Source organism: Trachemys scripta, chromosome 1 (genome assembly GCF_013100865.1).
Source record: "Trachemys scripta elegans isolate TJP31775 chromosome 1, CAS_Tse_1.0, whole genome shotgun sequence".
NCBI classification, from domain to species: domain Eukaryota; kingdom Metazoa; phylum Chordata; order Testudines; family Emydidae; genus Trachemys; species Trachemys scripta.
In genome coordinates, this window is record NC_048298.1 from 228,914,041 (window position 1) to 229,055,800 (window position 141,760).

Sequence of the window (141,760 nt, forward strand, 5' to 3'; positions counted from 1 at the left end):
CCCTGTATAAGCTTTATACAGGGTAAAACGGATTTAGTTGGGTTTAGACCCCCATTGGGAGTTGGGCGTCTGAGTGTTAAGACAAGAACACTACTGTTAGCTGCTTTCGGGTAAACCTGCAGCTTTGGGGCAAGCAATTCAGACCCTGGGTCTGTGTTGGAGCAGACGGGCATGTCTGGCTCAGCAAGACAGAGTGCTGGGGTCCCGAGCTGGCAGGGAAAGCAGGGGTAGAAGTAGACTTGGCACATCGGGTGGCAGCTCCCCGGGGGTTTCTGTGATCCAAGCCATCACAGCTTCTATCTCCAACTTAGTCTCAGAGGTTCCTAGAATGTAGGTGGGGTTTTTTCACCTTTGAGTTGTTGGTTGTTTTGAAGATGCAGTTAACAGAATTTGAAAATCAGCCTTTAAAAAAAAAAATTATTGGAGGTGTTTTTCTAGTTTAACTCTGAGGATTACAATAAGGAAAATGCTATGAGGAAATCAACACTAATCTTAGGGGGAGGGATAGGTCAGTGGTTTGAGCATTGGCCTGCTAAACCCAGGGTTGTGAGTTCAATCCTTGAGGGGGCCACTTGGGGATCTGGGGCAAAATCAGTACTTGGCCCTGCTAGTGAAGGCAGGGGGCTGGACTCGATGACCTTTCAAGGTCCCTTCCAGTTCTAGGAGATGGAATATCTCCATTAATTATTTATTATTTTATTGTAAAATGTGAACCCTGACACTTTGGTTCATTGGGTCAGGATTGCTTATGCCATAATCTGAACTCCTCTTTCTCCATCTATCAAAGTCTGATGACTTAAAATCATCAGTAAAACTGACAAACTACGTAACAATATTAATACAGAGTTTTTTCAAAACAGAATTTGCAAATACTTCTCCCAAACTTAATTATTACCATTTAACTGGTGAAAGATAAAAACCCCCACACAATGTACAGACTAAGGCATATAAAGAGTACTTCTGTTGCAAAGAAATAGTGCAAATTATGGTCTGTTGTGCCAGCTGGGCACAGTGCTCCGAAGGGGCAGTGCAGAGGCACACCCACCCCATTAAATGTTTTGGGGAGGAACCTGAGGCAGAGTTGCCCAGCACATAGTGGAGCAGATCTGTTGCTACACTCATTTATTGACCTGCTTGTGTGCATGATCTTGTTTCCCTAAGCTGATGCTAGGGCAATAGCCTCGCATATCCTCTGTGCCCCCTATTTAAGGTGCTGTTCACTCCTGTGGGTGTAAGGAAGGAGCTGACCCTTCACCTTCCTGAGTGCAGTCACTGCACCTGTTCCTAACCCTTGCAGAGGGTGAGATGGAGGCCTCCAACATGGGTACATGTAAAAACAAGGTTGAGTCTGACACTAATGCAGACAGAAAACTCTGCAATAACATGATTCCAGACTGTCAGTGTAAGATGGTGTGCAGTGGGTATGAAACCTACTTCACAGAATTCTCTAACAAATTTCAGACTTTCTTCTATGGATTCCATAAAGGAGAGATGTTCCACTTTAAAAAAAAAAAAAAAAAGCTTCACTCTTGCACAGTTAATACTTTTCTTCTGGACTTCCCAGAGCACTAGCAGTCTTCCACCTGGGTGAGAAAATACCACCCACCCTGGCCTCTGTATGAAGATTCTTCTGAATTTTCCTGCATTCTGGAACTTTCTCCCAAAAGCATCCACAGCTAAATCAGCAGGATTGCATCCACCAGCAGAATTTTTAAGTTGCAAAAATGTTTGGATCAGGGATCAAATTTCAGGTGCCGTTTGGAGAATTTTTTCTCCATTCATCCCCAAATGATGCTTTTGAGTCGATTTAGCACATGACTCAGCCTCCTCAACTACACATGAGGCCAATGACTTAATGCTTCAACCAGCATAAACATCTTATCTCCACAAGATCCCTGAATCCAACTTACAGCTCTACCAGGAAGTGTATATATTAGACTGTTTACCCATATTTGACCTCTTTGTCTTTATAATGTAAAACGTACAAAAATCATCTTGACTGGTGCTGCTTCTATGAAATCCTAGAAAGAATTCAGTGACTGTTCAGCTGGGTTGCTGTACCACGTATTAGCCTAAAAGTTGTGGGTACTCAGCACTACTCAGGATGTTTCCAAAATAATTGATACAGTCCAGTCTCTCTATTCAAAGGGGTATATATTGTATCTGAGGGAAGAAACTGGTGTGATCTGGAAAGGACAAGGAAATAACATAAAGGTAAAGAGAGTGTTTAAAGAATAAAAACAATGACCTTGGGGCTTAACAGAAAGCAGGGAAGCTTTGAAAAAGGATTTTCAGAGGTGACATATGGTCAGAAATTGTGAGGAAGTGCTGCAGTGTTGATCTTGATTAAAGTCTTGCAGACTGTTGCCATATCAACACAATGTAGAAGGTGATGGAGTGGCAGCTTGAGCCATGAGCGGGAAGGAAAGGCATTGGCTTTTTATTATTCAAAGTGGATGTAGCGCTTGTAAAAAGTGCCACAATAACAAACCCAGAGACTACGGTTCTTTCTTTATCTCTGGAACAGGTACAGGCTGCCCTGAGCAGGGGCAGTACACTTGTAATTCAACCTGTCCCACACCATCGGGGGGGAAACCCCTTCTAGGGCTGAGATGGTACTTAGGTCTCTACGTTCATTCAGTTAACAAATGTCTAAATAGTCCTGGCAGGATTCAGTGTTGCTAAATGTTGATTTCAGCTGACACACACTGAAATCAATTGGGGGCGGGGGGGAGAAGCAGTTGGTAACACTCAGTACAAGTGTAGCCCACCCCCTTGCACCTGCAGGGATCAGGTGTCACCGGCCCTGTGGCAGCGCAGAGAGTCCCCTGCAGCTCCACTGTCATGGCTCCACTCCCTCACCCCCATGGCAGCAGGGTTACAGAGGGTTCCCTGTACTGCCACAGGGCAGGTGACAACCCATCCCTGCAGGAAGGAGATGTGGGGAAGGCTTCAGTCCTGGCGGAGAAGCAGAAACCCCCCAGCCAGGACTGAGAGGAGGAGAAGGACAAGCTGTGGCTACAGCGAGGCTATCCAACTGCCAAATGGCTCTGTCCCCAGACAAGAACCATTTGTTGGTGCCACTAGGCATAGCTACCAGGTAACTCGGAAGGGTGGAAGGCCATAAGTGTCGATGGAAACCCCCCTGCTCTGGGTCTAAGTGAGCCAAAGTAACTCCATCTTGTGAACTTTAACCAGCCTAAATGCTAACAGCCTAGAAGCAGAACATGTAACAGTCAGCGTTTTTAGCAGACAGCTGCAGTTTCACTCAAACTAGCAAAAGCAATAGTGATAAGGAAGAAGGGGAGGGGAAGTCTACCACGTCTAGGCCAGCAAGGCCAAAGATAAACATGCGGACGAGAACTTTTCTAACACGCCACAATGTAGTGCCTACTGTAACTGCTGTCGGGAAGGGAGGGGTGGAGGGGAAACAAAACAAAACAAAAGGCTTGCACATGCACCTTGGAATATAAAATGGGAAACTTGCTTGTATTTGTTGCGCTTCTGATTTGAGACATGCTGGTCTCATGAGTGCCTTTTTGAGATCTCAAATAAACTTGGTTTGCTTCTCCACCCTGGTGTGTTTATCAGTGCGGCGCACACCGGGCAACGAACCCCCTCGGGCCCTCTGGGCTGGCAACACATTCAACAGCAAGGTGGCCTCCCTTGCGGCCTGGGGCACATCCTTCTCCTTCCAGTCCTGCCTGGGAGTCTCTGCTCTGCTGACCAGGACCACTCGCCCCCTTGCGACCCAGTGTCCAGGGCCTCTCAGCTTTGCAGGAAGCCTCCTGCAGCCCCACTGCCAGCACTACCCTAACCCCACCCTTTCCCCTCACTTAATTTCCAGCAACTGGGAAAAAAATAAATAAATAAAACTAGTTAAAAATCAAACAAATTTTAAAAATAAAAATCACTATGAATCATCAAAATTAGGCGTCGCAGAGCCAGATTTTTTTCCCCCAATGTATAAACCTGTGGTGATGGTGGGTTTTGGAATGTAGAATAGTAACCATGCTGCGATCACATGGCTGTTTCACAGAGATTGCCCAACAGCCAATGGCAATGATTTCCAGCCCATATATTTCCCCCCACCACCACAAGTGTCTGTGTGTAAGAGTGAGCCCACAGCTCCCAGAATACTCCAGTTTAGGGCTGAATTTTTTTTTAAACTAAGTATTTTGTAAGCATGAACAGGATAAATGGTTGTTAATCTTCATTCCCAACTGTCTTGCCAAGAAGCAGTATATGGGTCACTCCTAGGAAGGGGCCAGCCCTGCAGTGCTCTTCCATTTCCACTCTCTCCCAGTCCAGTTCTGATGTCCACAATTCAAGGAGGATGTTGAAAAATTGGGGAGTTTATAGAGAAGAGCCATGAAAATGATTAAACTATTGGAAAACATGCTTTATAACGGTTGGTCAAACTTAATGACCCTCCAAGCCGTATATGACTGTAGTAAGTGAAGGCCCTGATAAAGGCCCAGTATGAGGCCTGAACTAGAGTAATGGTCAAGACTTCGCTAACATAAAGCAAAGTTAAGCTGTGAGCCAGAGGCAGGCCCTGCTCACAGAAGCTGGCAAGGAAAGGGCTGATGTTGCATAAATATATATTCACCTAGCAAAGTTAAAGTATAAACATGGTACCAAGACATACTATACGGGAACATTCCACAGATAACATGGAACAGGCCGACCCATCCCAATGACAGGGGCAAAAGGGTAAAATGATGGATAGAGTTGTTTGTATCGAACCAACATGTACAAGGTGAGAGGCGGCACCTTACTATGTAGAAGGGTTATACCTTACTGCATAGAGGGATTGCACCTCAATATGTCAGGAGTGATGTGTAACTTGTTTGTTTAAGAATATTGTGTGTATAAGAATGTATCCCTGGGGTGGTGTCTTTGTCTTTCCTTTAGGGGGCACTTGGATAATGTTTTCTGGATTTTCTCCACAACCATGAGGGCTAGAAATGTTTTTTTTTTAAACAGAAGTTGACATTTTCACCAAATCACTTGCCTCCAGGAGCTGGGGCTTTAAGAAAAACACCAAATATCACAAGTATCACAATAAAATGATGGGAGTTGACAATACTGCCGTTCTTGCCCTAATGAACCTACAATCTAAGGCCCTGATCCTGAAAACACTTGAGCAGGTGTATAACTTTTGGATTCTTTTAAGGGAGGAAGCCAAACAGAGTCACGCCCCATCCTGTAGTGTAGGATCTGGGGCTGGCAGTAATGCATCCCTGCCCGATGTGGGGTCAGAAATCTCTTCATTGCCCGAACAGGCCAAGGAAGCACTACTGATTTCTTGGCCATGGAGACAAGTCCTCTCCCAGGCTCTTGTCCTAGGTGCTGGTCTTCAGCAGGGGGAAGCAGTCACCATTTGCTGGCTCTAGGCAGGTGGATAGTTTGGTTTCTGCCATATCTGGGCCAGGTGCCTTTTGTTTGGCCATAGTTTCTAACTGTTAGATTAGCCCACTGCTACCTTCTGGTTTTTGTTTGTTTGTTTGCATCTTCCTCTGAAGCATCTGGCACTGACCACTGCTCTTGGACTAGATGGACCTTGGTTTTGATTCCATCTGGCAATTCCTATGTTCCCTTTGCTTTATAGGTTCCTGGTGAGCTGAGGAGTTGGAGGAGTTATTCCTTTAGCAAAGCAAGGTCCCAATGGAAAGAGCACATGGTCTCTCAGCCATTAGGTCAGTGACATTGTAGCTAGGCATCACTTCCAGACGGTGCAAAAATATCGCAGCCGATCCATCCACCAGGTCTCCCCCCTTTTCTCTCTCGGAAGGAGGTAAGTTAGCCCTGACCTGCTCACTGAGTCTAACCTTTGAGAGGCTAGAAATGCCTCCTGTTGGTGGACATGAAAGATGAAGATGAAATATAAAGGGCTACTTCCAGATGTCCCCATTCAAACAAACTTCTCCCACCCCTGCCCCCACGATGTTTTAACCTGATCCTTTTCTTTTCCAGCACAGGCTTGAGTTCACTGCACTTAATCCCTAACACAAGCCCTGCCAACATCTCTCCTAGCTTATCTTTCTGCCTTTCTACTCTGCGACGCTCCTTTGGTTTCCTCGGCCAGCGACATTGCCTGTGGAGAAAACATGATGATCATCTTGTGCCCGGCGGGGTTCTGTGGCATGACCCTCAAGGCCGGGGCCACTGTAGCTGCTGTCTACGTGATCCTAGTGACTGACATCTACCTGATCTTTGAGGTTGGCCACTTGGAATGAGCAATGACAGACATGGCACAAATCAAGCCCTTCAGCTTAACCGAAGTGGGGAAGATGCTACCGTATTGCTACTATACAGCCATCACGCTGGCTGTCATGACCTACTTGGTGTGTGTCTTCCTCTTCTACTCAGTCCAGAAGCGGCTCTACATGGGCATGTTCGCCTATGTCGCATGGATCATCTTCTATGACCTGGCTAACTGCCTCATCATGGCCCTGGCTTACCGGGTCTCCAAAGAAGCCTGATTTTCCCTCAGCCCCCTGGAGTGGTTTGGGCTGGCCATCAGGATCCCCATGGATTGTTTCTGGCTCTCCTTCGTTGTCACATGTGCCCTGATAGTTATTGAAAGCAAGGGACAAGGAAGGCTGTCGCTCTAGGAACGTGTCAGAACGCTCTAGGATGAGGCGGAGCTCTAGGAACGTGTCAGAACCACCCAGGTTTAGGTTGGGCTCCACTGCTAGGAAAGGCGTGTGAGGGGAGGTATTGGAGCAGTATGTTGGGCCCCATTTTCATGTGTTTCCTGCTGATGGAGATGAGAGACCATTACCTGTGTAATCTCCTTCCTCTGTTGTGTAATTCAGTGTTTCTCTTGCTGTTGCTGCATTTTCCAGGCTCTGAGTTCAAGTCCTGAATAAATACCCCAAAAGCCCATGATTTATATTTGTGTTTTAGGTTTTTCCCCTGGCTTTTATTTTGCATCAGGAAGCCACAGGGCATGGGAGTCAGCAGAACTGGGTCTATCCAGTTCTGCTACCGAGTCACTAAATGACCTTGAGCAAGTGTTGTCAGATGCTACCGGTGTGGTGCTCTGCTTTCTCTTATGTTGATATCACTCGGCTGCGTGCATGTGTTCCCTCTGTGTGCTGCCCCAGCTCTACTCAGATAGCTGACCCAGCACACCCGAAGAGAACCCCCAATAACCACAGAGTTTAGTAAGATTCAAAGTCACGTCAACAAGGTTTATTGTGACCATGGACACAGTTGCAGTTCCCTGTAGATTACTTAGTCTACCGGGCATATTATGAGAAAGTGCCTCTTGGCAATGGACCCGGCTCAGTCAGTGGTGGGACTTTCCACTGCCCCCTCGGCCAGACAGTCCCTTATGGTGGGCCTGAGAATGTTAGGCCCGGGACCATAGGTACATGGGGTTTAGTAGCCCATCTGGTATTTCATCAAGGGCGTCGTAGGGCCATACAAACTATGCCCAGGATATAAATGGAAATTCTAGAATGTATGACTTATTTATTGGTATTATATAAGTATGAGTATATGTATGTGTATGATATAGTGCTTAAAACTTGTGTGCTTTAACAGACTTATTATTCAATGTGATTCAGCTACTGTGCCTTAACTCCTTACTCTATGAAGTGATTGTTTGGATGTGCTGGTGAGCTTTTCACACTGATCAAACAGGAAATGAAAATTCAAAAGTTCCCAGGGCTTTAACAGGCAAGTGGCTGTTTCCTGTGTACCTGGCTGACGTGCAGTAGAGTTGAAAGTGCTCTCCAGAGTGTTCACAGTGGAGCACTGTGGGACACCTACAGTAGCATAGCTGGGGGGAGCAGGGGCAGCAGCTGCTCCCCCTGAGCACATTCACCAAAAGTGACGTCTTTCTGCACAGCCAGCACTGGGCTCCGGGGTTTTGCGTGCGGCCGCCGGCTGGCTCTCAGCTCCGCACCGCCCTCCCGCATCCCCAGCCCGGCTCGCTCGCTCGCTCCAGGGCTGCAGGCGGCATTGGCTGGTTGCCTGGCTCCCTGGCGAGGAGGAGGAGGCGGCGCCCGCCTGCCCGGCTCTCTAGGCCAACCCCCGCTTGGCGCATGCCTCCCAGGCAGGGGTGGGCTCTGCCGGGAGGGGAACGGGTGGCAGCGCAGCCGCAAAGCACAGCAGGGAGGGGGGCTGACTACCGCAATGCTGCAGGCCTCCCTCTTTCTAGGGTGAGGAGCCTTTTTTAAAAACAAAACAAAACAAAAAAAACTTTTCCCATTAAAAAAAAAAAAAAGCAGATTCCTGCCTTTCCATGGAGGCTGCCAAGCCAGCCACTGCTAAATATACCACAAGCGCCCTCCCTGCTGAGACAAACCTTTTGTAAGGGCTGCAGGGCCGGGCTGGGATCAAGGGCGTCTCATCCAGGGGGTGAGTGGCGGGGGGCTATGGTGGCAGGGTCAGAACTTCAAGCTCGGTGCACAAGGGTGCTGAGCTCTTCTGAAATGCAGGCTCTGTGGGTGGATCCAGGGCGCCTGGACTCCCTCCTGCTTCTGCCCCAGACTCACCACAGGGCAAGTGGGTCACCAGCCACTCATTCACGTGTGGAAGGTGGTGAGCCTTCTCCGGAAGGTGACAGGGAAGCCAACGGGGCAATTACTCAGTGTGGGGAACCTGCCCCAGCCCACTGGGCCATCAGCCCAGCTGCCAAGCCCCGCTCTGGGTCTGCTCTGGGACTTCGGCGGCACTTCAGCAGGGGGTCAGGTGGAATTTTTTTTTCCTTCACAGCAGGTGGAACCTTTTTTTATGTGTTTGCTCCCCCTGCTGCTAAATCCTGGCTTCGCCACTGCTTCTGGAGGCCAATTCATTTGAATTACACAACGCAGTGTCTACACTATCCCCATGTTGACCCATGGATGGCGAATCCAGCGCTACACCTCTCGCAGAGGTGGAGTACAGAAGTCGACTTTACAGGCCACTTAGGCCAGCAGAAGGGACTTGGTAGTGTGTAGACACAGACATTATTAGATTGACTTAACATGGCTTATGTTGACCTAGGTTTGTAGTGCTGACCAGGCCTTAGGCCTTGGCTACACTTACCCGCTAGTTCGACAGCTGGAAATCGAACTTCTGGGTTCGACTTATCGCGTCTAGTCTGGACGCGATAAGTCGAACCCGGAAGTGCTCGCCGTCGACTGCGGTACTCCAGCTCGCCGAGAGGAGTACCGCGGAGTCGACGGGGGAGCCTGCCTGCCGCGTGTGGACCAAGGTAAGTTCGAACTAATTCGAACTAAGGTACTTCGAACTTCAGCTACGTTATTCACGTAGCTGAAGTTGCGTACCTTAGTTCGAATTAGGGGTGTAGTGTAGACCTGGCCTAAGAATCTCATGTTTTCCTTGGTTGAAAAATGCACAAACCTCCTGCACTTCACAGGAGTTGTGTGTCCCCTCCCCCATACCCCAAAAAGTTTGACTTCACTGAACTTGAATTTAAAAAAAAAAAGAATAACTTTTGGTTTAAAAAAACAAACATTTAATCCAGCTCTAGTATAGAGTCTGTGACTAGTCCTCTGAGGGACCACTGTGGTATTTCTACTGAGTTTTATTTAAGGAATATACTTTAGGAACAGTCCAAAGGGATAACTGAGTTAATCCTATTACTGCTATACTGTAAGATTACTGTGTATTTTCTATAGCATGTTCTGACTAAAGGCCAAGTTTCACTAAGGGCAAGTCTACACCACAAAATTAAGTTGACCAAAGCTCCAGTGATGTATAGTAATTGAATCAGTTTTACACATCCACACATGGATCAGCTCATGTCACTTAGTTGTATGAGTTTTCATTCCTGACATACACTATTTCTTTTGACTACTTGTATTATGATTTTCAGTGTATTTGGGAATAAACACTGACATTTTACCATTAACTGCACTAACACCAAAAAAAAGAAAGTAATTTCATGCGTTTGCTAATTACTTTTCAAAAGGTTAAAGGTCTTCTATTCTCTTCCTTCTTGAAGAGGAACACACTCTCAGAATTCTTTCGTTAACATAGAATCCTCTTCATAGCCTTTATTTACCTGAAATGGAATTGCTATTCAAACTACAGTAGAACCTCAGAGTTAGGAACATCTTGGGAATGGAGGGTGTTCATAACTCTGAAATGTTTGTAACTCTGAACAAAACATTATGGTTGTTCAAAAGTTTACAACTGAACTTTACTGTGCAGAAGAAAAATGCTGCTTTTAGCCATATTAATTTAAATGATTCAACCTCAAACAGTTTCCTTACCTTGTAAAATGTTTTTTTTAAACTTTCCTTTATTTTATTTTTTAGTAGTTTACGTTTTACACAGTACTGTACTGTTTGTTTGTTTTTTTTGTGTGTGAGGGTTTGGGGTTTTTTGGGTCTCTGCTGCTGCCAGATTGCTTACTTCCAGTTCCAAATGGGGTGTGTGGTTAACTGATCAATTTGTAACTCTTGTGTTTGTAACTCTGAGGTTCTACTGTATTTCCATACTTCTCCATATACTGTTTTCACCATGCATATACTACTTTTCTCTGTCCTGAATTTATGATGTACTATATTGTTAGCCATGAATGCTCTCATGTTAGCCATGAATGCACTCCATGAGTGCAGTTATTCTTGTATTAACTTTGCTTAGTACTTTGCCAAAAGGTCTTTACGCAATCAGTTTTTCCTAGATGACCTATTTTAAAGGACTGGATGAAATGCTAGTTACCTTGATCAGTCTAGTTATACGCTCTACTTGTCTGTCTTTTTTGGGTAGGAAATAGAAATGATCTTTGAGTCAAACACTCATCTTCAAGTAGTTGTCCATTGTCTTGAAGCTCTATTCCCTTGTTCATTATCTGTTACAATTACTTATGCAGATAACCAGATCATTCCCCCTTGATCCATGCACAAAGTGAACCCTCTGTATATGAGAAGTCCCTCTTCCATAAAGAAGGCAGCTGAGCTGCTTCTGAGCATGGTTTCCCCCCTCCCATTCTCAATGTGGTACAGTACCTGTATTGAGGGAGGAAGTGGAGACAGGGTAGGATGGAAGAAGAATGGACAGGCTCAGGAAGGGAGGAATGTGCATCACTCCCCTTTGGGCACTTTGAAATTATTCAGAAAAGATAATACAACTGAGGGCCACCTATTCATCCCTCATGTGAATTTTTCCATGAGAAGCACTGGTCTGGGCCAAGGACAATTGTGAAGAAGTTCATGACTTCTTTGTAGAAGTAAGCAATATAGGTATTGAACAATGACCAGCCCGTAAAACAGTTGGCTAGGTCTCAAGTAGATACAGAAATATTGCACTGTCCAGTGGCATGCTAATGAGAGTAATGTTAAGTGACGTGTGAGCTCACTTGTGGGTGTTGCAAAATCCAGTTCAATGTATATGTGGAGCTTCTAAGGGACAGAAATTAGAAGACTGAGGCTGAAGTGCTGTACGTATTTTGATGATATTTGGATCTATGTGACCATTTCATATGATCTGGATGGTGGGGTTTCCTGTTTTCCTAAAGTTTGCCTGAGACTGGAGCTTGGATTAGAATCTCAGTGTAGATAAGACTGAAGTGATCCTGGTAGATGGAGGAGATGGTGGGGGGGGGAAACTTGAGGAAATAGCGGAAGTGATATCTGCTCCTTCTGTTGAGAGACTGCCATCTTTTGCTACTTGGATTTGCACTTTAGGGGTCTTGCCAAAAGAATATTTGCTATTTGGTTCTCCAGAAGTAGCAAAAAAATGGCTAAGACTGCTCTCTTTCATCTGCATCTGCCAAAGACACTGCATATCTTCCCACTGGCTGTGGCAGCATTTGTACCCTGGGCATAATAGAATTCTCTACCTAGTAGATAGCATAATTCATTAATTAAAGAGTTGAGTGAGTATGTCACATGCCTAGAAAATGACCCAAGCTGGCCACCCATCAGCCTGGCTCTCTTTAAGCAGAAAAGAAGAGAGGGTGAAGCCACGACTTTGAAAACCAGAAGTCAAATATGAAGAAAGATTGTAATGCACCAATTTGAAGAGAATGCTCATTGGTGATGGTGAAAGGAAGAAAAAAAAATTTTTTTAATGAGTCTACAGGAAAATATTGAAATTTAGTCCCTGCATCTCAAATAAATAAAAAGATCCCAGTTCAAACAGGAAACTGAAACAGAGCTATTTTCTATACATCTTAATAATAACACATTAGACTTTGGGGGTTTATCCTGGATCTGTTGAAGTTCATAGCAAACTCTTATTCACATCAGTGGGATCATAAAGTGACTTTATTTTCAAAATAAAAGCCAGGACAGTTGTGTGACTTTTTTTTTTTTAGGTTTTTGAACTAGTCATAGGACAAAAATAGGCTGCTTTTTTTAAAGTGTTTGTGCTTTCACTACTAGTACTTCTGATTCAATAGTGACACATGCATATTCCTCATAGTGAAGGTGCTTCCCCCCAGTAACTTAGTGTTCTGAATGGGTATATTACAATGACATGTTATTGGTGTCACTGCTTCACTCTGAGCAAAAGGGGCTCTTTACATTGCCATTATTGTAAAGGGGCCTTGTATAAATGAGAATCATGCCCATATCCAATTAATGGGAGCAGGACTGAGCCTTTATATCATGCATCTATGAAAACTGCAAATACATAATCAGTAATGTGTAGAGGGATTGACCCACAAAAATCCTTTAAAGTCAAAGGGTGTCACTCAGACCAGACACAACAGTTGGAAAAATGCAAAGGAACAAGCTTTCTTACGTCATCGTTGCCTACTCAGACTTCTCTGCTGAAGCTGGCAAGATACAATGCAGATTCAAAACTAAAAATGAAATGAGACAAGTTGGATATCTTTAGTTCAAGAGCTTTCTGCTGTTTACCTGGCACCCTGCCTACTCTTTGAGCTTGGCTGTGCCCTTTAGATCTGCCCTGAAAAGCCTGACATGAAAGGTCAACCTCTTATCTCTCTGTACTGGTAGGAAACTCAAATCCCAGGATCCAAGAGAACTGCTGAAACAAAATAAAATGGAGGGAGAGAAAAACTGAGCGTCAATGAGTGGACAAATAAGGTCAGCCCTGGGTTGGACTAGTCTATATTAGTGAGAGGGAGAGCAGAAAAGGAAAAGCTAAAAGGAAATGCTAGGGATTTACACTCAGCAACAGTGCTGTTTTCAGAAGCATAAAAGAGCTGGACAGTCCCTTAAGGAAATTAGAAGAACCCTCTTTATGCAGAAAATAATTAGCATGGAACCCATTAGAACAGACAACAGGCTGCAACCACTGTGGAAAATCCCAAACTGGTAAAGTCAGAGGAACTCTGCTGATTTACTTTATCTGAGGATGTGGCCCTCAGAGCATGCTGGTATGCTCTGATAAGTGCTTATTGCTCTAGTCATAACATTCTCAGTTCTACCTTGTGCTTCTCCATCTGTTTGTTGTATCCATCTATGTCTCTCATCATATGTGCACTATTAGTTCTTTGGGGCAGGGACTGTCTTTTCATTTATGTGTGCACACCACCTACCACAATGGCAGCATGATCCCAGATTGGGGTGGGGAAGAGGGTTGAGGCACTACATACTAATAATCAGAGGAGATTCCAGCAAAAGTCACTCTGTCTAACCTTAATTGATACACAGTTAGTTTAGGCAATAACAGTGCTTTCGGTGCCAGGCCAAAACTTTGTATAGATAAGCACCCTTTTTACAAGGTCCAGTCAGCTTTTAGAGAGAATTATACCGCACAGTTCACTTCTAGAGCCAGGATTTCTCTGGCCATAACCTGCAACTATGTCTCAAACCTTCCCTTGCCATTTGCCACTGTTTGCAGGACTGTGCATGTAAAGTTTGTATGAAAGTTGCTAAGGTCTGAGCCCGGAAAAATACAAAGAACTTTCTTGTGCTGTGTTTAGTGGTACTATATTTAAAAACAGAATAAACTATCCATAATATTGTTGCCATAAACATGTTACTTATATATATCCTAGTTGCCACTATACTTCACATCATGACCATTTGGAACATCTTGATGCTAGCAGGAATAGAATTCAGAGCCTGCTTTTCAAAAAGCAAAGACCCTCTACTTGATCAGGTGGAGAATTGTCTTTAACTCTTGCAGTATAGGATCTATGGCACAGAGCTGTTCTTGTACACAGTACAGGACAGTGGCACTTGCACACGCAGTAGCCAGTTCATTACAATTTTACCCAGACTTTGTTTTCCACTTAAACAAAATTACCAACATTTGAAAATCAAAAGGATGCAAGATCAAACATCAGCAAGGCCTCTACCATCCTCCACTTCTGTACATGTAAAATTGCATAATCATATATTTGTTCACACACTTGACAAATTCTAATACCTGACATACCCAGAATTTCTCCTGGGGGTCTCTGGACACCATACACCGGCTACATCACCTTGAGAGAAGGTGCAGAATGATTCCTTCACTGTGCCATCCGAAAAGGTGGAGATTGGGTCATGACCCTGGACCCAGCACCAGGCCCCAAAAACCTCATCCCCCCCACTTCTCAGGGCACCACATGGAGTAGGCTCCTGAAGACAGATGGGTTAGGCTCCTCCTGTCCAGAAGTCTCTCCCCCCTCCCCTCTGAGATAACAACCTTCTCCTGCTGCTAACTCATGTAGTTGGTCCTGATTTAAACACATTTTTGTACCCATATAAACAATTTCAGTTAAGTGAGGTAATTTTTTAAAAATGTATTTATACCATTTAGTATTAAGCACAACCTTTGATGTGGATGCAATTATACTAGTAGAAAGGTGCCTTTATACTGGTATCACTTATTCTCCTTCCCATACAGGAATAAGCTACACTGGTATAAATAAGCACATTCATACCTCTGAACTGAGCCCAAACTAGGGAAGTTGTGCCACTGTAATTATACCAGCACAGTCAAAGCAGCACAACTTTTGTGTGCAGAGAATGCATTTAGTCCTGTACTTAGTCGCACATAGTGGAATTGTTTTTAACCTTCTCTCCTTTAAAAAAAAAAAAAAAAAGAGAAAGAAAAGAAAAGAAAAAACACCTAGGAAATTACATACAAACCCCCCCTAAGATCTCTGACCAGGGACCAGCTTTTTGTTATGTGTTTGTGCAGCACCTAGCAAAATGGGCTCTTAGTCCAGTATGAATAAAAATGAATAAAATTATTTTGTTTGCAATATGAAGCACTTCAGTCAGGAAATACAAGACTTATGGTTCCCATAAAACCTTAATTTTACCCCTTGAATAACTGCATTATGATACAGGTTTTAAATCCACAGAATCCCTGTATCTTTCAGTGCGTTGATTGGATGCACAAGGGGGTCAAATTAAAGTTGCACAGGCAACCGTAAATCTGGTATTTCCTAATTTATGAGCCCTTAACATAGGGTGCTTGATAGGGCTTTCAGTGGCCCCTTGGTTAAACTTCTGCAACCAAACTGAAGAGATGGTTGCGATGAATTCTCTGCTAATGATGGACTGTATCCACTCTTGTTAGCTAAATCAGGTTAGCTAAATCAGGCCAGACATTCAGGCCAGACATTGTTTCTATCTCTGAAACTCAAATATTTCAGAAGAGCAATTTTAATTTTGCCTTTGGAATAAGCCAGATTGCACCACGTGTCAGGTATTTTCAATACATTTTTTCAAGTGGAGGATACCTTTGTTCGAAGTCTTTAACTTCCCTCCCACATTTCAAATTACACAATTTGGACATGTTGTACTATCAATATACTATGTATAGTTTTCAGAAACAAGGTGTAAACATTGCCCGCAATAAGTGCAGATTAATGTGTTTCTTTACCACATTGATGGATCCTTCCTTGGTTATAAGACAGTGTCTTGTTTATTTTATTAGTTTTTAATAGGCAAACAAATGAACAGTTTCCCCCATTCCTTCACCCCTACACACACAGTCCTGAAATAAGGGTTTAATCACCAGCTAAGGTGAAAGGATGTTGTGAGCGCACCTTGTTGAAATACAAGCAGTACATCAGTGCTGTCCTCTGATATAATGCTCTTATACTCACACGATGACTTTCATCCAGCTGCATCCTAAAATACTTCTGTTAATTGATTTTTAAGAACTACAGGCCATATCATCCTCCTTCCCATTTACAGAAGTGAAAGCAGAATCAGGCTGGTTTACATGGAAGGAAGGCAGTAGTGTTGAAATATCAATTCCCCACTCTCCTTCCACCAAATCAGTACATGACTCTCCATGCACACACCACTGGGTTGGAGTTCTGGCTTTGGGATGAGGGGGAGTGGCCAGCTGGCAGGCTGATTAAGTCAGTTGTAAGAGCACTGTGCAACATCATTCCCCCAGACATTCCAAAGAACTTAAAGTGGAAATTCCAGCTGGAACTTAATACTGACTTTTACTGTATTATGTCCTCCTATTTTGGAGGAAAGGAGTAAATACAGGAAGCCAGTGATAGTATGGTTGTTTTAAAAAACTGGCTATCACATGAGCGGGTGCCCTAGACAGCAGTTAACAGGGACTGATCCTTTTTCTGCATAGATGCCCTAAGATCCATGGGATTTTTCCCACAAAACCTGAGACAAATGCATATTTATGTAGACCTGTAAACCCCTTTCCCTTGTGGGGTTGATGTCTTGAGAACTCTATGCAGTTCACCCCCACATAGTTTCTCAAGTAATTTCTCCCACTCCTTCATCCCCCCCACCCACTGCAAGATTTCCCATAGAAAGGAACAATTTAATCATATTGTTCATGACTGAATTACAGGCAACTAAGCTACATGAAGTGGGGCCTACCATGAGAAACCAAGGCCTTTGGCACTCTTACAAATGTTTGCTAATTCTCTTCCTGAGAATTCTAGTCACCTCATTTGACCTACTCTTGCAATGTACTGTATGTGCTTTTGGCCTTGAGCCATATACCTAGGAACCATTTCTCATGCCACAGAAGATAGTTAACTAGATATTTTCATACCCTGAATAACATTATTCGCCGGAGTAGCCCCACTGACTTCAGTGGACCTCCTGGTGTGAGTGAGTGCTCTCCAAAGTAATACTTTTTAAAATAGCGTAGAGCAATTGCAACTCTGGGTTGCTGGGGATGGACACCAAAAATAAAAGGAAGGAGCTGGTCTTTCCTGTGTTTTCAATTACCCCCCTATGGGCCCCAGACAACATGAGGGAGGAATATGCCTGATTCAAATGCAGAGGGGAAAAGAGCAAGACTTGGTGGAAGGACGCAAGGGAGTGGGTTGACTAGATTGGGACAAGGAACCTGGGAGGGGATGTGGGGGACACGTGACTCGGACTGGAAGCTCGGGGGGTAGAGAGAGAAATGGGAGTTGGGAGGAAGGGGGAGACAAGGGACTGGGAACCACTGAGATGGGGGGGGAAGAATGTGGGGAGGGGAAGAGAAACAGATCAGATGAGGAGCAGGGGCTGAAATTAGGATTTGCTGGGCAAGAAGAGTGGGGACAAAGAACTGGGGGTGGAGGGAACTGGAATGGTTGGGAAAGGAAAGTCTGACTGGAAGTGGGGAAGATAAGGCAGAAGGGATCAACAATTGCAAGGAATGAGAAGAGAAGTTTGTGCACACTAGAGAACACTATCTCCTCTGAAATCTCTGTTCCATCCTTCTGCCAGAATCTACTTTCACTTCACAGGAGTTGCCCTTTTCAAGCCTTTTGGTCTATTTTATTTGTAATCAAAATACTAAACCAGTCTCTAATCACAATAGGGATTGTTATATTTTGAAAAAGCAGGGTGTTCGGGTGCTTAGTAGTACTTGGCTTTGTGCCTTGTGTCTAATAACATACCCAGGCAAGCTTCCCTGCTTCATTAAAAGATTTAAAGATTAATGTTAAAGGGCATTCTGCACAGACATCATAGAACCTTAAACTAAATTATAAGGCTGGAAAAAAGCCACTTAGGTCATCCAGTCTGAACCCCTTTAAAGTCCAGGAAAATGTACATTAGAAAGGTGTGAAGGAAATACTTCTCCTACGTAGTCATTGCCAGCTAAGACTTCTTCACTGATGCTCTCAGGACAAATTTGAATTTTTACATACAAGCTATATCATTGCCAGGAATAATTGATCTAAGATCGTGTTTTCAAAAATGCTCAGTATTGCCCAAATTATTTTCCCACTGACACCAAATAGGAGTTTTGTTAGAACACCATTTTTGGAAATCCCACCCCAATCTCTTTTTGACTATCTGCAGTGCTCCCAACTCAGCCATTGCTCTTAGTAGTCTGTTCCATGGCCCAAATGCTCTGATTATGTGAAAACCTTTTCCTAGTTCTTCAACTAAATTATCTTTCCTTAACTTCATACTATTATATCTACTCCATTACTCTTCTGAGAATCTGAATAATACCCTTCTTTGGTCACTTCTATCACATTTGAGTAAGTATAGAACAATCAACCATTATAATGTGTCACGAAAGGATGAGCAATCAAAGTTTCTCAAAGGAACAAGAGCCTCTGCTTGACAAATAAAGGGGAAAAATCAAGTGGAGTGTCATAGATAATATCCACTAAACAGACTCTTTTTATCCAAATCAAGTATAGACGGGGTGAAGAGCCCATCTTCCATCCCGTGGTGGATTTGACTCAAAGGTATATAATTGACTGTCAGTGTACTTTACTGAATCCTTTACTTTACTGGTCATCTCTGCAAACATTGAAGTATAAGAGGACATCCTCGCCAGGATGTGCACCAGCTACAAATGTCATGTGCTTTGTCTCCAGGAGACATACAGAGGGCCAAATAACAATTGGTCATGGATTCCTTGGATGAGATTAGCCATAGCATTATCTTCATGAAACCAGAGCTCACTATCAACACAACATCTATGACAGAGCAAAATGACATTGAAGTCTGGACCGTGGATATGGACAACATCTCCATAACATCCATTTATAAGCCCCCAGGGGAGAGGTTTGCCTTTATGAGCCCAGGAAACCTAGACCACGTCAAAGCACGCATGATCATTGGTGACTTTAATAGCCACTGTGTCACATGGCATTATAGTGAAAATTATGGGAATGGTGACTTGGTTGAGATGAGGGCTGAGGCATATCACCTAAACCTGATCTATGGCTCAAAATTACCCAGGTCCTTTAACAGCTCCAGATTGGAGGGAAAGCTATAATCCAGACCTCATCTTTGTTGACAGCAACATAGAAATTATGTGCAAAAGAGGTGTTGGAACCCATCCCACACACAAAACACAAACCAATTGCAATCAGTGCCACAGCAGCCATAACTCCAGATCTAGTATCAATGCATAGATGCTTCAATTTCAAGAAAGCAGATTGAAGTGACTTCTCTGAAGATCTTGACAAAAAATTGTCTCATAGATGTAAGCAGAGTCAGGATGAGCTCTACCCTGACATCTGGTGGTGAATTATGGCGAGTGTGAAAAAAAACTCCAGGGGCTGATCTTGTTTGCATAGGCACACCCACTTGCCTGGCATGAAACAACAGCAACTCAAAGTGGTTACTTTGGCTGGTGTGGGATCCCCAGTTTCTTTGTTATTGGGGCAGGAAGAATAAAGTTTTGTTACCCTGATTCTGTGAATCAAGGGCAGTGAACCTGTTGTATGACAGAAGTACTGAGTGAGTCCTTCGCCATTACCTAAGTAGCACTTGCTTGACAAGGGGCATGGGTTACAAAACCCAGTAAATGGAGAGAGGATGGGGACAGGTATTTGTACCTGATGGTATGGGCCCCCCCTCTCTGAGGGGTTGAAACACCAATTGCACTACCTCCTCTCTCCACTGTTGAATATCAGAGCTAACTTTGATTCCATTAGAAGTCTAGTTACAGACTGCTGAACTGAATTCACTTTGGGCCAATGGTGCACTAGCACTGGGGCTCCCCTACTATGAGCTGAAATTGCTAAGAGCTGAAATCACAAAAGAGCTGAGATCACTGAGGCTGTGTTAACTAGTGGGGGAGCCTGAAGCTATAATGCTAAGCGGCTGGTGGAGCAGCTAGCAGAGTGGCGCCTTGTGGGACGGTTGGAGGGGAGCTGAGTGACTCACAGGTCGGGGAGCGGAGCGGAGCGGCTGGAGGAGCAGCGAGCGGAGCCTTGTGGGAGTGGCCCAAGGGACGGCTGAAGTGGAGCAGAGCTGAGCGGCTCACAGGTCAGTGAGCAGAGTGGAGCAGCTGCCAGAGTTGTTCGTGGGACGGCGGGAGCAGCTCACGGGACAGCTGGTGGAGTGGAGCGGCTCGTGGTGAAGGCTGTGGCGGATCCCCGTCGGCCTTGGATCACGTAAGGTGCCCCTTAACGCCCTGTGTGGGCCCCCCGCCCCCCGAACTCTGGGGCTGCACTGACCAGGGACAGAGACTTTGGTGATCCTTGGGTTGCTGGTTTCAAGAACCCAAGGGAAAGGACACAGCCCAACTTGCTGGGGTGGGTTTTTTTGCTCATGGTTTGTGTTATGAATCCTGTTTGTGGTGTTTTTTCCAATTTAATGCTAATGTCGTTTACCTCATGTTATTAAAACATTTTTTGTTACACTCAAACTCCGTGCATGCGAAAGGAAAAGTATTGCCTCTTAGAGGCACCCAGGGGGTGGTATGTAATTGTCCCAGGTCACTGGGTGGGGGCTCGAGCCAGTTTTGCATTGCGTTATTGAAGCGGAACCCCTAGATACAGAACCCGGCCCTTATTGCTGCCAACTTAGATGGGCAGAAGGGTTACATATAATCCAATCCCAGCAAATTACAACCTCTTTGTAAATGCACTCCACAATACCTCCAAGAGGTATATACCTCAAAGATACAGAACTGAACACATACTAGGGTTCACTCCCATGCTAGCAGCCGAATACAAACAAATGTCCCAAAGAGATCCTTTCTCAGAAGACACTTATTGCGGCAGGGACAGCCCAAACAAACTTCAAGAAGAAAAAGACAACAAAAATGGAAAGAATTGATCAAAGTAATAGACATGACCCACACTAATAGGAAAGCATGGTTGACCTTTCACAAGCTGAATAATGATCCAAAGAAAGTAGAGCAACGCCACGATATCATAGCTAAATCAGGTGGCACACTGATTTCTGCTCAACAGGAAAGCTCTGAACAAGCAGTCTAAAATACTAATTAGATGACAAACTCATCTGGAAGAAAATAATTTCAGTGCGTCATATACAATAGATGAACTTAATGTCAGAATAAGTCGCTTAAAGAACAGCAAAGCAGCTGGACTCGATACTCATGGAGCAGATTAAGCACTTTGGTCCTGCAACCAAATTATGGGTATTATGCCTTTTAAACAATTGCTCATCAACCCTTAGATTATCTAAATTATGGCAATGACCCCCTGTAATAGCTCTATTGAAGGCAGGGAAGGATGCCTCTGACCCAAAGAACTTCAGGTCAATATCACTCCTAATACCACCTTTATAAACTTATGAATGTCTTATTCTCAATCGGCCTCTAGTACCAGAACGAGCCAGATTTAGACCAGGAAAGTCTTGTATGGCCAAATACTAAATATCAACCAGCATATAGAAGACGGATGCAAGAGAGGGATGTGTGATGGGTTGGATATGCCACTTGATGGGGTGCCACTTGATGTATTGGGGTCCCACTGAGCCTGCTCGTTCCATCAGCCAGGGCTCCCTCACCCTGTCCTTACACACACACACACACACACACACACACACACACACACAGTCTGCGATCAGCTCTATGTGGAAAGACTCAGCCTCAGGGAATTTCCCAGCACTCTGGTGCATACACCCTCTGAAGTGTAAACCCAAAATTTTATATGGTGTTGCACTGTATAGCGATCTACACAGTGTAAGTTCATGAAATTTGCTCCCTCCCTCAATGTGGAGGAAGATATGCACAGCTCCCCCCCTCCCCCACCCAGTTATGAATTGCACAAACTGGTTATAGAATAAACAGAAAATGAGTTTATTAACTACAAAAGGTAGATTTTAAGTGATTATAAGGGATAGCAAACAGAATAAAGATCACTGAATAAAACAAAACATGTAAACTAAGCTTATTACATTAAAGAAATTAGCTACAAATAGTAATTTCTCACCCTAAATGTTGTTCTATGCAGGTTGCAGAGTTTCTTTAAGGTAACTTGCACTGCTTGCAGCTTAAATCTCCAGGTAAACCCTTCACAGGCTGACCTTTCTCGCCTGGGCTCAGCCCCTGCCTCCCTCTCCCCCATCTTCATTCCTTTGTTTCTTCAGGTGTTTTCAGCAGTCTTCCCTCTTGGGTAGGGAGGCAGTGGAGAAGGGCCAAGATTAACTCACTCCCCAGCCTTAAATAGGATTTACATATGGTGGGAATCCTTTGTTTCCTAGTTTGACCCGCCACTCCCTTCCAGTGGAAAAATACCGGAAGTCCAAAATGATGTCCAGTACCAGGTGACATTATCACCTGACCCTGCAGTGTTAAAGCAGCATCCCAGGAAACTTCTCAGGAAGGTGGGAAATTAGCATCTTCAAAATCCTATTGTCCTTCCTAATGGCCCATCCAAGCTGTTTGCATACTGTTTGGTGGGCATTTCCCAGGTAAAAACACAGTTGTAATTATTACATAGTCAATATTTCTAACTTCAGATACAGAAATGACACATGCATACAAATTGGATAATCACATTAAGTAAATCATAACCTTTCCAATGATACCTTGCATGATCCATCTTGCATAATACATATCTTAGTTATGCCATATTCATATCATAAGCTCATCTCTATGAAGAATACGGGGTGTAGGGTCAGAGGATAACAGCAGCATATGATACGATACAGTCAGCCATCAACACTTGTTTGGCAAAGTCTATGATATGATGCATAACTACCACCTAGTGCAGCTCATCCAATCACTTCTGGAGACCAGATGTTTTTACAAAAAACTGTGCAAGAAACAGAGCTGCTGGAGACAGCAATGAAATAGCGTCCCACAGGGCAGTGTGCTAGCACAAACCCTCTTCAACATATACACCAATGACCAGCCCATACAGAGCAATATGAGGAGTTTCATATACGCCAATGATCTAAGCATCACAGGAGGACAGATTGTGAGCAACCTCTCAATTTATTACAAGAAGAATCAGCTTCGCACCAACCCAACCAAAATATAGGTGAAAAGCAGTCACCTGTGCCATCGAGATGCCAAGCGGAAACTAAACATCACCTGGGATGGAATCCCACAGGCTAATCACCCAAATGCTGTCTACCTGGGGCTGCCATTGTGCTGAATACTTTCCTTCAAAGCACATGTAGAGAAGGCGAAAGGAAAAGTTTGTGCCTGCAACAACATCTTCCAAAAGTTGGTCACCTCCAAGTGGGGATTCTGGGCTTTTCTTTGAGATGTAGCCTTTGCCATAGCTATTCATGGGTAACTGCAGAGTGTTTAACTTGCAGGCAAAGACCACAGCGACTGCAGAATACAGATACCCACTTACTTGGGATCTCTCTCACAGGGACCACAGTATAATGATGCTCCATAGACTTCACTAGTTTCTAATTCATTTCCCAGGTGCAAATCAAAAAGGTATTTTTGATCTGCCAAGCCCTGTAAGATTTGGACCCTATGTATCTTCAAGGACATCGCTTTCTTCATGTTTTAACCTTGCAGCTCATCATCTGAGGCATTCTAGCTAATGGCTTTCTAGTTTATATGTACGAGGTCTCAGTGGAGGGCCTTCAACTCAGACTCACTCCCTTGGTCTGATAAAGCCCAAATTTGTTCAATGCTAGGATATGTTACATGGCTTATCTACTTAACCTAATTTTCCCATGGAAAAAGTCTAGCTTTCTGGGTGTTGTTTCTTTTGTGGGACAGTTTTGTTCATGATTTTATTAGTTAATATTGGTTTGACTGCTTTTCAATGTTGATCGTTGTATTGTTTATTGTAAATGCATCTGGTAGCTGTTTGGTGCATCATATAAAAGGATAAACAAACAAGTAAATATTGACGGTAACCCCATTGACCTAATGCCCACATGGAAGTCCAAATTTCAACTGAAAATGAGATTGCTCCCATTCAGTAGGGAGAAAAAAAATGTAACTTTATTAGACATTATGATGAAACACTGCCTAGATACAAACTCTCCTTCATTACATTTTACCAATGCAAGAAACCAAAAAAAAAAAATCCTTATTTAGCATGAGTTCATTTACTAGTAGATGTGTAATCAAAACCTTTTATTCCTCAAATACAACCTGAACAAATTTGAATAATATTGGGACTGGTTAAAGAAATATCATATTGTTGCCCCTTCTTCTGACAAGAGTGTCACCATCTGGAAAGCAGTAGCAGGTTTTCAGGGCCTTGGAGGTTGGTTTCCCCGTGGATGACAACAAATCAGCAATGTGGAGTCTGGATATACTCTATGTTTTAACTTGTTTTATGTACACAGATACACCAGTCCTGAAATGAGATGGTCAAATAGCATGCAGGGCAATCCATTCTTCCAGGAATTTCAGCCCAACCCCAGTGCTTGGTCCCCAGTGAGCACCTTTTCTTTAAGAATTGATTTAATCAGAGACTAAGGCAGAGGGTAATTTCTCCTGCTGCTTGAACAGCTCCCTCTTTCTTGATGCTGCATAACTCAGTGACATGCCATGTCTTCCCAAGAGTCAAAATTTGCTCATGCAGTAAATGAAAGAAACTGGAAAACTAAGAGTACATCTACATTTCAAATGGGATGTGACTCCCAGCTTGAGGAGACACACTAACTCTAGTTCTTGTCAGGACAGGCTAGCCACCCTGAGTACTGTGACAAAGCTCTGTCCTTGTCTCCGTGGGTCCCGCATTTCCTGACAGATTTCACTAGCCTCAGAGGCTCACTATGACCCTCCACATAGCTCTTCTTTCTAGAGGCAAGGGTCACAGCCTACTGAGCCATTTTCATCATAAGCCAGCAAGGTTGGTGAGGAGAAGCTACCCTCCCTTGCACAGTCTCTGTTGTCTCCCAGTCTCAGTGGTTAATTGGTGGGGGGGGGCAAAAAGGGGAGCCCAAGCCCACCCTCTACTCTGAGCTCCAGCCCAGGGACCCTAATAGTATCAGCTATGGTAGCTGACCTTTTAGAAACAGGAGAGATACAATTCCCTGGGCTACTTCCCCACAGCAGCCCCCACTTCATTCTACTTCACCCTTACCTCAGGGCCTCCTTCCTTGTGCCTGATATGGTGTGTACTGCTCAGTCTCTCCAACAGCACAGCTTCCTCCCATAGCTCCTGACATGCACACCCACCTGACTAACTGGGAGGTTTTTAACTAGTTTCAGCCAGCCCCTGATTGGTTTCAGGTGTCCCAATCAACCTAGCTGTCTCCACTGCTTTCTGGAAGGATCTTAATTGGCCCTAGGTGACTTGATTAACCTGGAGCAACTGCCATTTGGTTACCATGGTAACAGGGATTTGTTTAGCCTGGGGCTGACATACCTGTTTCTCACTACTTTCCTATAGCCATCTGGCCTTGCCCCGTCACAGTACATACCCCTCCAACACCCCAGACAGGTATTCAGGATGGCAAGCTCATCTTGCCGCTTATTCCACCATGGCTGCATTCTATTTTTAGCATGCTAGCTCAATTAGAACTAGCGTAAGTATGTTTCCTTGAGCTGGGAATCACAGCTCGAAGCGTAGACATGCCCTATGCAAAACAGAAATACCTGGTGATGCCTGGCATAACAATATGTAGCTCACCTGAGGCGCTTACCTAGGTTAGAGCCTAGATTAGACTACAAATACTTCCTTATTAACCCTAACCCAAAATTTGAAACAACCCTATGTGAATGATGAGTGGATTATTCTACTGGCCCACTAGGCCATAGTACAATAATAACCTGTTGGGTCACCTAGACCACAACATGTTTTTAAGTAAATATTAGCAGCCATTGTTTATTAAATGCTCATTACTAGGGTAAAAATGGCCTTTGTCGTGTACACAGACTCACCGACAGCAATTCCAGGCCCCAGGGCCAGGGCCGTCCCTAGGGAGATACGGGGCCCGGGGTGGAGGTGACAAATCCATCACTTCCGAGACCAACCGCACTGGCCAATCGCACCCCAAGCGCGGGGCCTGGAGCAGGCATGCACACCTAGGAGCCCTGCAGCCCACACCTGGGCGATTTAAAAGGGCCCAGGGCTTGGCAGCGGTGGCCAAGGGCCCCCAGGCCCTTTTAAATTGCCCGGGCCCCTGGGCAATTGCCCCCTTTATCTTCCCCCCCATCCTCCGTTGGCAGGCCTGTGTGTACATGCACTCTTCTAGAGCACTTAGGCTAATATTTTCACACCTATCCTTTTAAATGTTATGGTTCAGCCTGTTTGTTTTTCATGTTTCAAAGTGAATGCAAAATTTAAAAGTAAAAGACAAGGTTAAGATAAAAACATTCTTTGTAACTTATTCAGTGAAGGAAATAAAAATTTAAAAATGAGACAATACATAGGTCAAATCCAGCTCTACATACCCAATAGCACTACTTGCCTAAGAAGGAAAATTTGGCTCAGGATGTTGCTGCATATAACAGACTTTTCACTTAAATGAACTCATTTCAAAATATACTAAAGTTCTTATGATCTACATAAATAGTCTATAATTAAATTGGCATGTTATATAGCACTTGTCATGGTAACTACACTTTTTCATTGAACAGCACAATAATGGTAATAAAGAACATACATGAATTGTCACTGGGCATCACTTACTGACATGGTCTGTTCGCTTTTCCCTTGGTGTAAATAACACATGACTTCTGTGAAAAGGAAACAAAAGTTGTTTGCTTTGTGGGTTTTTTTAAATGACCAATGTTAATGATCTTTTGCTTCTTTTATGAAAATTCTAGATGAAGAATTGTTCCATTATCCCTTCCTATCCACATAAACATGAGTATTGCCAAAGTGGGACTGAGGTCCGCTCAACAACTGGGGTAAATCAGCATACCACAGATATGGCCCTGAGTGTTTAAAAACAATATTAAAATTAGTTTAAAATTACCTTCATTGCACTGAGACATTCAGTTCACGATTTCACAAATTGACCATAAGTTCTGCCAATGAGTGTTCTTTCTGAAGAATAATTTAGACATGGTAGATACAGAACTCTGGATAAATATTTCCTATCTAGTAAGTAATTAACCCATATGGCTCACTTATAAATACTTTATCTATAAAAGTATTGTTGCCAACATTAAAAAGTAAATAGTATTACATATCATCCTAGCACCTTGATTCCAGTTTTCACAAGTGATTACAAGCACTTGTTATGTCAAGCAAATTTTAACTGAGAACTCCTGTATAATTGTAATTATTGTTTTGGGAAATTGGGAGCCTTGGCAAAGAGGTCAAACCAAAGCATTTTAATTCCATGGTAAAGATTTGTTTGTGTATACATCTCCTTTGGGTCCAATAAGGAAAAAGCTAACTTTTTGTTTTTTGGGGGGGGGGGGGGGTTGTTTTTTCCAATTTCATGTCGAAGCATATAACATTATTAATGGTTTCAGAGTAACAGCCGTGTTAGTCTGTATCCGCAAAAAGAAGAACAGGAGTACTTGTGGCACCTGTTACTCTGAAACCTAACATTATCAATGTAAACTGAATTAATCAGAATAATAATTGAGAATCAGGGAACATTTCATTTAACAAAATAATAACATATTGAATATAGAAACACTAATTTAGATACTTGTGTTAATGAATGAGCTGTACAAAAGTAAATATTGACCTGAAACAATGTATTATCTCATTCCTCATCTATGACAAAAGAGAATCTTTAGCATCATCCACTTGTTTTGTTTTTAATTTCAAGTGAGACAAGGTAGTTTATACTATGGAGTAGAAAATATCAGTGTAAAATAGACCTGCATGCTGTCAAATGGATTGATTCATGAAAATACATTTTTCTTGACCTTGACCCCAACAAGAAGCTCAATCAATGTTTACTTTTCACCTCCCTTCTTGTCATTACAAGCAGCAGCTTTTGGGTTCAGAATCATTCATATGTAGATTTACCAGTGCTTTGGCTGACCTTTTTCATTTTTGCAAGCATTTAATTGTCCTCATGCAAAAAACAAAAATGCTAACTAAAAATTAAATCCACCATTAAGCTTCCATACAAAAACCAAAAGTAAATGGCTGATCTCTGGCAATATAATATAGCTCAGTAAGATGTTCCTCCAATGCTGGTAACGTATACATTGATTTTCAACATCTGTTTTAAAATAGTGAAGCTTCCAAATGAGGTGTTTGTTAAATCCCTGGCCACTTGTGCAGAAGCACTAGTCTATTACCTGCTGCCTCTCTTAACAGAAGTAAGGTCAATTTAACCTTTCAGGGTTATGATATAATCCCAAGGGCACAGCATCACATCTGGTCTGAGTCGTATCAATGCAAACATGGCAACAAAGTGCTTCATATTTCTGTCTGTAATTGCTAAGCTTTAGGGGGACTGAACATTTTCTGGTCAAAATTGACTATAAGTCACAATTAAGTTTTACCACATTTATTTGGGCCTGATTCTTATTTACACAAAGACCACTTTACAATGCTCATTTTACATCTACTTAAAGGCCCCTTTACACTTCTAGAGTGTTAATGAGTTTCAGTCCCATTTATTTCTAAGTACTGCAATGTAGGTTAGTAAAGACATTAGTCTGTAGGTTTACTGGTACTCTGGTCTTTAGCTACCAACAATATATAAACAAAGCTAAATCAGTATAGATTTCACATTGATTTATAAAAGCAGGCAAGAAAGCTTGGCCTCTCTGAGGAAACAGAGATTGATTCTATGCATCTTTTTTAATTACAGCAACTGCGCATGACTTCATTTCAGAACTGGACACCAAGCTGAACCGAGGTACATTTCCTAACTTTAGGAAAATGTGTGCCATAACACACTAGGCAATGGAAAGAGAGTGAAAAGGGGGGTTGGAAGTGTCCGCAGCACTGACATTCTATGCTAATACATATCCTCACTGCACACTGCGTGAGAGAGAAGGCTGAATAATAGTGAAGCATTTACAATTCATCTGCAAAGATGTCCAAAGAAAAATTTCTGGGTAGTCAGCCATGAGACTTGTCTACAGGGGAAGGATTTTGAAGATGCCATCACTAAAGGGGAAGTATAGGAACATCTGTGCTCTGCTCTCTCAGGCAGTCTCGCTGAGATGAGGTTACTCTTGACATGTCCAGGCCTGCTGCCAGAGAGAGGTGGGTGTGAGCTACTTTCTCTGCCCTACCTCCCAAATGTGGTGGTATTATTTGTATTACAGTAAACCCTAGAAGCCATAACCAAGATCAGGGCCCCAGTGTGCTGGCACTGTACAGAAGCATAGTAAGGAAAAGTCTCTTCTCAAGAACTCACTTCAACAAGACAGACAAAGGAAATACTGTTGTCTCCATTTTACAAATGAGGAACTGAAGCACCGAGAGGTGAACGACCTACTCAGGATCGAACAAAATCAGAAGTAAACTTGAATTGAACCCAAATCTCCTGAATTCCAATGCAGTGCCTTACCAAAAGACCACTTGTGTCCCTTGGGTGAGGGTGAGGGGTAGGGGAATACTTGTTTCTTAGAGTCAAGATACCTGCAAGAAATGCATACAGGAGACATTCCCTTCAATGAGACTTCAGTTCTTCAAGATGGAACAAAGACACAATTAACTCAGCTACTAGGGTAAGGGCCGTAACACTTTCTCCTGGCATCACTGCTGCTGTTTCATAAGTTTTCCCCTTTGCAGCAAGAAGTTAGGCTAATTGGAGGCTTATGTGATGGAAGCAAACATGCAGCTCAGTCATAGAGTCAGTATGTTTTCTAGCAGATGCACGTATCTGCCTTGTGTGTTCCTAGGCTGTATGTTCCCATGGTTTGTACAACAAAAACTGTAGCAAGCTGATGGAGCTGAATCTTTCTATTTGGTATACTATCATACCATCTTAAAGATATTGGTTCCCCATATAAGAGCTTCATATGAGCAGCACAATCAAAGCAAAGTCAGAGCAAAGCTACAGAAGCTACAATGGAAAAACAAAATTAATTACAGCAGAAAATTGATAGGACATTAACTGTTTCAAGTGGCATTAACCTGCTATTGGAAAAATCTGAACCTTATAATATACCTTATAAACCTTGAAAGCAAAATATGATTGCTTCATTGCATGTTTAATCATATATGGACCTTCTGCAAACAATGGGAACATGAGCTTCATCTCAGACTCTAACCAGCTTTGAAAAGTTAGCTGGACAACTTTTGTTGTCTTATGTTATAGCTTATGTTATAGCTTCTTGCTTGACCCAAACTTGCTCTCTTTGAGATGGAAGACCAAGGATCCAGTCCCCCTACTGTAAAGACTGTTTTATCATATACCCAAAGTGGAGCAGCTTCAGCAGAATACATTGAGAAAGCCCCACAACAGAATATCCTGTAACATAGTGGTTAGCGCATGCTTGTGAGAGGTGGGAGACCCCTGTTCAAATCCTTGCTATCCATCAAGCAGAGGGGGAAATTGAACCTGGAGCTTCCACATAACTGTGCTAATCAGTGAGCTAAAAGTTATAAAATGGGCACTACACTTCCTCCAGCTGATTTGTGTGGAATGAAACAGACTCCTCACAAGAAATGTTTTAGGTGTCTAAAGTACCTCACTCCAGGAGAGAGTTTCCGGGTTATAGATCACTAGCAGAGTTAGGTACCTGCCTATAGCCTGGATTTAGGCACCTAATTCCATGAGAGGGGCAGGCCTAGAATACACTCCTTTTGTCAACATCTCCCACTGGCTTGTTTAGGTGGGTCCATGCCTAGTGTGTTGGCTTTTGGAGATCACATTCTTAGGCACCTGGCTCACCGTGCATTGTATAAAAGCCTAGGCACTTAACTCAGGTTTTGTGGATTGCAGTGTTGTTCCCAATGATTTTCTGAGCGCCTAAAAGTTAGGAGTTGTGACACTCAGCATTACAATGCCTAATTCCCTTTGTGGATCTGGGCCTAAGACCCCGGTATTGCTTTCACTAAAGTCAATGATAAAACATATAGCTCTATAACTATGAACAAATACATTCAAATGGCAAGGAGCCAAAGAATGGAATCCTCATCCCTAAACTTAATACATTCAGATTATGTCTGGTATAAGGTGATCACCATTGTTAGATGGAAATAAGGGGAAACCACACAAAAAATAAGAGACGGTGCGTTATTTTAAGGGACATTTTAGGGAAACAGCATTTCCGATAGCATATCATGTATTTTTCTCTCAAGTATACATTTCCACTGCCCTCAAGTATGCAATGCACTGATCAGAAGCTTCAATTTAATGTTTAAAATGGTTCTTATAAGTTTTAATACATAAGAACGGCCATACTGGCTCAGACTAATGGTCCATCTTAGCCCAGTATCCTGTCTTCCAACAGTGGCCAGTGCCAGATGCTTCAGAGGAAAGAACAGAACAGGGCAATTATCAAATGATCCATCTCCAGACATGCCAAACCCGTGGAAAAAAATGCAGAAATTGGACTTGTTTTTGGCTTAATTGTCTTGTGAGTTGCTTGTTTGCTAGTTTTTAGCTTGTTGCTTGTAGGCTTGTAGCTTGTTGCTTTTTTTTTTTTTTTTTTTTTTGGGTGGGTCCCGGGAAGGCGGGGAAAGGGGCAAGCAGGGGCAAAGGGGTGGGGGGGGAGAGAGTCAGGGGTGCACAGCGGGCCCACCACAGTCCAGACTGCATGCCGGGGGATCTAGTCACATAGTGTTGAGGTTCTTAGGGATTGGCTTGTTTTGAAATGGGATTAGCTTGATTTTTGGCTTATTGTGAAAGTCGGGGTGCTTATGTACTGCGTGAAAGTTTGCAACTGCGTCCATCTCCTGTTGTCCAGTCCCAGCTTTTGGCAATCAGAGGCTTAGGTTATGTCTACACAGCAAAAAAAACCTTGGGTTTGGCTGGAGGACCCCCTCAGGGTCCTAGAGCCCAGGCTCCAGTGTGAGCCGGGAAGTCTACACAGCCTGCTGTGGGTTTTTCTTTGCTGTGTTGACATACCATGAGGGACATCCAGACCATCTTGGTTAATAATCATTTATGGACCTATCCTCCATGAACTTATCTAATTATTTTTTTAACCCAGTTATACTTTTGGCCTTAACATCCCCTGGCAATGAGTTCCATAGGTTGACTGTGCTTTGTGTGAAGTACTTCCTTATGTTTATTTTGAACTTGCTGCCTTAACTTCATTGGATGACCCTTGGTTCTTATTATATGAAGGGGTAAATCACACTTCCGTATTCACTTTCTCCACACTATTCGTGACTTTATAGACCTCTATCAGATCCCCCCCTTAGTCATCTGTTTTCTAAATTGAATGGTCCCAGTCTTTTTAATCTATTATGATGTGGAAGCTGTTCCAAACCCCTAATCATTTTTGTTGCCCTTTTTTTGTACTTTTTCCATTTCCAATATATCTTTTTGCATGAGCTTTTCCACTCATTTTCCACAGCTGCAGACAATAGTTGGCATTTCTGCTGTAGCTGGTCCCTTACAGTTGCCCACTTGGGGTGGGAGGGTAGCAGGATTTGACTTCACAAAGCAAGCCAGGGTCCTGCAGACAAGTCTCCTTCACTCTGGGACTCATCGTTAAAGCACTCCCTGCCTGAGCACTAACTGAGGCAGGAGGTCAGGTGGAAATAGCTTGTGATCACCCAGTTGAAGGCCGAATCCTAAGGCAGCCGCACTGGTGGGCAGGTAATTAAGGCTCATGGTTGGGCAACCTTAATCCTGGCCTTTCCTAACGTTGGAGGGCTCGACCTTGCAACCCCATTATTGCGCCTTCACGCAGCGTGTGTGTAACCACCCCAGAAGTGCTGACACAAGCCCGTGGATTGTACACCCCTCTCTCGACTGGGGGGGGGGTCTGGCTCGAGACTGAGCCCTTGGGCTTAGCAGACCTCCCCCCCACCCCCCAGTCTCGCTTTCCCCTTCCTCTGTGCCCAACTCCCCTCCTCCCCGCGAAAGGGTGACTGTCCGGCTCCAACATGGCCGCCAGCGCGCGCGGCCGCCTAACCGCTACGTGCCGACAGCGTCCGCCGCGAGACCCTCGGCTGCCTCCGCGCCCCGCCCAATGGGAAAGGTGGGAACTCTATGGTTCCGGGCGGAAAGTAGCGCGCCCTGATCTCGAGCGCGGTGCATGCCGGGATACCCTGCTATGCCCGCGAGTCCTCCGAGGCTGCGCCGCGGCGATATTCGTGTTTCTCCCAAGATGGTGGCGCTGGGTTCGGGGTGAGAGAGGCGCAAAGCGGGCCCTGCCCACCTCCCCGACCGACCGCCGCCGCCGACCGCCCCCAGCCCGGACTGCCGGCCTCGCCCTCAGCCACCGCCCTCCGGACCCCGCCGAGGCCGCAGCCCCGTCCCCTCGCCGCAGACCGGCCCGGCACAGGCAGCGGCGCCGGCTCCCCGCCCCGAGAGCAGCGCGGGCCCCGCATGAGCCCGAGCGGCGGCAGCAGCAGCGATAGCGTCAGGGCCGCGCCGGGGAGCAGGCCGCAGCGCACAGGTCCGTACGCGGGGGTTGGGGGAGGCTCAGCCCGGCCCGGAGACAGGCACCGCCGGGCCCAGGCGCGGCCCGCCCGCGTGTCCCTACTGGGACGGTTTCGGTTTCGCCGCTGGGGTTTGCGGGGAGGCCTCCGCTCTCGGGGCGGGGATGGAGCGCGGGGCGGCTGCCCAGGTGCCAGGAGATGGGGGTCAGGGGTGACCCCCGAGACAGGGGGTAAGTGCGGGTGGTGCCTCCGTTCTTTGGGGGGGAGGTGCCCACGGGGCAGGGTACGTGGTGTGAGCGGCCTTCTGTGTCTCGTGCACACGGTGTAGGAGTCTCCTTGAGAGTAGGGGGTGGAGAGGAAGCATGACCAGTGCTTTGGGCATTAGTTGGGGAGATGTCAAGTCCCTGCTCTGTCACCAACTTCCTGTGTGACCTTGGACACGTCACTTAGCCTCTCTAGGTAGGTCTACATGGCATTTTGGAACCCACCGGAGCAAGCTTCAGGGCCTGGGGCAATGGACTTGAGCTAGCAGGGTCGCTCTGGTGCTTTAAAAATTGTTGTGTAGACAGCGCTTTGAAGTTGTGGTGTGGGCCGGACCTGGGGTTCTGAAACCCTGGCCTCCACCCTGAGCCACAACTTCAAACCACTGTCTACACAGTTACTTTCAGAGCACTAGCAAGAACGCACTAACCTGAGTCTGTGGACCCAGGCCAGAAGGTTTGCTCCTGTGGGTTTCAAAACACTGTATAGACTGTGCCTCAGTTCTTTAAAGTGCGAATAATAGTACTTCCTTATCTCACATAGTGTTGTGAGTTACAAATATTAAAGATTAGGAGCTGCTCACATGCTACTGTGATGGGTCCATATAAATGTGGTAGGCTATTCAAGGGGGTAAGCTGACTTGCTTGTGTAATATGTCATCCTGGTTGAAGAGTTGGACTTCCTGAGCTGTAAACAAGCTGTTCTTTAGTTCACTTTATTTAGTTAATGTTGATTGCAGGATTTTTTTGCTTTTTGTGCCAGTGTTTAGCATCAAAAAACAAAGCAAATACATTGGCTGGATTCTGCTCCTTGCACTCTTTCTGATCCTGTTTCAAGTTATAACATAACTGAATTAAGTTAACTATAAGTTATAACTGAGGGTGAAATGTTCTGAAGTTGTACCAGTGGCTGAGGTAAATGCTGGTGCTGTGGAAATGTTTTTATTAAATTGATTAGTTATAAGATTTGTAAGTGTTTATAGTTTACATGTGCTATCTTGTTAGGGTTGTTACAGTCAAGGAAAGCTTTTCTTCACTTTCTGTGTAATACCCACACTGCTCCTGGATTCTAAGCATCTTTGGATGGGAAATGTGTTCTAGGCACTATTCTTGTGACCTGATACTTGCAAGAAGGCCCCGCTTGTATGGACTTCAGTGGGACTCTGTACAGATGCAAGGGTCTGCAAGGATCAGTTTGCCAGATCCGAGTCTTATTTGGTGCAGGATGTCAAACCTACTGTATCTATGGCAAAAAGTCAGTTTTAGGGCAGAGACCTTGGATTTTTATTTAATTTTAATGAGAAGTGGCTAGCACATTTTGTGTGCTACCAAAACAACTAATTTTAATTCATCATGTGCACTCAATAAGCAAAAAAGCTGGGAAACAGACTTAAAGATACAGATTCTATCACTTTATAATACTATGAACGTTAGTGTTTATTAGTGTGTGTGTGAACTGTAACCATATTCATCTTGTAAATTAAACCTCTAAAATGTGTATTATAAAATTAATTTGAATAACTTTCTCACATAACATCCATATATTGACTTATATACATATTCAGATTTTCTTTATTCGTAGTTCTGGTCACTTTTAGCTGCACATCTCCATCAGAATAACTGTAATTTTGTGTCGACTGTTACAACATAAACTAGTTTTAGAAAAACTGGTTATCATAGTATTAGGTAATATATGGCATTATTTATCACACTGGAATTTAAAAGAAGATCCTTGTTGTGTCTACTCTAGTGTTTTCCATCACTACAATATGAGTTCCTCTGAAGAATTTAAAAATAAATAAATAACAGCCATACTGGGTCACACCAATGATCCATCTAGCCCAGTAGCCTGTCTACTGTCAGTGGTCAATGCCAGGTGCTTCAGAGGGAATGAACAGAATAGGTAATCAAGTGGTCCATTCTGTGTCACCTGATCCCAGCTTCTGGCAAACAGAAGCTTTGAACACTTCAGAGCATGGTTTTGCATCTCTGCCCATCCTGGGCAATAGCCATTGAAGGACCAATCCTCCATGAACTTATCTAGTTCTTTTTTGAACCCTCTTTTAGTCTTAGCGTTCTCAACATCCTCTGGCAAAGAGTTCCACAGGTTGACTGTGTGTTGTATGAAGAAATACTTCCTTTTGTTTGTTTTAAACCTGTGCCTATTAATTTCATTCGGTGACCCCTAGTACTTGTGTTATGAGGAGTAAATAACACTTCCTTATTTACTTTCTCCACACCTGTCGTGTTTTTATAGACCTCTGTCATATCCCCCCCTTAGTCATCTCTTTTCCAGGCTGAAAAGTCCCGGTCTTGTTAATCTCTCCTCATGTGGAAGCTGTTCCATATCCCTAATAATTTTTGTTGCTCTTTTCTGTACCTTTTCCAATTCCAATATATCTTTTTTGATATGGGGTGACCAGATCTGCACGCAGTATTCAAGATGTGGGCGTACCATGAATTTATATAGCAATATGATATTTCTGTCTTATCTATCCCTTTCCCAATAATTCCCAGCAGTGTTCACTTTTTCGGACTTTTACTAATATTAAAGTAAAAACATGAATCTTCATTCCTAGGTTTTAAGAGAAATAGTTTGATTTGCTTATAATTTATTTTTGGTTTTGATTTTAGTGCGAGTGGGTGTGTGCGCCTCTGTCTTTGAGAAAAGAAGTTATAGAAGGAAAGTTAGGTTGAAGACATTAGTTTTGTATTTAGCTCTGAAAATGGTGAGTTCATGGTCATTATTACCTTTTGTGGAAGTGAGTTCCATAAGATAAACCCAGCTCCTGTGGAAATTCCAGCTTCGTACTGTATACCTCTCTTCCCTTTAAAAATTCACACAAGTTTGTTTAGAGCTCATTCTGCTTATTGCTGCAGTTGTAAGAGGCAAATGTCAGTGATATTCCTTGTGATTGGCAGTTTTTGTGGATTTTAGTTAACTAATGAAAGAAAAGCATCGGTAGGTAGTATTAAATTGGCCATTTAAAAATAATATTTAAGGTTTGTCAAATACAAATTGACACAAATTGTCACATTACCCAACTTGTCCCATTATAAAGTATATTTTCAGAAGGCTTATGTTTTATATCATGTTGGGCTGAAACTTATTACAGAACTTGTTGGCCAAGATAGATATTTCTTAAGTTAATTAAAACTACACTTTTAGCATGCAAAGTTTAAAAAAGCATGATCATAATGCTATTGCAAGACCTTAATAGATTTATCTACACTAGGTTATCTTCTCAATTTTCCCACCATAACTACTCCCTGGTAGTGGTACTAGCATAGACAAGCTGTTGGAGTTTTAACCACCATGTCAACTAAACCAATACACTCCGGTTGCATTTTCAGTTCATAGAGCCCTGAAAAGTTGTGCATCTTGCATATGGCTCAATTTTTCCAGCTTCATTTTTTTTTTATAATAAAGCAGAGCTATTGATCACTTCTCTGCATCAGCAAAGTTTTATGTTCTGTCCCACGGTAATACGTTTCATGATGTATCATAACAGGCTTTTTGGGATGTGTAAAGAATTTAATAGCTTAATTTAGGCTTATTAATAACCTGAATCCCCAATTTATACAATATTCTGGATAGTTGAGACACTTGATATGCAATTCTGTACAGTTTAATGTCATTGCATTTATTTTAATCATTTAAGTGTTGATGTAGAATGCAGGTGGGATAGTTTAATCCTATATGCTTGTTTAGCAGCTTCAATAATCCTTTGGACATGACACCGTCAATGCTTTTTTATCAACCTCAGTTCTGTATTAAACTTCTATACTGTTGAAATGTGATGTTTTGAATGCATAAATATCAAGAAGTCTAGTTGATGAGCAACCACATCTCTTCTGCATTGCAAATATATTTTCTCCTCCGTTTACCTATTTGTAAAATAGGTGTAATATTTATCTAATTTATTAGGGTATTCTGAGATACGATTAATTTATGTACATTATTTTGACATTCTGCTATTAAAGACCATGTAAATTATATAAATTTAAACTATGTAAAAGCATAACCAAACTATAGCTGCACTTTTCTTCTCTCCCTTCCATCCCTCAAAAACATTATCAGTGAAAACTGAGGACACTCAGTACTCATGGGATTGGGTCTGTAATAAATAAGTGAGGCTCATAAGGAGTTAACATGTAAATTCTCATGAAGGAATAAGTCTTTCCTACTAGCTGGTGTTGATAGGAGTAGGTCTATTTGTAGTTCCCTCCTAGTAGATATTCATGTAAGTAGATAGGCAACATATTTCTGCATAGGGCTCATGGAGAACAAGTACCATATATACTTGTTCATTAGCCCGTTCATTTATAAGCCGACCCCGCAAGATGGATAGGTAAAAATAGCAAAAACTGTATGAACCTTTCCTAAGCTGACCCTATATTTCAGGGGTTGGCAAACTTTGGCTCCTGGCCCATTAGGGTAAGCCACTAGCAGGCCTGGATGTTCTGTTTACCTGGAGCGTTCACAGGCACGGAGCCCCTCAGCTCCCAATGGCGGTTTGCCATTCCCAGCCAAAGGGAGCTGCGGGAAGTGGTGCCACTTCCCGCAGCTCCCAGTGGCTGGGAATGATGAACCGTGACCACAGGGAGCTGAGGGGCTCCATACCTGCAGTCTCTCCAGGTAAACAAAACAACAATGTGTTAGATATTCAATTCAGTGATTCCATAGAGTTCTGAAAACTGACCATTGATTCCTACCCTTTGTTTCCTATCTTTAAGTAGTGATCAGGGTAGAAAGAACTTGGTCATTGAGAGGTCAGGGAGAGAGCAGTACTTAGACATGCTCATGTGTAGGGCCCTACCAAATTTACGGTCCTTTTTGGTCAATTTCATGGTCACAGGATTTAAAAAATTGTAAATTTCATGATTTCAGCTATTTTTAAATCTGAAATTTCAAAGTGTTGTAATTGTAGAGTTCTGACACAAGAAGGAGTTGGGGGGGGGGTACGCACAAGGTTATTGTAGGTGGGGTTGTGGTACTGCTACCCTTACTTCTGCGGTGCTGCTGGTAATGGTGCTGCTTTCAGAGTAGGACAGCTGGAGAGTGGTGGCTGCTGGCTGGGAGCCCAGTTCTGAAGGCAGCCGCAGCACAGAAGTAAGGATGTCAATACTGTACCACGCCACCCTGACTTCTACCCTGCTGCCTGCAGAGCTGGACCATTGGCCAGCAGCCGCCACTCTCCTGCCACCTAGCTCTGAAGGCAGCAGCACAGAAGTAAGGGTGGCATGGTATGATATTCGCACCCTTACTTCTGTGATGCTGCTGGTGGGACACTATCTTCCGAGCTGGGTATCGGTCCAACGGCCGCTCAGCTCCGAAGGCAGCACAGAAGTAAGGATGGCAATACCGTGACTCCCTTAAAATAACCTTGAGACCCCCATGCAACACCCATTCAGGTCAGGACCCCCAATTTGAGAAACTCTGGTCTCCCCCCATGAAATCGGTATAGGGTAAAAGCACACAAAAGACCAGATTTCACAGGGGGGCAGGGGGAGACCAGATTTCATGATCCGTGACATGTTTTTCATGGTTGTGAATTTGGTAGGGCCCTGCTCATGTGTGAATTAATAGATCTGTAGATGCAAGTGTGTTAACTCATATTGGTAGGTGGGGACAGGAGACTTTCATGTGAAGAGGAGGAGAACTATGTGGGGGATGGGTTGTGAAGCAGGGAATAAAGGATAAACAGGCTTATTGATTAAACTATAATATAAATGAAATAGTAGAGTAAGACAATAGATTCATGAGAACGAAGAAAATTTTTTCCAGGGATAGACTTAAAGGAAGTAGTGATCTGCTTCTCTTTGAGGCTCCCCTAAGACTTTCTCCCAAACTATCTATAAAAAGCATTTCATATCAACTGGAAGAAAGGGCCAGTTGATTCAATATAAATATCTTCTTTTTAACCATCATTTTTTTTAATAAGTTGAGCCTGCTTTCCCTTATCAGTTTTACAAATCCCTGGTTGGAGGGAAGTAGGGATGGTGTCACCTGCTTCAGTTTTTTCTACTACCCCCTTCCACCTTTCCTACCCTTTTTGCAGAATAGTGGAGAATTCAGAGGAAGAACTGCAAATGCTCAGCTGTATGGGACTAATTGTTGAGGTCTTTGAATTCTCACTTCAGTGGCTGAGGCAAGAGGAGTGAGCCAACCACTTCTTTGAAGCATCCTGCTCATTTTTTTTTTTACGTGTGTGTGTGTGTGTTTGTGTGTGTGTGTTTTAAGAGAGACTTCTGATACTCGGCTGAACAGAAAACATGGATTTTCCTTGGTGGGTGAAAGAGGCTTTATAGTTTTGATTTGTGCATTCGCTATCGTATAACTACATGGATTATAAGGTCTGGTCTGCACTTAAAATTTAGGTTGCTATAGCCACTGCGTTCAGGGATGTAAAAAATCCACATCCCGAGTGCCATAGCTATGCCAACCTAACCCCCAGTGTAGATGCAGCTAGGTTGATAGCTTTTGTCAGCTTAGCTACTGTCACTCAAGGAGATGGTGTTCCTATCATAATGGAACCATTGTGATAGGCTGCATCTACACTACAAAGTTATGCCAGCATAGCCACAGTGCTGTAGCTGTGTCGCAACAGACACTGTAGCATAGACATGGCCTTAGACTTTTCAGCCAAACACATTGCAGCTTTCATCCAAGTCATTTTAAAAGTATTGCTACACGTTTACATACATTGTTAGCCCACTATTCTTACATCTTTTTTTCAAAATCCCGCAAACCCACGCAGTCCTCCTTGCTGTCCACCATCTCTGACAGAAGCATGGAGCCTGCACAGCTCTGCACTATTGTCATGAGTGTTACAAGCACAGGGCGCACAATCCTATAGCATTTGCAGAGTCACAAGAAGAACCAAATGAATGGGGAACAGCCTTCCTTGGAGGATGGATGGCTGTGGGACATAGCGAGAACCAATTCAAGGTTGTGGTGGCGTTCATGGAGCAGCTCTAGACAGTGCCACACTGCTTCTGGGCCTGAGAAACAAACACTGGTGGGATGGCATCATAATGTGAGTTTGGGATAATGAGCAGTGGCTGCAGAACTTTTGGACATACAAGGCCACATTTCTTGATCTGCGCTGAGCTCATCCCAGCCCACTAGCAGAGAGACACCAAAATGAGAGCTGCACTAACAGTGGAGAAATGAGTGGTGATCGCACTGTGGAAACTTGCAACGCCAGTTTGCTACTGGTGAGTTGGGAAATGGACTGCAGGGGCAGTTTTGATGCAAGTGTTCAGGGCCATTAATCGCCTCCAGCTATGCAAGACTGTGACTCTGGGCAGTGCGCAGGATCTAGTCGATGGATTTGCAGTGACAGCACACACATCCCTATTTTGCCACCAGGCCACCTTTCCACTGAGTACATCAACAAAAAGGGCTATTTTTCTATGGTTATACAATCATTGGTGGATCACTGGGGATGCTTCACCGACATCAAGTTGGGCTTGTTAGAGAAGATACATGACACTCACATCTTTAAGAATAATAGGACTGTTCAGAAACTACAAGCAGGGACTTTCTTACCACTGGGTAGGAATGTTGAAATGCCAGTAGTGATCCTGGAGGACTGAGCCTTCCCCTGGGTCATGAAGTCAAACACCTGCCACCTCGACAGCACCAAGGAACCATTCAGCTACTAGCTCAGCAGATGCAGAATGACAGTTGAATGTGCTTTTGGTCGTCTGAAGGGTCACTGGCGTTGTTTACTCACAAGATTGGACCTCCAGTGAGAAAAGTATCACAATGATTAGAGCTGCCTTCTGTGTCCTGCATAATATATTTGAAGCAAAGGGGGAAAAGATTTTTCCACCAAGGTGGAGGTGGAGTCTGCTGAATTTTAACACTCAGGTACAAGGGCTACTAGAGGAGCTCAATATGCTGCTATATAGCTCAGGGAGGTTTTGAAATATAGTGAGCAAGAGTAGTGTGTGGTATGCTCGACCTCGCCCTGCTCTTTTTGTGGCCTGGTAAGAATCATGTGGTTACTGTTGTACATGTAGGAATATAATATTCAGTGCACCTATTTTGTTTTGCGTGATCCTATGAGTTGTGTGTCACCGTTACTATGAACTGCCTTTCTGCCAGAGCAATTCAGTTAATTCAAGAGAGACCAGGTGGATTTTACCCATTTTTGAAAACTACAATAGAAGTAAGTAGACAATCTCACTCCCCGCTGGGTGGTCCAGCGAGTCATACCAGTTGCAGGCAAATGAACCTTTTTTTTTTTTTTCTTGTTTAGAGTCTGTCACTACACCACCACACAGAGAAACTCTTTACACCCTCCTATATATCCTAAGTTGTGCATGTGCCTTGTAATAGTTACATGCAGGGTGGATTTGATTAAATCGAGTCTTCCTGACTAGTGGTTTTAAATCATGATTTAAATCAGTTTGATTTAATCATGGATTTCTACATAAAAGAGCATTCTTGTTGGTTGTTATAACCTTAATACATATTCTTCATCACTTGGCGATAGATGTAGGTTTCATTTTTAGAAGGTACACACTATACATCTGTAAAGTGATTTATTTTGAAAACTTTTCAGATTAGTTTTACAGCTATATCAGAAAATGAATGATTGGTTATTTTATTTACCAATTGAAGCAGATATTTATGAAGTCATTTGGAAGTGAACTATTTCCAATTCAACAGGTTAATCATTAATATTTGGTGGATTTTCTTGCCATACTGTATTAGGAGGAGAACATCACCAGACAGACATTTAAATTGTTTTATTTAACTAAAACAATATTATGTATTCTGGATTTTTTTTCTTCAACAGCAAACATATGTTTTAACAAAACCAACATATGAATTTTTGAATTTAGTTAAACATTCAAGTTTTTTAAAATCAGGTTTGTTTTTGTTAAAATTGTTTTTAATTAAAATAGTTAAATGCATTTTTTTTAAAAAAACAAAAGTTAAATTGACTATCAGCCAGGTCAACATGAGAAACTTAAAATATTGGCTTCTGCAGCCAGCTCAGTCGTCTTCACCTTCATTTTCCTGGTGGTTCATAATCTGGAAAAGAAAAACAAGGTTTCCTGCTTTTTCAGGTCCCAAACAATTTCTCAAATTGGAATGAATTAGTCCAAAGGAAGAAAATATTCTTTCTATACTGGCAGAAGAAGCTACTGCTATTAAGTGAGATTATCACTTCAACCATCTCTGAATCCAAGTGCTTAAGTGACTTCCACCAGTTCACTGGTGTGACTTTATTTAAAACATCATCGGCAAACATATATTTCTTGAATGGTTCACTCTTAGCTCTGAAGTTCATTATGGTTGGCATTTTGGAAGCATGATTGCTGGATGTCCATGTCATAGCCAGGAAACATTTTCCAAAGTTCACTGCAGCCAATTCAGCTTACTGAGCCAAATGTATATTACATTTGCTTGCAATCACTGTCTGATTGCCAGGATCTGTAAGAGCAAAGCCAGTGTAGGCTTTTCCATCAATGTGGTATAACGAACCATCTATAAACCACACCTGAATAGATTTTTGTTTAGGAAAAGATTTCTCATCCCATTTGGAGCCCCAGAAAGATATTTCTTTCGAGTGCTCAGTTGAAGAAGTGGGCACTCATGGGGTTCCCACCTACCAATAATCCTCAAACAGTTTTAGATGGTTTAGACGGGGTCTTTTACCTGCAAATCTCAATCCATTAAAGCTGAAGTCCAGCGAGCCAGCTGAGGATTTGATACCTGCCCATCTTTAATTTGTCCAGAGAAGATATTTTAGAAGGGTGTGAAGAGTCCTAAGGACTATGTGTTTAACCCGTAATAGATTCTGAATGGCCCAATACACTACTAGAACTTGATTTTTTTTATTTTTTTTTGCTTGCAGAAAATTGGAGCATAAGCTTGTCATGTCATCTGACGAAGTGGGTATTCATCCACGAAAGCTTATGCTCCAATACGTCTGTTAGTCTATAAGGTGCCACAGGACTCTTTGTCACTTTCTGTAGGTTAGGATGTGCTAGTGCAGCTATCTGGGCAATTTTTGATTTTAAGCCCTGGACTACTTGATTGTGTTCAGACATCCATTCCCAAATTTCTCCCTTCTTGAGAAGTCTATACAGTGGTTTAGCAATTTCAGCAAATGCTGGAATAAATTCCCTATTGAATCCTGCTAATCTCAGAAAGGATCTCAACTCATGTTCAGAGTACTTGGACTTACTCCTGAAGGGGCTGTCTGCTATCAGGGCCAATTTCAGTTCCCAGGAAGGATACTTTATTCCTGGCTATCTGAACCTTCTTCCCATTTAATTTTAACCCTGTCTCACTCAGTAGTTTAAACAACCAAGTTAGGACTTCTCTGTGTGCTTCCTCAGTTTCTGAGGCAACTAATACATCGTCATCATGTACCAATACCTGATCAGTTTCCAAAAGAGGTGCCAAAAACTTGGTTATGTCTGCATGAAATAATGTGAGAGAGTTATTAAATCCCTGAGGAAGTAGGGTCTGTGTAAACCAGGGGCAGGCAACCTATGGCACGCGTGGCAAAGGCAGGCACGCAAGCTGATTTTCAGTGGCACTCACATTGCCCAGTTCCTGGCCACCAGTCTGGGCGGCTCTGCATTTTAATTTAATTTTAAATGAGGCTTCTTAAATGTTTTAAAAACCTTATTTACTTTACATACAACAATAGTTTAGTTATATATTATAGACTTATAGAAAGAGACCTTCTAAAAACATTAAAATGTATTACTGTCACGCGAAACCTTAAATTAGAGTGAATAAATGAGGACTCGGCACACCGCTTCTGAAAGGTTGCCGACCCCTGGTGTAAATTGTGACCTTTGTGCATGAAAGCAAACTTATATTTCTGTGCTTTCTGGGGCCACAAGGACAGACCAGAAGCTATTAGTTAAATCAAAAATAGAAATCCACTTCTTTCCATCAGTTACTCGTTCTAATAGGTCCTGATAGGATGCTACCACTGGGGCAACTGCAGGAGTACGTTGATTCAATGTTTCTTATAATCAGTGATAGCACAGATGTCTGGAGAATGTCACTCCCAAGAATCACTGTATCATCTTCCAAATTTTGTTTGTCAAATTTTGTGTCGGTCTGCGCCCCAGATATTATTATTATTGGAATTTTATCTGTGAAAGGTATAAAGGGGGTTGACCAGTTTATCTGTCCAATTCATGTCTCCTGGATTTTAAGGACCCATGTGCACTCTGTTCTACAGGTAAGATACGTTTTCATGCCTTGGTATCCACTAACATTTTGTATTACCTATCATGATTTTAACATTGGGTCGCCCACAGGAATCCCAGGATAAGGGAACCTCCATGGGTTGGTGGGGCATGTTGCCCTGTTGTGGACAGGGAGCACTAGACTCCAGTCCTGGGTCACCACCCAAGGTTCTAACTGTGTTTGCAGGTACAGATTTAGAAAAAGTCTTTCCAGGTGCTTAGAAAGTGTCATTATTAATTTCCAGTATGGAATTCTTTACTTGATATCTTCATTTTGTTTTTTAAATGGTCTCTTAATTCAGAATAAGGCGGCCTCTTTTGATCTTTTCCTTTATCCCTTTTTATCTCTGAGGCCCTTTTCCTCTCCTTCCTTTCTCCCTTGAATGGTCACAACAGATCTTGTTTTTCCTTTTATCTTTAAACCCTGCCTAGCGGAGCTATCCTGCCATGGTCCATATGCAATGAGGATTTTGCCATGGGTATTGTTTGCATTGACCAGCAAGGCAATCCTATTCCTAAAACCAGGATAGAATCCTACTATTAATGTTTGTAGACCAGATTATCACAGTTGGCATCTGGGAAGATTAACTCATAGCCTCCCCAAAAGTGAGCTTCAAAAGCCTGAGGGGGTCTCATATTCCCTTTGTTTTGTATTCTACAAATACTTTTCCCCTAAGAGTGTGGCACTAGATTATTTTTAGCTTCTCTTAATTGTGGTTTCTCATCTAGACACTTACCTATAATCTCAGTGGAAATAGCTGATTTGAGATTGGGTGTCAGTGAAACCGCAACCACTAAACAAAAATCTTGATTTGTCCATTCATTTACTTTAGCTTCTCTTTCCCAGTTTGGAAGCCAGCTCTTGTTAAAGGTTCCATGGACTGAACAATGGCTTGAATTGTTCAGGAAAAAGTGAAGTAGTCTCATTTACCACTTCTTCACGGTCACCATTTTGATTACCCCCCTCAGTGGGTCTCCACCTGACATGATTGCTTCTAGTGACAGGGACCATTGGATTAGGGCAATGGTTCTTAACCTATTTACCATTGTGGGCCGTATCCAGTACTACCTGTATGGCCCCAAGGATGTCACATGGCCCACAGCTGTGTGCTGATGGGCTAAGTTGAGAACCACTGAATTAGGCTGACAGTCTCTCTGATCTGGATCATCATGCCATAAATCACACTTATAATCATAATATGAGGGATATAAATCTCCCTCGTTGTCGTTCCTCTGAGGAGGAGGGTGTGGACTCTGTTACATCGGAACCTATAGTGGAAGCCATCTTACCCGTGTCACTTGCAATTGGATTTGTAATTTAGCAATGGTTTGATTGCAGTGACCATGGGAGGTTGCCCGTTTCCGTCGCTGGTTCTCCTGCATTAAAGCTTGGAGGACAGATCAACTGTCTTTAATTCTTTCTCTAATTCCCCTACTTTTTGCCCAAGCTGTTGGCATTTCTTGGACAGTGTCACATTTTCATTAGTGACTGTTTCCATTGTTACTGAGGAGCTCAAAATGGAGCCTTGAGCAGCCTGCAGATTGCTCTAATGCTGGTGGGCATGCTGGTGTCCCGCCAATTGGACTTGTAAGTCCTTCAGGGCTTTCTGGACCTGACTCAGTCTTTCATGGGATTTGATGCTCGCCTTCCAGCATCCTTGAATGAGGGTGTTTTTCCTAATGACCCTTTTAGGCTCAGTTGCCATCAATTTTCCGCATTGCTTTTGGAACAAATCCCAAAGAGGATCATTGAGAGTCCGCCATGAAGGCATCCTGGGACCAGTAACATCTCCTCCAACAGGGGGCCTAACTTGAAAATATCTTCCTACCCCATCCTCTCTTCTGAGGAGACTTTTTAGCCCACTACAGTCTGTCTTTGAGAGACTGAGATATCTTCCCCCATCTGGATTGCAAGGTTGCAGTCCCTGACCCCAAGTACTGTAATTTTGAAATCTGACAAGATCCACTGGTCCTCACACAGGACATCAATTATTATGAACTGCCCTTCCTCTCAGCCCCGACCTCAGAGTAGTTCTGTCAAAATTGAGAGAGATCAAGTGGATTTTTAACCATTTATAAACAACTACAGTAGAATCTAAATATGTGATCCTAGGCTACAATACAGCAAGTAAGTAAACAATCTTGCTCCCTGCTGGGTGGTCCAGTGAGAAGTACCAGTTTGGGCAGATGAATCTTTCTCTCTATTTAGAGTCTGTCACCCTTCCACTGCATGCCACAAAGAGAAGCTCTAAACATATATGCTAAGTTATGCGTGCTCCTTGTGATTATGTGCACATACACCGCATGTTCAGACATATCCAACTATGGCTCCCCCTATTGCCAGAAAATGTGAAACACATGCTAAAAGGTAAACATTAAAACAAGAAGGGTAAAGGTGCTTCACTTCAGAGATACTGGAGCGTGTAAAGTAGAGCCTTGCCTGGGACTATTTTTTTAGTTCCGCCCCGCAATTTCCACTCCCACCTGCTGTAGCATTGTTTCTTGTATTTTTATCCTGCTCCCATCCATAAAAACCTTAGATACCACAAATCCCTCAGGAGACAGATCCCTGCATGCTGTTAAAAAAAATCAGTTATATAAAAAAACTGAATTCAGACACAATTTTTACCACTAAAAGAATAAACCAAATAGTGCTTAAAGTATTTTTTACATGGTTTAACTCCTGTTATGATAGACATAAAATCTTTCTATCCCTCACTTAGATTTAAATATTAAAACCTTTATTAAGAAAAACTTGGTTTATATTACTGACATTCTATTTATGACAGACTGATGAACGATTTACTGTTTTTCTGCAAATTACCACAGTGTGTTTTTGTTTCTGTTTTGGCATCCCAATTCTGCCTATAACAAAGACTGTCACAGCACATGAAAAGGTGGGAGTTGCCTTACCAAGTGGGGGGGTCAGTGCTAACGAGCCAATTCAATTATGATGGAAGTGGGCTATTCTCAACAGTTGACAAGAAGGGGTGAATACTAAGGGAGGAAAAATCACTTTTGTAGTGCTAATGAGGCCAATGTAATCAAGGTGGCTCATTTCAAATAGTTGACAAGAAGATGTGAGTATCAGTAGGGGGAAATTAGTTTTTGTAGTGACTCATCAACTCCCAGTCTTTGTTCAGACCTAATTTGATGGTGTCCAGTTTGCAAACACCATCATAGGACCTAACCACATTAGCCACGCCCTCAGAGGCTCATTCACCTGCACATCTACCAATGTGATATGTTCCAGCAATGGCCCTCTACCATGTACATTGGCCAAACCGGACAGTCTCTACGCAAAAGAATAAATGGACACAAATCAGACATCAAGAATTATAACATTTAAAAACCAGTAGGAGAACACTTCAGTCTCCCTGGACACTCAATAACTGACTTAAAAGTGGCAATTCTTCAACAACAAAAATTCAAAAACAAACTCCAATGAGAAACTGCAGAACCGGAATTAATTTGCAAACTGAACACCATCAAATTAAGCCTGAATAAAGACTGGGAGTTGTTTTTGCTGATACAGACTAACACGGCCACCAGGTCAGCTCCCAGACTACTGCACTGGGCAGCACAGCATGGGGGAAGAGATGACCAGCCCTCTGTGGAGAAAGAAGTGGTTCAGGACTATTTAGAAAAGCTGGGTGAGCACAAGCCCATGGGGCCAGATGTGCTGCATCCAAGGGTGCTAAAAGAGTTGGCGGATGTGATTGCAGAGCCATTGGCCATTATCTTTGAAAACTCATAGCGATTGGGGGAGGTCCTGGATGACTGGAAAAAGGCTAATGTAGTGCCCATCTTTAAAAAAGGGAAGAAGGAGGAGCTGTGGAACTACAGGCCAGTCAGCCTCACCTCAGTCCCTGGAAAAATCATGGAGCAGGTCCTCAAGGAATCAATTCTGAAGCACTTAAAGGAGAGGAAAGTGATCAGGAACAGTCTGCATGGATTCACCAAGGGCAAGTCATGCCCGACTAACCTAATTGAATTCTATGACGAGATAACTGGCTCTGTGAATGAGGGGAAAGGAGTTGACATGTTATTCCTTGACTTTAGCAAAATTTTTGATATGGTCTCCCACAGTATTCTTGCTGGCAAGTTAAAGAAGTATGGGCTGGATGAATGGACTATAAGGTGGATAGAAAGTTGGGCTCAATGGGTAGTGATCAATGGCTCCATGTCTAGTTGGCAGCCGGTATCAAGGGGAGTGCCCCAAGGGTCGGTCCTGGGGCCGGTTTTGTTCAGTAGCTTCATTAATGATCTGGAGGATGGCGTGGATTGCACCCTCAGCAAGTTTGCAGATGACACTAAACTGGGAGGAGTGGTAGATACGTTGGAGGGTAAGGATAGGATACAGAGGGACCTAGACAAATTAGCGGATTGGGCCAAAAGAAATCTGATGAGGTTCAACAATAACAAGTGCGGAGTCCTGCTCTTAGGATGGAAGAATCCCATGCACTGCTACTAGGGACCAAGTGGCTAGGCAGCAGTTCTGCAGAAAAGGACCTGGGGGTTACAGTGGACGAGAAGCTGGATATGAGTTGACAGTGTGCCCTTTTTCCCAAGAAGGCTAACAGCATTTTGGGCTGTATAAGTAGGGGCATTGCCAGCAGATCGAGGGATGTGATCATTCCCTTCTATTCGACATTGGTGAGGCCTCATCTGGAGTACTGTGTCCAGTTTTGGGCCCCACACTACAAGGATGTGGAAAAATTGGAAAGAGTCCATTGGAGAGCAACAAAAATGATTAGGGGGCTGGAGCACATGACTTATGAGGACAGGCTGAGGGAACTGGGATTGCTTTTTCTGCAGAAGAGAAGAATATGTGTGTGTGTGGGGGATTTGATAGCTGCTTTCAACAACCTGAAAGGAGGTTCCAAAGAGGATGGATCTAAACTGTTCTCAGTGGGAGCAGATGACAGAACAAAGAGCAATGGTGTCAAGTTGCAGTGGAGGAGGTTTAGGTTGGATATTAGGAGGATGGTGAAGCACTGGAATGGGTTACCTAGGGAGGTGGTGGAATCTCCTTCCTTAGAGGTTTTTAAGGTCGGGCTTGACAAAGCCCTGTCTGGGATGATTTAGTTGGGGTTTGGTCCTGCCTTGAGCAGGGGGTTGGACTAGATGACCTCCTGAAGGCCCCTTCCAACCCTGATATTCTATGATTCTATTATGGCAGTGGGACCTGCAGGATCCCAGTCCTGCTGCAGGGTTCTAGTTTAAGGATGCAGCCTATATGGGAGCTCTCCAGTCCCCTAACATTAGGCAGTAACAGCTACACCTCTATCCCGATATAATGCGACCCGATATAACACAAATTCGGATATAACGCGGTAAAGCAGCGCTTCGTGGGAGGGGGGGACTGCTTTACCGCGCTATATCCGGCAGCGGGGCTCCCTGCAGCGGCCGGAGCCCGGGGCTCTTTAAATCACCGCTGGAGCCCTGCCGCCGCTACCACAGGGCTCTGGCAGCGGGGCTCGGGCAGCGCTTTAAAGAGCTCGGAGCTCTGGCCGCTGAGGGGAGCCCCGGGCCCTTTAAATCACCGTCAGATCCCTGCCGCCACTACCCCGATATAACGCGGTTTCACCTATAATGTGGTAAGATTTTTTGGCTCCCGAGGACTGTGTTATATAGGGGTAGAGGTGTAATTGGTTGCTTTCGGAACTGCTGAGCATTTGATTGCATATATTGTGAAATAATAAGGATGAATTATGTTCCAAGTAGTAGAATTTTGTTCTGTAACAAAATCAGTGCAAAAAAACCCAACCTGTGTAATTTTAAAACAAATACATTAAAATCTTAATAAAACTTAATAAATTAAGAGAACAGAACTTACGAAGGGGAAAGAATGTTCATGTCCATTCCAGCTACACATACACCAACTGCGGCTTTCAGAGGTCAGTGCATGTGAAGCGGTGATTGTCTTTCATGTCTCACAGGGTAGAGTGTTAGCAGTAGTGCAGCAACCCCGATACCATGTGGAATGTTGAGCGGGTGCGGGGTGTAGGAACTTCCCAGTATTGAGTTCTCAATGGGCTGCAGAGCGGGGCGAGCCCAGGATTGTTGAACCTGCAGGTCCACCAGTCTGCAGCATCAGTTTGCTGCCTAAGAAGCTCCATTATGTCCTGATGTATCTCCCTTTCCTTTTCCTGCTTGGACTCCTGGATCTTTCTCCTCTCCACTATTTCCTTCTCCAAGTTGTCCACAGAGTTCATCCTCCAGGCCTTGTGCTCATGGTCCAGTGCAGCATTGGCTTGCAGGATTACATGGAACAAGTCATCTTGAGCCCTTTTTTCTCATCCTTATCTGGCGCAGGCATTCTGCGGGTGTGGAGGGGGAGACCCTGAAGGCTGCAATGGTAGCAGCTGAAGATAAAACACTCAGAAGTACCATTGTCCGTGCATTCACTACAGAAAGTGAAATTTAAGATGCTGAACTCACTCCTCTTGCTCCCTAAAGTTTTAAGCACTACAATCTCACTTCTCTTTGGGAATGCTTATGCACAGCACCAGCCATGGTGAGTATGGCCTGCCAGGGGTTGGGGAAGTGAGGAGGGAATTGCTTGGTTGCATGATTCTAGTAGTGTAGGTCAGTGGCACTGAATACTGGCACTGTTTTCTGTAGGCAGTGGTTGTTTTAGCTGATATCTTTCTTAATGTCGCAAAGGCAGAGAGAACACAGCTGCTGCTAGCATCCCGAAGCCACCTGGGCCTATATGCTGCTAGCCTGGGTACTGAAATGGTGCCTGCTGAAGTTATCGCTGAGTGGTGTGGGAAAGTGTCCTAATATGGAGGAAGAAATAAGGCAACCCTCCCTAGAAACCTTCGGCAGAGGATTTCAGAGGATCTCAAGGAAATTTTCATCGAGATCTTTCAGGAGGATTCCAGGGACATCCCTTTGTACATAAACGGCTCTACATGGCGCCCCTACCTAACTCTAGAGGGGAATGAAAAGCAGATACAACTCTACTTCTCTTGGTTGTGCCACTACCTCTTCTAGGCTGAGTAAATTAATGAAAAGTCAAAAGATGAGTCCTGCTACTTTGGGGGGAAGGGAGGGAGGCATTCCTGGAATAGAAAATTTATCTACGTACTTACGCAAGTTTCCTTCCCATCCATTGGGCTCACCTGTGCTCAACTGGCTGGACTGCAGTGCAGTCAAAAACAGATCCTGGTTCACTGCCCAGCTGGATCCCCCAGTTGCCTGTCCCCCATACTCTTTCTCCTCACTTTTCACAGCAGGGGCCTGTGACTCTGGCTCATCAGAGGTATCCACAGTCCTGGAGGGGACAGGGTGTGTCAGCAGAGTATGGCATGCAGCTCTTTGTAAAAGTGGCATGTCTGAGGCTTGACACCAGATCTCTTGTTGGCCTCCCCAGCCTTCTGGTATGCCTGCCACAGCTCCTTGACTTTCCTTCAACACTGCTGCTGGCACCTGTTGCATCCCTTCTACTGTATCCCTTGAGCAATCTGTTCATAGATGTTGACATTTATATGGCTGATCCAGAGCTGTGCCCACACAGCCACTTCTCCCCACAGGCCCAGAAGATCCAATATCTTCCGTATACTCCAGGCAGGAGTGCATCTGGAGCATGTAGCCAGCATGATCAACTGGCCAATTGCACTCAACTATGTATAGCTACTAGATGTGCTCACCAAGCCAGGCAATCAGTGTAGACACGTGCACAACTAGGTCAACGTAAGCTGCCTTGCATCAACCTAACTTTGTAGTGTAGACTAGGCCTGAGTACACTTCCCAGACCTGAAGAAGAGTTCTGTGTAAGCTCAAAAGCTTGTCTCTCTCCAACAAAAGTTGCTCCAATAAAAGATACTATTTCACCCACCTTGTCTCTATGATTATTTCATAGCAGTTCCAGTGTCCAAAGTCTTGGTGCTAAAGGAAAGGGTTAGGAATGCCTGTAAATGCCATACGTTATTTTAAACTGAAGTCTATAACTGAACATTTGTTAGTCTGTTGCAATCAGGTATCATTTTACCAAAAAGCTACTACGTTTGTGATGTTGGAAAGTAGAACCCAATGTAAGATTGTAAACATGAAATATTCCACTTGTATACGGTAGTTCTGATGTCCTTATCCTTTTGTTAGGAAAAGATTTACATGATTTGCCATTGTTGGACTACAATGCTGCTTGTTCCAGATATCTCTCTTTGGAAGTTGACCACCATTAGGACCAAAAGGATGCTTATTTTAATGTTTGTATTTTAAACTGTATAGTGTTTTTATGCACAACTCTTATGTGAACATCCATAATACTGAGCAGTATGTCTGTAGTTTCCTTTAAAGTAACTGGAAGTTTTTTCTTTAACCTCTTGGTGCTGGTTGCAGTTGCACTTGATGGTGACACTAATGTATTAGGCAGGGAATATAGACTGATGGGTGAGTGAATGTACTCTGTTAGTCAAGCAGGAGGTCATAATTGGGCTCTCTAGTAGTTACCCTCTTCTAATTATGATCATAAATGTTCAGTGACTGAGTGAATTTATGGTACTTCTCTTGGCACATGCTACATTGTTCGCAACATTCTGCATGTCCTCAGACAGAGAGGTATTGTCTTGCTTAGTTTCATCGTGTATTAACTTGATATGCATAGTATGGCTTTGCAGATTGCTGTTTATCTTTTCAGGTTGCCAGCCACTTTGTTTGATACCTGATATTCCTGTGTTGGTCACAGTATTCTTGAAATTCTTTAATGACTTTATTTAGTAGCTTGTAATCCTCTTTGTGCTACTGTTGAAATATGCTGTAGTTCTTCAGTGTCTCTGGACCTGCCACTTTTAGTGTGTGGAGAATTTTGCTTGTTTCAGATTCTTTGCAATATGCTTTCATATGATCAATTTTTTAAATTTATATTCCAACACGAAATAATAATGTGGGCACACTGTTGCTTATAAGAGACTAATCTTAATTTCCTAATCCCAGTCACATGTCATGGGTGTCAGAGTAGTTGTCAGTAAAGTAGTAGCTTTGTTTCATGTGCCACACGGGCTACATGGTTGAATAAAGTTTTAAGACAAATTTTCATGTAGTTTGCATAGCTTAAAGAGGTCACAGTTCCACTTGTGAGTACCTAATCTTTTACTGGAATAGGTGTGATGGCACCAAAGAATAGAGTATATATATATATATTACCAGAGAGAAATCATCTTTATTAAGTGAATCTGTGTGCTAACAATATTAAGAACTATGAAATAATTGCAGATACTCATTGTTGCTTGTATGGAAAAAAGTCTGGTCTTGAAAAATTTGCCATGCAGTGTGAGATTTAGGATATGTCTACACTAGTACTTTTGACAGAATAATTTATGTTGCGCAGGGGTGTGAAAAAACACCCCTCTGAGCAACGTAAGTTACACTGACAGAAGCGCTGATGTGGACAACGCTATGTCAGCAGGAGACGCTCTCCTGCCAACATAGCTACCACCATTTCTTGAAGGTGGTTTAATTATGTTGCTGGGAGAGGTCTCCTGTCTGGGTAGAGTGGCTTAACATGAGCAATCTTACAGCAGCTGTGCCACTGTACGCTCGCTATCATAGACATAGCCTGAAATAAACACAATCTACTTAATGAGGGTAATTAGTGACAATTTACCTAGGGGTGTGATGGATTTTCCATCCCTTGACATCTTTAAATCAGGATTGGATGTTTTTCTGAATGATGTGCTCTAGCTCAACCTGAAGTTATGGACTTGAGGCAGGAATTGCATGGTGACATTCTATGTCCTGTATTGAAGGTTGGACTAGTTGATCATAATGGTTCCTTTTAGCCTTAAAATCTATGAAAAAAAATATGATTTCATTTTCAAAGTACCCAAAGATGGTATTTTGTACTAAATTAATGATCTTACCATTTTTATCTGTTGAACCACAGTAACACAGCTTTAAAAGACTCAGCATTAACTCTGAGTACATTTTTGTCACCAATCCCCCAAAAGTAAATGTCTAAATTGGTAGTTTAATTGCCACAAAAATAAAGTTGTGTGCTAAGGCAGATTTTGTTGTCAGATTTATGCTTGATTCCATTGTTTGTTACAACTCCATAAAAAGGGATTCATTATAGCAATGCCTTCAAACCTGAAAGAATACATGTTCAGCAAAAATACAAAAAATGTAATTTTTCTTTTCTGCTGCTTTATGATGTGTAATGGCAGCCTTAAACTTTTTTTGCAGTTATACATCTCAATCTCTCCAAAGGCTTTGCCAAAATCCTACATCAAAGAGAGGGAAATGGATATTTATATTAGATTATGTGGGTCTCTTGGGAAAGTGTTTTTACATCCTCAAGGAGAGTAGAAAAAGGCATTTTTTTGTTTTGATTTTTCACAGTTTCCCTTAACACTGCATATGTGTTTGTAAATATTGCCTCTGTTTGTGAATTATACTGTAAGTGTTCGTTTTTGTGCACATAACATGTTTTGTGTTTGAGGATGTTCATCCAGTAAATGGCACTAGTTTTTCAAGGCTGCTTTGTTTTGTTCCAAGTGGGTATTGACCTTGTTCATCAGTGCAAAAACTGAAATGTGATGTTTTGTATTATAGGTCCAAAAACAGTGGAAATCCATTTTATAATTTGCAAGAACAAACTTCTGAAGCTGTGGAAAAATATGGTATGTCTGCTGTATTTTCATGTGTTGTATATGCGACTTGTCACCAAATGTCTCTTGAGTTGTAGTTGTTACCTTAACAAAACTTGTCTATAAAAATGAGAAGTTGTAACAAAAACGCCATTTAGCGGAAGTACTGAGACATATTCTTTTATTTTCAAACATTTAAGTTGTAATATCTCTTCCCTTATGATACACAGTTCTGACAGTTGGCAGTCACTTGACATTCAGGGATTCAGTAAACGAAACACAAAATGATGTAGCCTTGATGAACCCCCTTTAAAGTTGTTTAACAAACCTAACATATTGCTGTTACTATATACCTATACTTATGTGGAATGAATCAGAATTGAGACAACTTTTAATTTTTATCTAACTGCTGAACACATTTGCAAAATTTCTAGACGTTTGAAACTTCAGTTGCTAATTTAAAAGTACAAAATAAGATGTACAACAGCATTCAGTGCAAAAACCGCTCTTAACATAGCATTAAGATTACAAATTGAAACATCAGAAAATGTGGAAATTAAGGTTCTAATAGTAATATTAATGTGGTTGTATTGCACACTGTCTGTTTTGTTCATACTTTTAACAGTGTAACCTAGAATTGAAAATATTACATATGTGCAGTGTAGCAAAATTAATGTTTTAATTTTTAAACTTTTAAAATATCTTGCAACCTTTAAACTTAATGGGGAAAAAATATGGGTAAGAGAAGAAAAAATAGTGTTCAAAACAGTTTCATAACTAGCTAGGTTTTCAATTGCACTTCTACATAGATACAAAAAAAATAGCTGTAGAATTCTAAAATTTCCAAGTGCAGTAACCAGTAATTGACTGAAAACCTTTTTGAACTGCACATGCCCGAAGTGATTTTTTAACCAGTTAAATTTTTTTTCTAGTTTACTGAGTGACTGTCCATTAATAAAGACTAACATTATGAATGGGAATGCTGGAGTTTGAAACTATAGCCACTTTTGAATAGTGTACAGAATGTTTTTTGAAACAGTTTAAATGTGGGAAGAGGTGGTGTTCCTAATTAAAGAACTGCTGAATGTATCTGGGGGGAGGTGCGTGGTTTTTTTTTTTAAATGCACCCCCAATCCCCCAAAGTTTCTGTTGTGATAAAGTATTGAGAGGATTGGCCCAGAAGGAAAGTGTTCTTAACTCTTTAAAACGATGTAAAACTGTTGAGGGGGGTGAGCTTTAAAATTAAAGTTGAGTTACAACCTCAACTATAGCTTTTGCTTTCGTGAAGGCTGTAACTCTTTGCAAGAGCTGTGATGTTTCCTTTCCATAATACAGTTGTTTTTGGGAGACTTTAGAAATTGGTCCTCTGCTCTGTCAAGCAGGTAGCAGCTAGTGACTGCTCAGTCATTTTTCTACCCACAGCACCTCTGAGACCACCCCCCTGCTTCTTGTTCTCCAGAAAATTGCTCTTCAGTTGCAAAAAGTTTTGTGGATGGTGACTGCTCATGTTGAAATCTAGGCCACCACTTTTATGCTGACTTTTCTCCTGCTGGCCACTCTGCTCTGAATGATGTAACTCTTTGCCATGGTTAGGTTTTTTTTGACATAGTCCCTGAAACTGTACTAGACAATTTAGGCACTTTATAAAATAAGGGCCGTGTTCCTTACCCCATTTTAGAACCTGCAATCTAATTTTAGATGTGGGGAACACCAAGAAGGATGGTGATTACAGGAACATAATCAAATGGTTATTCCGTTTTAGTATCTGCACATCTTAATTGTTCCAGTAAGTCTGGGGGGGGGGGGGGGGGTGAGAGAGAGCGAGAGCACAATCACATCCTTTAGGTAACATGGAGGAAGTTTGTTTTTAGGAGCGATCAGGGGATGGTAAGGGTTGGTGAACAGACACTGGGAAGGTAGTCTGCATAAGAAGCAACATGGAAGAAGATAGGAGTGTGAGAAGGAAACTAATGAGGGGATCACAGATGGAGAAGAGGCTTGATGGAACAAAAGGTAAAACGTGAAGGCTGAAGTGGAACTATGTACTATCTTCATTGCAAAGACAGGAACTTTAAATTTGATACACAGGGCAAGAGGAGCCTTTGGAAGAATTTAAAAGGGAGTGATATGGTGTAACAGCTGATATGCAAGGTAATTTCAGCAGCAGCTGTGGGTATCAGAGACTGGAAGGAATTTACAGTGATGGAGATGATTAAGATATAGACAAGTTATTTTGCTGTTGCAAAAGACAAAAAGGAATGGATTCTTTTTTATGATGAGGAGAAAAATGGTGCAAGATTTGGTTATGACCCAAGTGAGAGATGGAGTTAAAATGATCCCCAGATTTTATCACTTTATGATGGATACTCATGTTGACAGTAATGAACAGAGGTAGTGGACGGGGTATAGGAGGAAAAATAAATGGCTTTTGTTCATGCTGAACCTAAGGTAAAAGCAACCTATCCAAAAGGAAACCTAGGAGAGAGTCTCAAATGCAAGGCTGGACGTACCTCATCTAGAGAAATAAAACAGGGTTGCATCCCTGATCATCTTAGCTGATAGCCACTGATGGACCTATCCTACATGAACTTATCTAATTCTTTTTTGAACCCAGTTATAATTTTGGCCTTCACAACATCTCCTGGCAATGAGTTCCATAGGTGGACTCTATATTAGCTACCTTCCAATCATCTGGTATAGAGGCTTATTTAAGTAATAGGAAACATACCATAGTTCTGCGGTTTCATATTTAAGTTCTTGCAGAACTCTTGGTTGAAACCATCTGGTCCTGGTGACTTATTACTAGTTTGTTCCAAAACCACCTCTACTGACATCTAAATCTGGGACAGATCCTCAGAGTTGTCACCTAAAAATGATAGCTCAGGTGTGGGAATCGTTCTCATGTCCAGTGGAGTGAAGACTGATACAAAGAATTTATTTAGCTAATCTGAAATGGCCTTGTCTTCTTTGAATGCTGCTTTAACACCTCGATGGTCCAGTGGCCCCACTAATTGTTTAGCAGGTTTCCTGCTTCTAATGTACTTAATTTTTATTATTATTATTATTTTATTTATTGACTTATTTATTGCTGTTCATTTTTGAGTCTTTTGCTAGTTGCTCTTCAGATTCTTTTTTGGCCTGCCTAATTATATTTTTAAACTTGACTTGCCAGATTTTGTGCTCCTTTCTATTTTCCTCACTAGCATTTGACTTCCAATTTTTAAAGGATGCCTTTTTACCTCTTACAGCTTCTTTTACTTTATCATTGTTATTTGCCATAGTGGTTCTGTTTTGATCCTCTTACTATGTTTTTTTTAATTTGGGGTATACATTTAGTTTGAGCCTCTATTATGGTGTTTTTAAATAGTTTCCAGGCAGTTTGCAGGCATGTCACGCTTACAACTGTAACTTTTAATTTTCATTTAACTAGCTTCTTCATTTTTGTGTAGTTCCTTTTTCTGAAGTTAGTATTTTCCCTCCCACAAGGATGTTAAATTTAATTACATTATGGTCACTATTACTGAGCAGTTCAACTATATTGACCTAATCCTGTCCATCCTTGGATTTTGTAGAAGTGTCATCTCTCTAGCTGTATTCCTCGTTTTGTGGTTTCTCTTTCTCCCCACTCCTCTTTGCTGGAACCCATTCACAGGGCTCTATGATTGCCCCCTCTTGTTCCTCTGCACTATACCTTTTGCTTTTAGGATCCCTTGACAAAGGAGCATGGCTAACTCATGGAAAACGGGTTTAAAAAGCCAGCTCCTGAACAACCAAAGGGAGCTACCACGCAGGAGACGCAAACAGGAGTTTTGTGGTGGTGTGTGAGAGCCAGATACACCTAATAAACCTACTCTAAACTTCGGCAAATAACACCCCTCCTTTCCCCAAAAAAAGAACAAACTAAAACCTTTACAAGAGTAAAAATATGCATGCCGAAACCCAGTGGCAGAGCAGGGCTATCAAGTTTATTGCATTGAATGCACGACATACAATTAGCTCCTTTGTAGGCAGATGGCATACATGTGCAGTTGTTGCAAGCAACTCATGGCCCTCAGAGACGAATATGGGCTCTTGAGACTGGGATGGCTGACCTGGAGGAGCGAAGGGAGGCAGAGGTACACAGACGAAACTTTCAGGAACATAGTAGGTTGGTGCCATCCCCCAGTCCATCAGCGTCTATGCTGTTGAGGAGGATGAAAGACTCTGAGAACATCAAGCTGGAGAGGAGAAAAACAATCCCATAGTTGGGACCCTCCTTCCAGGTGATGTCATGGTATCCTCTCGCACTGAGGAGACAACTCCTTGGGAAGGGAACCCCAGTCACTAGGAAGAACCAGGTAATAGTATTGGGGGGTTTGATCAGTGGAAATATAGATGGTTGGGTTTGTGATGACAGGGAGAACCACTTAGTGAATTCCCTGCCGGGTGCAAAGGTTGCAGATCTCTCAAAACATGTAGATAGACTTACATGCAATGCTGGAGAAGAGCCAGTGGTCGTGGTAAACATTGGGCCAGTGGCATAAGGAAAGGTAGGAGAGAAGTCCTTGAGGCCAAATTTAGGCTGCTAGGTAAGAGATTAAAGTCCAGGACCTCCCTGGTAGCATTTTCTGAAATGCTTCCAGTTCCATGTGCAGGGCCAGTTAGACAGCAGAACAGCAAGGTCTCAATGCATGGATGAGATGATGGTGTTTGGAGGAGGGATTTAGGTTTATTGGGAACATTTTGAGAGGAGGAGGAGCCTATACAGGAAGGATGGGCTCCACCTACACCAAAACAGAACCAGACTGCTGGCATGTATAATTGAAAAGGGTATTTTTAAACTAAGGGCAGGGGGAAAGCAGGCAGGTACGGAGGGACAATCAGTTCAGATAGAGACATCCTTTAGGAGAGGATTTTTTAAAGGGGATACTTTATATCCTAATAAAGAGGAGAGGATAGAAGTTGATAAAGTACAGGTAGGAACTGAAGAGAAATAGTCAATCAAGAGACCCATTTATCGCATCACATGAAGGCAGACAACTAAATACTGACAAATTTTATAAGTGCTTGTATACAAATGGAAGAAGTCTAAATACTAAGATGGGTGAACTTGAGCACCTGGTATTAAATGAGGATATTAATATAACTGACATCACAAAAACTTGGTGGAACAATGATAACCAATGGGACGTGGTAATACCAGAGTACAAAACACACAGGAATGAGAGTAGATCACACTGGAGGGGGAGTGGAACTATACGTGAAAAAGAGGATAGTCAAAAATAGTGAAAAATCTTAAATGAATCAAACTGTACCACAGAATCTCTATGAATAGAAATTCCATGCTTGAATAATAGGTGTATTCCAGTAGGACTATATGACTGATCACCTGACCAGGATGGTTTTGATTGTGAAATGCTCAGGGAGATTAAAGAAGCTACAAAAACAGAAAATCCACAGAAAAATAATAAAGGGTTTTTTTAACTATTTCCATATTGATTGGGTATATGTCACCTCAGGATGGGATGCAGAGAGAAAATTTTTAGACACTGTTAATGACTGATTCTTGGAGCAGCTAGTCCCTGGAACCCACAAGGGTAGAGGCAATTTCTGAGTCCCAGTGGGACTCAGGATCTGGTCCATAAGGTGAATATAGCTGAATCGCTCAGTAATAGCAACTATAATGTAATTTAAACTTAACAATCTTGTAGGGGGAACAATACGAAAGAAACCCACAACAACAGTAGTAAACTTTCAAAAGGGGTATTACACAAAAATGAGGAAGCTAGTTAAATGGAAATTCAGAGGAATAGTCACAAGAGTGCCATGCCTACAAGCTGCATGGAAACGATTTAAAAACATCGTAATAGAGGCTCAAACTAAATGGACACCCCCCTCCTCCTCCCCATATGAAAAAAAGACAGTAAGAGGACCCAAAAATACTTCCATGGCTAAAAAGCAGAGTAAAAAAGGCAGTTACGGTCAAAAAGGCATCCTTTAAAAATTGGAAGTTAAATCCTAGTGAGGAAAATAGAATGGAGCATAAACTCTGACAGATCAAGTGTAAAAGTATAATTAGGCAAGCCAAAAAAAATTGAAGAGCAGTTTTTGTGTCTTTTGTGAATTAACAGTTTACTCACAGGTTACTTTTAAGATCAATTATGCTACAGTTTATCTAATTAATTTCCTTCCCATTTGGGCCAGCCACTATTCCAAGCAGCCATCTGATTTTTATAAAGCTATCTTCACTGCTGTCCAGAAGATTTCTCTGTTTAGGCAATTTGTTCATCTCGTCCATATTTTGATCCTGGCAGCAAATATACATAATTTCTTCCTCATGGGCCTCTGCCATGTTTGGAGGCAATAGTAAAAATACTCCAGAAAGGAAAGTTTTTTTTCTAACAGACAGAATGGTCAAACTGTCATTTCTAATTAGGGTTTTAAAGAAGCAAATTTCAGCAACAAGAAAGTCTCACAACCTGTAGTTTGTCAGCCCTTATTCCTTAGGTCCAGTCCCGACTGAGACCACTGCAGATCATCTTCTAGTGGGTATTGCTGTATGGAGAATCTGGAATTAAAACTCAGTTCCTTTTCTGGGGAAAGCCTTGGTGGCTGAACAAGCAATGCACAAAAGCAAGCACCATTCTCCAGGAGCTAGACACTAGTAAGCTTCAAACATGAGCCTGACAGAATCCTCAGGGCACGTATAGAGACCCTCTCAGAATAAACTCCTTAACTATAGAAGGTGAAGAGTTTGCACAGAAAAGTATTAGGGCTCATAGCTGTTCAGCTAGCCCTATGATGAGTAGCTCAGGTATATCCCTATAAACACATACTATTCAGAATGGAACCCATGCCAGTGGTGACCTATATGTAGTATGGAGAAGCCATAGTCTTTTCAGGAATTTGTTCTCTTCGGATGAGCAGAATGAAATCAACTGTGTAACACACACTTCCATCTGCTAGGCACCAAAATAGTTGAGGGGAAGGGCATCTAAATCCATGAATCTTCATCATGGTAACTGAGGAGAGGAGCTCACAGTTTGCACTCATCAACCCCAAGAATGTTTTTTGGCATCCTGTCCACCTCAGGCCTTTAAAAGGAAGGAAAAAAGCCCTATTATTGTGAAGATGGTTAGTGGTGTTAGACGATCTGAATATTGCAGGGAAAGAACCTTTACTTTCCTTTGACCCCAAACAGATAGCTTTTTCAACGAAGTCAGTACTCTATTCCTGTTCCAGATCCCTCAGATTTGTAGCATGGCACACAGTTTGTTATCCAAAATAAAGGTACTGGATGTAGCCAAATTAGGTTCCATTCTTCTTCATCTAGAGGCACGCCAATTAGGCTTAAGAAAAGGGGCTAGAATTCAGTTATTAATGATTTATTTTTCATTTCTAAATGCATCCTTACAAACCTGCTTCACTGCACCCATGCAAAATTGAATAAAAACACACACTTCCTGCTGCTTTCCCGAGAAGCAAAAAGGAAATTACATTTCTTCCGATTAGGGCTCCTTTTATTCTCTAAAGCAAATTGAGAAGCTAGAAAATGGCACAAGATCTGTCTAAAGGTCGACATGCCCTAAGGAATACTGTAAACTTTTTCATCCTGTTTTGCATCACCACCTCTTGCTTGGATCATAGATATTTCATTCTGTGGACCACTAATGATCCATGGATGTTAGTTTTAGAACCATTTAGTTCTAATCCTTTAGTTTAAGGATTCATGTCTCTGCCATTGATAGTTTTAGGGAAATGTGGCAGTCTATTCTATGGGCTTTAAAACCTTGTGCCAACTTCCTGGAAATGGTTATTTGCATTTTGATCCCCATCTTTTCTACCATTAGGTCCCCAGCTATTTTGAGCCTTAATTTGATTTTGAAAAGGTTATTTTTTATCATTCCTTCCTCACTCAGACACTTTCAAAGGTATTGCAGCCGTTAATTTAGATTGTTTTAGATTTTTCCTCTTTGTGGCCATTAGGTTTGCCAGAAGAACAGGGACAATAACCCTTTCTGCAGTTCCAGAATAGATTTTTTTTTTTCCATCTTTCCATTCACCTTTCCTATTTTCCTTTCATTCAACCCTAGATGTGGGAAGGAAATGTCATTTCACTAGTTTGGTATTGGTATTGGTAATATTTGCACTTTGCCCTTCTCATCTGTTGATCTCAGACTTCATTACAAAGGTAGTAAGTATCATTACTGCATTTTACAGATGGAGAATTTGAGGCCCAATAGTGAAATGAGTTGTCCTAGTGAGTCAGTGGCAGAGCTGGGAAACTTCAAAAAGTTTGAAGCCTTTAAGGATCATAATGAGCTGTGGTATACTTCAGCGAAGAGAGTCGGTGGCTGTTGCTAATGCTTGTCAACATTAGCTCCCTTCTGCGAGGGTCCTTGTGACCTGTTCAGCTGAAAAAGGGGGGCTTCGCTGGGTGACATGTATCGAGCCTTCACGTGCACTCCCTGATTATTCACCAAATAAGTGTGTGGTTTGGCCATTAGCAGATGTGGTAGTCAGCTGCAGAATGCTGACGCCTTTTTGTATGTGAAGATAGTGCTAGTTAGAGCCCTACAGTCTGTGCAGGTCAGAGTGAGAGCTCACTGAAGGAAACTTCCTGGCTATTGCACAGTGCTGGACTTGTGTGGCCACTGGCTGTTAACTGATCACTATTTTTAGAAGAAACTAAAATCAAAAATTTTTTTGCACTCACTAAATGCAGCAGTAGCGCATACACATGTTTAAACAAAAGGCAGTGCTTGTCTTGAATGAATCCTTCTGCACTAAGAGATCAACTTATCGTATATACTCGATCATAAGCCAGTTCGTTTCTAAGCCAACTCCCCCAAGATGGATAAGTAAAAATGGAAAATTTTTATGACCCGTTCATAAGCCAACCCTATAATTCAGAGTTCAGCAAACTTTGGCTCCTGGGCCATCAGGATAAGCTGCTGGCGGGCCCAGATGGTTTGTTTACCTCAAGCAGCCGCAGGCATGGAGGTAAACCTAAGTAAACAAAGTGTCCCAGCGCACCAGCTGCTTACCCTGACGGGCCGGGACAGCAGCTGGTGGGGAAACTTTTTGGGGGGGAGAAGCTGGGGGTCAGGGGAGTAACCCCTGTGACCATTCCCCACATGACTCCATCCCTAGCCCGGGACCCCCACACTCTCTCTATCCCATCCTTTCCCACTTTATCTGGGGAGGGCCAGGGGAGGATGTCTCTGGCCTGGCCGCAGCCTGCTCCGGCGGGCTGGGCGGCGTGGCCAGAAGTGGAGAGACTCTGGCCCTGTCTCTTCCCTTCTGACTCTGCTGGCTGTGCTGCCTCTCCTTGCTCCCTCTGTTGGGGTTGAGGGGCTGTGTCCCACCTCTCCCTCTCTATACCCGTTCATAAGCCGACCCCCTTCTCTGGTGCTTCCTTTTTTTACTAAAAAAAATTCAGCTTATGAACGAGTATATAAGTATGTAAATTATTGCTTTTTGTGAGCTGACTCCATCATAGGATATAGGATTCCAATTTTTTTCTATTCTATACTCTTATACAATCCTGCTAGGAGTGTGGGAGTGGGATGGAGGAGGAGAGAATGGGGTGATTTTAAGTGTTGAGGATTGTTTTTTACCCATTAATTTTAGTTTAGGACAGATAATAGAAATAGGTAAGAGACTAATTGGTTCCTTTTCAGACATGGAAGTAATCAGCTGGGGTGGTCCCAGGGAGCTTTGGGCACGAGTATTGCTGAGTTATCATTGGCTGCCACCTGCCTGACAGAGTAGAGGACCAACCCTACAATTTATGCCAGTGGAGACAGATCACAGGAAACAATTGACAGGTAAAATAATTGTTTTTTAAATGGAAGGAGAAGACTAAAAAATCTTTAAAATATAAATGGGGCTGACACTCTAACGAGATGTCCAAACACTGTAAAGTTTATTGCTCCTGTCAAATATCTGACCAGTTTCATGCATGGACTTTGATCATTCTGCTTATTTTTGGATGAAAAACATAGCAAAAAATAGCTATATGGAAGTTCCTTGAAACCCAACAATCTTTCTAGAAACAATATTAAGGAAACATATTATCAAATATAGTAGTATATTGAGAACTGAACTGTAATTCATGTTTATGTAATGTTTCCAAATCTTTGAGTGTTCATTATATTGAAATGAAGTATCTTCCATTGGTCAGTTAGGTTTGTGTGTTTGTTTTTACTGCGTTAACAAACTTCAGGGTTAGTATTAAAGTTCACTTATATGGACCAGTTCCATCTGTTATGGTGAATTAAAGTAGAAATCATAGCTGGTCTTCAATGTCCCTATAATTCTTTTTGGCAGCATAGTCTTAAGTTTATCATCTAAAACTATTTTTTAGCATCTGTAATTATTTTACCTCTTTGTGTTGTGTTTATTTAGTGTACTGGCTGGAAATGTTAACTTTTAAGGACTTTTAACTGTTTTTTTATTTATTTAGAATTGTTAAGCCTAGGTATAGTCCAACTTAACGACTGGTGTGACAACCTGTTTTTAATCAGTGACTCAAAACTGTGATCACCCCGATGTCACCGAATGGCCACAACTTGTAAAAGGTAAACATAAAAAGATTTAATGGTATTTTTGTGAATTAACTAAATATTATCATTAGTGTAATACTTAATTTAAAGAATAGTTGATTCATATGACTTTGAAAGTAATTGTATAAATGGAATACAAGTAGCTTTTGAAAGGACAGTGTGACGGTTAGTCGAGACCTAACCTTTGACCTACACTTTTTCTTGTGTTGATGTGAAAGTCCATGTAATTCTCCCCTATGCTGCCTTAAATGTCAGCATCCTAGGACTCATGTCCACCCTTCAACAGCAAACCACTGTATGCCAAAGTTCTAAGGAAAGCATTGGTAAGAAGCAGATCACAATTTCAAGCCTCCAACTACTGTTATAACAGTATTTAAAAAAATGTAATGATAAAAAAATATCTTGCCAGCATCTTATTAAAATATACATTTAATTAGTGAGTATTTGCTAAAAACATTAGTCCAGGAAACTTGATGATACTGAAATTCAGTAGACTTGCATACCTTTACTTTTCTCTCCTAGGGAGTTACAGTGGAGGTAAAAGGAGTGGCTTGCAGAATGGAGAAGTTGCTCCCAGTGTTGTTGGAAGTGAGCCATCATTTGAATTTGCTAGCTCATGCTGCAGTATTCAGATTAGTTGGTGTCTTGTGATCACAGTTTCTGCCATCTAATTCAAGTTTGAAAGTTGTAAGAGCATTTGCTCTGGGGTCTTGTTAAAACCATTATTGTAAAGTAACTTAAAACTCTTCTGTTCAGATTTTTAAACAAATGGTGTTGAAAGAGAACATTTCAGCATGTTATTTAATGTATTCTTAGCAGTTTAAGTATAATGTAATTGTGTCTTCAGTATATTACATATTTAGAAAAGTAGTACTATATTTTGTTAATTCTATTTGATATTAATAAATAGCTGCTCCTCAAACTAGTGAACTTCTGGTTCTGTAATACAATTGATTTCCCACACTGTTTTAATTAGTGTTATAAGCTTAGCTTGAATTTTTTTAAACTTAATATGAGTCTTACATCCTTTATTTTTTTTAAATATGTCCTCTCCTTTTTTATCTGTGAGGTTTAATGAGAAAATTAATAATACACTAAATCATATTGTAAACCAGACCACTGGAAACCTAGGAAAAAATACTTATAGGGATTTTGCACTTTGTATCTACGGAAACAGTTTTGTGAGATCCTGTACTTGTTCTGAAGTTGCTTGATTTTTTTCCATAAACATAAGGGTCTCTATTAGTTTAAAAATAAACAAACTGGTCAGACTGTAGGACAGCTTGGAGTTGGGTGCCTACTCTCTAGTGATGTCACATCTCTGGAAGACCAGATGGGATGAATATAGATTATAGGGATATACTAGATATACTCTACTGCAAATTGGTGCCAAAGACTGGTAGCTACATCCTATTGTTTTATTTTTCTTGTTGTTTGCCTGTTGTCTGCTTTCTTCTGTTTTCCTGCTCATTTTGAATGTGTTGCTGCATTATGTTGTATTGGAAACTGCTGATATTCTTCAATTCCCCTAATACCAGCAACTATTTTTTGGCTGCCCATCAGTTTATGAAAATATAGGGGTGAGTGGAACTGGCACACTTGTGTGTGTGTGTGTGTGTGTGTGTGTGTGTGTAATTTCAATTTAATTCAGCTAGCACATGGATATTGACAACATTGCAGCTTTTAAGGTGACATTCAGAAAGGATCTTGAGGCTCTTTTCTAGAAAGCTCCTGGAGGTTCAGTGTTACAAAGGCAACTTGCTTGTTCATTGGGAGTAAGAGACTAGGAAGTTGTATTTGTCATTGCAGTGTAGCTATACCCTTAGTCATTCTGTAAATGAGATACTGGAGAAGGATTAAGCTACACACAGCTGTTGCTTGAATATTCAAGAGCAGCAATGGATTAATATAAAACATCCAACTAAACCCTATTGGAAAAGATCAAACAATCCCTGCCCATTCCTCTAGATGCTACAGTTCTCCCAGTCAATTCAATTGTGTCTTGTTTGGACTGAGTTTTAGTCATTGACTTTCATGCAGGTTCTGTTTTCAGTCAGAAGCTAGGAGACGAACACTCCACAGATCAGAGTTTGACAAAAAGGAGGCAAAGTTAGTTATCATCCACACTGAATTAAATTGCAATCCATTATGCCTTGTAATCCTCTCCACTGGCTTTTCCTTCATATTGAATATGAGGGGTAATGAGAGTGATCCCTATGCTCTATGTAAGAAAATTTAGGGGTGGAAGAGCAACCTTTATCCCCCAGAGGAGACATTAAAACATAGTTAATAGTATCAAAAGTTGCTTACAGAATAAAAATCAGTATGGAAATATTTGGTTTATCTTTAGCTATATGTGTACAATGTAAGTATATTAAATACAGAATTTAAGCTATACAAAACAGTGTTATAAAATTATTAAAATCAGTTGTTGTAAATACAAAAAAAATTAAAGCAACTGAATGGCTGACAGTTTTTCTCCTTGAGTTTTCTGTAATATGGCACATCACTGTAGTACATAAGGGCTGCTATTTGTATTTGCAGTAGAGTGATTTGGCAGTACATATTTATTGTATTTCTTTTGCTAAGTCATTTTTTATAGTTTTAGGTGAGCTTGCACACTATTCAAATATAAACTTTTTGTAACTAAAAATTCACTTGTGTGTTTCATGTTAAAACTTTTCTTCAGAAAAAAAAATCTCAATTACTCAGGAACATTGTCTATAATGGTAATTAGCTAAGCATTTAGGACTAAATCCTGTGTCTGATAAGCTATATAATGCAATCGCAGAGTCGTCTTCTCATCTGGGAAAGGCTGATTCCCACCCTCCCAGGAACAGCTGTGAGAGTTGATAATTCTCATAGCTGACACAATGATTTTGGTACCAGAGAATGATTTTAGCTGAGGCAATGTTTCTCCCTTCCCCCCACTGGGGTGGAAGTGACCTGAATGGGCTGGGCTGGCTTAACTATAAGAAGAGGGTGATGATGTCTGGGGGGCATGCTGGGGATGTTCACCTTCCAAAACGTCAATCTATTTAAGCTGGGAAGGAAGAGCAGAAAAATACATGTAACACCCCTCCCCCCCCCCAGCCCTGGTCTCTCACCACCAACAGCTCTGTGGGATTACAGCAAGTGTAAGGCTGCAGTTCATGAACACAGCATTGTGAGGGAGAGGTGACTAGAATCTGTTCAGCTACTTCAGGTGTTGGGTGCTTCACGCTTTGCTTCTGTTGAACTTTTCTCTCTCTTGCCACACAAGGCTCAACCATATGCAAGATCAGTCAATTTGGTACAGAGCTGTTTTTTTGGTGATAAAGGAACTTCAGTGCACCTTATACTACAGAACTTGCTGTGATGATTTGGCCCATAGTTGACTGTGAAACCTAGAAGGGGAAAATGACCAACAAAAATCTATTATACTTTCCTGTCATATGAGCCTTGAAAACATTGCCTTTCTCACTAGAGAATCATTCCTGTCTTAATCTTATTCTCGGCCTTTGTCATGACATAAAGCATGTTTTCCCCCAGAGTTTAACTAAACTAATAAAAATGAATAAGCAAGTCATATTTCAGTTGCTTGTTTATACTGTTTAACAGTAATATAAACATTATAGACCAGTGTTTCTCAAACTGGGGTCGCCACTTGTGTAGGGAAAGCCCCTGGCGGGCCAGGCTGGTTTGTTTACCTGTCCCGTCCACAGGTCCGGCCGATCGTGGCTCCCACTGGCTGCAGTTCACTGCTCCAGGCCAATGGGACCTGCTGGAAGCGGTGTGGGCCAAGGGACTTACTGGCCACCGCTTCCAGCAGCCCCCATTGGCCTGCAGTGGCGAACTGCGGCCAATGGGAACTGCGATCTGCCGGACCTGTGGACGGGGAGGTAAACAAACCGTCCCGGCCCGCCAGGGGCTTTCCCTACACAAGCGGCGACCCCAGTTGGAGAAATACTGTTATAGACCTAGCAATATAGATAACATTTCTTTTTCTGATTTTCCTATCCAGCATGTTTTAATATCTTAGAATAAAGAATGATGCTTAACATTTCTTTCCTGCATCTTGCAGATCACCAGGAGAACCTCACTCTGAAAACATTGAAACTAGCCGAATGTAAGTACATTAAGCAGTAATTAGATGGGTTTTGTGTATTATGTTTAAAGCTCCTCTGGGCTAAATGCAACAGCAGCTTTTTGCAAAAATAAACCTTTAAGTGTACATTTAAAAACAAACAAGAAAATCCTTTGGCTTTCTCCTTGTAAGACCTGTGCACTGTTGTTGTAGTTGAGTTGCTCCCAGGATATTAAAGAGACAAGATGGGCGAGGAGGTAATATCTTTACCTCTGTGTAGCTCGAAAGCTTCTCTCTCTCTCTCCAACAGAAGTTGGTCCGATAAAAGATAATACCTGACCCACTTTGTCTCTACAAGGCCTATGTCTAATTAGTGTATTTCTCTAAAAGAGTAGTATTTGGTTCTCAGTCTAGAAATGTAATTCTCACTGAAATAACATTTTTTTTAGAAGTTTCATTTAGTACCAACCAGCAGATGGTAGCATAATACAGTATCTGAAATTTACAACCCTGCACTTAGACCTTATAGCATGTCAAATTATACTCCTGAAGAAGAGCTCTATTGAGCTCAAGTTTCTCCTTCACCCAACGGAAGGTGGTCCCATAAAAGATATTCTCTCGCCCACCTTATCTCTCTAAATTATACTTAGGGCCCCACCAAATTCACAGCTATGAAAAACGTGTCACGGACTGTGAAATCTGGTGTTTTGGGTGCTTGTACCCTATACTCTATAGATTTCACAGTGGGAGACTAGTATTTCTCAAATTGGAGGACCTGACCAAAAGGAAGTTGCATGGGGATCACAAGGTTATTTTAGGGGGAATTGCAATATTGCTACCCTTATTTCTGTTTGTAAGAGTTGAGTAGAATCCAGGGATGCTGTCTTTATTGGCCTAGGGTGTGATTATTTTCAGGTTAACTGGAAGCATGGTCAAGTTATGCAGAAATGCTCATTCATACTTCAAAACGAAAAAGAAATTTAAAAAGGGCTATAAAACTATTGAAAAGTAAATGAATTCTTTTGGACCTTCCTTTTCTACAGGTCAGCAAGGCACTTCTCAGCAGGACTTCTTTAAATTCTCCTACAGTTGGGAAGAAAAACTCCAAAATACAAAAAGAAACACACAAATACTGTAGATATAAGAGCCTAGCTGACGACATGAAGAGAGATGGTCCAAAAGAATTCAATAGAGGAAGGATGACTCAGTGGTTAGGGCAATAGTCTAGGAGTTAGGTTTAAATTCAATTCCTTCTCTGCCACAGGCTTCCTGTCACATTGGACAGTCTCTCTGCTTCATATTGTCAGGATAAATGCGTTAAAGACTGCAAGATGCTCAGCTGCTGTAAAATACCTATCGTGCATAGGAAGGGAAATGAGTTAAAACTGTTTTCCTTTCAACAGTTTGGCAGCCCCATTTTTGTGTTTTTCTGAGATTTTTTTCAATGTAGAACTTGGAGCTGAAAGGAATGAGAATCTGAGGCTGCTATGTTTGTTTTACACACAGACTAAATTTTGTTACGTGAGCTAATGAGACAGTGATTGGAATCACTCTGATTATTCAGATCTCTGCTCTTGGGCTAAAAATGATTGTTAGCCAGTCAGATTATGAGGATCTGCATATTTTTGAGCAATAACTATACAATGATTATGGATATTACACTTGCAGAAATGAAGAACCTGGAACTACATAACTAAGAAACCATATGGTTATGTATCACCAACTTCAGCATTTCTGCAGTCTGCCAGTCACAGTTGCTCTTAATACGCAAAATGGTACATTTTGTTTTAGTTATTCAGTTCCTGGCACTCTGATTCTGGATGTCTGATCTGCATAATCATTGTACAGTTAGAACAATAACTACAGTATTCAGGCCATGTACTCCAGCTAGTAAAGTCTGTCAACCAGTTAGAATGCAGGGATTTTCATAATCACTTTTCAGTTTTGCTAATTGCACTGTGACTATGCAGATTGATTTACTTTAGTTTACTATAATTTCTCTACTCGGATCCTAGACTCTGTTAAAGCTTTGTGCCAGCATCACGGATGGCCAAATGCTTTTAATTCACTTCAGCTAAACCAGGAAAACTTACATTTTATTTGTTTGATATTTTCCCCTCTTCATGTGACTGCCAAACAGCAAGAATTGACATTTAAAAAAAAAAAAAAACATTTTTGAGTCTCTTCTCTTGGATTTCCTCCTCCCCTCTCTCCAGTGCAAAAGGGCTCTTGTCCCCATAATAACTTTAATTTCTCCAAACATTTCGGTTTCATTGGATTCCCACTTCTAGCTCCATACTTCCACGGTACAACTTAATTGACTCATACTTGTCAAGTTTTTGTCATAAATGTTCTTTTCACAGACCTCATTCAAGTGCCTGGTTTGTCCCTGCTATCTTAGCTGAGTTGTCTCATCCTTCCTACCCCCTTACTACCTACCCCCTTACTACGTTCATACAATATCCCTTTCTAATTTCCTCCTTTGATTAGTCTCACTTTCAAAGCCTGTTCCTGCTTAATTTGGGGCGGCAAGATCTAATTGCCTGCCTCTTCAGTACCTCCAGGCTATTGTCCTGATTCTCACACTACATAGGATCTCCACTGATGCCTCTCCCAACCTTTCAAGGCAGGTGTCCTGGTGTGTTGACGAGACATTTTGTTTTCTGTGCCCCCCCCCCCCATCTCTCTCCTTATTCTTTCCGGTGTCAAGACTTTGAAACACTAAGGGTTTTGAGCCCTCCTGTTTCCATCACTACAGCTTTTCTTGTGGTTGTGCTTAGTGCATAGTTGTTTCTTTGATGCTGCATTTCTATTGTATTATCGCTTTTGAAAGAATGGAGGAAGGAAGACTCCAGCAGCTTCCAAAAATATGCCCAAACATATGTCCTTTACAGAGAGGCATGACTACTACTTGTCTGGTCAAGGACTGTGTGGCCTTACATATTGGAAAGGGATAGCTCAGTGGTTTCAGCATTGGCCTGCTAAACCCAGGGTTGAGTGTTCAATCCTTGAGGGGGCCACCTAGGGATCTGGGGCAAAATCAGTACTTGGTCCTCCTAATGAAGGCAGAGGGCTGGACTCGATGATCTTTCGGGGTCCCTTCCAGTTCTAGGAGATAGGTATATCTCCATATATATATTTTTTATTTTATATCATCTGCTTTCAGATGTCACCCTGTGCCTTCAATCCTGAGAGTGGCCAATAGCCATCCAAAAATGCAAGTAAATCCAACACATAGCTCAACACTCTGGCCATGGCCTCTGAATCAAATACGCAAATTTAATGCAAAGACTCTGCATTGGCATCAGTTCCTTTCTTGCAGGTCTAAAGAGAGGCTATATCTACAGCAATACTTCAGCATCAGAGTCCTGCACAATCCTATGTTTCACTGTCACCAGGCTGTACTAGAAATTCCACACACTGCCCAGGCAACACATGCATTCAAAGGAAATCAGTGCATTGAGGGAGCGACTGATTTCTTTGAAATGTCATGCTCTGTTCATCAGGAAAGCACAATTCAGCTTCCCAACTCAGAGCCATTACAGCTCTTGATATCTGGTAGCAACTTCAGTAATCCTCCACTAAGTGCCTATTGTTCTCAGTGCCACAGCCAGAGAAGCTTGAAGGTCATGTCAAGACTCTCTTCAGGACTGAGCTGCTTCAGCTGCCAGCCTAAAACGTGTTGCTGCACAGGTTACTTGCAGGGCCACCACCTTTATGAAGCATTGTTACCCAAAGTGGTCATCTGAGTAGGAATTCATTACTGGATTATCTATGTTACAGTGCCTGTTCCCCATTTAAGGGTGCTTAAACTCTGCTCCCCACTCCCTCCAGTGGGTATTTGTTTGGAAATAGCTCTTTACTCTCATTCTGGGACTGTCTCTGGCATTTAATCCTCAATTTTTCATTGTTGGAAGTATATTAGTTCCCTATTTTAAAACAGTTGTTTGTTTTCATATTTCCATATTAGTCCTTGGTGTAGTTTGGAGACAGGCCTTGAGCCTTTGGGTTTCCAAGAATGGGAGTTTAGTGCGATGAACATCTTTTGGAGAAAGCAAATTACTTACCTGCAATTCTTGTTCTTTGAAAATGTATTGCATAATTTAACATCTTGCTGTGAAGTTGCAAGAATAAATTTACAGTGGAAAACTTCAAGTTTAAAATACAGATGTACAAAAATAAATATGAATATACCTGGCACACTGCATGAAATACACACATGAATATAAAGCAAATTTACAATACATCATTGGTTTACCACTCACCAATCCTGCTCCATATACACTCTGGAGGGTTATGTAATTTATTATAGGTCAGTCTTTCTTTGTGTGTTTTTAGTTGTTTTTTATTTGGGAGTTTCTGCTTCCTGCTTTCAAAAAGATCTGACTGTAGGACTATTAAAACCTGGCCCAGTATCCTCTCTGTATGGACACCAGTCTGTTGCAAATGTACCTAACTGCTGGGTCCCACATGCATCACCTGGGTCTTGGCAGAGTCTAGTAACTGTTTAGCTCTGGATCTGACAAGCATACTTTGAGACCTCTTGTCAGAGTCCTTCATTGGCATGTGAGACTCTTCTATGCAGACTCCCCAGACCTTGAAACCAGTGCTTTGTCTCCCTAGCACCCATTTGCTTACATACACTTTCCCAAAGCTCTACCTAGGCTGTGGACAACTGGGCTTCTACTTTAATGCCTATGGGACAATATAGCAGGAAAGCAAGGAATGTAAGCTTAGCAAAAGTATTTCTTTAGCACAGAAAGTCTACTCTTAAAAGTATTAAAGTTACAGATTTCTGAAAACAACAAAAATTACAAAGCACACCCTCCCCATGTCTGAGCTTTCCCTTTTGTGAGTCAGAGGTTGGTCACTGTTCAGACTCAACAAAGTCCCTGTTGCCCTCTCTTCAGCAAGTCCTTACAGTTGGCTGTGGTTGCTCCCTCCCACCCTTGGCCTTAAATAGCCTGTCTTCTTGCCATGCACTCCACTGGAACTCTCCAGCCCCCTGCCTCAATTGTATATGCATCCCCGGTGGGCCCCCTCTATAGAAAAAACATTGTTCCATGGGAGTTGGCCAGCAGCTTAGAGACCATCAAATCCAGTAGCTTGATGACTTTTCGGTGATAGTCCTTCAATGAGGTGGTGCAAACATCTCCTGGGCAGGGCTGCTGTCTGGAATGCAATTCAGTAGGCTTGCCTTGGGGCAAGTGTAGAATACAAGTTCAATGCATAATACGAAATAGAGTGTATAATTTGATACAAACATATCCCACTTTGTCACAAGAACATAAGGGGCAATTTAGGCAGTTGGCTGAGGTGTTCAAAAAGAGCACATATAGGTGTTTTGGAGGCACGCAACATCTGTGCAGTTTCCCACATGGCCTAGTGCTCCTATAAGCTGACCTGGACATGATAATTCAATAGGATAGAAATTTTTAGAAAATAACAAATATAAGACTGATTTTTCTGTAATTGTCTACATTATTTGTTTGCTTTGGGAGAATTCTAACCACCACTGGCCCAATTCAGTTTTGAAACACCACATGAAAAATGTTTCTGTATTTACCCTGGGAACAAGACTTTTTAACCTAGGAAAAAATCATGGAGGGTGAGGGATAGAGAGGATATAATACTTAATATTTTATATATTTACAAAACTATATACAATATACAGACTGACTAATCCTCACAAGCCCATGATGTTAATAGGCAAATATTATCCCCTTTTTCATATGGAGACAAAGTTTATGGTGACTTGATCTAGGCCACTCAGCTAGTGGCAGTCAGGATTAGAACTCAGGACATTCCCGATTATCTGTCTTGTGCTCATTCCTGCAGATTTCATTAACTGAAGAGGGTAAGGAGGAAGAAAACAGAGAGAGGAAACACTTGAAATGTTTTTAAATAACTGAACAGACCTTTCAGCAGTTTGAAGCCTATTTTGATTTTGTAATCTCTTAAAGCATCAATAAAAACTAATAATCATTCCAGTCTCGATTCCAGAAGGCTAGTATCCCAGGTAAACAAATGGAGTCCATCAGTTGAGAAGAGTCTTCTTTCTGTGAATGCCTTCCCATGGTCGATCATCCCAAAATCTTCCTCAGAGCACCAGTCCTTGAGCCATCTATTCATCTTCATTATCTTGCCACATCTTCACCCTCCTTCTGTAGGGACTGAAGATCATTTGAGCTTCCATGTCTTTAAGCATCTTACCAACCCTACTGTAATTATCCTTGATCTAGTCCATTGGGAATCAAGCAAAGTCATTCATCCCAACATGCAGCACAGTCGGTGGATTTTTTCCCCTACTCCCATCAGGATCCTTTTGAGCTTCATGTCCACATCTTGTATCCTTGCTCCTGACAGATAACGAACTCTTCTGTCTCTATTAGGTCTAGTGACAGGACTGTCAATTCTTCTTAGTATGGAGTCCCTGGTCACATACATGTCTCTCCCTGATGTTATGAATCTCACATTCTTCTGCAGTCCCCTGTACATCATCATCATTTTTCCTTGGGCTCTAGTCCTTGGCTATCTCCATTCTCTCCTCTGCAAGGACTGGCTTCCCTTCTTTTCTTCCTCGACATCCCATCTGCCTGTTTCTTCTCCTCCTTCGACTCTATTTCACCTCCACTAGCTGGTCTTTTCCTCTACCTTGTCTTCATGGTCACATTCTTCCATTGATCACCCACCTCCTCTGGCAGTCTACCCTCCAGGTCTTTTTGTGGACACCTGATGAACAAATATTTAGTTTTGTGCCACCTTCTCCTTTGGATTAAATCATCAAATCCCCATCTGAATTCTGTCATCATCTCCAGCTGCATCTCGAGTCCTTGAATCTTTTCTGCCATGAAGGCTCTATCAGGTAACAGTTTTATGCATAAGTAGCTTCCATCAGATGTACATACCACAGCTGACAATCTTCTTTGTCTCCTCTCCTCCTTGGGACACTTCTAGTGTGCTGCCTTAGCAGTTATCATTGTCTTAACTTTGTAGTCCCTACTTCTAGGGGGGGAAAAGAGGACAAAAATCCCCCTAAATGCCTGCTTCCAAACTTCCACATAAATTTCAGTGTTAGCTGCTAGTTGTTCATTTCAGGTACAGTTGTTTCCAGAAGTACATTATAAAAATACTGCAGCTGTATCAGTGATTTAAAGTTTTGTCTTACAAGCTCTCCTATTTGCCCTTTATTACATAAAAAATAAACGAAACAGTAATTCATAAATTAAAACATCAACATTTTAAATGATTTTTCTTCCATTTTCTATATAAAAAATGGGCACTATTTTCCTTTTACTTCCATAATTTCCATGTGATGCCTGTTGACGTAATAATCTAATGCTGATTTTTTTTCATTGTGCTTGCTAAAGAAAGGAATTAGATAATCATAATGCTGCCTTGGTACTTTGAATTCCTAATGAATTAATTAGTATAGGAGATCGTAAACTTCAGTGAACATTAATGTATATGTTTTTCTAAAGGCACTAAATAGTGATGCTGCTCTGTGCAGAAAAGTATAAAAGTTAGCATGCACATAATGTGTAATCCTTTTTTTAAAAATACCGACTATACTCTATACTGTTACTGTGCTAAGTTACTACAAAATCTTATTATGCTTCATTCAAAAATGTGTGGTTATGTAAATTGAACACTTAAAGGTTGGTTTTTTTGCACAAGTTAATAACCTAGGCTAACACCAGATAACAGAACTTGGGAATTCCTTATTCAAACAAAGCAGTAGACAGAGATATGGTTTTAAATTTCTTCTAAAGCTGGTAAAATGTTTATGCATCTCTCATTTGCTTGGTGCCTTGTTACGTATGTGTTGTGCTTACATGTTTAGCTTATTCACCATTTCTGTGCATGTGTTGAGTTATTTGAGAAATGCAGATTCATGTGCTATCATGTATTTAAAGTATATACTCTTTTTATTATGGAGAAACTTCTTGAATTGTTCAATAAAACAAATAATTCCCCATAATCTATTCCACAATTTGCATATGAGCCTTGGACATGCTGTATACTATGATCTTGCAACCCAAATTATACTACTGAACAGACAGTTAGAAACTTATGAGGCTAGTTCTTAATAAAAATGGAAAAACCTCTGAACTTTTGGTTAATTGTAATTGAATTATGGCATATTTATAAAGGGGTGTCTGTAAGCATTTTCCATTAGTCTACAAAAACAGTCAGTGTAAGTTAAAGTTTATTTAAAATAAAAACCAAAATTTCAGATATTTCTTTGTAATACGCCTCTATCTCGATATAACGCTGTCCTCGGGAGCCAAAAAAATCCTACTGCGTTATAGGTGAAACCGTGTTATAGCGAACTTGCTTTGATCTGCCGGAGTGCACAGCCCTGCCCCCCCGGAGCACTGCTTTACCGCATGATATCATATTCCTGTTATATCGGGTCATGTTATATTGGGGTAGAGGTGTCTCTAAAAGCAAAATTATATCTGTGATTTTGGGGAAATTCTCTCTCTCTCTCTCTCTCTCTCTCCTGGAAGAAACTAGACGTGCCAGGAGTACTCTGCCTATGAGATATTCTGTTTCATTCAAACAGTGTACAGTTGTAGATATTAATATACAACACTTGTAAACTCAGCGGAGTCTATATAGGATTTCTACTGTCCTGCTTGACTTAGGGCTTGTCTATATGCGGAAATTTACTGGTATTCTTGTACCACTCTAGTTGCACTGGTATAATTCCTCGTGTGGACACATCTTCTGGAATAAGAGAGCCTCTTTCTCTTTTTAGTTTATGTCCCTTCCACACACTTTTTGCACAATTTTAACTATATGGGTTTAGATACAGAAAAGTAGTTAAAATAGAAATAGAAAAATAGAAGTATGTTTAAATTGGTACAGATATAGTGTAGATCAGTCCTTAGTGTCAGCATTAATAATTTCATTGCTGCTCTATCACCAAATACGTATTTATATTGCCCCTCCATCGTTATCAGATTTTGTCATTATACTTGCAATAACCCTGTGAGTGATGGTCCCTATATGTATTCACACATCTTAGCAGAGTCCATTGACCTGCATGTGTGCGGTGCGTTCCTTCCTGCTCCCAGCCAAGGGTATAATAGGTAATGCAGGTCAACACCACTCCAGTTCCCTCTTACCACTGAGTGGGAACCCTTGTTTCTTCATGCTCTTAGTTTTGCTCTGAGAATGACCACTCTTTGTTCAGTGAACATAATTTTAGATAGTTGTATTTTGTTATTTTAGAGATAGATAGTAAGTAAGTTGTAGTTCTTCCCCTCTTCGGGGAATATCCCCATCCATGGGGCCTATGCTCTGGATTCCAGGATTTAAAAATTTTCTCCTGCCCATGCTCACTCTCTGAGCGATGAGCACCAGGGATGCCTTTACTGCCTTGACAAGGCACACATTGCGGCTCGATGCTCCATCTGCAAGTTCTTCCCACCCCAAACCAAGGACGCTCAAGAGCTTTGCCTCCGTAAGTACTTGATGGAGGAAACCATGAGACCAGAACCACTAATAATACAGCGTCCGTCTCCAGTGGTGAGCGTCCCTGTGAGCATGTCCCATGTCCTGGATCCATTGGTACCAAAGAAAAAGGACAAGTCCCAACAGAAGAGTAAAAAAAAACCCTACTCTCACGGGCATAAGAGCAGATTCCCAATGCAGACTGCTCCTAAGCACAGCATTTCCTTCCCAAGTGAGATGTTGCGCATGGATCTTACCGGACCAGTGCCCAAGCCTCCCGGTGTGGAGGGTAAGGCCAGATGCAAATGGGATCCGACAGTACCGATAACTGCTCTGGTAGGCAAGGATGTCGCCCATCCCACCGTTGTCCCTGTGCCTCCTGGATAGGCCGGCACCAGGGATGCCACCTGGGCACTTTGTCATTTCCAGAGGCACACCACAGACTCGACACTCTGAGCTTTTCTTCTCAATGGAGGAGCTGATCCTTCCATAACCACTCTTCTCTGGACCCCCCACCCCCTCCACTCACCAGTGTCATCTCCACCCCAGCAGACTAACCTCTCCTACTGCTGCCAGAGAAACCCATCCCATTGCAGCATCGCAACCCTCTGGTACCAGTGGTCTTCCCCTATTGCTGGATCCATCTTCAGAATCTGAAGAGTTCTAGGAGCCAGACCCTCGTTTTTGCCAATGTCCCACTGAATTCTGGACTTGTGGCTCAGACTGCCCTGCCCCCTAGCATATGATCCAGCAGCAGAGCCCTGGTACTGCTACTTGCAGGGCCCACCACATCCTAAGGACCCTTCTTGGCCAGACTGGGCACCCTGGGATCCCTATCGCAGATGCTAGGCACCATTGCAGGCGGCTTATTAACTGTCTCCTGTTCACCCAGCGGCACCGCCAGTCTATGAGGAGGAGATGGACATCTAATCGGTACCATCAGCTCCACCAGTCTCCACCGCTGTTGCTTCATTGCTGGGCAAGGCGCTTATTCCTCTCCCACTCTCTCCGCATGACCATCACCAGTATCAGGACTTGCTCCAAAGGATAGCGGCAGACCTGGGGATTCTGTTGGAAGAGCAGGACCCACAACATCAGCTCCTGGACATTCTCAAAACCTCAGGTGGCTCTACCTGTTACTGAGGCCATTCTTCAACTGATGCAGGCAGTATGGAACACTCCTGCCTCCTGTGCCCCAACACCGAAGAGGGCGGAGAGGAAGTGTTTCGTGCCTGCTTATGGGGCAGATTTTCTCTTTACATTCCCACCTCCCCAGCTCTTTTATTGTCAATGCAGCAGCAAAGCAGGCACACCAGTACCCACAGAAGTCTACTCCGGGCAAGGCAGCAAAGAGGATGGACATGCTAGGCCGAAAAGTGTATTCCTTAGCAGGACTACAGTTCCGGATTGCAAACTACTAGGCTCTGCTAGCCAAGTATGATTTTAATAACTACAACAGGCTAGCAGCATTCAAGGACAAGTTGCCACTAGACTAACAGCAGCAATTCCAGGCATTGGTGGACGAGGGGTGACTGGTGGCCAAGGTGGGCAGGCCAGTGTGGACCTGGCTGACGTCCTCTCACCCTCTAGCAACAAGGATATTTATGTGCTGGGACTCGTGGCGCCAATCATCCGGATTCCCCAGTGAGGCCCAAAATACAACCCTTTCTAGGCTGACACCTCCCTGACCATTCATGTACATTAAGCATTCATCAACATACATTCCGTATCTTAACCATATCTTAATTTACTGTCTCCACCACTTTCGGGGTGTGTGCTAATTCATTTGAGATTCCCGGCCCTTTAATCAGAGGATGGGGGTCTGTTCCTAGGAGCCGTTGCTGTTACAATGAAGTGAAAGTCACTTAACGGCTTATAGCATTTGTTTACCTTGTATCGGGTGGTAATGTAGGGTTCACTTCAAGAACAAAGTCAATTAACTTGTTTGTAAGTTTTACCTAGTAATAAAGTATCTTTCACAGGACAGATACAATCAATGATTTCTACAGACAGTAGCTTACAAATTTACTTGGTGAAACTGTTGGATTTTAAAGTGTGGGGGACAAATTATGGAGGGGGTCACTGTCACTTGGGGGGAATCACTGTTAGTACCTTGTTTAATATCCCTACAAGCCAGGAATTGAACTGTGGTCTCTTGAGTCCCAGCCCAGTGCCTTAACCACAAAACTATCCTTTCTCCATCATCATTTTGACCTTCAATTAATTTTCTTATCTCACAAATGCAAACTGCCTCTTGTGTTCCACATGTGCCCAAATTGCCAAAATTTCCAGCTTCCCCATAACAAATTCTGTATATATTCAGTTATACATTTTAATACTAAATTTTCAGCACATTGAAAATAACAAATTACGGGGCAACATCAAACGTTAAATGAAATAGATTACAATATTCTGCAGCTACTGTAGTGATTGAATGATTCATTTCCATAGGGAATTCAATAAAAACCTCAGTGTTAATGTAACTGAAACTGTTGCAGAATCTTAAGTCTGCTGCAGGATAGTGCCACAGAATTTAGGTCTAGTTTTCCATAGGGTACACAAGGTTTTGGGTAGGTGACAAAACAAAACAAAAATGTTTCTGAATAAAGAAAGTTAGCATAGTAAATGGAACAATCCCCTGGGTGTTTATAAGCTGGTAGTAACCCAAGAGACGCAATCAGCAGTTAGGTGAACCTAGCTTCTGGAGTGGCTTTTGGCCTCGGTCATAGTTGAGATAGAGATGCACAGAATAATCTCTGGCTTTTCTTTAGTTGAGCACTTTAGTTATAAGTTCTCTTGTGATATAGGTGTCCCTTTTTTTAAATAGTCACATTTCACCCCAATTGATCTTTATGCGGAAATGCATGCCTGTCCTGTTTTGATAGAATCAATTTTTACATTGATTCTGAAGCCTAACATTAAAATTGTGTGGATGATATTCTGCAGAAACATTGTGCTAATATTCATGCATGATGCATTATATTCTGTTATGCTTTTCTCTTTTTCATCAGGATGAATATAGAAGCAAAGGCCAACTGTCCCTAACAGCAGTGATTTTAAACTTTTATTTTCATTTGCAAACCCCTAAAAAGATTTCAAGTGGAGGTGCATATCCCTTTGGAAATCTTAGATGTAGGACCCCAGGGCAGAATACCACTGCCTTAGATTAAGATTCCTATTATAGATAGTGGCAGACCTCGGCCTTTTTTTGTCTACCAATATAGCAGTCATCTCAAATATGATGTGATAAAAATAGAATAATTTGCCATACTGAAATAGCTTTAGATATATAAATAGTACACCTTGTCATCACTGAAAGGTGCCTTGGTTTCATAAGTGCGAAAGTGGAAGGGTTTAACTGTGGTTTTGAAGAAGTCCTAGTTTACCTTCTAATGAAGAGTGGCTTCTGCAGTATATAAATGATCAACCTTGAATATACCCACTTCTTGAATACTACGTGCAGTTCTGGTTGCCCCATCTCAAAAAAGTTATATTAGAATTGGAAAAGATACAGAGAAGGGCAACAAAAATGATTAGGGGTCTGGAACAGCTGCCCTATGAGGAGTGAGACTAGGACTCCTTAGCTTAGAAAAGAGATGAGTAAGAGGGGATATGATAGAGGTCTATAAATCATGAATGAAGTAGAGAAAATGAATAGGGAGTTTTATTTACCCCTTCACATAACATAAGAACCAGGGTCACCCTATAAAATTAAAAGGCAACAGATTTGAAACAGTACAGGAAGTACTACTTTATATGACACACAGTCAGTTTGTGGAACTCACTACCATGGCATGTTGTGAAGGCCAAAAGTATAACTGGCTTCAGAAAAAGAATTAGACAAGTTCATGGAGGTATAGGTCAATCAATGGCTATTAGCCTAGAGGGTCAGGGACACAACCTCATGCTCTTAGGGTCTCTAAACCTCTAGTTGCCAGAAGCTGGGCCTGGACAACAGGAGATGGATCACTCAATAATTCCCCTGTTCTGTTCATTCGCTCTGAAGTATTTGACATTGGCCATTGTCGGAAGACAAGATACTGGGCTACATGGACCATTGTTGTGACCCAGTATGGCCATTCTTATGTTCTTAATTGATCCTTTCCTCTACATTTAAATATATAAGATGCTAACCTGTACTTTAGTCTAAATAGGCTGGATCTAAATGCTCAGAATAAGGAGGATTTATACTGGTGTGTATAACACCCAAAGAAATACTAGCCACTTTATAAAAAACAAAGATTATGCCAGAGCTCTTCTGGTCTAAATTTAGACATGATTAAATAAGTGAGGATAACAATGCAGGGAATGGGTTAAGGAAGGCTAAATGTTACAGCAATAATATTATGTGGCTATTGTTGGACATCAGGGTTTTATATAAAAAAAATTATCATCTTGTATGTATCATGGAAAAATAGTCTTAAAGAAGGGTATGAGATATGAAAGAAGTAGTGGTTTGGACTTCAGTTGGGTACATGTTCCATAATGGGAGGTGGTAAAAATACTGTAGTAATTGCAAGAGAAGCGAACAAATGAGGTATCAAGGCAACGCCTACACTTTCCTTAGTAAGCTAAAAGCAGCTTTAATGTTTAGTTTTAAAAGAACCACATACACTATGGAAACAAAGATCGGTTCTAATTTCATGTATATCTATCCACTTGAAACATCAAAATCCCCTACTTTTTACATTAGGGTCTCCCAAATAAATTTATCTAAATTGTGGACCCGTTTTTACAGTTTTATATTTAAGATTTGCAAAAGTGGGGGAGGAGTTGTTTGTAAAAAGTTGCTTTAATTTTGTAATGTGAATGGATACAAGGTGGAAAAAAAATTAAACAAATCAGTGGCAGGTTTTCCAATGTTGATGGTTTTTTTTTTTTTTTTTTTTTTTTTGGACTGGTAGTTAAACATTTCTAATCTGCTTCTGGCTTATCTATCATCTGCAATACTTGACTTGATTTTGCTGGCACATCTCTCTTTTTACTTGCTCTGTGTTATGTATCTGGGATGTCTTATATATTCTCTTGATTCTGGGCTCAAATTGGGCATTCAGAAAATCAAGGTGACAAACTGTGAATACACTTGTGTTATGAAATATTTGAAAAATCAGTCGTCTTTAACTTGTACAGTGCTTGTTAAGCCCTGAGTTCAATATTATGTTTTCTCTACGAAAGTTGAAGAAAACATCTAAAAATTTGCAATAAAATGTTCTTTATTCAGTTTTAAGTATTTGTCATCAGCTATTGCATGGTGAGGCAGAATTCTGAACTCGGGACTTGATAGATGGATAGATATGTAGGTAGATTAAAGATGTATAGTTTGTAACCCGAATCTAAACATAGTTTTTCATTTTCACATGGATAATGTTTTATTTAAATCTTGTTGTTACACAAGTGTAAAACTCTAGGAAAGGATTATAATGCCTTACAGAACTATTTGAAGGAATAAGTAGAATTAAATGGTAAAATATAAAATAGAACCTTGCTCATTCACACTTTGATGAAATGCAGACACGCCGTGGAAGCAGATACTCAAGTTTTTATTTCAGTGTAGAGCAGTGATGTTCTCCAGCTGTTCTGGGTGCACAGCCAGTGCTGGTGACAACATATTTTCTCTGTCAGCTTTGTATCTAGATGTATCTGTATCATTCATTGCCCAATTACAGGATTTTTGTTACTGACAGTGCTAGGCTCAGATGAGTTTCCTCTTTGCAGCTTGCCACTTCAAAAAGAAACCAGGGAGAAGGAGGCAGCTGTATCTTTGAAACAGTACATGGCACTAGGTTAGTATCTATTTTAGAAAGTACTGCACCACCAAATATAATTAGAAAAAAAAGAGAAGGGAAGATCTGGTGAAAGACTAGTCAGGGGTTCAAATGCCTTATTTGAGCCAGGGGAAATAGTCTTTTAGGCTTGAGCTTCTCTTTTATTTTATTCTCAGCAGTGTAATTGCCCTGAGTATTAAGTAAATAAACATAGGACAGGGTTCTGTTTTTGCTCCTGGAATGCTGTAAAAATGGAAATGTAATTTTTAAAGGATCTATATCTCGCTGGTTTCAATGGGAGTAGAAGATGCTCAGCACCTAACAGGATTGGGTCCTAAATTAATCAAGGGGTGCTTTTCAGCTTGGACAGACTTAATGTCACACTAGCATTTTTATAAAATAAAACATAAACTTACAATACATTCAGATTGTGTGACAATGTCATGCAAGTGCTTACGCAAGGTGTTGATCAGCTAACCAAGTGAAATGTTGCCTGTAATGTGACAGAAGACTAATTCTAGATTTGGAATATCGCGATACTTAGCTTCAGTTAATTTATACCTCAGTTTTAACTGAGTGAGTTAGTTTCCCCCAGCAGAATTTTCATAGTAAACATAAGTATTACATTTGAATGTAGAACTGAGAATTTTTAGTGCTGGAGAAACATGTCAGCACTTCTCTTCCAGTTTACATATGACCTGCAACTAAATTGTGCGTTAAATATACTTTTTGTCAAAATGAGAATCCTGCATTTTCAAAATCTCCTAATGTGTATCCTTTGATTCAGAAGTGTTTTATTTCAGTGTCTGACTAATCTCTGCTTTGATAATTTGAATGAGCTTTGTATGTGAAAGCCGTACTAATCCTTGTGCTTACTGTTTGAATGTTTGGTACAGGAAGCGAGCAGCTGCAAAACATCTAATAGAACGCTACTACCACCAGTTAACTGAGGGCTGTGGAAATGAAGCCTGCACGAATGAATTTTGTGCTTCCTGTCCAACTTTTCGCCGTATGGATAACAATGCAGCAGCCATTAAGGCCCTCGAGCTTTATAAGATTAATGCAAAACTCTGTGATCCTCATCCCTCCAAGAAAGGAACGAGCTCATCTTACCTAGAAAACAATTCCAAAGGTGCCCATAACAACTCCTGTACTGACAGAAAAATGAACAAGAAGGAAATGCAAGGCCCGAGAGATGACTTTAAAGGTAAGGCATTATAGAATCTTTAAAATAAAAATTCCTAAAAATGGTGGTGTTGGAAGCTTGTAGATTTCTTTCTCATGTCCAGTATATAGATCTAAAATTACAACTCCAGGTAATCATCTGTGAACAGTTATACAGGATTCTGGGTTGGAGGCAGATATTGTAATAAAAACTAGTGATTTGATTATTAGGATGTTCAGAATTGTTGGATAGCAAGTAGTGGTTATGAATATCTAACTACTATTAAATTGGATACTGGTAGCCTGTATGGAGGAAGGGAAGGAGAACTGTACTGGAGTAGGCTAGATATTGCGGGAAATTGGATGGAGATTTCTGGAGAAAAAGATGGGGTTATATGTGGAAGGAGAAAGCATTGAATTCAAACACTGTGGGTAAAATGCTGGAAAGGGAACCTAAGGCTCTCAGTGGAAGAGAGCTGCAGGTTTGGTGTGGAGGGGAAAAGCCAGGCCATGACTGTTGCTACATAACTATTTAAGTATTCAGTATTTGGGTTGCATTTTAGAATAAGATTTTTACAAATACTACAAAAGGGCTGGATTCATGTCCAGAATAGATTTCAAACTGGATATTCATCGCATCCCTGCTAAAATATATGGGTGGATTAGGTTATTATGGAAACATTTTTTCTTTTGTCTTAAAATTTCAAAAGTTAGTGTTATGTGCTAATGTAACAGATGCTTCAGTACTGCCAGTTTACTGCTCAGTCACATGACTCCTCAGTTGAATAGATTCTCTAGATTGCACCTTTCATTTTTGCCCTCTGAATTCTGTGTTTGGGAACCGATAGGTAAAGGAGGAAAGGAACAGTGAAAGAGCCAGCTTGGTTTCATGGTTTTCAAGTTTGGTTGAGGCAGAGCCAGTCAAAATAGAGTCTATTCTAGAGTCCGGGTTTGAATTGTACCTTTCTTTGGTACTAGGACGAGGAGGATTTATTGCCAAACTCCAGAAAACCAGCCAATTCTTACAGTGTGGCTTTGTGCTGAGCCTGTTGATATTCCACACACGCAAATCATTAACTTACAGATAAGGTCGCTACAGTAAACACAGAAATTTGCCGGCTTAATGTCCTAAATAAAAAGAAAAAAAACAGCTAAGGACGTATAATGTTAATTCCTTGGTTGTTAACGGAAAAAATACCTGTCCTGTGGAAAGATCTTGTTTAGACCTACATCTCTAAAAGCTAAAACGTATGCTAAAACAAATTCATTTGTAAGTTAGAGATCTGAAAACAATACAACATCCCAAAACTGTCACTTCATACTTTTTTGAACACTTAACAGTTGAACCTATTTACTTCTGGCTTTCCAGAAAATTACATCTGTACTCCGAGTGACTTGTGTAACTTTGGTTATGACCAATACTTTACTTTCATCCCTAGCAAAGACTGAAATCCCACATTAACTGAAAAACCCAAAGCCTTTAACTGTGGAGCTACCCATTATATTTCCAAGATTAGTATTACTAAGATACTGTTGCAACAGGTTGTGCAGACGTGCAAGTTGGGATTCACTAACAATTAACTAAAAGGAAGGTATAACCTTTTTAGCAAAGGATAAAGTGTACCATCCTGTTTGTATTATAGTATTGTTACAACACCAAGAGGCCCCAGTCAGGATTGGGGACTATTTGTGTTAGGCACTATATACAAGACCATAGTGAGAGATGGACCTGGCCCCTAATTTCTTACAGGGTTGGGGAAAGGGAGCCAACATCTAGACAGAGTGATTGTTGCAAGTGTCACTTTCTGCATTTTTGTGGTGAGAGGGAATTCTGTCTAATCTATATCTTTAATCTTTCTATATTTAACAGGGTGTTTTTAGTTTCTCTACTTCTTCACAGCTATGTGCATAGATTCTAGGCAATGGTTTCCTTGGAACTCTGGAGGCAGACCAATCCTGTTAGTCGCTGCTTCAGGCTAGGCCCCAACCACTGCAGAACCTGCCAGTATTGACCTGTCTCCATAGCTGCTTGGACAGACTGACCATCCTCTGCAGAGCATTAGTGCCTAGAGGAAAAAACTGCTGAAGTCCATTTGAGGCTCCCAACTAGCTTTGGAACCAAAATTTACTTCTGAGGAATTTGAAATCCTGAATTACTGCAGTGGTTCTTCTGCAGCTGCAGTGCTGGGGAAATAGCAATCAAATTTTAGAATGCCAAGGAAAAGGGTAAGCAACCTGCTATTACATTTGATTCTGAACAGCAATTTTGAAGTGACTAAATCCAAAAGCTCAACAGCTTCCCCAAACAAAGCCCACCAAGTCCATTGTTAAACAACCATCTGGGTTTGCCTTAGCCATCTGTGCTACTGACCATAAACCCAACTCAAGCCAGTCTCTCAAAGCTGCAGCCCCAATTCATAGAAGAAAGTGGGGGACCTTTGTTTCATTTGCTGTTAAAGAGAGAGACCATTTTCTTTTGGTCAGATCACTTCAGGAAGGGAGTCACATCAGCCTCTGTCTCTTCAGTCAGCCCAAGAGAAAGGAGTAAACCTCCAAGGAGTTAGCAGTGTTCCAAGAGCAACCAGGGGAGTAGTTGTGGCAATACTGCTAGAGCTTCTGCTGACTCGTTGCCAAAAATTCTCTGAGGTGGTGCTTTATGCTGCTGCTATTGACCATGGCCTTAGCACCATACTCTTTCTGCTCATGGGCAACTCGCTGCAAGAACAGAACATCTAGCACAGATGACAGAGTAGAAACAAACAGTCAGTTTTTAACAAGGCAAAAGATTGGCAGTGAGGTTTCCCAAAGTCCCATGTTCTGTTGTTCTTTAATATATATACTTTCAAGATCTGGAAAACAGGATGATTGATGAGGTGACAAAATTTGGAGATGGCTCACGATTGTGGAGGTTAAATGAGACAAATATGAGAAAGATGTAACGAGACTAGATAAATGGGTAAATAGTAGCAAATAAATCACTGTTGAAAATGCAAGTAATGTACTTTGGTAGAAATAACTTGAACTACTCATATTGCTGGGTCCAAAAAGTGTGACCATGCAAGAAAAATATCTGGGTGGTGGTGTCAAGAGCTCAGTGCAGATCTCTATGCAATGTTTAATGACACTCAAAAAAGCAAACGTGAAGATGTATAAAGTATGCGCTGGAAAATATTTCTGAAAACAATATAATGCCACTATATAAATCAATCGCACACACTCATCTGGAATGCTGTATTTAGTTCTGATCATTCTCCAAAACAAAAAAGGCAGAATTAGATGTCCAGAGATGAGTGACAAATAGTTAGAGGCCAGAAAAAGCTTCTATATAAAGAGATTGAAAAGATTGTTTTGTTTAGGAAAGCTCCTAAGAGGAGATAGGATAGAGACAAAATAACGAATGGTGCAAAAGTGATGGATCTGGTGATCTTATTTGCCCTTTTCATAACACAAGAACATTCAATGAAATTGAAAGGCAAACGCACTTAATGGTAGAAGGAAATACTGTGCATGACACATAAATGGAACTCATTGCTATAAAACATGGAGACCAAGCATCAAAAAAATACTTTTTTTTGAAAAGTGTCATCTGTTTATATGGGTAATGTGAACGATCCATAATTGCATGAGAGAAGGCGAAGGTGAAAAAATTTGGAAGGGATCTATAACCTCATACTTCTGGACATATGTCTAGTACTAATTGATAGGAAGGAGATAGATAGAAACTTTCCTGTGGTCATTTTATTCTGTAATTGTTTGCTATGGGAATTCTTGCATCTGGTGCTGATAACTATTAGAGACAGGATATTGGACTGGTCTGGTCTGGTAGTTCCTATGTCACTGGTAATGTTACCGAGATATAAACAGATCAGTTGGACTGTGCTTATAAGGTATGAAGCTATAAAACTTGTGTTAAGTGCCTGCAATGCAAGCTATTTGGTCAGAAACATGCATTAGATATGTTTTTTATGATGTTTTTCGGGTATTAACATGGAAGAATATGATACATATATTCTTGTTGGAAGTGGGTGAGATTTGAAATGCAGCATATTTCAACAATAATCACTATCATAAAATGATCAATTTGTTATACAGTCCAGCTGTAGTCCAGAGCCAGTGAATTTAGTACTTCATAAACCTGGTTTATGAAGTACTTATCATGTGGCATAGAAACGAAAATGTTAGACAGTTGATTATCACTTTCTTTTTATATCACAATTTGATTTCTAGATGTATGCTGCAACAAACCTAAAGTATACATGTAGTTAATGGAATTACTTTCTAGTACATTCAGTACTTCAGCTTTGTATTTTAGCAAAATTTTATGCAAATGAGTGGAGTCTGCTTTTTTTCCACATGGACAAGAAGTTAAAGATCTGAGTCCTTCCTCTATTTTCAGGAACATTGTTCCTATATGAACTTCCACAGATTATTAGAAAAATTGGAGTTTGGTTTTTCTGCACAGCCACACTCCTGTAATCCTTATATTTTGCCAGTTTTCTTAAGTCTGCAACTTATTCCTTAGAAATTTAAATTTCCATTTTTCATTCTCTGATGATCTGGTCTGACTCACCTGGGCTTAGTCCTACCTCCCCCAGCTTAGTTCCTTTGTTTCTTCAAGTGGTGTTAGCAGTCTTCCTTCTTGGGCAGGGAGGCAGTGGAGAAGAGCCAAGATTAACTCACTCCCCAGCCTTAAATAGGATTTGCATGTGGCAGGAATGCTTTGTTTCCTAATTTGATTCCAACCCCTTTCCTGTGGAAAAGTACCAGCATTTCAGGATGGTAACCTGTACCAAGTAACATGATCACATGACCCTGCAGTGTCAAAGCAGCATCCCAGGAAACTTCTCAGGAAGGTGGGAGATTAGTATCTTCAAAGTCCTGTTGTCCTTCCTAATGGCCCATCCGGGCTGATTGCATACTGTCTGGTAAGCATTCCCCAAGTAAACACATAGTTGTAATTATTACATAGTCAATATTTCTAACTTCAGATACAGAAATGATGCATGCATACAAATTGGATAATCACACTGAGTAAATCATAACCTTTCCAGTGATACCTCACATGACCTGCCTTGCATAAAACATCTTAGTTATGCCATATTCATATCATAACAATATTTCTGTGAAGAATATGGGGCATAATATCACAGATGTTAAACAGCTACTACTAAAGTTAGACATTTTTAAATCAGCAGATCTGGATAACGTGCACCCAAGAGTTTTAAAAGAGCTGGCTGAGGACCTTGCTGAACTGCTAATGTTGATTTTCACTAAGTCTGGGAACCCTGGGGAAGTTCCAGAAAACTGGATCAAAGCTAATGTTGTGCCAATATTTTAAAAGGGTAAACAGGATGACCCTGGTAATGATAGGCCTGGCACTGTGACATTTATGCTGGGCAAAATAATGGAGTGGCAGATACAGGACTCGATTAATAAAGAACTAAAGAAGGGTAATGTAATTGATGCCAATCAACATGGGTTTATGGAAAATAGATCTTGTAAAACTAGCTTGATGTATCTTTTTGATGAGATTACAAGTTTGATTGATAAAGATAATCGTGTTGCTGCAATATACTTAGATTACTGTAAGACATTTGTCTTGGTAGCACACAATATTTTGATTTAAAAAATAGAACAATATAAAATTAACATTTCACACATTAAATGGATTAAAAACTTGTGAAGTGATGGGATGTTCTCAAAATGTAATTGTAAATGGGGAATCATCATCAAGCAGATGGGTTTGTAGTAGGATCCCACAGGGCTTCGTTCTTTGCCCTATGCTATTTAACTTTCTATCAGTGATCTGGAAGAGACCATAAAATCATCACTGATAAAGCTTGCAAGTGACTTAATATTGGGAGAGTGGAAAATGAAGAGGACAGGTCACTGATACAGTGTGATCTGGGTCATTTGGTAAACTGAGCATAAGCAAATAATGTGTGTCTTAATACTGCTAATTGTAGGCTATAATTACAAAAAAGGGGCACTCCATCCTGGGCAGCAGTAATTCTGAAAAAGACTTTGGGGTCATGGTGGCTAATCAGCTGAACATGAATTCATCCAAAGAAGTGGGCTGTAGTCCACGAAAGCTTATGCTCTAATAAATTTGTTAGTCACTAAGGTGCCACAAGTACTCCCATTCTTCTTTTTGCGGATACAGACTAACACGGCTGCTACTCTGAAACCAGTACAATACTGCGGCCAAAAGGGCTAATTCAATCATTTGATGTGTAAACGAGAATCTTGAGAAGGAGTGGAGAGATTGTTACTTCTATATTTGGCACTGGTGCAACTGCTGCCAGAATACTGTGTCCAGTTCAGGCATCCACAATTCAAGAATGATGTTGATAAATTGGAGATGGTTCAGAAAAGAGCCATGAGGGTTATTAAAGGCTTGGAAAACATGCATTATAGTGATTGATTCAAGGAGCTCAATCTGTTTATTTTAACAAAGAAAAGGTTACGGGGCAACTTGATTATAGTCTATAAGTACCTACATGAGGAATAAATATTTGGCTCTTCAATCTGGCAGACAAGGGTATAACAATATTCAATGGCTAAAAATTGAAGCTAGATAAATTCAGACTGGAAATGAAGTGTAAATTTTTAACAGGGAGGATAATTAACCATTGGAACAGTTTACCAAGGGTTGTGATGGATTCTCCATCACTAGCAATTTTAAATCGAGATTGGGTGTGTTTTTTTAAAAAGATATGTTCTAGTTCAAAAGTAATTATTTCGGGGAAGTTTTCTGCCTGTGTTATACCAGAGGTCAGACTAGATGATCACAATAGTCCCTTCTAACTTTTGGATCTATTAACCTTTTTAGGTTCTGATCCTATATTTAGGCATGGTAGTAACTTTATGCACATAGGTAATTCCACTGAAATCAATGAGATTGGTGTAGGTAAAGTACTTTATAAGTGACTTACGAACAACTTAACTGTTTGCAAGATCAGGGTCTCAGAAGGGCTTCTGAAGGAATGGAGAGAAAAGCAGCAACAGTAAAGAGGAAGAAGGATAAATCTTAAATCTTTCACCAAAATAAGATGTTTTTCATATCTATGAGAATCACAGTTTGACACCCACTGAAACTACCTTTTTTAAAAATCAACTTGTGTAGACTTGAATTAACATTAACAGATATTCTTAAGGTTGCCTACTAGAGTTTTTTTAACTAATAAAGTGGCCCAGCACATAAAGAAGAACCCCTTTGATTCAAGGCCGGTTATGTATGTCATATACATTGCAGCATGAATTTCTGAGATTGATATTGATTATATATTGTTTTTTTGGAATGCTTTTCAGACATGTTATGTTTCATATTCATGAGATTTTTTTTTTAAACTGTTGCAGAAATTGCTACTATAAATGACTATATTATCCTTCATTTACTGTATCACAAAATAAACAACTGACTAGCTCTCTTGTGAAGAATCTATTTTTTTTAAAAGTTAACATTTCTTATGGTACCTTAAAATAAATAGTTGCTACTGAGCAGTGACCATACTTTTAGTAATTTTCAGCTGAGTTACTTTAATGGGCATTTGATCAACAGATGTTTAAGAACTGTGTAAAGATTAATTTAAAACAATGGTATCCAGTCCTATAACATCAAATGGAGGCAGTTTTACCAAGTACGTTGATGGGTTGGTCTTCATGCTTTAAGGTTTTTAAAGTTTTACACATTTAAACATTTTACTGACTTTGTTTCCAGGATATAGTACCATTATATATTACCAAATGTATTTCATTTTTCCTACAATTCTGTTGCAAAGCTCTCATCATTGCAATTGACTCCTAGGTCATAGAGCTCCACAGAAGTAAGGAGTAAAACATTTGAGTATGATAGATACTGCAAATTGATGAGTTTGTTTGTTCATGTTAATGATATTACAAAGTAAATTTGTCTTAAACTCATTCAACAATGTCAGAGTAGAAGGTATTAGATGTGAGGTGGTGTAAAAAATTGTGTATATCATTGCAACTTGATAAAAAGTGAATGTATTTACTGTATCAAGTAAATTTCAAGTGTGGTCTCTTTTTTAACTTTATAGATGTGACTTACCTAACAGAAGAGAAGGTAGATGAAATTCTTGAACTGTGTAGAGAGAAAGAGGACTATTCTCCTCTAATCCGTGTCATTGGGAGAGTGTTTTCTAGTGCTGAGGCATTGGTACAAAGTTTCAGAAAAGCCAAGCAGCATACCAAGGAAGAGCTGAAGTCTCTTCAAGGAAAGGATGAAGATAAGGATGAAGATGAAAAAGAAAAAGCTGCCTGTTCAGCTGCTGCGATGGAGGAAGATTCCGGAGCATCATCATCATCTTCATCAAGAGTAGGTGACAACACACAAGGAGATAACAACCTACAAAAATTAGGCCCTGATGAAGTATCTGTAGATATTGAAGCAGTCAGACGGGTCTACAGTAGATTACTTTCTAATGAAAAAATAGAAACTGCCTTTTTAAATGCACTTGTGTACTTGTCACCTAATGTAGAATGTGACTTGACTTACCATAATGTGTACTCTCGGGATCCTAACTATCTGAATTTGTTTGTAATTGTTATGGAGAATGGTAATCTTCATAGCCCTGAATATCTGGAAATGGCTCTGCCATTGTTTTGCAAAGCAATGAGCAAGCTACCCCTTGCAGCTCAAGCAAAACTAGTCAGATTGTGGTCTAAGTACAGTGCAGAGCAGATTCGGAGAATGATGGAAACATTTCAACAGCTTATCACCTACAAAGTCATAAGCAATGAATTCAACAGTCGTAATCTAGTAAATGATGATGATGCCATTGTTGCTGCTTCAAAGTGCTTGAAAATGGTTTACTATGCAAATGTAGTCGGAGGGGATGTGGACACAGACCACAATGAAGAGGAAGATGAAGAGCCCCTCCCAGAATCCAGTGAATTAACTCTTCAAGAGCTTCTGGGTGAGGAAAGAAGAAATAAGAAAGGGCCTCGAGTGGACCCACTGGAAACTGAGCTTGGTGTAAAAACTATAGATTGCCGAAAACCACTTATCCCTTTTGAAGAATTTATTAATGAACCACTGAATGATGTTCTAGAAATGGACAAAGACTACACTTTCTTCAAAGTAGAAACAGAAAACAAATTCTCTTTTATGACATGTCCCTTTATATTGAATGCTGTTACCAAGAACCTGGGATTGTATTATGACAATAGAATCCGCATGTACAGTGAACGACGCATAACTGTGCTCTACAGTTTAGTTCAAGGACAGCAGTTGAACCCATATTTGCGACTCAAAGTGAGACGTGATCACATCATAGATGATGCACTTGTCAGGGTAAGTCATGCAACAATGTAAAACTTAAATATGCTCTACTGTAATAGTAGCTAGAACCCTTCACTACCTCAAAAGCAAAAATGTACTTATTAGTTATTAGGTTTCTTCAAGGTGAAATGGGTCGTACAAACTTAAGGTCCTATCCTGCACACACGATTGAGGGTACAGCATCATGGGACTACTTTGGATAGTAAGCATGACCCCTCTGATGTTTGCAGACTTTGAACCTAAACTGATAAACATCTTGTCCATTAGTAGTGTGTGTCCAGTATTGAATGCAGCCCTTGCTCCTGGACATTGGCATGCCAACTCCTTTCATGTCTATTTAAGCTCCTTATTTTCCCTTGAACAAACTTTCTTTAAATTATCCTTTGGGGCTGAAATTTTCTATACTTGACCTTAGTCAAAAGGTGAATTTTATTTTTCAGGAGGGAGTTTGAACAAAAGCCATTACATTGTTTTGAGTTCCACAAAAGAGAGAGGTTTCTTTTATTTAAAAAATTAATTTTTGAATGCACACATAATGAGTAAAATTTACATTTTAAAATACTCCTATGGCTTCATCTAAGTATATGAGTAAACCACAGCTTGTAGGGCAGAAGGAAGAGTGGCTTCGAGCACCTGAAAACTGCATCAGTAACCTGCTAATACGTACTCTGACAAGTCTTATTACTCTAGTGTTATGGCTTCTTAAATTAAAACGCCGTATAAAAAAAATTGCTAGAACTACTTTTGAGCACAAAGAAATTAGTGGGTTATGCAAGGCATTCACTATGAAAAATAGTACATAGTAGATAAATAACATGTAATGGAGAAAAGTTATAAACATATTTTCTCATATGAATATAACAATTTAACTTTTTTTTAAGGTTCACTTGTCTCAGACCACTTCTCCCCTTCCAAGTCTTTCTATGTGCTCAGCTACTGTTTACCTATAATTTCTGTTACTAACAAACTACATTGGTGATACTAAATTTATTTAGTTTATACTGTTACTGAAAAAACAGAATTGAGAGCCCCAAGTAAGCTCCCAGTTCAGTGTTGTGAGAACATTTTAACTTTCAAACAGCCTGGCTGCTTCTTGGCTGGTGATAAGTATGACCAAACTGGGAAGAGTCCTGCTTCAAGTACTAGCGCAGAACTTGTGGAGGTAAAATGGCTTTTTTCTGAGACATTCAGCACCTGAGAAACAGCCAGGTTGTTGTAAAGCTTAACTTTACTCCGTGTACCAATCTTTTATCATTTGAGTAAGAATGTGCTTAGTGATTTCACCGCTTGTCTGGTTTATAGCTATAACCAAATATGTGGTGTTGTGTTTAACCTAATGGGATTATTGCATAAACTCCAGGTGGCTTCTAGATGCTTAAATTGTGGGGGACAGCAAGAAGCAAAGTACACTTTTTCTGTTTATAATACTCTGAGAGGATGGGCTAAAACTAGATAACAGCCAGTTTCAAAGGAGTATTAAACGTTGTAAATTCATGCAAGGAGGATTGATCGGGGAGGAAAAAAACATGCAAATATGTGAAAAAGCACTCAAGGCTTATCTACCCTTACTGCGCAGCAGCGGCACAGTTACACCGGTGAAGGTAGTGAAGACGTTACCTACACTGAAGGGAGAGCTGCTCCCATTGGTGTAGGTACTCCACCTCCCTGAGAGGCAGTAGCTATGTCCACAGGAAAAGTTCTCCTCTCAACATAGCGCTTTCTACACTGGTGGCTGGGTTGGTATAACTGTCACTCAGCAGGGTGAATAAATCACAGCACTGAGCAATGTAGTTGTACCAGCATACGTTGGTAGTGTAGACCAAGCCTTAGAAGGAGATTGCTTATTGTGGAAAGAAATGGAAATCTTTTGACAAGAACAAAAGAACTGATTTCCCTGCCTCCCAATGTTAATCTGCGGAACATGTGCATTTTCAACTGGCTCAGTTTTGATTGCTTTCTAATAAACCTGATCTCAGTTAAGACAAGCGGAATTGATTTGTGGTGTGTGTTAGTTGGGACAAGAGCTACTGGCCTTTCCTGGAAATAAAGACCACCTTTTCCACCATTAGGGAAGTGAAGGTTCACTTTCTTTGTCAGGCAAGGGAACTCTGGGTGCCCTCCCCAACAGATACAATAAGGGATCCCATGTAGGCTGGTATGGACATGAAGAAATCCATTAGACCTAAGGAATACTGTGCAAGGATACAAAATGTGACACTTTGGCCTGGCTCTTATATAACCACAAAGTGAGGGAAACTAGTTACAACACTTATCTCCTGATACATTACAGTTTGAGATATGAATGGCACCAAATCCCAGTTTTTTCCTCTAAATACTAGATAATACTGCTTTCCTGCTCCAGGGTTTTTACCTTGGTCCATAACATAAAAACCCTGGAACAGGAAAACTGTGTTATCTAGTAGTTAGAGGGGAAAACGGGGATTTGGGTTACCTGGGTTCTATAATGTGCTTAGCCACCTCATTGTAAAGCATTTTGAGGCCTTTTGACAAAAAGCAATTACATGAATGCCAAGCAAGTATTAAGTATCCCAGTTTGTATGCAAATATTTATAGTACCTTTCTTATTTCTCTGTCCTCACTGGTATTCAAAACAATTTGTAGTTTAATATCCTTAACTTCCATTATGATTAAGGAAATTTGTAACGTAAGACTAAGGGTGAAATTTTAAAAGCACTTGATGAATGATGTAGGCTTCTAAGCCCCATTTTCAAAAGTGACTTAGGCACATACAAGTTTGAGTATGATTGAAAGTATTAGTAAATGGATATCGTTAGGATCACTTCCCCGATTTTCAAAGTAAAATTTTCAGATCTGAATAGATTAATAGTTAATTTGTTAAATACTTATATATAGTGTTTAGTTCATGGGTGAGTTAATGCTGCTGCAAGAATGTTTTTAATACTTTGACTTTTATACATTCAAATTTGCAACTTTCATGTTAATTTATCTTGGAGTTTTTGCATATTATGAAACCGTTTTATTGCTATGAACACTAATTAAGCTGTCTGAGCAACAGTAAGTCATTACATACTCAGCAGTCAATAAATGTACAGGTCTAGCTAATTTCTTCTTTATTAATTCAGTTTCATATGATGATTCACTTCTAAGGAATAACTGCATTGTGAATAATTAGTTCCTTCAACCAGGTGCCTCATAACATCAGCAGAGGCATGCAGTAATCATCCCCAAATGTATTGCCTGTGGTTTTATTGATTAGATTAAAATTGAGTTAGGAGGAGTATGTCCACTTAAGTACATAGAATTTGTTACCCGAAAAAATCTCCTGCATAATTTATTAATAAGTAGCATAAATAACTTTGTTGCACATTTGAAAAAACAGACTGCTAGCCACTCCATGATCACACTACTTGAGTACTGTCAAGTAGTGTAAAAATAAAACTTTGCTGGCCCACTATTGTATTTTAATATAATATTAAACTAGTAGTTGAAATACTTCCTAGATAGCTGCTTTAATTTGCTTCTTGGTGGAAGGATGGAAAGTTGGTGGATTGTTGTTGATTAGACATACCTTTTATGCAAAATTTTATTAAAGTTCCATCTCTTTGCTCCATCTACTTCTTTATACCTGTAGGGAAGCTGTTCCACTTTTTTTCATCTGTTGGATTAGAATGGACCACCTCAGAGTCATTACAGCTATGAATGAGCAACCTTAATTCCTCTCCAGTTTATACTCCTTGAATGGAATTAAGTTCCACTTGCAGAATCTTTATTGCCGATGGTCCCACACCAAGAAAGAACTCAGCTTGACTAATTCCAGGCTGAATTTGGAGGATTGTCAGTTAAGAAAACTATCCTTATATTTGTAAATAGAGCAGATTTGACTGGAGTCATTAAGGGATAACTATGAAAGTATGCAGTGACATGGTCATTTTTGGAGTACAAGTAACTGCACTTCATGCAAGTTATACTTAAGATGACTTATGCCACCAGACTCTGATACTACTTTTCCTTCAAACTCTAGACCCACTGTGATTGTGCAGCTTCCTCCTTATGCTGGATGTGCTACCACAATCATTAGGCAGAGAACATTGATACTCTGTTCCAAGATTCTGAATTTTCTTCTGACAAACCATTTTTAATTTTAAAAAAATCGAAAAGTAATAGTTATTAAAATAAAACTAATTGTAAACATACTTAATTTTCTGTTTCCAAAATTAAGGATTTGAATAATTTCCAGGTTGTGATTAAAAAATACAGGTCTAGCGTATAAATTGTGCGTTTGAGAGCACAAAATGTTCTTTTACTATTGCATGTCAAACAGTTTTTCCTCTGCCTCCATTGCAGTTTAGATATAGTTCACTGACTGTCTGTTAGTGACTGCAGTGGTCTGTTATCTATGCTTTCTACTAAGAGCTGTTTTTCCTGCTAAGCAGCAGTTGTCTGAGGGACAAGGTTGACCCTAGAAGCAAATAACCCTGCAGACTTGAATTGAGCTGCCCCAGGAACCTTGCCTAAACCTAACCTAACCTTGCTCTAACCTAGAGCATATTGTGGAATCAGGTCAGTTGCTCAGATAAGCTCACCTTTTTTGTCACTTCTACAGCTCATCTCCACATTAGACCTTCACTGGATATGTCTAAACTGCAGTGTAAGCCCAGGGTTTCTGGGACTCAAGTCCTCTGGCCCATGTTAGGGAACCCTGGTCTTAAGCATCTACATTATATTTTAACTCTATGTTAAGACTTTTCTAAAATGTGCTGAAACCTGCAGTGCACAGGCCTGAGTCAAAGTAACCATTTCCCAGAGTTCCTAGCCCTCTCCCCTTCCCCACCTCCCCGACTGAAATGTGGCTGCTCTAGTCCTAGGACCATGGGGCATTGTGGGAAAACTGTACTGCCTGCCCTTCATGTTACCAGAAAGCAGCTCGATTGGCAAAAGGCTTGATTGGTTCGCTCTGCATTGCAAACCTAGGAGTCTCACTGACGGTGCTTGCAGGTCATTGATCTGAAAAGAATGAGTTAATGCTGACCTGAGCTGCTGCTGTTCACAACGTAGGGATGACTTCCATTTTCAGGAGAGTGCATTACATATTGTTGGGATAGAGAGGACTAAGGAAGTTGTCCCATGGAATTGTAGGATACTTCCAACTGACTCCTGGTACCCGAGTCAAGAGGGGCTGTGTCTACACTGCAAAGCATTAGGACCAATGTTCCCTCTAATTTTTTCGATCCATGTGTGGAATAAATTTTCTTATGTGCACTGAGGTATGTGCCTGTGTGCGCCACCAGTAGAAACAAAAAACCTAGATATAATATATATTTTTAAAAAGTTACCATAGGGATAATTACTCTAGCCAGGACAGGTTAGGGATTTTAGAACTCACTACTCAAAGAATTAAATGTAAGTGTAAGAGAAATAAAAATTACAAAATGCATAGACCAGTCTAAATACTAAAATAACACTTCAAAAGAATAAAATTACAGAGAATATATGTGCATTGCATGAAGTACCAAGTAGTAACAACAATAGTAATACAAGTATGTTTTGGGAGGTGAGTGAGACAGAGAGTGAGAGTGTGTGTGAGTGAGAGAGAGAGTGACTGTGTGAGCTGACTGCTGGGGATATCTCAGAAACAGTGCACTGTCCCTTTAAGAAAGGCACTCAGCTGAGAGCCACTCACCATTCAGACTGCAGCAGCTCCAAGTCCTCCTGAGCCAGGCTGTCCCCTCTGCTCTGCCCTGCTCTGTGGATGCGGGAGGGATAGCTCAGTGGTTTGAGCATTGGCCTGTTAAACCCAAGGTTGTGAGTTCAATCCTTGAAGGGGCCATTTAGGCGTTGGGACAAAAATCTGGGATTGGTCCTGCTTTGAGCAGGGGGTTGGACTAGATGACCTCCTGAGGTCCCTTCCAACCCTGATATTCTATGATCTAAATCCTCTGCGTAGGCAGGGAAGGGGGACAACTTGACATCAGCACCCTCCCCCCACCTCCTGCTCTGCACAGCCAGCAGGAGGGTCCCAGGAGCAGTTGCAGGACAAAGCAATGTGGGGGGAGGGGCACCTGAACACATGCTGCTGGCTGTGTGCACTCTATCAGGTGGGCGGCATTTAAATCTCTCTGTGCGGCCGCCCAAGCGCACAGCTTACAGGGAACACAGAATAGAGCTTAAATCCTGGGTCCTGGCTTAACTCGAGCTCAGACCCTCCAGCCCTGCAGGACCCTGGCTCCAAACCTTGGACAATTGCAGTATAGACACAAGGGGGAGTTAGGCTTGAGCCTTGGCTCAAGCACAGACTTACATTGAAGTGTAGACATACACACTGAGGACTTCCAATCTGTCCAGCCAGCTTCACTCGAACAGTGTAGTTTTAATTACTACTGCTTGTTGAGAAGGCCAATCTGAAATAACTTTCATATCAGCAGATTTAATCACTCATTTAATATAAAATCCATTAATATGACAAGAAAATCCGAGCACCATGCCTATGAAAAGATAATATTTTGAAGGAAATTATTCGGAAACTGTGCATTGTTCCTTGTAACTTCTATGATTCATAAAACTTACAATACAGTATTTATTGCCAGCAACAGTTTACTCCAAAGCCAACGATACATCATGGTTAACTATCAGTGAGAAAAAAGGTTGGGTAACAAAGAGATGAGGTGGATAGTACTAAAGCCAGCTGTAAACAGAAAGGGAGTAGGCAGGAGGACTCCCATCTAGCCAAGGTGGAGATCAGTGACAGAACCTCCATTAACACCATTGTGACCTTTTCAAAGTAACGAAGTAGCCTCTGGGATATTGAGACTCTCTAGTCCAGTGTTCTTAATATAATAATATGAAAATCGTTGCTGCATACGCTTAATATTTGGTTTCAATATTTATTCTTGCTATGTATTGCAGTAGCATATGTGATCCCCGATCAGGACCCCTTATACACATCAAAAAAAGATTTTCTTTTGTGAAAATTTTACAGTCCTAAATTTGAACTGAGACACAACAGGTAGATATAGTGTAGTTGTGGGGGGAACCAATATAAACCTAATTTAACTCTATGGGATTTTGCTGCACAAGTACTGAATATCCAGAGAATATTTTGATCCTTTGAGACTAAATATGAATTAATTTTTACTGAAGATATGGGAAGCCAAATGGGCAGTCCTTTTCAGCTAAACCACAACTGTGTGTACCCTGGGGTCCTGTAAATTTTATATAAAATCTGATCATTCCTCTTTTAGTTCCATTAACCTCTTTGCTTCACTTTTAGGTCCATTCATGGCTTAGCTCTCTTCCCCCTTCCCCCCTTGTATATGGTATGGAGCCATCAGTACCCATCATTGTTCCACCAGTGATGCTTGCCTTCGTTGCCAGTTAGTCAAATTATCTAGAAAACATGTACTTTCATGCTGCCCCTTTTGCATGAGAGGAATTCCCTATAAAAATCCTCAAGGCCACTACATTATCCTCCTCCACATTTTACTCCTGGGGAAATTCTGCACCACTGTGCACCTGCAGAATTCATGTCCCCCGCAGATTTTTTTTCTCTGCAGAAAATACATTCTGTTGGAGAGGAGCTGCAGTTTCGATTTTTGCCCACCAAGGGCTGCTGTGGCACCACAACAGAGGGCAGCCGGCTCAGCGGCCGTAGTAGCCAGCAGCTGATAGGGAAGAGGAGAGGCTGCGTTCCTCACAGCGCCCTATCCGCTAGGCCAGGTGAGGAGGCACAGGATACTGGGGGGACAGACAGAGAGCAGGGTATACAGGGGTCATATAGACTGGGGTTCAGAAGGGTTTGTGGGGGGCTCAATGGGAGTGGGAGTGCAGGGAATGGGGTGACTGAGTGGGGGTACAGGGACACATGGGGATGGCGGGAGGTGGGTGCAGGCGCACATGGGGACAGAGGCAGAAGTGCCTGACTGCATGGTGGAGGCTCCCCAACAATCCCTTTCACCCACCCACCCCAAAAAACTGTTCCATACTTCTCCCACCCACACGCAACAACCCTCCAGGTTCACACCCAGGCTTCTGCCCAGCAATTACTTCCCTCTCCCTCAACTCCTCCGTTAACCCTGACTTTTCCCCCAAGCCTTTGCACTGCTTCTGAGGGGTGCAGGAAATACGGTTCTATATTGTAGTTTAAATGAATTATTATTCAAAGTTCCATATTAATACCTCGACTCTCTGTGAGCTGAGGGTTGAAAACATTGTCTACTAATAAATCTATTTGTCAAAAACATTTCCTGAATCTTTTTTGTTGTCAGTATTGTTACAGACATACTTGTTAAGTATTTTGAAATAAATGACCAAAATAATTGAAACTGGCATGATTGTATTGTTATTTTGACAAATAAATTTGCAGAATTTTAAAATATTGTGGGCAGAATTTTTAATTTTTTGGTGCAGAATTCTCCCAGGAGTAACATTCATCTCTTCTATGATGCCTAGAAAACATGTGACAATGGCTAGGCAGTTCTTAAGCTGTGATCACAGTACATTTGTAATTTTCTCACTGTTACCTTGTCCTTCCCACTATCTTTATGTAAGTTTATAGGGACTGGGAAGGTGGTCTCGGGTATGTTTGGGGCAGGGTGGTTGGCATCAAGGAGGGGAGGCTAGCACAGTTGGGCTAGGGCCTCTAGGCACTAGTACAATGTAAATCATTTCAATAATAATTAAATTTAGGCTTTTTTCCTGTGGTTGATCAGCAAACTGAGTGACTGGTGTAATTTGGAATATCTGGGATTATAGGCAAGTATTATTGGCATACATGTTTGTTGTATGGCAGTCGATACAACAAGAAAAATTAAAGTAAGGGCTTGTCTATGCTGAGTTTTTCATAACAGCATTGAGAACCTCAATATAGTTGTACTGATGCAAACCTCCAGTGTAATCATACTGCACTGGTGTAGAAAGTGATTTATGCAGGTGTGGAAACTACACTAAGATGTACCACAGCAAGCTACGGCTTACTTTCATGCATCTGCATAATGGTGTGCATCACCTGGTGCAAAAAACTCCAGTGTAGGTAATCCAGAAGACTAGACAGTTTGCATGCAGCTAGATATAGATATGGCAGACTGTTGAATATAATGATTCCTTTCACTGAAAACTGATATAAAGGGGGGAAAGTGTTAATAAGGACATTTGTTTAAATAATTCTTTCACCAAACTTTTAATGGGAAGAACAATGAGTTACTCATATTCAAACACTTAAATGATATTCAGTTGACTCTAATGATAATCCCAATTTTTAATTATTCCATTGATAAATGTTGTAGTTTATTTGTATTTTATTCTGTTTTCTATTTACACTGTCTTATCGATCTCAAAAACAAAAACTTTAATAAAAATACTGAAAATAAGAGACAGGGCACTTGTGCTATTGGTAAAATATGATAGTCCTCACTAGATACCTCTGCCCCTTTGCCCCCAAATTCATGGCTTACAGAATGCACTTAGTCAGATTCTGGATTTTCATTACCTTCCCATATTTACACTTGTGGGTGACATCTACCTGCCTTTCTGTTTCTCAATTTTTCCTGTATTTGTTCTGTATTCATCATTTTTTTTCTAGTAAAATGGGTATACTAATGACATGTTTGTATTGACCCAATAGCTAGAGATGATTGCCATGGAAAATCCTGCAGACTTGAAGAAGCAGTTATACGTGGAATTTGAAGGAGAGCAAGGGGTAGACGAAGGAGGTGTTTCCAAAGAGTTTTTTCAACTGGTTGTGGAGGAAATTTTCAACCCTGATATTGGTATGCAATTTAATAACTCCCTCATCTCTCTGAAGTGCATGCACACACAGTTTCTCCCCATAGCTACTCCGTAATTCTAGGTACTCTTTTTCTGAGGGTCCTCTGTATCCCTTATTGAGCCAAAAGGGCATCTGATTCAGTTTGGGATCCTGCATCTGACAGAGCCACCATCCTAAGGACAACTGGAATGACTGCAATACTTTTTGCTACAAGTGAAAGTTACCACTTACACATTTAGATCACTAACAAATAATACAATATTTTTATTTTTACCCGCTTCTGAAAATTTGAATCTAAACCTTCTCTCAGCTTCCCCCTGGGCTTCAAGTTTTGCTTCTAGGGCTAGTAATCAAACCTGAGAAATAAAAATATCTCTTACCAAGTGTCCAAGGCAAACCTGTATAAAGAGGTGGGGGGTTTTCAAGGTTTCAAAATCTGGCAATATAAAAAAGGGTTAACTTTGTTCTCAAGTAGTGATGCTGATTTAAATTTTTGTTGAAAGTTTAGAAATACTGTCAAATGCAAATCAATTACAAAGAAAAGTTAGCAGTAGTTTCTGGTATTACACCAGCTCCTGAGTTCCTCTACCAGTTTTTGTGGCTTAGCAATCAGATTTTCCTGGTGTATGTTTTTTTTTTAAATGGTTTTTCTGTCCTGTTCTCCCTTCACTCTCCACTGCCGTGTGAAAGAGCCACTCAGATAAGAGCACTGACTGTAGGGAATACAGTGAAACCAATGATACACAGTTCTATGCCAAAAACATAAAATGAACTTGAAAAAAGTCTGTCTAGTTTCTTACAATTATAACTTTGTATGATTTATCAAGTTGACCGTTCCCCTTTAAAATTGAGTATAACAGAAGGACATTGTTATGTAGGGATGAGGAGGAGGAAGAAATGTTAAAGGGATACTTGGGTTTGTGCCCAAATTTAGTCTTTTAGAGAAAAGCTTATACACCGCTACCCGGATATAATGTGGTCCTCCGGAGCCAAAAAATCTTACCGTGCTATAGGTGAGACCGCGTTATATAGAACTTGCTTTGGCCCCCCTGCTCCTTGTCCCCTGACCGCCCTTTCCAGAGACCCCCGTCCCTAATCACCTCCAGGACCCCACCACTTACCCAACCCCACTGCTCCCTGTCCCCTGACTGCCCCGACTCCTATCCACACCACCCCCTCCCCCTGACAGGCACTCACCGGCAGTAGTGGGAAGCGGAGCATCCCGGCCCCGGCCTGCTGCACTCCGCCAGCTCCCAGACGCGGCGCTCCACTTCCGCCGCTGCTGGTAAGTGCGGGGAGGTTGGGGAAAGGATGCCCCCCATACTCACCTGCGGTGGGAAGTGAAGCGCTGCGCTCTGTTTTCCAGCCCGCTCTGTTTTCCTTGCCCCAGCCCCAGCCGTGTCGCTGACGGGGGGTTGGGGAAAGGTCCCGCACTCGCTGGCAGTGGCGGAAGCGGAGCAGCCCGGCCCCAGCCCACTCCACTCCGCCAGCTCCCATCCGCAGCGCTCCGCTTCCCGCTGCAGGTGAGTACGGGGGGCGTCCTTTCCCCAACCTCCCCACACTCACCAGTGGCGGGAAGCGGAGCGCCATGGGTGGGAGCTGACGCGCTGATCCACCAGAGCGCTGTTTTACCGCGTTGTATGCGAAACCATGTTATATTGGGTCGCGTTATATCGGGGTAGAGGTGTACAAAATTTAAAAGATCCCTAGAGGCTCCCAAAGTCTTCTAAAAATTGTAATCAAAACAGTTTGTGCTATAACAGGAGAATATTTGGGTAACAAATTGTGCTACAGTATAAGAACTTGAAAGTGAAATTGAATAGAAACAAACATGAAATTGACAATGAAAGCAGACTAGCCAAAGGTCAGAATAATGAAATGTGTAGACAACATAAATAGAAAATAAACATTTTTGAGTGCTTTCAGTTTCACTATTATAGTGCATAATGTAGGAAAGGAATTAAAATGATGTCTCAACATACCAATTACAATTAGAACTGTTTATACATAACCACTTTTTTACACCTATTGTGCACAAAGTTTTTAAATTAAAACATTTCAGAAAGTCTTATTTCGTGCCCTTTATGACCTATTCAGTGAAGATACATATTTGATTGTTAAAAATCTTCCTCTGAAAGGATGTCTTGTTTCATTAAATTCACACTTTTGAAAAGTAAATAGAGCTTGTTTTGAAATCCAACTCTCTCCCTCCCCCTTCCCTCCCCCCCCTTAAATGGAAAAAAAGTCCCTGCCTTTTTGTTAGGCAGTTGTCTATACAATCAGCATGGATGGGGTCAGCAGCTAAACTGCCTATAAACAAGCTTCCAGTGCCAGCAGCAACCCTAAAGGAACCTCAAGGAGGGAAGAACGCATCTCTAAGTCGTTACTAGCCAAGTCAGAAGGGCAGAGAGCACACTGCTGTTGGGGAGCATTTGGGTTTGGCAGGCATCAGAGCTGGCAGTGAGATACCTAACTCTTTCCCTTTTTTAGAGGTGTCAGCCTGGTCCGCCCACCTCTAAGTGAAATGTATTTCAATTAATTTGTCATATTCCATGTTGTACATACAATAAAACTACAGCAACCAAAAAGGATCGCATTCATATCACCATCACGTCTACATTAGATTGAAGATTTTCTCCTGTTTATCCCTTTTTATGAAATCAGTGCAAGAAATCTGTAGGTTATTGTTTGTTATTTAGCAAACATTTAGAGAGATTTTCAAAGACACAATGGGAAGTAACGAGGAAGTTAATGGGAATTAAGTGCTTTGTGCCTTTTAAAACCTTTACTATGGTAACAAAAAACTTTCATGTGTAATTGTGATATCTAGAAACTTTTGAGTTGGAATATTCCTTAATTTGATAGGAGCAATTTAAGTGCATTATTACACTTTGAAGTCTTCATAGAATTTTGTAGTTTAATAAAGCACAAATTTCTGATAGCTAGCAAAATCGGTTACTCTTTTTAAAAAAAAAAAAAAATATTCGGGGCTATACCCATTTTGTGCACACTCCACATAAAGCAGGTGTATATATGAAAGTGTTACAGTTAAATAATATAGCAAACTTATTCATAGATTCTAGGACTGGAAGGGACCTCGAGAGGTCATCGAGTCCAGTCCCCTGCCCTCATGGCAGGACCAAATACTGTCTAGACCATCCCTGATAGAAATTTATCTAACCTACTCTTAAATATCTCCAGAGATGGAGATTCCACAATCTCCCTAGGCAATTTATTCCAGTGTTTAGGAAAAAGTTCCTAACTGTCAGGGTGGTTAATGTCCAACCTAAACTTCTGGTACCTTCCTGGTTTGTCCAGGACTCGAGGCAGCAGATTTATCTCAACCTCTGTGTGTTTTTTTGTCCTTGTGCATGGGACTCTGGATACTTTAAGCCGTGCTTACTGTGGTTTATACATCTTAACCACTGATGTGTACCAGGTTTCAGATATCTGCAGCCATAGTAGCTTAATCATTGCAGATAGTAAAGGATTAAAATGGATGAAATTATCCAAACATCTCTTGCATAGGAAAAGTATATTATGAAGGTAGTACAGGAATTGTATAAGTCTTTGATTTGAATGTGAAACATGGTGATACATCCTTGTACTTTTGCACTGCATTCCACTGAAGAAACTGTTCACACTTTACAAACACCAGTTAGTTTAGCTTTAGGGGACTCTGAGAGGTAGGTAGTATCTTCAGTTTGCATATGAGGAAACTGATGCAGAGAGACACAGAAAATGATTTGATCAAGGTCCCAAAGGGAATCTGTCTTACCACTGGTAATGGAACTCAGGTCTTGGATCTTGTTTTGCTACACTCCTTCCAACTTCTGTAGTGAATGAGAAAGGATGAGACTCATTCACTCTCCAAGCTGTGCACTGATGGCTTGACTACAGTGGGATTTGGATCAGGCTCTGAATTAGGACAGGGAGTCTTATGGGAAAATATATACCTAGGCTCAACCTGACAGAATTAAGGTTTGTTGCATGGGCTACCTTAATTTTGTAATTTCCTAATTCAGCTATTTTACTTTGTGACCTTACAGTTCTTCTTGTAGTTTTTAGGTATGGAATAAACATATAATTTAGATAAATAGATTAGAAATGCACATTTATCTTCTGAGCATGGACATATAGTAGCGCTTGAGATTTGAAATTGTATTCAACAGCATAGATGAGAGTTGGTAAGTATTTCCATTAATTCCCTTTATTCAGAAATGTATACTGGATAACTTTAGACTTGTCTCTATGTTCAGTTTTCATTGGATTTAAACTAGGCATGACTCGTTGGTGTTCAGAATACATATGAGAAATGGTATGGCTCGATGAGAAAAATGTTTTGCTTTCATAATGCAATTCTGTATATATCCTTCAACAGGAAATACAACTAAATAATTTCAGATTCTTCTACTTGCTTTTGTTTTACATTTTTTTCCACAGGTAACATGCATTATAGCATCACAGTTAGGACACTATATGTGTAAGATGTCGCTTCTGTGAATCTGAAGAACATCTGGATGTGTTTCAATGGGAGTGCAGGAAAAATCTCAAAAGTAGACTTTAGGGTGTTTGAAATCTTTGTACTCTAATACGTGTCATAAAAATAAGCAAGTATTTATTAGGAAATTAGTATAAATGAGTTTTTACCTATTGCATATTAAATCTCTTTAAAAATTAATTTAAAACAGCCGTGTAAAATTGAAATCATGAAGAAAGTGAAGGATGAGTAAAAACTATTAGGCTTGTTATCAAAAATCATTCTGGTAAAGGAGAAGCGAATAAGTAAATTTTTGTGCTGGGGTCTAGGTTAATTACGACAAGACTGTTTTTAAAAGATACTGCAATCTTCATCCTTTACAGTGGCTCTCATTGCTTCCCTTGTTTTGTCACAATCTTAGTGTGTTTTCTGTCTTAACTTTTACTTTTTGCATTATCTGTGATATCTTATGAATATGGATTCGGATAAACTAGTGTTCGAAATTATTCCCCCATCAGAACAGCAAACACTGCAAGAGTTTCTCATTATTCTATGTTTTAACTCTACATTCAATTTACAGAAAGTACATGTCACCTTTTTTGCTGCAGTGGTAGTCTGGAAGACCACTTGGAAACTTCAGTGAATTCAGAAAGCAGAATGCAGCCTCTCACTTTACTTAGTAATATGTCTCATAGGGAACATATACTTGTGTTCCAAAAACTACTTGTGGTTTCCAGTTCATTGCCTTGCTGTCTGAGGGCTTGTCTACTCTTGAAAGTTAATTTGGATTAAGGAGAGTCCACATATGGAGTTATTCCTGAATAGCTGTTCTGGAGTAATTCCACATATAGACAGTCCCTTTAAAGACTGCTTCTCTCTCTATGCACCATTCCACTAGTTGAGATCTACTAAGATACTTCTATAACTCTAAATTCCTGCAGGCAGGCCAACTTTTGTTGGGCCTCAACCCTGGATTTGGAATTCACTTACCCTGTTGGTCCAAGTGAACTAGAATTTGTTTGCCTTCAGCTTTTGTCAGCGGGGGGTTGCTTGAGTGGGATACCTTATTTTGTGATTTGGGGAATGTAATGGGGTCCACTAGGCCCAGAGGCTCCTGCTGGAGGCCTCATGGTCCTACCATACCCCATCCCAGAGAGGAGCAGAAGAGAAGTCCTCCAAGCAGCCTAGAGTGGTTGTGGGGAAGCAGCCAATCGGAGCCCAGCAGACTCTCATAAAAGGAACTGCAGGGTCAGAGTCAGTCAGTTGGTGCCTGGAACTGAAGGAGTGAGGTCTGTGTTCCTGGCTGGCTGGCTGAAGGAGCAGCAGGACCACAGACAGATCAGTTGCTGGCAGGGACTGGGAGAGCAAGAAGGAGCTCCTGGTTGGCTGCTGGGACTGAATAAGGACTGAGCCCAGTGAGGGCTGCAGGAAGTGTGTCCAGGGAGCAAGCCCTGGGGGTATGGCCCCATACCAGACCTGGGACTATTTAAGGACTAAGTCTGGGGAGGGCTACAGAGATACCAACAGAGGGGTACTGGGATAGGCACCTGTTGGACTGTATACCCTGGAAGAGGTCTGTTCTGTTTGACATACAGACTGAGAGAGAGAGTTGGCTTGGGGGCTGAGTTGTTGAAAACCCTCCTGAGAAACCACTGACAAGGGTCAGTACAAATTGGGAGTCTGCAGGCATACGTTCTCAACCAGGAGGCACTCGCGAGAGGTGGGTGCTGTCCCATTGCTGGGAAACTTTGGGAGATTGGTTATAAATGTGTGGCTTTATAACTGATATACGTGTTCCTATAGGCTGTGAGCATCACAATTTATAAAACCGGAAAAATTAATTCATGCTATGAATATGTAATGTTTTTGGTAAATTATACAATTCTAAATTTAAAATGTAATTTTACATGTATATCTGGTGCAGATGGATTTAGAAGGTGGATTTTTAAACTTCATGTTTGCTCTACGTTTTTGTTTTTCTAAATATAAAAGTAATCATTTAAATTCCATTTCTTATAGGTATGTTCACATATGATGAGTCTACAAAACTGTTTTGGTTTAACCCATCCTCTTTTGAAACGGAGGGTCAGTTTACACTGATTGGCATAGTACTGGGTCTGGCTATTTACAATAACTGTATACTGGATGTACATTTTCCCATGGTTGTCTACAGGAAGCTAATGGGCAAAAAAGGAACTTTCCGTGATCTGGCAGATTCTCACCCTGTAAGTTCATTGTGTTCCTTGAATTTATTACTACAGGTTGTGGAAAATGTATGTTCATTTAATTAAGATTTGATTTCAACACAAGCTTGCTGTCAGAGTAGGTAAAAGTGAAATGCTCTGTTAGGTTAGTGGAAACATTATAGGGTTATTTGTTCAAATGTGTGGATTGGTACATGATGCTACCAGTACATCTAATTTGGAGGAGTATGCATTGGCTAGCAATAGTATGTGGGTCCTGTTTCTACCTCGCTGCATGAATGTGGACAAGTCACTTAACCTTCTGTGCCACAACAAACCAGTCTGTAAAATGAGAATATTATTGACCAACACTTTTTAAAAATTCCCATGGAAGTGTTATGCTGTAGTGACTCTTAAGTTTTTTTTAAGTGAAAGGCAGTTGTGGCAGATGGAGATTATTCACAAATTCTTGAAGCAATTATGAGTTTTCTCACATGCTTTTTGTTGTCTCACCTTCTTAAAAACTATAGGGGGGGGGGGTTCTTTTGCTGATGGCTGTAAAATAGCAATAAGCCACAATAAATATGTGTGAATTAACAGTTAAAGCACATCTCACATATTTTGGTCCTGTGCCTTCAACCATCCAAAGAACACCAATAGCTTTCTAACATGCAACCTAGTGTGTTTTATTGCTGTTAGAATGATTTATTTAAATTAATTTGGGGGTAATTTTTCCATTTTTATTTGTAAGAGCTATGCAATAAATCCTTCCACTGAAAGGAAAGAGAAAGTGAATCGGATAAAGGTTATTATAAATGCCTTTTATTTTACTACATTAGAAAAAATAACTTAATTTTTTATAGATTCCCTGGTCTGTTTAAATTGCTTTTCCTGACAACAGTATGCCAACTCAGGCCACTCTTTCAGCTGTAGTTTGAGGGCTAATAGCTACTTTAAACTCATTTTTTATTGTAATAACAAAATTGAGCTGTTTCAGATTCCCAGTTTAGTTTTATTTTTAGTAACAAGTGAATACAGACTTGTCAAGAGACTACAAAATGTGGGGTGACCAGTCTCATTTTTGTGGGAAGAGAACGGGTGGATTTAAAAGTTCAGTTTACCTCTTCCCTCCATTCCTCTTCCACAGTTGCCTTACTCTGCCACCCCTGCTTTAAAATCACCCTTCATAGACTCCATTAAACAGACCAAGATATTTAAATGCTGATTGAGAGTCTTAAAACTGTATAAAATTCAAAGTAGGCCACGTTAGGCTTTGTTGAGTACCACAGCCAGAATTCAGAGGGCAAGAGAGCCAGATCTTGTTTAAAAGGCAGTGGTTCCTAAATCAGTGTTTACTAACATGGTACATTTGAAAGTGTTTGTGGGGCATAGGAGGAAGACAACTGGTGAGAGGATGAGGATTGCAGCTAAAACTTACAAGAAGTATATGGGGATAGTTCACTACACTTTCTCCACTTAAAGAGCACTCTGACTTTCTCTGACCTTCAGTTTGCATCCCTGAGAGGCTCATACCTCTGTCCCCTAGTGGGAGTCCTTAAACTCCTGCTGCCTGCACATCCCCTGCTGTTGCTGAGCGGTATTACTAGGGGGCTCCTCAGAGGTGCAGGGCTTATTACTGCTTGAGTACAGGGACTCAGAAGGCTCCCTAAACCCCTTCAAACAACTTGCATTCATTTTTTAAAATTCCACTTATACTGTGCAGTTACTGACCCTAACTTGTGCTTATTTTTCAAAGTGAGGGTCAAATATTTACCAACACTTTAACTTCCTCCTCTTCACATTATGTGCACAAACATTTTCCTGGCACTTCTGGTGATTATGTCCCAATCATGAACAATTGGGATTTGGTACAAAGTTGTGACCTCACTCAAAAGATATAGCTGACCAATCCAAGTATGTTTTTGGACAGTCAGTATCTAAAGCTGTACTCTGATTAACATTGGTGATATATAGTGGACCTTTACATTTTACAACTCTATTATCAAATGTTTTTTATTTTATTAGGTTCTTTATCAGAGTTTAAGAGACTTGTTACAGTATGAGGGAAGTGTGGAAGATGATATGATGATAACTTTCCAAATATCTCATACGGATCTCTTCGGCAATCCAATGATGCATGATTTAAAGGAAAATGGAGATAAAATCCCTATTACAAATGAAAACAGAAAGGTAATTCACATGGCACTCTAATGGTGGAATGATCTTTGTCATTACTATGTACCTCAGAATTTCAGTCGGTATTCTCTAGGTATTTGATTAAAACATTAATTTCAGATAGAGATAAAGAAATAGTTAAATTTAAAATTTTAATAGTCCAATTTGGTTAAGAAGCAGAAGAAAACACTTTTTTCTAAAATTCTCTTGCATGTATGACTTTGAGAGCACCAGTTGAAGATACAATACATTTGCTGTAACACACACATTTATGTATAACAAGTCAGAAATATTTAAGACTCCTTTTTAATGTTTGTTGTTTACAATCAACTGTTAACTTAGATATCTATTCAGGATTCTGTTATGTATATACAGATTGCTGAGTAAACTGGCTATAAAACTAGTAAATTAAAATGTGCATATCAGACTTCACATTGTATCTCTCTCCAAACACATTTTGGACTCCGCATCTGAGCATAATCTTATAGGAAAATGTGACAGACCAAAAGATCATCTACTCTCTCCTTTCGTTGTAACTTGCTGCTGAATGGGCTTAGATTTCATACAAATTTAGACTACATAAAATGTTAATACCCATAGAAGTAAGCTTTTGTGTGAGATTTTGAATCCTACCATTATTTGTGATGACTTAAATTTTATATACTGCTTGCTGTGTCCTACCAGAGTCCTCCAGATTGGTGGATGTTTGTGTAGGAGAAAGAGAATTTTTCCTTGCTCAGAAACTTGGTTTTTCAAATGAAGTTGTCCACCAACTGGGAGGAATCCACCTGGACTATTTTGTTTGTGCATGTGGATAATTTATGTTTAAAAATTTCAGTACATGTGAAGTTGACAGAATTGTCCAGTCATAGCTCAGCTGCCTCTGAGATTGGGGGGAGGGATAGCTCAGTGGTTTGAACATTGGCCTGCTAAACCCAGGGTTCAATCCTTGAGGGGGCCATTTAGGGATCTGGAGCAAAAATCTCTCTGGGGATTGGTCCTGCTCTGAGCAGGGGGTTGGACTAGATGATGTCCTGAGGTCCCTTCCAACCCTGATATTCTATGATTGATTGTAAGTGGGCCAAGTCCAGCAGTACACTCTGGCTTGGTTCCAGTTATGAGAAAACAAATGTATACAATGCCATGAAATACTTGCTTTCCCTAATTAAATCATTAGACCAAAATGTCTTGTTGGGTGTATCTTGTTTTTTGAAGGGTAGGGTTTGGCTTTTAACTATTAAATACGTTTTGGGGTTGTTTTCTTATAGGAATTTGTCAATCTGTATGCAGACTACATTCTCAACAAATCAGTAGAAAAGCAGTTCAAAGCCTTTCGGAGAGGATTCCATATGGTGACCAATGAGTCTCCACTGAAATATTTATTTAGACCAGAGGAAATTGAATTACTTATTTGTGGAAGTAGGGTAAGAAATCTGGAATGTGCAACAAAACAAATTGCTGGTTTTCTTATCCCAAAGATACAATTATGGGTGGTGATAAAATGTCTTACATTTACAGAATCTAGACTTTCAAGCACTAGAAGAAACTACAGAATATGATGGTGGCTATAGCCGAGACTCTCTTATTATTAGGTAAGTTCTTTAACTTTTCAAGAGTTATACGAGAAAACTGTATTTTACTAAATTCATGATGAAGAGGCAGCATCTGTAATGTGAGGTTCGTGTTTTTGAAGTACACACTGAAGTCCAGCAGAGCTAAATATCATTTATTATTGTTACTGAATTATCTATAATTTCACTGTGAGTGTTTGAATAAAGTCAGCAAATGATAAGATGCTTAACATGCTGTTATAGAATAAACTCTTTAAACCAGTGGTTCCCAAATTGGGGTGCGCGAAATGTTACAGGGGGTTCTCGGGGAAAAATTCCCTAATGGCGGACAGAGCTGTCCTTAGGGACCCTGGTCAGCACGGGAATCTATCACACTGAGGAGATTTAAACTTCAAGACTCCTTATAAGAAAAGGAAGGGGAGGTGGATATTTTTTGCTGTTTTTAAAATTAAGTAGGCAGCTAGTATTGTTTTTAAAATTATTATGAAGAACAAGTTTTTAAGCTTTGTTGTAACGTGTTGTTTGCTTGAACTGCTCAAGACCTGAATGCTTGTATAAGAGGAACTCTTTGAGTTGGCTTCTTAGATACCTTCATGCTGTTTCACATCTGATACTTCTTGATGAAACATAGGAGCCTTGTCTTATAACAGGCTTATTCAAAGTGATACAAGCTACAAAAGTGAGATCTTTTCATAATGTAATAAAAATACTGTAATGATAAATAATAATAAATAATAATAGTGTGTAATAAGCATGTCATAAAAACAAATTTTATATTTCCAAGATCACTGCTTTTATAATTTATACTCGGGTAAAGGAGAAAATCCCTGGAAATATTCCTTTTTAGGATGGAGTTTGTGAGACTTGACATTTTGGTGAAAGGGGTTCACAGGTTGTTAAAGTTTGGGAACCACTGCTTTAAACAAATGAAAACTTATCAAAAGCGGTTGAAGAAACTGAAGGGTAAAAAATGATGGTTACTTTGCACTTGAACTTTTTTACTCTTGTGCTTTCTTGTTGAGAGATGGAAGGGACTCATTAGGTAATCCCCAACTGGGCAGGATTATTCCTTACACTATGCTACCTATTATTTGCCTAGTTTAGTAAAAAATGTGTCTCAGAAATGTTTAGGGCCTTTTCATCTCCGACCTGGATTACTCCCACATACGGGAAAGGAAATTCCACGTCTTGTTGCTTGCAGAATTTCCATTTAATTCTTCTCTTAGTGTGAGAGAATCTGTAGGAGCCATGCTGATAAAGTTCCCCTGTAATTTACTAGCCAACCCTTCAAGGGAGAAGTTCCTTAGTACACCGCAGGGGAAGCAGGTAGATTAATGTTCAGAGTCCTTTGGGGTTGCCCTTAGGGGATTGATGCCACAATGGGGTCAACCACGTCCTTCTCACTCACAGAGGGGCTTCTGTGGGGTCAAAAGTGGAATAATGCTATGGAGGGTTTTCCTATCCTCCTCTGGGAGAGGATGGTATAGTTCTTGTAATCTTTGGCTGTCTGCTTCTCCTCCGGGCCATGGTTGTCTTTCTCTTCTAATCCCTCTCCAATCTGTCTACATCATTCTGTATTGAGGTTCCCAGATCTGAATTAAGTAGTCTGTGTGTAGTGTCTCTTATAAGTCTAGAATATATTCAAATGATCTTCAGGACCATGAAATAAGAGATGGCGATGATTTTTGCTCAATGATGAATTATCTTAATAGGAGTTTGTGATGGGTGGAAGTGTCATACTTTGTTCTGGTGGGCCATTAGTGAGTACATTCATTATCACATATAATCGAAACAAAAGGCCTCCAAACCATGCCATTCCTCAAGAATGAGGATGTGCAAAATATTGTTTACCATATTTACGATTATAGAAAAATGTAGGGGCTCCAAAAACTCCTGCTCTGATTATTTTACATATAATCAGGCTGACACTTTTTTGATGAATTACTGTTTTTATTCCTCTAATATTGTAGAAGCCACCTTTTCTGATCTTTATTTTCACCTCCGTTTTGATCTTCACACAGTTGGTAATTGACACGTGACTTGAACGATTTAGTCAAACTAATATTGATATTTTTGGTAATAGGATACGAAGAACAGAGAAACAAGATTATCAGAGAATAGACAATGCATTGCAATAAGGATAATTGAAAAATATAGAAGATAGAAAACAAATGGACAGCATCTGCAAATTATTTGCTAATTTTAGAATAGTCTGAAACAGTTTTAAAAAGTTAACACTTGAACCTTCAAGGATTTTGAAATAGTTCAGGTGTAGCTTCAAAACTTCAGTGGTTAGCAAATGTTTGAGTGCAATTTTGTTCAACTCCTGTATGCTCGGTTTGTATGCTGATGTGTTAGAGGATCAATTATGGTGCCATATTTGATAATGTGTCAATTAACAACTGCAAATTGCATAATTCTGGCAGTTGTGAAAGTTGCATAAAAGTAGGGGGAGGTCTTGTTTGTATCAAATATTCTTAAAAATATTTTTCCCTTTCTCAACTTTTTGTTTTTAATTTCCCCTCAATAGGGAATTCTGGGAAATAGTCCATGCATTTACAGATGAGCAGAAAAGACTATTTTTGCAGTTTACAACAGGCACGGACAGAGCACCTGTGGGAGGACTTGGAAAATTAAAGATGATTATAGCCAAAAATGGCCCAGACACAGAGAGGTAAAATATTGACCTTTTGTTTGGTAAAATTTTTATTTTGACATCCTAAAAATTAAGACGAATTCTGCAAAGTGAAAATACCAGCAGCCAAATCTTAACATTAAAGATTTTTAAAAGCATTTTAATAATATTTTATAGTGCTGTGACCTCAAGGTTACAAAAAAACAACGGGTATACATTTTAAAGCAAAACTGGAGTATTGTTCTTACATATGTTAGCAGATGAAATAGCATGGTATTTCTCAAAGATGATGATGCTTATATGCGTGCGCTGTGCATTCCAATGACTGAATTCTTCCTTTTCTGTTTTTTCTTAGATTACCTACATCTCACACATGCTTTAATGTCCTTTTGCTTCCGGAATACTCAAGCAAAGAAAAGCTTAAAGAGAGATTGTTGAAGGCCATCACATATGCCAAAGGATTTGGCATGCTGTAATAAATAAATAAATATAACAAAAGGGATTAAATTTGGTGGTGGTGATGTCCCTGTCCAAAAAAGGCCATAAGATAGTGAGCTACAGTAGTCACCTGTGTTTGTGCCTCCCTTCTTTACTGGGGACACTGGGCTGGAACAGCAGATTTCAGCTGCTTATATGAACAAATTCTTTATTTTTTCTTTTAGCGTGAAAGTATTACATATTCTTTCACTTGTATGTACAGAGAGGTTTTCCTGAATATTTATTTTAAGGGTTAAATCACTTTTGCTTGTGTTTATTACTGCTTGAAGTTGAGCCTTTTTGAGTATTTACAAGAAAACAAACTGTACTCTCCCAAGGAAAATATTGCCATCATTTGTAGACCATGTAACCTTCAAGTATGTGCTATATTTTTGTCCCTGTATCTAATCAAATCAGGAACTGTACTTTTTTGAAGAGTTTGCTTTTGAAACTTGAAGTCTTGGAAAACAGTGTGATGCAATTACTGCTGTTCTAGCCCCCAAAGAGTTTCTGTTCAAAATCTTAATCAATAAAGATGGAAGGGAGAACTTGGAATGTTAAACTGCAGCCTTGAGAACTTTACTTTAGTCACAGCACAACAATTAAAACTCATTTCACTATGTGTTGTCTTCACATGTCTTGTAATATATTGTGTTTTAATTAGCAAAACATTTCTTAGTCTATGAAAGGGTAGGAGTTTTAGTTACATTGTTTAAAAAAAAAAAAAAGTTTACTGGGGAAAGTGCATTTTCAGCCAAACAGCTTTAGACTAGAGAGTGAAGTTTGTTGAAAAAAGGATAGGAAGTTGCTATATTATAAACAAAAAGCATGTGGAAGTGCACTTAAAATGAAGTTTTATTATTAATTGCCTATTACGTTGACATTTTAAATAGACAATCCAAAGTCTTCCCTACATGTTATGTCATCATCCTTATTTAATGAACTGTTGTTCCTTTATCAAGGCACATGATCAGTGTTGCAACATAATCAAAAGGGATGGCCACTGTACGTTATCTTTTTCATCTGACAATAGACAATTGAAAATGATTAAAACAAACTTTTAAGGCTTACTTTATATTGTTTATTCCCAACTATTAAATATACTGTTAGAAAGGAAATACTAAGGTTACTTTAATCTGCTACATAAAATATACAATAGGTTTTGAATTTAAATCTACAAATCATATCAAAAGTAAATCCTTTACCTTTCGTAGTCTGTATATGTAATGTTAACTTCTCCTGTTGCAATATAAAATAAAGGGATTATGCATTTTTAACTAAGAGGACATAATTGGCATATCTCATTTTACTGCAAGCAACAGCTGATGTGCAGAGCTGAGCTTGTGCCTTGACAATTGCTATAACTGACTAGTACAGATCAAATCCATTTGATGATTTGTGTGAAATTGGCATTAAAAGGCATACTTTTGAAATCATTGGAGGGAGAAAAGATGTCTTTTCAGGATTATTTTAATAAATTCTTTCTAGTAATAGAAACAGACAAATGTTATGTAACTATAATGCTGAATAAAACAGTGACGTTTTTCACCATGGTTCAGTGAAAAAGAAGACAGTGATTTCCTTACTTTCATAAGTTAACATGGGACATCATTAAACTATTTTGAAACCTTTAAAGTCTATTATATGCTGAGGATGAGACAAACATTAAGCTCTCCAGAAATGACATAACGCAGTGTTGCCAACCCTAAGTGTTCAAAAATCATGAGTCAGGCCCCAAACCATCAAGATTGCCTTAAAAATTGAGATTTTTTTTTAAAATGAGACTTGAAAAAATTGATTCTGTTTATCTGGTTTTGAGCCTTTAGGGTGTACTTAGAATACAGTTTCAAGGTTTTCTCCACCACCATGTGGGCTAGAAACTGGTTTTGTTTAAATGAAAGCTGAGATTCTCACCTAATCACATCCGCAGGAGCCAGGGCTTTAAGAAAAAACATCAACTATTGCAAATCTCTCACTCCAACACTGCCTTACTGAGTTATTTGGGCACCTTGCCATCTTCCTGTGCTTTAGATGGTGAGCATAGATGCTGTTCATGATTGCCTTGCGGCAGTCCGTAAGTATGAAAAGTTCTTGATACAACGTGTTTATTTTAGAGCTGTTCAAATCATATGTGGTTTGCCCAGGAAATGTTCTGAATGATATTTGTCAAGTTCTCTCGGTGTAAGATTTGTGGTGATGGTTATTTTTATATAGCTCCAAAAGTGCTAGGCATTTCAGTCAGGTAAAAATACATGGTTCTTTCTCTGGATTGATTACATTCTAAAGGGATGAGAGCTTTATACAACAGAAGAAAAAGTAACATTAAAATAATGTATAATTGTACTAGCTTTCAAAAAGCATGAATTGCTTTTGAGGGGGCATTACCAGATACATAAGAACTTTGTAGAATTACTAGACTTCTCATTTAAAGATACCATGTTAAATATAACCTATACCGGATCCTTAGGCCTGAGTTTTATCTCCTTAGCACAGCACTGATGGAATTCTCTAGATATAAAGGCTTTTTTTAGCCTTGAGGGGTAGAAGTAGCGGTAGTAAGCCAGAACCCTTACTGGCAGCTGCCCACCGTAAATACTGCCCTAAAATGTTCGTCGGTTTCATTTACTGACCCTATCAAGAAGAAAGCATTTCCCTCAAAGGACTGGCTTTTCTGTCTTCAGCTATTCAGGATTCCAGGAACACTGACTGAATATCCTTCACCATTACTTAATTCCCAGGCTGGTCTGGTACAGTCAAAGGCCTACAAAATTTAGCTTGGGAACTTGGGTACACCTGTGCAGTATTTTGATGCCTGTTCCTAGGCATTTTGGCGCACACCACTCTCCCTCTTCCCCCGCCCCCTCCCCCCCCAATGAAGGTGCGGGGGGAGGGCATTTTGGAATCTCTTCTTTTTTTGCCAGCATTTTGGTGTTTTTACTAGGTTCACAGAGCTCTACTGTTGCCATGGTCCTCGGCACATTGACACCATAATATCATAGGCACCTGAACATCTTACAGTGAGACACCTATCCTGGTTCAGTGCCCATCAATGATTTGGTTCAACATCCAGCACTTCCCTCAGTGCCCAGGTATCTATGGTCTGTTTATTTCAGATATAGCACTGAGGGAGGAAAGAAGGTTGCTGAGGTGCTTCAAACATTTACCAAGTGGGCACTCAACATTTGGGAACATAGAGCCCTAACTGTGATGGGTTTTTACACACACACACACACACCCCAGCTGCAGTTACGTACGGATGCTGTGATCACCTGTGGATAGGAAGGCTTCACCTAAGGTACACACACCTCTCTGGGGTATAGTATACATTTTGGGTTTATATTGTGCTGCACACCATAAGCTCATGAAGTTCACCCCCCTCCCTCAATGTGGAGAGAAAATACACAATGGCTTTCTGCCCTGAGTTATGAATTCCACACACTAGTTTTGAACAAAGCAAAAACAAATTTATTAACTACAAAAGATTGATTTTAAGGGACTATAAGGGATAGCAAGCAGATCAGAACAGATTACCTAGCAAATAAACAACACAAACTAAGCTTAATACACTAAAGAGGTTGGATATGAATAGCAAATTCTCACCCTAAATGATTATAAAGCTGGCTCCAGGCTCTTAAGGGGCAAGCTGCGCAGGCTTGCAGCTTAGAAACCCCAGTTCCATTCACAAGCTAAAAATCCCTTTAGCCTGGATCCAGCACTTCCCTTCCCCACCCCCCAGTTCAATCTTTGTTCCTCAGGTGTTTCCAGGAGTCTTGGGCTGGGAGTCAGTGAAGAACCATGAGGAGGTCATTCCCCTGCCTTATATAGCTTTTGTATATGACAGGAACCCTTTGTCTCAAAGCTTGGTTCCCACACCAGTCAATGGAAAAACACTGGTATTCCAAGATGGAGTCCAGCACCAGGTGACCTGGTCACATGTCCCTGTAGTGTTACAGCAGACATGAGTCGGAGCCAGTTTGTAGCATCCTCAGGAAGGCCCGCAGGTGGGAAATATACTGCTTCTATGGGCTATTGTTCTCCCTAATGGTTCATTAATTTGAATGGGACTTTCCTAGCCAGCCATCTAGACTGTAAGACTTTTGTCTAGTGGGTGTTCTCCATTTGTAAACACATTTGTAACAGATACCTAGTCCATATTCACAACTTCAGATATAAAAATGATACATGCATACAAATAGGATAATCATATTCATTAAATCATACCCTTTCCAATGACACCTCACATGGCACACATTGCATAAAATACATTGATTATGGCCTCATATAATAAAATATCTGAAGAATATGGGGGGCAGTGTCACACTGACCTCTACCTCATTACATATACAGAAGGCAGGCACCAAGAGGGCTGGCAGCTCCCTGAGGTACTCCTGACTCAAAGCAGCTTGTATTGAGGTTTCCTGACTGCTTCAAAGCAGTGAATACAAAGGAGGAGAGATATGATATCCGTTCCCAGTGTCTCTCTATAGTAAGTGACATGCAGTCATTCTTAGTCCTCTGCAACAATGCCATGAAGCCCTTAGTGTCAACTTTGAGTCACTCATCTTCCATGAGGTCAGCAGGGCTATGATCTCAGTGCAGCAAGTTTACACATTCTGAGTCGGCTTTTCCAACACAAGAAAAGCTTTGGCTTCGCCACCAGTGCCTCTGTGCTCAGGCCTCTGACACTGCTAATGTTGGTACTTGCAAATATAGAGTATTTAGGGATTCCATAGCTTCGCCAGCTTGCCATTACCAGTGCCCTGCCTGCTGGAGGTAGACCTGGGGGACTTTTTAAAAACTGCAGTGGCAGCTGGTCTCCTCAAACACAGCTCCTGAGTATTCTTCGAGGTGGACGACAGGGTACAAGATCAAAAGATTGCCCCACTCATGAAAATGCTCCCCTGTTTCTCAGTAACAGAAACAGATGCTGCAGGCAATTCCCTCCCTTCTGGCACAGAAAGTCATCAAGCCTGTCTTACCAGACAAGATGAAGTCTTATTCCAGAAATGAATGAATATCTGATCAAAGAAAAGCTCAAGATAGTCACACTGAGCCATCATGCTGCTTGCTTGCTTGCGTTATTTATTTGAAGAGGAAGGCCATATGTATCCCTAGGTGGACACCTTCATGCACCTGGGGGTGCTCCTCAAATACTGGAAGATTTGCTGTACTAGTTTCATATGTTACCTTTGAGGATACCATTGGTGCCAAATGTTTTCACTAAATGGCTGGAGAGGTAGTTGTCCTACATGCACAGCCTGGCAGTACATGTGTTCCCCTACTTGTAACGTTGGCTGATTGCACCACTCTGAAATGTGTCAAAAGCTCAATCCCTGTTGAGGGGTGTTGAAGCTGGAATATGGAAGTCACTAAGGTTCATGATAAATTACCCAGAGATCCGATTTGTACCTAGCAGACAATTGGAATACAGATAGGTTAAAAGTTTCAGAAGTGCCTGAGGCTTGGTCTACAGTTCACTTAGGCTCTTCCGAAAATTTTACCGTTAGACATTACTCAGCTCAGACTTCTTTGCCTTGGACAGGATCCACAATATCACCATTCTGTCAGAAAGGGGTAAACCACATGCTACAAAGATGTTTTGGACTATGCTACAAATGTTGGGTCTCGTAGCCTAACAGTGAGCCCTCTTTACATGAAACAATCTCATTGACTCCCACGTCATATCTAGGCAACAACTGAGCTCTTGACTTCTCTGCCCTGCTGACATTCCAGGGACAAACTCCAGTCTAAACACTATCTGGTCAAATACTAGTGAACATAGACCCACCTAGCATTGAATGGAGAGACCACACAGTGATTCAAAGTTCCATGGGAGTCTCTCTCCAAGAGCAGCAGCTGTGCAGATGTTTTGCAAATAAGGATGGATCTGTATGTTCTAATAACCTTTAGAGACCAGGTATCCCAAAAAGGGTGTCCTGATTGGCATGGTGAATCAGGCCACCATGTTCTACATTAACAAGGAATGAGGCACAAGTCACACCTCCGTTGGCAGGAAAGCCTTACAGATGAGGGGGCTGACTTCTGTCTCAAGATATTCCTACATGCCATGTACCTAGCACGGAAGAAGAATGTTGCTGCAGGTAGGCAATCAGTTTGATAGAGCCCCCTGAGATGAAGCAACAATCCAGTTCTTCCTCCAGGAGTGGGTGGATATACTGATCTGGGAGACTTCATTTGCTGTTAAAAGGTTTTGGAAGTTCTCTTATAAACCCAACTTTTTTCCAGTTGATACATTTGACAGGCATTGCTGTTATCTAAAGAACCACATAAGATGATTTGGAGGATCTGTCTGTGCAATTTATGAATTCTGTTTGATAGTTATGAAGTAGCTCTGTCATGGAATACCTCTAGGTCTATATCAACACCAGGGCTTACAAACCTGAAAGCACACCGTTACTAAATCAGGGACAACAGCTGATGATTAAGGATTATCAGTACCTGAATAGGTCTTATGTGCAGAAAACAAGAGTAACTGCATCCTAAGGGAACCCAGATCTCTCCACCTTCCCTCTGCTGGGGGCTGGTGATGGGTAGAAGACTGGAAAATTCCCAAAGAGACAGACAAGACAAAGCCGGGGTGTAAAAAGGAAACACATGAGGAGAACTGAGGAAGTGTGGGAGGAGATGGATACCCGAGGTCACAGAAGGCATGCTGAGGAGAGAAAGCTCCATGTTTCAGAACACAAACCATGCACTGGAGCAGGACTCTGGATGGGCCAACTGACTCTGACCACAGCCCAAGGAATGCTCCAGAGTGCTGAGGAAATGGAGGCAGGGAAATGAGTGTAGGGTTTATTGTTTTTGTATAGATCTATGTATTTCTCATGCTTTTGAAGAGCTATGCTGTGTTTGTCTCTGTGCAAAGTCTGTATATGTTACATGCTATGCCTACCGTGTGGACCCTTGAAGAGGTAAACCAGAAGGCCCACATGTTTGGGTAGAGTTCTGAGTCATAAGAAATGTTGTCAGATCTATAGTACACATGTTTAGTTTATAGAAGGAGAATTTTTTTGCAAGTAGATTCCTAGTCAATCAGTAAAAGTACTTCTTGCCTACAGAGATGTTATGAACTGCTTTAAAAATACCACGCCAACATCCTATTGTGGCTCACAACACCATTTCAGTATATCTCCGGCCCCAAGCTTGCATCTCATAAATGCAAAGTTCTATTGTTCCTGAGACTGCATTATAGAAGAAAGCTCTGCTTCTAAATCTTAGAGAACAGACCAATTTGTGGCTGATAGGAACCATGCCGGAAGGCCCAACAGGTGTGTTTATTTACAGGTTTACAGTAACCGGGATCCATTACATTTGGTTGGCTGGTTGTAGCTTTGATTTCACATGAAGGGTTATCATAGGCCAGGTCTACACTACAAAGTTAGGTTGACATATGCCGCGTTAGGCTGAGTTAATAATGTATGTGTCCTCACTACTGAGTCTTCTGCCACCCTAAAGGGCTTGTAAAGTCGACTTCTGTACTCCACCTCCACAAGAAGCATAGCGCTTCAGTTGACATCCACATATCGATTTGGGGATAGTGTAGACACTGCACTATGTAATTCGAATGAATTGGCCTCCAGGAAGTGTCCCACAGTACTCCGCTGTGACCGCTCTGGAGAGCACTTTCAACTCCACTGCATTTCAGCCAGGTACACAAGAAACACCCGCCTCCCCTCCCCCCCCACGTTAAAGCCCCAGGAACTTTTGAATTTTCATTTCCTGTTTGGAGAGCTCGTCAGCACGGCTGACAATGGATGCTCAAGGTCGCAAACAGGTTCCAGCATGGAGCACAGAGGAGGTAGTCGATCTTATTGCCGTGTGGGGAGAAGAGTCTGTGCAGGCAAAGCTCCGAACCAGCAGAAGAAACACTAACATCTATGCCAAAATCGCACAGGGCATGGCGGAGAAGGGCTACAGCAGGGACACAGCAGTGCCGCGTGAAAATAAAGGCGCTTTGACAAGCGTACCAGAAGACAAGGGAGGTGAACAGTCGCTCTGGTTCAGAGCCACAGACATGCCACTTCTCTGAGGAGCTGCATGCGATTCTAGGGGGCGACCCTGCCACTGCCCCAAAATGCTGCATGGAGACCTCCCAGGAGCCCCGGGCGACCTCAGGCAACAACGAGGAAGACATTGTTGACAAGGCAGAGGAGGAGGAGGAGAATGTGAGGCAGGCAAGTGGAGGATCCATTCTTCCTGACAGCCAAGTATTTTTTTTAACGCTGGAGCCCATCCCTTCACAGGATCAATTGTCGGCAGAGCATGATGCCGGGGAAGGCACCTCTGGTGAGTACACACGGGTTACATGCTATTATTTTTAATTTTGAATCTGAATAAAAAAATTGGGATAGACATTATCGGCAGCCACTCCAGAGCATGCTCTCTGAAAAAGACTGTTTATGTGACGGGGTGGCCCGTGAATCCTCCCTTGAGATCTCTAGGAAGCTTTCATGCAGGTACTCTGCAATCCCTTGCAGAAGGTTTTTGGGAAGGGCTGCCTTATTTCATCCACCACGGTAGGACACTTTCCCGCGCCGCTCCAGTATGAACTCTTCTGGCATCATTGCGGCACACAGCATTGCAGCATAAGGACCAGTTCTGTACCCAGATGCTTGCAGCATCTGCTCCCATCTCGCCTCTGTTACCCTCAGGAGAGTGATATCGCATATGGTCACCTAGGGGACAAGGAGGAAGTTTTCAGTGGTAGCCCTTAAACTGCAAACAATTCAACAAGTAATCCGCCCCGTTTGGTGAAATCTGGGTCACACAACCACAGTTTCCTGAGTGTGCCCTGGTTGTGGTTGGAAGGGATTGCCAGGTATTGCAGCCAGCATTTAAAAAGAGGGGCGACACTTCCTGTTTGTCTCCCTTCCATCCCAAACTGGTGCTGTTTTTGTAACAATCAAACTGTTTGCTGGGCTTAGCACCATCCCGGTTGCTATGGAACAGGGGGCTGTGCTGAGGTTACAACCATTGATCCCAAAGATGTCTTCACAAAAGCTGCAGCACAAGACCTCTCGCCCATGCCTTGTGGCTTTACTCACAATGGCTGGAGCAGCAAACTGACTCTTGCAATAGCCAGCACTTCTGCTTACGTTGTGGCTTGCAGGGAAGTGCATTGAGGGGTATTGCTTTCATAAAAATAATTAACCTTGCACCAAAAACAATGTATGCACTATCAATGCTACCCTTGTGTTTTGTATTCTTTGCAGCTGAAACCTTGTCCGTAGCACATCCTCCACACTGGGACAGAGACTTTCCCAGATTAGAACAGGAGCACATGTTCAATGAGTTAATACAGCCGCCGAGAGTGACAAGATGGAGCTCAGCGCATGGAGGACTGCACTGTCTGACAGCCTGCACAATGACCACAAGGACAGGAGAGCATGAGGGAACATAAGCGTGACATGCAGGGCAAGATGGTGTGGATTATGAGGGAGCCAACAGACATGTTGAGGCATCTGGTTGAGTTTCAAGAAAATCAGCTGGACACTAGAGTCCCGCTGCAGTCTATGCTGAACCTGCTGCCATCGTCATAAAGTTCCACATCCTCCTCTCCCAGGTGTCCTAGGATGCGGGAGGGGAGGGAAGTCCAGTATCCCTTGCACTCAACTCCAGGGGAGGGTACAAGGACCAGAAGGTGTCTATTCCCACATCTTTGATTGTTATTGCAATGCAATTGTAAGAAAACTGTCCTTGTTTCTCTCTCTCCCATGCCCAGTGTTATCAGCCCTTTTGCCCCAGGTTATCTTACTTTTCTTTGCTGTCTCTGTGTTTATGTGCAAAATAATAATGGATTGAGGAGAAAAGGCTCTTTATTCATTCAGCGCACTGTGGTTAGTGGGGGTGTAGTTTATAGGGGAGTACGTGCAATGAAGGGGACAGCTAGGTAAGGAACAATACACATAAGTGTCATATTACTGTGGGTAATTGATTAAACTAGTTTTCAAAGCCTCATGGAGATGCAAAGCCCCTCAATGTGCTCTTCTTATTGCCCTGGTGTCTGGCTGCTCAAAATTGGCTGCCAGGCAATCTGCCACCACCACCCCACCCCTCCGGAAACTTTTCTCCCTTTGTTTCACAGATATTCTGGAGCACACAGCAACAACAATGGGGAAATAGCTTTCACTGAGGTCTAACCTAGTAACAGCGCCAGTGACCTTTTAAACATCCAAAGGCACATTCTGCACTTGCTCGGCCTATGGTTGAACCGCTCCTTACTGCTGTCGAGGCTGCCTGTGTACAGCTTCATGAGCCATGGGAGCAAGGGGTAGACTGGGTCCCCCAAGATCACAATTGGCATTTCAACATCACCAACGGTTGTTTTGCAGTCGGGAAAGAAAGTTCCTGCTTGCAGCTTTCTGAACAGACCCGAGTTCCTAAAGATGCGCACGTCATGCACCTTTCCCGACCGTCCCACATTGATGTTGGTGAAACGGCCCCTGTGATCCATCAGCACTTGCAACACCATTGAGAAGTATCCCTTTCGATTTATGTGCTCTTTGGCAAGGTGGTCTGGTGCCAAGATAGGAATATGCATTCCATCTATCATCCCACTGAAGTTAGGGAACCCCATCGCAGCAAAAACCATCCATTATGTCCTGCACGTTTCTCAGAGTCACTACCCTTCTTAGCAGAAGTCTATTGATTGTCCTGGCAACTTGGATCACTGCAGACCCCCCGGTAGATTTACCCACTCTGAATTGATTCCCCACTGACCGGTAGCAGTCTGAAGTTGCAAGCTTCCACAGAGCTATTGCCAGTCACTTCTCATCTGTCAAAACAGCTCTCATTTTAGTATCGCTGCACTTCAGGGCTGCGGAAAGCTCTTTGCACAGTTCCATAAAAGTGGCCTTGTGCATTCAAAAGTTCTGCAGCCACTGCTTGTCATCCCATAGTTGCATAATGATGGGGTCCCACCAGTCAGTGCTTGTTTCCCTGGACCAGAAGGTGATGCGTGACTGTTGCCAACAGCTGTGAATTGCTCCACTCTGTGTCTTCCAGCAGGGCTGTTTGCATGCAGGGCCGGTGCTTCCATTTAGGTGACCTAGACGGTCGCCTAGGGCACCAGGATTAGAGGGGCGGCATTTTGCTGCCCTCGGCAGCAATTCGGCGGCGGGAGGTCCTTCCGCACTCCGGGTCTTCGGCAGCAATTCTGCGGCGGGTCCTTCACTCGCTCCGGGACCTGCCGCCAAAGTGCCCCAAAGACCAGGAGCGCGGAAGGACCCCTCCGCCGCAGAATTGACGACGACGACCGGGAGCGCAAAGGACCCCTGCCTAGGGTGCCAAAAACCCTGGCGCCGCTCCAGCTAGTGTGGCATCATATTGTTCTGCGGGGCAGTGTCTGCTTCGGCTGAGCAAATACTGCAGGATAAGTCATGTGTGATATGAGCCTTGAGTGAGTCTAAGTTGCTGACATCTCTTTTTTTGAGCCAATTGATACCTGTGAGCTCAAGTTTGTTATCGTTATCCTGGTGGCAGTGAATTCATCTTGTACAATGAGTGAGCTTCAGACTCCTCTGATTGAGCCATACGTCTTCAAAGATAAGTTAGTGCTACAAACACATCCTAAATTCCAGCCACAGGAGTGAAAGTTTCATCGTGATCTCACCAATATGCACTTTCACAGGGGCCCATCCCGGTGAAACCCTTCTCCACAAACCAGATATGAGAAAGTTAGCTTAAAGGTTTTAAAAAATCCACCCACGTTCTTGTTTTATTTGGTACTTTACACACTCTGTCATCTTCACAGTGTCCAAATGGCTGGCTGAATGGCTCACCAATACCGTTGGCCAGCCTAAGACTTATTTTAGGATCAAAGGGACCTCCTGGCACTTTGAGTTCAGTCTTTTGCTATAGCAGGCAACCCTCTCCTAATCCTGTTCATATACATGTACATAATGCAATAAATGTACTTGGGTACAGGCAACATCTATTATGTGACTGGCAAGTCTGTGAGCAGGTAGCCTTCAGTCTGCAGCTGTACAGGGAATTAACAAAGCAAACCTTGAGCGTCCATGGACCATGGCTGTAGTTTAGATTTGACCTCCAGCAAGGAAGCCAGATTTGGCCTATCGTCGTTTATGTCTATTTCCAAGCCTAAGGCCACCAAACTCATTTGACTCTGCAAGTTTTATTTTAAGATTTTGCCATTTTGAGGATGCCATTTTGCCATATATATTTTAATATGTTGCTACTTCACGTTGTTCTGTCACATGTTACTGGTTTCTTTTTCTTTGTGTGATGCCCCAGGAAATGTTGCATTCTTTACATGAGAATCTCTTGGGAGGTAGTTTTAGAGACATTATTTAACTGACATTCATAAATCATCAGGAAGGCTCCCCCGTCGATGCCGCATACTCCTCTCGGCGAGCTGGAGTACCGGCGTCGACGGTGAGCACTTCCGGGATCGATCCGGGATCAATTTATCGCGTCTTAACCAGACGCGATAAATCGATCCCAGAACATCGATTGCCTGCCGCCGGACCCTCCGGTAAGTGAAGACGTACCCTTATAGAGAACACGGTCCATGATCCAGATACATTAACATTGTTTCCACTTATTGCTTTTGCCTTTAAAGATGCGTGAGCATGCTGTGTTTCTCTCTCTGCCTTCATTTCCTCTCCTCCAGCTCACCCTTGGTCCACTCAAATCTGGCTTCCACCTTCGCAGATCCCTTGAAAGCACCTTTAATTAAGGCATTAATTCCCTGGGTGTACGTACGTACGTACACACACGCTGCCTCCACCCCTGTGTACCTGCCTTCTACTGGGATTTGGAGAAAACTGACGCGATGAACTAAAGGGTCAAAAATTGATGAAATGAAGGGTCTAGAACTGATACAGTGGAGGGAAGTTGAGAACTGAAGGAGGGAGGGAACAAACCTGAAACTGGGGGCATTGGGCACAAATGATGACTTGATGAGGAGAGAACTGATAAACTTATGAGCGAGAGCAGGTGGACTAGAGGCTAATAGACTGAGTGACACCAGAGAATGAACTTTTTTTGGAAAAGTGGGAGGACAAGCAAACGAAAGAATGGATTCTGCCAGGCAAAAAAGTGGAGACAAAAGAGGAGGGGAAATAGATTGGAGTGAGATGGTGGATAGAGCAGACAGCAGCTTTGGGATCAGTAAATGGACTGTATGATTAGAGAGAGAAGGGAGAGACTGGGGCGGGGGGGGTGAAGGAAGGAGGGTGAGATTTTGAGTTGGGAAGGAGAGAAAGTGAGAGGAGAGAGTTGGAAGGCAAGCTTGAGACCACAGAGGAAGAGAAAACAAGGGAAAGGGTTAGAAGAGTGGTTTTATATAGATAGCTAGATGTGTCTAGGAAATAAACAAGGGCAGTTGGAGCCTTTCTTTGGTGTGCAATATTTGCTGATAATTTACTAGAACATAATTTGCCACTCTGTCTTTTTGGTAAAAGAGTCAAGGCAGCTTGCTTTTATAGGTGTCCACTGCTTATTTCAAAATACTTTAGCACAGACTTTATGGTTTAAAGGACCAGGCAGTGCACACAATTGGGGGGCTCCAGAAAAATGGGTGCCCTGTGCCCCGACCCCCTCCCCAGCAGCATGGCAGGGGAAGCCGCAGCACCCAGACCCCGGCTGTGGCCCCGGGACTGGAGGAGCTCTCGCTCCCTGCCATGGCCTCAGGGCTGGGGGAAATTTCACTCTCCACCATTGCCCTGGGGCTGTGGCAGGTTGGGGGGCACAAAGCTTCTCTGGTCTGGGGGGGCCATAGTCGGGGGGCAGAAAAGGAGAAAGCCCATTTCAGGGACACGGGGGGCAGAACGGGGGTGGGCCCGCAGGCAGAAGGGATGGGGGGATCCCCCCACTTGCTCTGGCCAGGGCCCCACAAAACCTTATTCCACCTCTGGAACCAGGCTAACAGAGATGTAGGTCGAAGGCAAGAATTATTGCTATATTTTAAAAAGTGGAAAACTATGAAATGGCATTAGAAAATGCTGCATTGTAACTGATCAGGAGTCCTTATTTGAGGAAGCACATGGATGGTTTTGTGAACCAGTTTAGTAAATGCAAATGGAACCACCTTTGAATGTTGGACCAATATATCACAATAGATACTGGATCAGAAGGTAGGATTTCCTCTTTTACAATAGCTGTCGCTGACTGAAGAAGGAGGGATGTTTGGGTGGAGCATGGAGCCTAATGAAATTGTCCAGACACATATTGTGTACGGTAATACTTCTAGAAAAGTTGTCCATTAATGTTGCACAGTGTAACAGCACCAGTGAAGCTATGAAGAACACTTTGTGGATTAGAAGGCTTATGCTTGAGAACTATTGTCTGATATATCTTTCATGCTTTTATCAGAGGCCCTCTTGTGTGCTCTGTATTGTGCCAAGCAACATTTCTTTACAGTCAAAATCTAGTAGTGCTACATTCTTCCTGAGTGCAGTATTTTCCCCCATACTCCTTTACATCTTTCCTGTTTCCAAACCGGGTACCATTACACTGTAACATACACACAAAAATAACAGATATACAAGGAAGTTATTACATAGATATTCATACCATAATCTTGGAGAGGTGCAGTTCTTTGCATTACTCAAGTCAGACCTCCTGGAAAGGCTGAATGATTCAGTGATGTCAACACACTCATCAAGAACAGATCTTTTACATATCAAGGGAAGTGATCTAACGTGATACAATTGAGATATTTTCATAATTCCTAAAATAATTGACTAACCTTTAGTATTTTACAATTAAATTTGGAAATTCAAAATTGAAATCAACTTCCTTACCCAAATTTTGGCTTTCCTTTATTAGGTGTGAGCACTAGTTCATTACTGTAGGGTTACTTTTAGTTAGTGGGCTACTAGTTTTGATATTTAAGAAGTAAGAGCATTGAAGTTTAATAAACACATACGAAGAATCATGTGAAATTTTAAAAATAGATACATCACCCAAAAAAGTAGGTCACGTTTTGGACCTACCAGCTCAACAAGATCCTGTTGAAACAAAAGCCAAAGACTTCTGTGCGATCGTGTGATGAGGATTGTTGTTTGGCCAGTTTCTCTCCAATTGGTTCTCTTTGGTGAGTAGCTCATTGTAGTATTCCCAAATCAAAAGCTCTGCAGGGAAATCCTTTCTGATAAAATTCCTATCCAGCTTCTTGACAGTAATACTTCGGTGGTTGGGTTCTGCACCAACCAGGGTCCATTTCCTCTGCTCCTGCTGTGTGTCCAGTAGTAAGCCCTGGTTGGCACGGTGCTTCCTCTCTAACTTGTCCAGCAGTCGTTCTGAATAATAATCTTTTAAAAGACAGCCCTGCTGCTGACTCAGAGCTTTGAGTTTTTGAACAAAAAGTTTGACTTTGTCATTAAAACCAGCCTCTACACTGGCCATGACCTGTGCCTTGACAAAGGCGGGCATTTCCACTGGTGTTTCATGCAACCCTAAAAAAGGATTCCTGGAGCTAGGTCTCAGTGCGTGGTTTCCTCTGCTACTGCCGCCACTGTTATATGGGTGTCTTGGGAACTCTCCTTTCAGTCTCCTGCCCTCTGTTCTTCCTTCGGGGGACACTGGCGCACTCAGCTCAGTGTTGTTGGCTTCTGGGTCCTGGTGCTGTGTGGTGATTAACACAGAAGACATGCCGGGTGTATAGTCACCTGCAAACTGCTTTCTGTCAGATTTCTCATCTTTAGTAGTGTGGGGTCGTGGGTGATCAAAATGGACTTGCTTGTCAGTTCCCCACCTCTTTCTAGAGGCTGGGAAGCGTTTAGTACTTGTATTACACTCTTTTTCGCAGTTCTTCTTTAGATCTCCCACAACTAGCTTTATTTCATTCTCTGAGACCGTTGGCCATTTGACGGATATATCCTTATTCTCTCCTTCCTCATCTTGATAGTCGCCACCACTTTTCTGCCCAGCAGAAGAGATGGGAGGCCCTTGAGATTGGAGTCTACATGGAGCAGAAGTCACTCTGATGCGCTGTCCCTGCTGTAAAATGGCTCTCATGGCGTTCTCACTATTGTCAGTCACGGTGGTGTGGAAAGTGGAAAATGCACTCTGGGTGAGCTGTTTGACAAGGGCCCGGTTGCCATGCAGCTTGGCATGAACCAGTTCTGACCTCCTCAGCTTGGTGGTGAATCGATTGTACAAGATTTTCTGATCAAGCGTTAGGGAGTTTGCTGCCTGTCTTTTCATGGACTCCAGGATGCCGAGTTTCCTCTTTAATAGGGTCTCTTCTTTGCAGTTGAAAGACAAAGCTAAGTGGGACGTTGCTCCTTTGAACTGAATTTTCTCCCCCATTATGAAAGAGCAGTTTAAAACTGCTACTAGCTGGTGCCTCGGTTTTCCTGCTCTCTTTTCTTTCCACACTCGCTCACGTTTAGTTTTCTGTACTCACTGCTGCTGGAGTTAAGTATTAGCATAAAGGCTTTTAAATCTGTCAGTCCTGAAATTCTACACCAGGGACCCTGAGTTTGTTGACATGACTTGGTCCATTATATGTTGTCAAGGAAAGATAGAAGCCTTTTATTCAAAGGGCGGAGAGAGGAGGGGTGTGCTGTACCTTTAAATGACAGGTTTAATGCTTTGGGTAGTCCCAGGAACAGGCCTACCTCCAGCTGAGTAAATGTATTTTGCAGCAGGGAGCCGCACAATGTCTACAAACAGTGCATTGGGAAACAAGCAGAAAGAAGAAGGTGAAAAGTAAATGCACCTTGTTGTCAGCAACCATCTTAATGGAAATCCTAGGGCACTTTATGTAGCAGTTTGTTTTCAAACTATTTAATCCTCACACATACACCCGGTCAGGCAACTAAACTAGTAGTAAGAGACAGGGTGCAGATTGTGAGGATTTTAAATATAGTCAAGAGACATGTTTAAGGGATGGTGTCCCTAGCCTCTGTTTGCCAGAAGCTGGGAATGGGCGACGGGATGGATCACTTGATGATTACCTGTTCTGCTCATTCCCTCTGGGGCACCTGGCACTGGCCACTGTCGGAAGACAGGATACTGGGCTAGATGGACCTTTGATCTGACCCAGTATGGCCTTATTATTCTTATGTTCTACAGGCTCTTTTCCTTTATTTAGCTTGTGGGAGTGCCTAAGGGTGCTAACTGTAATTAAGGCCCCATTGTGCTAGGCACTGTCCAAATACCCAAAACCACATAGGCCCTGCTCTGTAAAAGCTTGCTTTGTATGGGCCCAAGCCTGCAAATAATTTGCACTTATGAGAGTCCCATTGAAGTTAATGAGATGATCATGGTGGTCCCTTCTGGCTCTAAAGTTTTTGAGTCTAAAACTATACTCATCTGTGTCATTATTCACATGCATACACGGTTCCAGACCTGGACCTTAATTTACGCTGGATTAAAAAACACTGAATACTAAAACGTTGAGAGCCTGGCTGTGAGTTTCCACATAACAAATGCATGATTTTGCAGCACACTCTCTCCTTATTCATCAGCCCTACTGTTTGCAGCCAGTGCTAGGGAAACTCCTCTGCATATGTCTGAGTGAGGGTTTTTTTTCAGGCTTTTTCATGCAGCCTAATGCCTTGTTTCCACTTATCACTACCTAAAAGGGGCTTAATTGCTTCTTCCACTGGCTTTATAGATTCCAAGGCCAGAAGGAACCACTTTTGTAGCCTGACCTCCTATATAATACAGGCCATAGAATTATGTGGCTAGCACAGCCATTAGCTTTAACAAGGTCTGCGATTGCCAGTAGCTCAGAGACCTGCTTGGTGGCCGCTATTAACGCATTCCAGCATTAAAAGGCTTTGTTTCACTATTCAGTTTCCTATCCACAGCCAATAAATGATCAGTTTAAACACAGTATAAACACAGCTTAGCTGCTCGAACTGACTGGCGTGATCCTAACCACTGTGAGTGAAAACTGGGATTAGGCCTGATGATAAAAGAATGTGTGGCCGGACACTATATCCACTGGCAAGGCTTTCCACAATCATCCTGCTGCTGAAAAATAACGTCCGTGCACAAACTGCTTCCACCAGCCTCGGGGTGTGCATTAGGGTGCAGCTACGTACCTTCTTTGTCTCATTAAAGCTTGGCAGTTTGTGCAGAATGAGCCACTTTAACTTGCCGTCCCACAAGGTTGGACAATTTGCACCCTGGAACCTTCTAGCAGATGCCTGTGTCTTCCCCCTTCTCCAGTTGTCCAATGGCCATTTATTTTGACTTCTTCCCCAGGCACTTTTCATTAGAAGCTTGGATTGTGAAATCAAGATTCTTGAAGTCATTAACTCAATACCATATGCCTTCTAAAAGAGATGTTCTCATTCAATCAGAAGTTCTGGGCTTGGTGCAGAAATTACTGGGTGAGGGTCTATGGCATGTGTTATGCAGGAGATCAGACTAGACTAGCCCTTCTGTCTATTAACCCCACCCTTTGCCAGGTTCAAGGGATTTTCAGTCTGTTTAGCTGGTTAAAATATTAAAACTGAGAGCTACTGGTAGGAGCAAAGCATCTCATGCTGCAGGAGAGGCAGGAGCCCTGCGATTATTGATTGCTGCACTGGCAGTTACAAGAATCCATGTCTGGATTTGTGAACTAAGTACACTTGCTATAGAAGCAAGTGCAAAATCATAACTACAGAACCAAACCAGACCATTTTTAGTTACTAGCCACACTTGTCCTTGAGGGCTCACACCTGCTCCCATCCCCTACCCCTACCCCCTTTATTTATTTACTTACCTAAGTCTCTTGCAGTTCTGCTTGTGTAAAGCAGACTGGAAGGGGAAGTGTTACAAGCACCCTCAATTATGGAGTCCGCCCGGGGGATTTTTCCCTCCATTCCAGCAATGCAGCACGATATTCCAGGACAGGCTAGCAAGAGAGACCTCAATGGACCCCCTCTCTCTTCTCAGTGAATTAAAACTGCTCGCTGTCCTCAAGAAGGCTGGAATAGCTGAAATGTCTGTGGTTTAACTTACCGTGGCAGAGCTAGGAGAAGGAGTCAGTTTTCCATTTAGTGAGTGATTCTTATTACTCACAGGCCTGGCCTGCACTTAGCCCAGGCGCTCAGGGACATGAAAAATTCATCTCCCTGAGTGCCACAGTTAAGCCAACCTAACCCCCAGTGTAGATGTGGTTAGGTCGATGGAGAAATGCTTCTGTTACCCTAACCATCGCTGCCTGGGGAGGTGGATTACCTACGGCAATGGAAAACCCTTCCATCAATGTTGGAAACATCTACTCTAGGACGCTACAGCGGCATAGCTACAGCACATAGCTCTGCCACTGTAGCTGCCGAACTGTAAAGGTAGCCAAAGGCGTACGTAAGTGTTTCTATGAACGTTGAGTTATACAGGCACTGATACCTTTAAAGGGCTAGAGTCCTTTTGTCTGTTCCAAGATGGAACCACTAAGAGCATAGCCAGAACAGTTGCAGTAGGGATGATTTTGATCCACTCAAGAAAACAATACAAATTTCTGTCCCATTACTCAACTGAACAAATTCAGGCGTGGAAGGGTTAGATTTTTCTCAGGAAATATCAGTTGGGGGACATATTAAAGTTTGATTTAAAGATAAATGTGAGGTCGTCAGTTTGTGTTTTAACTGCTATAAAGCTTTAACTTTTTGACTCTCAATGTCTCCTGTCATTAACTATTGTCTGACCCCCCCCCCATAGTTACCTACTATGGTGAATATTGAAATTGATAACAATAAAAATGAGCATTATCTGTCGAAATTCTAAAAAAAAATCAAACTCAATCGCTGCTAAGCCTAAACGCAGTGGGATGAAGCAGACCCCCCAGCTGGGCCACTCCCGGAGCATGGCCGCCCATGACAAACTGAATGTGATGGAGCTGAGGCAGCCTGTTGTCGCTCTAACCACAAACAATAACATGATACAATTTTCCAAACACTGCAACAGCCAGACAAGCTCAGAAAAAGCAGATAGACTTTCTTTTGTCGGGGGGTGGGAGGAAAGAAGGGAGGGAATGTTATATAAAGCAAAGGCATTTCTCCTCCTAGAATAATGAATGGCTGCTATTCACAAACCTGACTTACAGCAGACCTCCAAAGAAAAGAACTGGGCTGAAGGAATGTTGGGTGTTTTCTCCTTAAGGCTTGCTTTTGCTGCAACAAGTACACAACATATCAGGCAACTAACAAAAACTCACCCTCTTCACAACATGATGGTGTGCCCTAGCCCTTGTGAGCAATCCCATAAGTAAGTCCCTACCAAAATCATGGCCGTGAAAAAATGTGTCATGGACCATGAAATCAGACCTCTCCTGTAAAATCTAGCCATGGGAGGGGAGGGACAGGGCGGGGGGTGCCCCAGCTGTGGGATCCTATCATTCCCCTGGTGCCAGTGTCTAGTCCCCTCCAGGCTGGGGATGGTCAGGACTTACTCTTCCCCTGCACAAATGCTCTTGGGGGAGATCAGACCCACCTCCAGGTACCTCCCCTGGCTGTAGGAATTGTCAGGGCTGGGCAGTAGCCCCAGAGCTTCCTGCAGCTGCGGGAAGTTTGCATAGGTGGAGGTGATATCCGCCCGTGCTGCTGGGAGCACCCCAGCGGGGGCTCCTGGCTGTTAGTCCTGGCTGGGCTGGGGAGGGACAGGACCTCCTCTTCCCCTGCACAGCCGTGCTCGAGGGAAGATCAGACCCACCTCTGGGTACCTACCCACAGGAAGTTGCTGGAGGTAGAGTGCTGAAGTGAGGGCAGCAATCCCACAACCCCCCTACAACGGCTTTGCAATCCCTCCATGACCATCTTTTGGGTCAGAACCCTCTGGGTTACAGCACTGAAATTTCAGATGTAAACATCTGAATACATGAAATGGACTAAGTTTCAAATCCTGCAGCTCTGAAATTGTCCAGACTGGACCTTGAATTGGGTAGGGCTCTACCCATAAGTGTCCATCTGTCCACACACTGCTCCCTACTCTCTTGTTATTCCCCCTTATTAGGTCTAATTTATTTTGTAAGCCTCTCTAGGGTGTGCTCAGGTCTATCTCTGTTGGGTGCGGACAGAAATTGTGATACTACATAGCAACGTAAACTCACATTTCCTCTTGCCACGCGAGGCCAGCTCGGGAAGCGATTTGGGTAACACCAAAAGAAGGGAAAGAGAATGTTTTGTTGCTATGTAGCAGCACCAAGAGCTGGCAGGGGAGGGGCAGTTCCTCTTCCATACAATGCTCACCCCACTGTACTCGGTGAGGCGTGGTTCCCAAGCGAGTCTGGCACGGCGCTGCCTGCTGTTACTGAGGGAAACATAAAAACACAGCAACGTGCCTCCCGGGATGGCGCATGCAGCACAGCTACAAAGAGAGCGGGTTTGTAGTTAAGGCTGTAAAGGTTTGGGATGAACAGCAGTATCACCCCGGGGCCTATTTGCTTAATCCCAATTGTCTTTCATGTGGCTGGCTTAAAAGCAAGCACTAGTGCTATGAAATGCCTGCGGTAGAAGCAGAAATCCGACTCCTTGTATCACTGGCCCCTCTGTAATAAAAAAGTATTTGCTTATTTTAATAGCTTGGTCATGTAGAAACACACTGAGGCCTTAACACAGCAGCAGCATAGGCATGAAGAAGTAACACAACATTGGAGACAAAATGATTTAGTTGGAAGAGGGAAACTCAGTTGTGTGACAGTCCAGATGGGCACCACAACGGCCTCAGACCAAGGCTGTTTTAAAGCAACCTGTTTCCTCCCTAATTTGTGCATAAACCCAGGACCAAGGGCCTTACCAGCTAAAATGGCCCACAGGCTCTGTACCTTTGGATGAGTACTGCTGTAAATGGTGTTTGAGGGGCAGGGATGGGGTGAGGTGGGGGAGATCACACAGCATGAGATTGTTATCAAAGAAGAGGGGGGGGAAGTTTCAACCTGGGACTAATTCAGTGTTGCGTAGCCATCCCATGCTTCTTTGAGTTACACACCACCCGCCTCCTCCACCCCCACCCCCACCCCCACCCTCCACACACACACCCCTCCCACCCACCCCCCATTTATAGCTCGCTACCATTGTTCTGCACTTGGTAATTTATTGCTTTGGCTCATCAGGCACAAAGAAATTGCTTCATGGTTGCCCCTGTCTAAAACCAGATGCCTGGCAACCCTACCTCTGTTATACCAGTGTGAGCCAGGACTCCTGTTAGGGTGGCTGCCTAGCGTTCCTAATTTTTAGGAGTGGAGCCTACACTTGTGCTGATTTCCTGCTCCCCCCCCCACAACCACCACCAAAAGACAGCTTCAGGCAGAGAGTCTCTACCCTCTTAGGGTTACCATACGTCCGGGAAAATCCGGACGTATGGTAACCCTAAGAGGGAAGATGATGTTGGAATGCTTATGACTCAGCAAACTCTATAGATTAGGTGATCAAAGACTAACTGAGACTCAGGTAAACTAAACCTAAGCTTTTGGGAACCCTGAGTTTCTTCTCACTGTGTTTCTGTGGGGACTGACCTGTTTAGATTTAATTTGTTTTCTTTATTTATGTTTGGATATAACTGTGAACGTAATGTATGTGGCTTATAAAGGAGCGATATTATGATGTAGAAATTAAGTTGTAGGAGTTGTTTTATTATTATTATTATTTATGTTTCTTTATCTTAATTCTTAAGTTCATTCCTGTTGTTCTTTTTGGACTCGACTGTGGGGAGGTTGACCTTGTGTGATCCTTGC

At 41.7% G+C, this 141,760-nt stretch overlaps 2 protein-coding genes across 4 annotated transcripts; both read left to right on the top strand.

Annotated features, from left to right (window-relative positions):
* The first annotated feature begins 6,102 nt into the window (after positions 1-6,102).
* On the top strand, positions 6,103-7,025 carry TMEM217 (transmembrane protein 217). The gene is given in 2 exon segments (XM_034757923.1): positions 6,103-6,617; positions 6,619-7,025. Coding segments are annotated over 2 exon segments (603 nt in total). The 5' UTR covers positions 6,103-6,113; the 3' UTR covers positions 6,718-7,025.
* Positions 7,026-33,093: 26,068 nt separating this feature from the next.
* On the top strand, positions 33,094-120,656 carry UBE3A (ubiquitin protein ligase E3A). Of its 3 annotated transcripts, none has more exons than XM_034757924.1 (14): positions 33,094-33,459; positions 55,498-55,565; positions 65,195-65,341; positions 65,980-66,094; positions 70,143-70,187; positions 86,269-86,579; positions 94,597-95,852; positions 105,439-105,583; positions 112,082-112,287; positions 114,271-114,435; positions 115,689-115,844; positions 115,939-116,012; positions 118,522-118,665; positions 118,982-120,656. In XM_034757924.1, exons 4-14 carry the CDS (start codon positions 66,075-66,077, stop codon positions 119,100-119,102), a joined length of 2,643 nt encoding a protein of 880 aa, XP_034613815.1. In that variant the 5' UTR covers positions 33,094-33,459; positions 55,498-55,565; positions 65,195-65,341; positions 65,980-66,074; the 3' UTR covers positions 119,103-120,656. The 3 variants fall into 3 exon arrangements, with proteins under 3 accessions (XP_034613815.1, XP_034613817.1, XP_034613816.1); XM_034757926.1 differs by lacking the exon at positions 65,195-65,341 and adding an exon at positions 66,602-66,667; XM_034757925.1 differs by lacking the exon at positions 65,195-65,341.
* Positions 120,657-141,760: the final 21,104 nt, after the last annotated feature.

Coding starts and splice junctions, on each gene's coding strand:
- UBE3A (XM_034757924.1), top strand. CDS start 66,075: ATGGCCACAACTTGTAAAAG. Junction 70,188..86,268: donor AACATTGAAACTAGCCGAAT/GTAAGTACATTA, acceptor TGTTTGGTACAG/GAAGCGAGCAGCTGCAAAAC. Junction 105,584..112,081: donor AATTTTCAACCCTGATATTG/GTATGCAATTTA, acceptor CATTTCTTATAG/GTATGTTCACATATGATGAG.